Genomic DNA, 109,549 nt, shown 5'->3' with positions numbered 1-109,549 from the left:
TGCCATTCTTTGGAAGTCTTCCTTCTCTGTCAAAAGCTCATGGGAATCTTGCATTCTATTCCTTGATATATCTGGGTTAGCTTTAATATTAAATGTGGAATACTTTACAATATAAAAATAAATTTCTCCAACTTTTTTTGTAAGTAGGCTCCACACCCAGTGCGGAGCCCAACATGGGCCTTGAACTCACGACTCTGAGATCAAGATCTGAGCTGAGATGGAGAGTCAGATGCTAACTGACTGAGCCACCCAGATGTCCCTTCTCTAACATCTCTGAGTCAAATGAACTCTTTGACGTCAAGAAGCCCCCCAAGTCGCCCAGCCTGAGAAGGACGTGGATTACCGACGGGTTGGGGTAACCCAGCTGCCCTGCGGTAAATCCACAGTCCTCACTCTGACCTCTGCGCAACCGCCTCCAGCCCTCTTAATGATCATGAGATTTGCAGCACTTCACCCATTCATTCATTCATTCATTCATTCTGTATTTCTGAAAGTTGATAATGTTCAAGGCGCAGCCCTCTCTCCCGTGTCATCCACACGGAGCTGAGAGTAACAGCTCTAAATGCTTTGCACAATAATCTCAGTCAATACTCACAATGGCCTCTATGACGTAGGTACAGCCATTACGGAGGGGGAGATGAAATTCAGCAAGCATCAGCAATGGGACCAAGGCCACTCTGTAAGGGGCAGAACCAGAATTAGAACCCATGCAGTCTGACCCCAGAGCCTGCCCTCCTACTTCCTGCACCATATCTGATGTGCACTTGGGCCGTGCGCACTGGGAAGGGCAGCAAGGAACCCTGGGAATCAGAAAAACCTTGACTGGATTCCTGGCTCCCTGCAGTTGGCCCTGTGATCTTGGGTAAGTGACCCTCTTCACCTGGTACTAGATGCTCTCCCCAGGCACCCCCATCCCTGCCCCCTTCTGCTCTGCACTGGTGAAAGGCTGCTTAGAGAGTGGAGGATTAGGTGCAGCCCAAAGGGTGTACTCCGTAGCACTGGAAAGGGATGATTCTCTCAGTTCCCTTACACAGCTGGCCTTCCTTCTCCAGGTCACTTCTCACGGTGGGCTGCTGAGTCCTACTGTGTGGAAGAACTTAACTCCTCTCACTCCCACCTCGGGCAGGTAGGTACACTTTACAGATGAGTAAACTGAGTCTCCCAGAGGCTAGTTTTAATAACCCTGTTTACCCGGGCTTACCCTGGTAAAGACTGACTCCATGCTCATTTCACTAATCACAGCTACTATCATTTACTGAGCATTTATTAGGTGCCAGACACTGTGCTAAGCATTTTAATCTTTAAAACAGTCTCCCAATATTTTTACTACCATTTATGTCTCAAGCTCCCCATCTGGAATCTATCACCTGGGCATGAGCATAGCATCTGGTTGGAAGGGTTATCCTAGGAGGCGGAGGAAGTTGCCCAAGGCCACACAGCTAAGAGGTGGCTGAACAGGATTTGAACCCAGGTCTGTTGGGTTTGACAAAATAATGGTGAAGAACCACCACTCTGTACTGCCCAGGCAGAGGTTGCTTGGAGTGGCCAGAGTAAAACCAGCATTCAAAGCATAGGGGCTATGGTAATGGGTCCCTTAATTATAGACAGGACCTAATTATAGACAGGAAAAAAAATCATCCTTTCTGCGAGAAAGTAGTAAAAAAGCAAGCAAATAAACAAGCAAAAAAGCCTGAAAGTGGGTGAGATTAGCAATTGGTTAAATCGGTATCCTGAGCATTGCATGTATCCAGGTGGTCCCTGGGCTAATTTTAGTTGATGTGCAAACATATTTTATGTATTTAAAGTGATAAATATAACTAGCACATTTGCGACTCCATGGATATTACTGCTTATGACAAGGCGGAGTAAGAGTGAATTGATTTTAAAAATTAAGCAAATAAGCGTCAATAACATGTGTTCACTGTTGAGATGTTCTTTCACACTCAGATCTGTAACAGCAGATCACGCTGGTTCTATCTTCAAATATGTCCAGGATCCAACTGCCTGTCCCCAAGCCAGCGTGGTCTCTCCTGGACCACAGGGACAACCTCTCACCAGGTCCCTGCTCCCAGCTCTGTCCCCCCGCAGTCTGGTCTCCACATGGCCACTAGAGGGAGCCAGCTAAAACAAGGCAGAACATGACCCTCCCCTTCTCAGAACCTCTAGGGGTGCTCTACTTGCTCAGAGAACTAGCCAAAGACCCCCAAATGGCCTGTGGGACCCTTCAATCTGTCCCCCAGTATTTCTCACCTATTATCACCTCTCTGATGGTCCTGGAACACGCCAGGCACATTCCCACCTTCAGAACCTTGTACTTGCTGTTCTCTGTGCCTAGAACATTGTTTCGCCATAGTGGTCCCCCCCCCCCCAATCAGGACTTTGTTCAAATGTCACCTTCCCAGGGAAGCGTTTCCTGACCACTTTCTCTGAACCACACCTACCCTCTCCTGGCATTCCTCTCTCCTCTTCTTTGCCTTATTTTTAACCTTGGCACCTTTACCTTCCAAAACACCATATACCTGATTGTTTTGTTTATGGTCTGTCCTCCCACTAGACTCCTTGAGCTTAGGAATTTTGTGTTTTGTTTACTGCAGGATCCCTAGCCCTTTAAACAGTCACCCTGGAGCTCGCCTCTTCCCACCACCAAGAAGCAAGTGCTGCCTTAACATGATTTCTGCTGTTTCATGCCTTGTGTCTTCCCAGCTAACACGGAAACTTCCCAAGGGCAAAGGACCATGTTTTCTTTTCCAGGATCAGGTGTTAAGATGAACACTCACCTCAAGGAGGCTTGGGTTCAAGTCCCAACTCTGCCACCTATGGGCTGTGTAACCAGAGACAAATTACTAAAGCTCTCTGTTTCCTTCTCTACAAAACAGGTCTAGTAAGAATGATAACTTCTTCACTGTGTCGTTTTTTTGGGGGGATTTGATGAGATAGTGCATATAAATGTTTGGTACAGGATGATGATGAGCATGAAGCTTGGCAAAGTGAGAGATTTGAATTCAACCACCTCACAGATTCTTAATGAGTGCCTACTACGTGACAGGCATTGGGCTAGGGACTGGAGAGAAGGAATGGGGCAAGACGCTGTCTTGTGTGAATGACCTTCCTTGATGGCACAGGGTGGTCTCAAATGGCCTGCGTCTGACTCCACTCCACTCAGTGCTGATGCGGGTGGCTGGTGCCTCATAGCGTCACCATCTTTCCCCACGTGGGGCTTACATTCCAGAAGCAGAGGAGAATGGACATGGAATTGTGTGGTTATGAATGGTGAGAAGCATTGTAAAGAGAAAGCACAGGGTGTTTTGGGAAAATACTGGAATAACGGTGGGGGGGTCAGATTTGATGCTGAGGGGTTAGGATTCATTCTTTGTGAGTTGCTTTGTGAGAAATGTGGCTGCAGAGACCTGAGGAGCAGCAGCTGGGACCCCACTTTCCTCCTCTCCTACATCCCCAGGTAACTGGAGCTTGTTTTGCACAGGGCCATCTAGGAGGGTGCCCTTAGGCCTTAGCTCATAGGCCTTGCCCTGCCGGCCTCTCACACACCCTCTAGTGGTGGCAGTGCAGGCGGGTGCTAGGCCGGATGGGCCCTGGGAATCCAAGGACAATGGAGCTGTCACGGCCCTTCCCTTCCTGATACTATCTCCACTAAGAGGCATCTTCCTGTAATGAGGGATGACTCTGGGTCCTCATGTCGTTTAATTTTGGTAACAGCCTCAAACATGATTTCTATTCCCATTTTACAGACGAAGACCCAGAGGCTCATAAAGCCAAGGGAGGTTTAAGGAAGGTCAGTACTGAACTCAGGAACATCAGACTCTGGTTTCAGTGCTCCTCATATGGCATCCAGCAGGCACCTAATGGCACCCCACCTCTAATGTCACAGCTCTGCATGAGCAAGAGCAGAAACCAAACTTTGAGTTACTGCCCAGAGAAGAAGGTAGCCCTCCCTAGGAAGGTAACCCATTTCCAGCCTGCTGCCCCATTACCATTGCTTCCCACATACCTGCAAACCAGCCCCCCCCAGTTGGTTGGGTTCAAATCTCCCCTCTGCAACTATCTAAAAGCTTGTGCACGTTAAAGCCTCTGTGCCTCAGTGTCCTTATCTGTAAAATAGTGGTAACAACCATATCTCCCCCCAAAGTGTAAAGTGGCCTTTGGGGCCTCACCCCATCATATTTTGATTCAGCAGGTCCAATGCATCACATTTTGAAAGTCACTGCCCTGGAAGGGTGTTCTCTGGCAACACAGACCCACACACCACTCTCTAGCTGTTGAGGGTGAGCATACATACTGGTTTATGCACTCTCAACACTATCTTCATGTCAGTGGCAAATTAAATGGCAAGTTCCTGCGCCTCGGTTTCCTCAGCTGTAAAATGGAAATAGTAATAGAACCTATCAAGGTTGTTGCGGGAATTCAATGACTGAATCCTTATGATGCCTGAAACATTGTCTTGCCCGTAGTAGGAGTCCTTACTGCAATCCACAGCCAGACCAGCAACTACCCTGATAAAAGAAAATACATTGCATTGAGTTTCTCTTTGTATTCCCCCGCCCCGGGGGCGAGAAATGACTGAAAGGGACCACGAGAGGGGCTTCTGGGTGTTGGTTACACAAATGTTGTATTCACCCGCGAAAATTCATCTTGCTGTTCACTTGGATTTGTGCGCCTAAAATGCACTATCTCCTAGGATCTTCACGGTCCGGTGAAGAACGCAGGGCAGGCATCGTCATCCCCATTTTTCAAACAAGAAGGTGGCAGCTATTTTGATCTGGCCAAAGCAGCAGGGGATGGGGGTGAGGAAGCTCCTTTCGAGAGAACAACCACTTCTCCCGGAGAGCGCAGCGCGAACAGTACCTGGCTCCAGGTAAAAGCTCAGCAAATGGTTTTGAGTCCTTCCAGAATATACCGCCCTTCCCCCAGCGCTCACGCAGACTCGGGGCCCGGGGGTACTCTCAGGGCCGTACACTCAAAGGGCCAGCCCCGCACGTGGGCACCCCCGGGGGAGACCCGCGCGCCAGCGCCCCCGCGGCCCCCGCGGGGGAATGGCGCCCAGCCCCGGGCCAATGAGAGTAGCGGAATTTCTTTCATTCAGTGCGGGGCAGGGCTCCTGCCCGGAAAGGGGCGGGGCGTCGTGTCGGGGGCGGGGCCGCCGCGAGCCGGGGAGAGGGCGGTGCCCGCCCCACGGCCGGACCAATCGGCGCCGCGCCCGGGGGGGGAGGGGGGGACCAGGCCTTTTTTCCCTCCGCGCGGGACCAATCCTGACTTTACAAGCTTGAACTTTTGCCACCCTCGGACGAGCGAGCGCGCCCGAGGAGGTACCCCGCCGCGCCGGCTCCAGGGGCAGGAGCGGCCTTAACCCTTCCTGCGCCGGGCGGCCCGCTGCTGCAGCCGCGCCCCTCCAGCCAGCCCCGGGCCCGCTCGGGCGGGACCCTGCCCCCAACCCACCCCCATATCCTTGGGGAAACGTAGCGGGGGAAAGCACGACCCCTACCCACATCCCTCTCGGTGGTGCAAAGAATCAGTTGGGGGAAGGGGAGGAGGAAGCACCCGGCCTCGAGGGGGCCCGGGACGGCTGGCGGTCCGCCTAGCTCCGAGGGAGGGCCGTGGCGACCGTGAAGAGTCGGAGAGGAGACACTCCCCGCCTTTACCCCACCCCCTGCAACTCCCTACCTCCGGCAAGCCTGGAGCCCCCGTGCGCCAAGCGTCCCACGTACCCCATTTGGCCCAGCAGAGCGACCCCTGACTGCGCAGGGGGTGTGGAGGCCTGGTGCCATCACGGAAGATCCTGCTACCCCAACAAATGAGCCTCCCCCTGCTCCCAAGGGACTCAAGCCGGGAAGGCACACACGCACACCCATTTTTATGAGCCTTCCCTGGGATGGGGGTTTGGACCAACTCTAAAGTGCAATGTGTGTTTGCAAGTTTGTGCACAAGCCAGGGAGAGGCAAAGCGCCCGTTTGCATCCAAGTCTCAGTGGGTCTACCGAGCCCTCGCGCCGCTCACCCGTGGTTTGTGTAACTCGCGCGCGCGTGTGTGTGTGTGTGTGTGTGTGTGCGCGCGTGCGCGGGCGTGTGCTCGCTCGTATCTGTGCCCGCGGCGCAACGCGGGCCAGAAAGCGGGCCGTGGGCGCTGTCAGGCTCGGGGCGGGGGTGCCGGGGCGAGCGTGGGGCGGGAGCCCGGGCTCGGCCCGCCCCGGGAGCCGGCCCCTCGGAGCCTCGGGCCCTGCAATGGGACGTGTTCTCCTTTAAGAGTTAAGAAACTTGAAACCTTGTTTGCGCAACAATCAGCGCCGCGGAGCCGCCAAAGTGTCTAGACTGGCATATGATGGGAGGCAGCCAATGACTCCGCGGCGCTCCTCCGGGGGCCCTCAGTGTGCGTTTGAGGAGAACAAAAAAGAGAGAGAGCCGAGCGGGGGAGCGAGCGAGGGAGCCGAGCCGAGAGAAAGAGCCGCCGGGCGCTGCCTCGCCAGACCTCGCAGGGACCGCGGGGCCACCGGGAGGCACTTTTTGTGGAGGGGGGAGGGGGACGACCTCTGCAGCCGCGGCGCCCCGGGCGTCCGAGCGCAGCGTGGGGCGGGCAGCGACCTCTGCCTCGGTGGATTGCATTTTTAATTAAGGATTCCCAACAGCTCTTTGGGATTTTTACAGTTTCCACTCATGTGTTGACACCCGCGTTCAGGAGAAACTTGCTCCAAGTGCATCTAGCGCCTGGGACCTGAGACGGAGTTGGCTTTTCGTGCATGCAATTCCAGGATTTTGGTTTTGTTTGGGGTTTCTTTTTCTTTCTTTCCTTTTTTTTTTTTTTTTTCCCTTTTCTGTTTGCAGGGAGTAAGGAGGAAGCTGAGGGTATCAACAAGCCTGCCTTTCGGATCCTGCAGGAAAAGCCCATGTAGTTAAGCGCTTGGGTTTTAAAAAGCAGGGCTGCCCCGACACCTGGGGGGTTCGGCGCGAGCGCTTTGTGCTCATGGACCAGCCGCGCAACTTTTGAAGGCTCGCCGGCCCATGCGGGGTCTTTCTGGCGGGGCGCCGCCTGCAGTCCCCCTCCAGCGCCGGGGCTGGAGTTGCTGAGTAGCCGGGCCGCCGGGGTCCATGTAGCCGCTGGCCCCGCGCGGACTGCGGCTCGGCGCGCGCGTGTTCCCCGCCGTCCCGGCCCGGCGAGCTCCCTCATGTTGCAGCCCTGCGGCGCCCCTTCGACGACAGGCTGTGCGCGATCTGCACGGCGCCCGGCGGCGGAGCTTCATGTGGGGCTGCGGCCCGCGCAGCCGGCGCCTCGCTGAGGGAACGGACCCCCGGTAACCGGAGACCGCCTCCCTCCCACCCCCGGCGCCAAAGGATATCGTATGTTCAGGTCCAAACGCTCGGGGCTGGTGCGGCGACTTTGGCGAAGTCGTGTGGTCCCCGACCGGGAGGAAGGCGGCGGCGGCGGCGGCGTCGAGGACGAGGATGGGAGCTTGGGCAGCCGAGCTGAGCCGGCCCCGCGGGCACGAGAAGGCGGAGGCTGCGGCCGCTCCGAAGTCCGCCCGGTAGCCCCGCGGCGGCCCCGGGACGCGGTGGGACAGCGAGGCGCCCAGGGCGCGGGGAGGCGCCGGCGCGCAGGGGGCCCCCCGAGGCCCATGTCGGAGCCGGGGGCCGGCGCCGGGGGCTCCCCGCTGGACGTGGCGGGGCCGGGAGGCCCGGGCTGGCTGCCCGAAAGTGACTGCGAGACGGTGACTTGCTGTCTCTTCTCGGAGCGGGACGCCGCGGGCGCGCCGCGGGACGCCGGCGACCCCCTGGCCGGGGCGGTCCTGGAGGCGGCGGGCGGCGGGCGGAGTCGCGAAGCCCGCTCGCGGCTGCTGCTGCTCGAGCAGGAACTCAAGACGGTCACGTACTCGCTGCTGAAGCGGCTCAAGGAGCGCTCGCTGGACACGCTGCTGGAGGCGGTGGAGTCCCGCGGCGGCGTGCCGGGCGGCTGCGTGCTGGTGCCGCGCGCCGACCTCCGCCTGGGCGGCCAGCCCGCGCCGCCGCAGCTGCTGCTCGGCCGCCTCTTCCGCTGGCCCGACCTGCAGCACGCCGTGGAGCTGAAGCCCCTGTGCGGCTGCCACAGCTTCGCCGCCGCCGCCGACGGTCCCACCGTGTGCTGCAACCCCTACCACTTCAGCCGGCTCTGCGGGCCAGGTGAGCGCGCGCGCCGGCGGGGGCTGGGGCTTCCCCTCCCCGCCCCGTTCCGAGGCCTTTCGGTCCGGGACACCGCGGGCGGGCGGGCGGGCGGATCTGCGGCTGCACCCGCCGGTGCCCCTGGAGGCAGGACAGCCCGGGAAGTGGGTATCGGGGCACACGTGTCCAATGGCACCTTCTTCTTAAGACTCGGGCAAACTTGCAAGGGTATGCATTCGAGTTTTCTCTGCAGCTTCAGGGACCAATGTAGGCTGCAACTTCATAGACGGTGAAAGAGGAGGGCAGGCCTAGGAGAAGGCGAACACGAGTGTCGTCCAGCCCCCCCCTTTCCCCCCCAGTCTGTGCCCAGGCCTGTAGCATTTGTGTACATATGCTTATCCCTATGCTGTACTTTCCTATATCCAGGTAGATAGAAGTTGTGAAATTGGGCGTAGACAATTCATGTCTAGAGACAAAAGTGTTCATAAATTGTCACACTGGTTCCTTTGTATAGTTTGGAGCAAAGCTCTCTCAAAGTGGAGACCACCTTCTTGCCCTGATTGCTCCCGGCATCCCTTGGGTGTCAAATATCAGGGCCCCCGCCGTCCTCATCATTGTCAGTTCTGTGTCCAGTTTTTCTAGAGTTGAGGGTCTAGAGGTGGAGGAGGCGAGGAAGCCAGATATTAATTTTACTTACCTCTGCGAACTGCCTCCCTTCTTTGTTCTCTTCCTGGGATTTCCCGCACACACCCTACCCCCAGCCCTGCTTACCTGAGCAGGCCCTGGGTTCTGGAGCAGAGGTGAGGACAGGTGGAGGCTTCTGGCAGGCCAGAAGCTTGCAGTTCCCCTGCTCTGACCTCTGCACTGCAGGGCTCACACATTTCAGCCCATAGCATCTTAGGGGTGTATGCATCAGGTGGCATTGGGGGTCCTGTGGGGCTGGGACTGCTGGAAGATTAAAGGCTGTTGGGCCTGGGAGGGCTCTGAACTCCTCCAGTCTCTGTCCCCTCTGGAGAGTCAGCATCTAGCCTGGGAGCACATAGAGGGTCAGATCACAGATCTCTGGACTCCCAGTGTGGAAGGGGACGGTGGGCCCAGGATTTGTCCCAGATGTCTTATTCACACGTAAGGTAGTGGCTGGAGGGGAAAGGCAGGTGTCTCCACTGTTCCTGAAGAGAGAGCACTAATGGGGTGGGGGTGGGGGAGAAGCAGCATTGATCTGGCTGCCCTGGTCCCCACATGGTCACTCCAGGCATGACTCAAGGGCTTTTGGCAGTTCCGGACCTGTGGCCCATGGTACGCTTTGTGTGCCCCTTGTTCCTCTTCCAGACAGCTTCTCCTGGAAGTGGCTTCCTCCTCTCTGCCACCCTGTCTCCTCCCTAACTCTGGAGAGGGGGGCCCTGTTTGTGGTTGCCCTGTCCCCAGTCATTTTTGTTGCGTGGGAGATAATTGGTGGGGCCCGCTCTGTGCTTTTAGCAGGTCTTGGCAACTACTTTCTCTCTTACCAGGTCAGTCTGCCCACAGATATTTGTTGAGCACTTACTCTGTGCCAGGCATGGCGCTGGGTGCTATAGCAGGGAGAGTAGAAATAGGAGTAGGATCCATGCCCTTAAGAAACATAATCTTCCCCGGGGAGATGGGGCAGAGACGGGGGAAGAAGGGCCAGGTCATTGGGTCTGAACTATCAGAGCGCTATGGGATGTGTAGGTAACAGGATCCCCTCCAGGAGCTCCATAATTCTATCTGGAGATGGGTCGGGGAGGTGGGCAGAGAAGAGGAGGAGGAGAGGGCCAGCTGAGAGTCAAGGTGCCAGGCAGGCTCAGGTGTGTGAGCCAGAAGGGATGCACACCCCTCCCTCCCTGGATTAGAAGTCAACTTAGGTGGTGGTTCGAGTTTGGCCGACTTGTGGGGGTACAGCTGCAGTGGGACAGTTCATCCCAAAGCCCTGGTCCCAGGGTCTCTAGTAAGCTTGACCTTGGATGAGTAACCTCTCCTCACAGTCTCCCTACTGGGTGAGTGGGTGGCTCTAGGAATATTCTCCACATCTAATTCTAGACTGAGCATTGGTACTTGACTCCCTCCCTCATCCCAAAAGGAGGCACTGTTGCAGGGGCTGTGTCTGTTCTGTTCCTCTTTGCAAGCCCTCCCGCCTCCCACCATTCAGGCCACCCTCGGGGCAGTTGGGAGGACTGATGGTCTGGGAAGAGTTTTCAGTAGGCGCCAGGTTGACCCTCTTGCTTCATCCCCTGCCTGATGGCTTGGGCCACTGGGACTGAGAACTGGGGAGCCCTTTGCTGCCCACCCCACCCCTGCTGCCTGGCCGCCAGCCTGGCTCCTGGAGCTGGGCGGGTGCATAGCTGGAGCTCAGCCGTGCGCATCCTGATAAGGAGACTGCTCCTTCCAGGGCTCTGGGGGAAGAGGGCTGGGGCAGTGGGGCGGGCAGGCAGGCAGACAGACGGATGGACAGACACACTCAGGGAGAGCAGGCACGTAGCTGGAGAGTACACCCGAATACCCAGCAGGCCAACTGAGGGGCACCCCACCAGTCACCCCAGTGCCCACCGGACCCCCACAGGGAGCCCAGGTGGCCAGGAGGCCCCTTTCTGGGCAGTGCTGATCCCTGCTGCTCAGAGCGAACCCTGCTCCCATCCATCAGCTTGCTTTGGGACACTGGGGCCAGTTCCCCTCTTTGGGCCTCTTTTCCCACGTGTAAAGTGAGGCGATGGACAGAATCCCTGGGGTCTGATGGGCAGATTCCAGGGGACCCAGGCCTGCCTCCCCTGCCCTGCTCTCTCCCCCATGCTTGTCTCAGAGAGTGGGGGTCCTCCCTCTATGCCTGGCTCTGTCCAGCACCTCTGTCCCCGTGGGAGTCAGGCCCCGGCTCCCCTTCCCTCTTGTGTGTCTTTCTGTCCCGGGAAAAGCCAGTTCGCTGAGCTCGGTGCCTATGTGGACGGAAATGTGGAGAAATACTTTAATCACAGTTCTAACCTGTGTTTATACAGCTCCTTTCTCCTGAAAGTATCCATTAACTTTGGAATAAATCTCCTGCTCTTTGCTCCACCACTTTTTTTTTTTTCTGTAATTATATTCAGTAAATTACTATTATCCAAATTGCGCCAGGGAAAGAGACAGAGCGAGAGCGAACTTCTAAACGACTGGAGGAGGCCGCCTAGGAAAACACAGGGTTCCCAGGCCAGGACTATAGGAATTAGAATGGGCTAAAAAGTTTTCCTTTTATTTGGCCTGGCATTATCCCTTTGAAATGAGATCAATTTCAAGTTGGGCTTCCAAGCCCCTGCCCCGCCCCTCTGGCGGCCCCTCGGCCTGCCCGCCCTGCTCCTCGGAGCTCCTCCTTGGAGGTGAGGAAGGGGTGATAATGTGCAGTTTGCCTCTTGCTGGCGCCAGCCGGCTGCGCTGTTTATCTGGCTGCCGGGGGAATCTGGGCAATTAGGCTCTGCCGGCCTTAAAGCGCCAGGAGCTCCTTTTCTGAGGCTCCCAACCCGGGCTTGGGGGTTGAGCCTTCAGGTTCTGGGGGTGGAGGGGACGGTTGCTTGGGAGGCCCCCTCCCCCCCCCTCACAGCCACCCCTGGGAGGGTGGCGACTGGGAGGCCCAGGGATGCATGTGGATCCTTTCCTAAGGGAGATGCTGGGCTGCAGAGAAGGGGGTGGAAGGCATTGTCCCAAACTGAAACATTACCAGGCGCTGGGAGAGGCAGAGAACTCTCCTGGCTTTAGAATTATGGTCTAGATCCCAAAAGGCTAAGTACCCCCTGGGGGCTAACCAGAGGCACGTCTGGGCTGAGCTGAGCTGAGCACTAACCTTCTGGTACGCTCGGCCCCTGGCTGACTGCTTACTTCTGAAGGAAGTTGGAGGAGATTCCTGAAGTTGATGCCTGAGGCTGGAGTGTCTGATGTCTCTCTCTCTCTCTCTCTCATGTCCATTTCTTTTAGAGGGGCCCACAGGGTTCTAGGAGCTCTCCCCTTCAAGTTTAGAGCATCTAAGTTACTACTGAAAAATCAATACAACTTCTGTAAGTGCTGAGGTAGCTCCTAAAAGGGGACTGGATAGAGGGCCTGGAGGCAGCCCACACTTACTCTTCTGACCTTTTGTCTCCCACCTGAGTACCCGCCTTGCCCACCTGAGTTAGTGACCTGGGGCTCCCCTCACCCAGATCCATGGGGCCGGGAAGTGTTGGGAGTGAAGTGGCGGTGCCAGTTAAAGGTCACCCAGGACTGGTCATAGCAGCATTATTATTATTCCTAGTAGTCAAAAAATGGAGAAAGTCTAAATGTCCATTAGCTGAGGAATGGCTAACCAGCCATACAACAGAATATCATTCAGCCATAAAAGAGTTCGTGGATGCTGCAGCTCGGGCGAGCCTTGAAAGCATACGCCGAGGTAAAGAAGCCAGACACAAAGGGCCACATACTATGTGAACCTATTAGTGTGAAATGTCCAGAATAAGCAGATCCATAGGGACCGAAAGTAGATTTGTGGTTGTCTAGGGTTTGGGGGTTGAGGGAATAGGGACTGACTGCTAATGGGACAGGGCTTCTTTGGGGTGAGGAAAATGTCCAGTAATTACGTGGTGGTGTTGGTCTCACAACTCTCAATATACTAAAAACCACTGAATTACACACTTTAAAAGAGTGAACCTTAGGGTATGTGAATGAGAACTCAATTGTTTGAAAAAAAAGGTAACTCGGTATTGGTCCCCACCTGGCCTTCCGCTTTGTTTTGCAGAAGTAAAATAACATCTCCTGCCTTTCTGTGCGGCCTTGGACAGGTCCTTTACCTGGCTGGACCCCAGGTGCCCGAACCAGTTAAAAGGAGCAGTTGAGCTGGGTGAACATGTGACATTATAAATCCCTGTGTCTTGGGGTGGAGTCCATAAGCCTTCATACTTTTTAACTTGCCCAGGATGGAATTTAGCATTCAGCTTCCAGCCTCTAAAGTTGTTCAGCAGTTCTGTGCGAACCATTTTGCTGGAGCAAATGGGGGCCTGGTCAAGTCCCTCCTAAAAGCTTTGCAGTTCCTCACAGGCTGGTGTGAGGGACGTTTCAAATTTATAGATCTGCTTTCTGCCTCATTCACATTAGGACACACCCAGCCCAGGAGTGGCCGTGGGTGGTGGGAGTCTCGGGCGGCTCCTTTAAGAGGGGACTTCGATAGCCCTTCTTCCCCTCCACATTTTGGGTCCCAGATAAACAGCCCCTGGGAGAAATGCTGGGGTTGGTGACAGTGGCTTGACTCCAGCCACCATTGCCCATTGCTGCCAAGTTTCACTTTTGGGGGACAGATCTGGGAGGCCAGTTGTCCAGAGCGCCCCACCATGTGTGGCCTGAGCCTCAGCCAATCAGATTTTTGCAGAAGGAACCCTAACACAGGAATTACAGGCCTTCCGATAAGCAAGTGGGGGAGTGGACAGGGCATGAGGCCGGGGATCAGGAGACCTGGCTTCTGGCTGTGGCTCTGGTTCTCCCACCAGTTTACTGTGTGGCCCTGGGGGAGTCACCTCCCCCGGCCAGGCCTCCGTGCTCGCTGTACAGTGGGAGTTCTCCCTCAGTTCTCTTTCCCTGTGGAGCTGTAGCCCCACTTGCATTTTGCCTCCTGTCCTGAGAGGCCGGTCTTCACTCAGGTCTGGTCTCTCGCCCCTCCAAGACCCTGAGGACCAGTGGGCCAAGTGGCTCCTACTGAAGGCAAATAGTTCCCTTCCTGGAGTCTTGTTGGGGGGCTCCTTTGGGTCACTCCTTTCAGCCTCTAGGTCTTCGTTCTCCACACCTTTGTCTGCAGAGGCCCCCACCTCTCCATTATCCTGGTCACCATCGTCTTTGTCCGCACACGTTGACCGAGCACTTTCTGTGCACGTGATGGACTGATGACTGGGGTGAAGGGGTGTAATATGGGGTGCCTCTTGTTGCCTGTGTCCTTGGGATGTAGAGCAGAGTCAGGGCCTGGGCCCCGATTCCAGTTCCACCATGATTGGCTTGGGGGGAAACTGGGTAAGTCAGTCTTCTCATCTGTAAAATGGGAATGAGAATGGCCACCTTATTTATTTTTGAGAAAGGACGAAATAAGAAGTGCCCAGAAGCGTGATTAATCACACTGTACCTAAGATCCAAAAGAATGCAATTACTTACAATAAATGAAGTTGAAAATGCCCGGTGTGGAGAAAGACACAGGCATTCAGCAAATGTTTGCTTCTCTCCCAGTGGCTCTTCCATGATTCACTTTTCCTTCTCCCAAACGCCTGTCCACAAAAGATTCCCTGTTTCTAGACCTCAGAGCCTTGACTTTGTTGAAGTAATTTCAGGCTGGAGAAGCTGGGTGGGGAAGAAGTGAAGCTGCACTGCGTGTGCAGAAGAAAACAAACGCTCCTACAACGAATTGTGCCTTATTATAATTGCGAAAAACACTTATTACCCCTTGTGTCATTACTGATACCTGCCTAATAATAGTTATTACCGCTTTACTACCACTGAGGGTTTGTTTTCTTTTGCGATTTGATGGTGTTTAGTTTCATTTAGGGAAAATGAAGGGTCATTTCATTCATGCAAATTGTTACTTAGTTTAGCAAATTGTTACTTCCCCTAAAGCAAGAGGCTAAGGAATTCTTCTGAAGACAAAATACATGTTTTTAAGGAGGAGTATTTTAGGCAAATGAAAGGAAACCAAAAGAAAAATACCATAGACAATAAGGAATCACAGAGGGTCTGAGCCGGGAGGCCATGGAGAGCTTGGGGTGCACCCCTTCTCTTTACAAAGGGGGAGACTGAGGCTGAGAGCTAGCTGGAAGTGACTGGCTTAAGGTCTCCCATCTGGGAAGCTGGGTTGCCTTCCTGGGCTCTAGCCAGTCTTGCCCTCTCCTCCCTGCCCCCGAAGAATGTCAGTTATAATGCAGCTTATTTGGAAAGGAGCTTCTGTGTCTCTCACACTCAGTTCTGATTAGAGTTGCCAAATTTAGCCAATAAAAGGACAGAATGCCTAGCTGAATTTGAATTTCTGATAAAAACAGCACATAATCTTTTAGTATACATACGTCCCAAACAGGGCGAGGGACATACATATACTAGAAATTATGCCACATATATCCAAACTTGAAATTTAACAGAGCATCCTGTGTTTTATCAGGCAGGTGTCCTAGCTCTGACTCTCCCTGCACCCATGTTTCATTTGTTGTAACAACAGTTAGTGTTTGTACAGGTACTTTTCCAGAGTACCAAGAGCTGTTTTACATATATTATCTTCGTTTGCCCTCCTGGCAAACCTGGCAGGTCTTTATGCTTATTATCCCTATTTCAGAGCTGAGGAGACAGGCTCAGAGAAGGGAAGTAGTAACTTGCCTGAGGTCACACAGCCAAAGGGGGCAGATGAGGGCTTGAGTCTGGGTCTGTAGCCCAAGCCTGTGACCTTCCCTGTTGGGTAAAGAGAGGTGGTGGGGAAAGAGTTTTCTGGGGGCTGGGCTTATTATTTGAGGACACCAATCATCAAAAGCCAGGTCGAACCCCCAGGTGTGACCTCCCCTGCCCCAGCCGTGACGTGTTGTGTCTCCTGTCTTCCAGAATCACCACCACCCCCCTATTCTCGGCTGTCTCCTCGCGACGAGTACAAGCCACTGGGTAAGTGTGTCCTCCTTCCCACCCAGCTCCCTTTCGGTCCGGGGGCGGGGGGGGGGGGGGGGGGAGGGGGCAGCCTCAGTGCCGAAGGGCTGGAGGGAAGGAGGGGGCGAAAAGCAGGCCTGGCTGCCTTTGCGCTGGGGCGAAGTTTTACAAACACACCTACACTTGGGCCAAAGCAGACCCAGGCTCTGCAGCGGGCTATTTACATCTCGAAATTCCTCCGCTCATCATTAACCTCTCTGTGACCTTTAAACATGGGCCTGTGGGAGATGAATGGGTTTTGGCTTAAGCACCTCATTGGGGATGGGTTGGTGTTTCTCCCTTTTCCTCTCTCCCTTCCCCAGCCCTCGGTTGCTCTCCTTTTAGCTTGTAGTAATTAGCACTATGACAGATAGGTAGAGCATGAAGTCACTGTGGAGAGGAGTGGTGTGCTTCTCCCCATGTTAAGCCAAGAAGTTCACCTGGGCAGAAACAACAGTTGGACCGTGGAGACAGCTTGTGTGTCGGTGCAGGAAGTCGCTGGCATGGTCCGTCCCCTCCGTGTGCTCAGTGGAGCTGGTCATCGTTTTAGGCAGGTCCCATTTGGAGGCAGAACGGGTTTTCTGGAAGACCTTGGGGCTAGACGAGCAGCTCAGATTCTGGAGTAGAGGCATGTGGTTTTGAAAGTGGCGATGGCTTGTTCTCTGGCCCTGCTGTACCCTCCAGTGGAGGATCCCAGGGGTGGGGCCAGTTAGTTCGGCTTTACCAGTACCAGGAGAGCAAGTTTGTTCCCCAGGCAGTTCCCGTGGGATTCAGGCTCTCGAAGGCAGCTAGCATGGCAGTGATGCTAATACATTCCACCAAGTGACCACAAGAAGTGGGTTTTGTTTTGTTTTTGGTAAAGGCCTCTTCCCAGTAGCCTGTGTCAGCATCGTCTGGGAGGTCACTCCTAAGTGTCACAGACTCTCAGGCATCCAGGCCAGTTTGCTTTCCAGGCCCCCCTGTGGAGTCAGAAGCGCCCCCCAGGTCCACTCAGGAGTTTGACCTCTTCGGTCGAGGGGGACAGAGGCTGTCCCATGACGGTGTTTGAGTCAGTGGTTTAATGATGGCAACTTCCTCATTGTTTCTCCCCACGTCTGGTCATCCCGTGGATGGAGGACCTTTTTTTAGTTCTCCGGGGAACCGAAGAGGTCATCTGGTGGGACCCTGTCACTTCACAGATGAGGGATCTGGCTGAGGGACGAAGAGGGCCCCCCAGCTAATGAGCAGCAGGGCTGAGGCGGAAACCCACGAAGCAGCCCCCTATTCGACTCGGCCGTTCTCCATCCCTCCCTCATGGGCCTGTCTCAGCATTTCCCGAGTCAACATAATTGCACTATTCGCTTAGAAGATCCCTAGTTCCATTAGAGGAAGGAAAAAAAAAAAAAAAAACAAACAACCCAAATGTTCTCAGTAAATGTAGCCCCTCTGTTTGAATGTCAGGGATCATTGCCCTGAGGAATTGCGGGTCAGCCTGAGATAAAGCAGCAAAAATCAGGACAGTGCCTGGCCCTGCAGAGTGACCATTTGGAAATCAACAGGTGTCTCGGTTATTTTACAAATGGGACAACTGAGGCCTAGAAAGAGGAAGTGACACCCGCTGGTGGTCACACAGCTCAGGAGTCTGCAAACTATGGCCTACCATCTGTTTTTGTATGGCTTGTGAGCTAAGGTTGGTTTGCACTTTTTTAGATGGTTAAAAAAAAAAAATCAAAAGAGTACTATTTCCTGACACGTGAAGATGACATGAAATTCAAAGTCTAGCATCCATACAAAAAGTCCTGCTGGAACATGGCCGTGTTCCCCCACTCCCACATTGTCTCTCGCTGCTTCTATACTCTAGCGACACAGTTGAGTTGCTGTCACAGAGATCCTGTGGCTCGCAAGGCTGAAAGTTTTATTTATGATGAGGGCTCTTTGCAGAAAAAGTTGGTGAGCCCTGATTTTTATGACTGGTGGCAGAGGTGGGACTCAAACCTCGGACCCCGGCTTCCAGACAGGGTCCCTCCGTGGGGCTTGGGCAGTCATCAAGGTGGGGAGTGTTCTTTTCTCCACCAGCCACTGCCCTGCTTCCGATGTCAGGGGTCACTAGAAGCAGTAAATGGGAGGCTTTGGAAGAATGCACAATAGGGCCTCAAGAGCCTTGAAAGGTGGAAACCATTCCCACTCTGGGGACCCTCACTCACAAAGCTGTCCACGTGGGCTCTCTAGCGGCTCCCTTAGAAATAAGGTTCAGCCTGCGATGATGTTACTTCAGACAAGAAGTAGCAGCAAGACTCAGGGAGCTAAACACTTCGGGACCAATAGATATGAAAAGCAAAACTCTCTTAAGAAGTTCCCACTTGGGCATTGTGGGTCTTTTTATTTTAAAGAGATTTTCCATCTGTCCTTATTTCCCTCCTAGCACGTTTTACCAGCAGATAACTTTTTCGTGCCCCGATAAATAGTCCGAGCTATTTTTTGTATTATTTTCTTTTCCTTGCATTGTTGCTTTTTCATAAACAAAAAGTCAGTTCACTTCTAAGCCTCTGTGATCACATGAGACCAAAAAAAAAATAAAACCCAGAACACCCAGTCAGCATCTGGCAAGTGGGAAACAAACAAAACAAAACAAAACAAAAACCCCAAATTGGTTAATGTTTCATCTTCCCGTTCCCCAAACCTTGTGGTAAAAGGGGGAAAAAAAATCCTACAGATCCAATGGAATTCTAGCTAGCCAGGGCCTTGGCTAACGGTTTTAGTCCCAGGAATCCCCAGCTTGGAGTGGCTCTCCTGAGCCAGGTGGGACCAGCTGAGCCAGACCTGGGTTGAGCTGGGTAAGAAGGTGATGAGCTGTCAGCCTCACAGAACATGCCTTATGACTCCTTCACACGGACAACACCTCGTGGCTGGGAGCAGAGGAAAAATTTTGCGAGTCCGCCTGCCCAAAAAGGCATCGGCTTGTCTGGGTAGCAGCTCAGTGTTCCAGAGAAAACGTGCAAAAGATTTTCCTTTCCCCATCTCACTCACTGCACTGAAGACAGGGGAAAACAAATAATGCGCACCATATGAAGTACTTAAAATTACTTAAAAAAAAAAAAAAGCCTTAAAAAAACAAAACAAAACAAAACAAAAAAACACAGTCCAGGCATTGAAAGTTGCCCTGTGAGCAGGTTTGGATATTAAGGAATGGAGGAGGGAAGAGGGGAAAAAAAGTTAATCTGGGAGCAAATGCTTGAGCCCTTAATTAGAGGGGTGCAAGTGGGACAGAGTGAGGGTGGCTGGTAACTTGTTAAAACAGAGCTTCCCCAGCTCCAGCGGGAGGAAGGAAGGAAGGAAGGAAGGAAGCAAGAAGGAACAACTTTAAGAATTTTAATGGTGGTAATTAAGCGCAGCAACTATGAATTGTTTAGGGGCTTAATTTAACCTTACCCAGGGAGGCTCCAAGTTGCTACTTGCTCAGTCCCCTGAACTTGGGTTATTTCTGTGGTCAGAGTAGTTGAGACTTTTTCAGGTGCCAAGGCTGCAAGAGTCAGCATTTTCCAGAGGAGTTCCAGGGCTGGCTGGCTTGGTCTCGTGTGATCATGGGACGAGGTTACAGAGTGGCATCAGAAAGCTGGGAGGGACACGGTGCCCTTTGCAAGCACTTGCGTGCACACACACGTGCACACGCACACACACACACACACAGATGCGTGAGAGAGAAGAAAAGAGAGGAGCGCCCCACCGCCGACTAAGTTGTCTTTCTCTTTCCTCCGTAGATCTATCTGATTCCACATTGTCTTACACTGAAATGGAGGCCACCAACTCCCTCATCACCGCCCCGGGTGAATTCTCAGGTTGGCATTTCTGTCCTTGCACCGTGCTGTTGTGTTGAACTTCACAGAAGGGGACAGGTGGGGGTGGGGAGCTTGATGGAGGCCTTTTTGATTTCCTCTCTCCTTTTCTTTGCCCATTTCCTCCCACCTCTTGGATTGGAAGATTCACTGTCTTCGTTGCCGGCGTCCTTGGGGTTAAGAACGATCTGTACGAGTGAGATCTAAAGTTGGTCACTTGGAAAGTGCCTGCTGGGCCATGTGCTCACCAGTTGTCTCCACCTTGTCTCTCGTGGGACTGGTGAAAGCCCAGCATGACCCTCCATCCCTCTGTTTAGCAGGGGAGCCTCTTGTCCCAGCTGCTGAGAGGCCCCAAAACACATGTGTTTGTATACATTTATCTTTGTGGCTTTTTCCTCCTCTCCGCACTCTGGGGAAGGACAGACGTGGAAGGTCAGAAGAGGGGGAAATCGAGTGGGTAGAACGAGCTTGGGGGAGGGTCTGGCAAGCGAGGATTTTGCCAAAGGCTGGTGGTTTCCCTGTCTCTCCCTGAGCGGTGGATGCTGGGCTAGGAAGCAGAGAGAACCCCAGTTTGGAGTCCCCCAAGCCCCTGCAATGAAAAGTTGGCCACAGGGATCCTCCCATTCCTGAGAATAGCTAAACCTAGCTTTCCTTAAGAAACAAGAGGTTGGCCGTGACCTGGGGTCATCGGGGGCCAGGAGGGACTCTGGTGCGGAGGTCTGTGGGACCCTTTGGGAGCATGGCGGATGGGTGTGCTAGGAAGACAGCTGGGGCTTGTGGCCTGGGTCTGTGCTGCGTGGCGTGACAGCCACTCAGGCTGGTGCTGCTTCCCAAGTGGGCATGGCTGGCTCCCCGGGTGAGAGCCTCTGTGTGCATCCGAGCTGTCCTTCCCCTGCCCCACGCCTGGGGCGTAATGGCGACAGCAGTGACCATAGCTGTTTATGGAGTGTTTCCTTCTGGCCATGTCCGCTGCTCCGGCCCTGTACATGCATGGTCTCAGAACAGCAGTAAAGTACTGGCCCCGGGTCACATAGTGGCAGAGTCATTCGCCACCATGCCACTGTGCTCCTGACTGCTGTCCCGTCCCCCTTTTCTGCAAGGGCTGAATGTACCTCCAAAGCTTCCATTCCCCCGTGTGAAGTTCTGGCTGTCATTCTTGCCATCCTCTTCCCATGACTCTAAGGGGGACACGATGCTGGCTGCACGTGGCTGCCCGGCCATTTCCCAGGTCCGAGCCCTTCCCCATTCATTCCGTATTCCATCACAACCATGGGAGATCAAACGGGTACGCCTGGTTCAAAGATGGGAAAACGAGAAGCTGGAGCAGGAAGTGACTTGCCCAGGGTCCCATAGTGGGTCCCCTTGCCTTCTGGTCTCTGGTGGCCCCTCTGATTGGGGTTTTCTTCTATGCCTTTTGGCCCTACTTGGTTATAATGCCTTTCCCTGAAAGACCTTACCAAATGCGCACAAGAAGTTAATATTTTAATCCATTCTTTTTCTTCTGTGCCTATAATTTTGAAGCAGGAGGCTTAACAGTATTTCTGAATGCATGATTCTGTGCCCCTGGCAGCCCTCAGAATGTATTTAATTTAGGTGGATTGCATTGGCATGGGTCGTCTAGATGGATGGGTAATTTTTCCACATTCTCTGCTTCCACCCCCACCCGGTTCATGGTGGAAACTGCCATTTGCGGAGATGCTTTAGAGTTCCACGGTCTGGGTCTGTTTGCAGATACAGTCTCTTTGGATCTCTGTCCTCCCAGAGCTGGCTGGGTGTGTGGCTCAGTGAGAAGGGAGCAGACCCCAGAGCACCTACAAGAACCAGGAGAGAGCGCCTTCTGGAGGGGCATGTCCAGAGACCCTGGGGGCTGTTAGATTTGGCGGCCTTTGGGGCCCCACGTCTGGGATTACCACCCAGTCATTCTAGAGCACTGTGTGGTACTGGCCAGTGAGCAGATCCCTGCTGCTCTTTACTGTGGACGAGGCCCGCATGGTTTGCATGAGAAAATTTGGCGTCCAGTGGCTTGGAATTCTGAGGGGCTGAGGGAACTGGGGAGAAAGTTTGGGGTTTCAGGTGTGGGGGTGGGGGGATCAAATGGGGTCTGCTGGGCTTTGGTCGGAGTTTGAGGTTGTCTCAGGAGGTGAATGGAGCGTTCCCCGTGTGGTCACCCAGGCACCTTCCAGGAACGTCACTCGTCTCCTCCCGTTCTGGGGGCTCGCTGGTCAGCTTTTCCAGCTTACTCGTGCTGTGGGATTCAGAGGACCAGTGGGTTGGCACTGCCCTCACCTCCTGGGAGCTCCTAGGCTTGGGGCTGCGGTAGCTGTCACCCTGGAGGACAGGCTCAGGGAGGGAGGCGCTGCAGGGTGAGGGGAAGGCCCAGAGGGGTGACAGGTCTCAGTGGATGAAGGCAGGAGTCATCCGGCTAGGATGGAATGCGGGGCCTGCCCAAGGGCAGGGCGGGAGGTGAGGTCAGAAAGCTGACGGGCAGAATGTGTTGGGCCTGGCCAGGGTGTTTGATGTTCAAGGACAGATAATAACCGCTGCTACTGACAACAGTTGACCTTATTGACACTCACTACTTAGCGCTTTGCTAAGAGCTGGTCATTCTCCATCTCATTGACTCCTTATGGCAACCCAGTGAGACGGATGTGATTCGCCCTATTTTATAGGGAAACTGAGGCTCCCTGCTGGGCCAGCTGCCCAAATTCCTGAATTGTAAGTGGCAGGCTCCAGCTGGGAGCCTAAGCGGTGTGACTGCCCAGCCCTCCTGCCCTGAGGGTCCTGCCTGGCATTCCGCAGCTAGGGTTCCCATCCCCCTCCCAGAGACACACCCCGGTGGGGGATGGGGGCAAGGGAGCGTGATCAAAAGAGCCTGGGGACAGCCTGGCCCTGTTTAAGAACCAGGCATGGGGTGCATAGAGCTCAGTGCTCATCCTTGTCACCACTGGGCAGGGTGGTGCAGACCACCCCGAGCCCACACGGGCCAGCTTCCCCAGCCCCTTCTGTCTCCCTGAGTCCCGAGGGGCCCCTGTTCCTGAGAGCCTGGCCCCTCTCTTGAGCAGAGTGTCTGCAGCCCCAGGACAGAGCCCACTCGGTTGCCTTGCGCTGTCTGCCTATTTTTATCCAGCTCCAAGGTCTCTGCTTCACTTTCCTGTCCTGTTGTTGAGGCCACTTTAGGGGGATGGTGGGCATTTTGAGGCACAGTCATGGCTGGGGCAGGCAGGGACACATGGGCGGCAGGACAGAAGAGGGTCTGGTTGCAGCACTCTGCTGCATGGTTGACAGGACACTCATCTAATCTGTTGAGTAGCTCTTAGGTGCATGATCCCTGCTAAACAGAAGACTGAAGCTCAGAGGGGACAGATGACTCCAGCAGGATTGCTCAGTGAGGGGCAGAACACAGAGCTTCTACTAGATCTAAAGACTGACACCCAGAGTCTTGAAAGCCTAGAAGGCCCTTTTGGGGTGCCTTCAGAAGCTTGACACTCTGGATTCCTGGCCTAACTCAGGGCCTGGGGTGCTGCCCTTGACTATCTAAAGTCCCCTCAGGCTATCCGCCCTCCCCCCCACCCCATGGCAATACCTCTGTCTTTCTCCTGTTCCTTTGATTTCAGTCTAGTTTGGGGGAGGACAATAAGGTTAGCTAGTTAAATTCATACTAAGGTGTGAGTGGCTGGGAGACAACCCTTCTTGGCAATGTGAAGGTAGAATATGCTATAATTCAAGGAATTGAGGGACGAAGGGCCACATAGGCATGGGCATTCTGAGGAGGGTTGAGGGAGGAGGGCAGGGTTCTCTTGGCGTTCAGCTGCTCTAGGCTAGAACAGAATGAGCACCACACAAGGAGCATTAGGCCCTGGGTGAGGAGCAGCCAGATCAGGCTCCGTGCTGGGTGCTGAGTGACCGTTGGGCCATTAAATGAGAGCCTGAGGTGCTGTGTTGCTTTAGAAGCCAGGCCTGCTTCACTCCCATGCCATGGGGCTGGGGGGTGCAGCACTGGGCTGGCTCTTTCAGGAACCAGTGACTCCCCTCTGGTATCCTGTTCTAGTGCCTATTGGATAACTGAGCGCTTTATTAAGCACCCACTGTATGCAAGGTGTGGTATAAGCTGCCAGTCATAGGGACTGAGCTGTCCCTTTGGCTGACCTTGGATGTGCGTGCTGGTCTCTCAGTCGTCAGAGCATGCTGTTTCTTTAGAGCTGTGCCAGTGAGGGTGAGCCCCTCATTTTTAGAGGGAAAGGTCCAGTAAAGGCAGGGAGCTACATAGGCTCACGTAGGGGGGTTGGGAGCTCAGCTGCATGTGGGTGTCTTTCCTCGACCAGCCAGACTGTAAGCTTCTCGAGAGCACAGTCCATTCTTTAGGATTCCTGCATTCTGTGGATGGACAGAGTTTGGGAACAGAGGCTCAGAGAGGGTAGGAGAGTGGCCAAGGGCCGCACAGCGGGCATAAGCAAGTGGAGCCAGGTCACAGCCTTGGCGGGTCCACACTGCCCAGACACCAGCCTCCTTTCATCTCTGTGCTCTCTAAGCAGGTACCCTGTGGGGTTGGTGCTGTCTGGTGTTCATCGTCAGCGCCTACTGAAGCTGAGAGAGGAGCACTGGTGTACTGTTTCCTGCTGCTTCCTCCTTCTAGGGCCCAAGATGCTCTCCTCAGACACTCCCGTCTAAGAGACCCTAGCGCTCCTTGTTCTCCAAGGTGCTCAGTTCAGTTCAGTCAGCGTGTGCTGAGCCTCTTCAGCAAAATCGGCTGAAGAGCACGGGCTGTGCACCACTAGGCCCTGGGTTCAAATCCCAGCCGTGCCCTTTCCTGGCTTTGGGACTTTGGGGCAGGCCCTTAACCACTGTGAGATCAGCCACGGCTTGGCACACGGCATATGGTAGATGTGGCCATGACGGCGTGGCAGCCGCTCTGCTTACAGCTGGGAGCTCAGAAACACGAATTACATGATCTCTATCCTCGTGGTACTCACAGACAGGTGAAGACACGGTGATGATGAGAAGTAGTAGAAGAGACAGTCTAGAGGAAGAAGAGGTTAGTGATTGACTCTTGGTGTGGTAGGGAGGCAGCCCAGAAAGACTTCCTGGAAGAGGTGATATCCAAGTTGGGTTTTATGGGATAAATAGGAGCCTACAAAAGAGACAAGGTTTGGGGGTGGGTCGATGTGTTCCAGGTAGAAGAAATAGCAGGTGCCAAGGTCTGGAGGTGTGAAAACAGCCTGAGGCTGAAAAAGGAAAGGAATTTAGAAGGGTTAGGAAGCAAAGCACCAGGTGTTGGTGGGAGATGAGGCAAGGGGAGGCCAGGGCCTGGGTAATATTTTTAAAAACTTTTTATTATAATATAGAGTGTATAGGTAAGTGTCCAGCTCAGTTTTTACAAACTGATCACACCTGGGTGACAGACAGAGCCTGGGTGACAGGCAGAGCCTGGATAACATCGCTGTCACATGACAGTGCTCATGGCCTGTAGGTCTGGGGTGCTGCACGCCAAGTGGGTGGTTTAGGAGGGAGCACGGGAGGGAGGGCGGGGGGCGGGGGAGTTTTAGCTGCAAAGAGGGTTTCACTCGGTTTTAGAGAGCAGAAAGGAAGTCTTACCTGGGGTTTGAGGCAGATGGTACCCTGGCACAATTAGACCTGAACCCAGATCCGTCCCCACGGATTCAGAGCTGGCTTTTGGGTGTGGCCCACACTTGCTCTGCCTACCCCCCAGGTCAGGCTCCGGCCTGGAGGTGGTGGGCCGGGACTGACGCTGAGCTCCCGGGTCAGCAGCAGCTTGCCATGTCCAATTCAGAAATGGCCCCAGACTCCTTGCCCTCTGTCAGGGCAGGGGTGGGGGGAAAAGGACCATTCACCTCTGGTTCCAACATGGGCAGCATTTGGAACTTGCATCAAGCCTCTCCCATGTGTTTTTTTTTTTAGTTTTGACCAACCAAAGGGAGGAAAAAAAAAAAAAAAAAGGCTTCTCTCCTTAAAAACTCCAGGGCAGGTCACACAAGGACCCATTCTTCCTGGGCTGGTTGTTTGAGGCTGGAGTAGAGGTGGCAGGGGGCGAAAGGCAGCAGTGAGTGACAGGGACTGCAGCAGTTCGGGAGGACCAGGGAGTTGTGGGGGGGGTGTTTTCTGGCCAACCTGGTTTGCCAGGAAGCAGTGTAGGATGGCGAGCAGCACGCTGGAGTGGCTTCCAGGCTTGGCTTGGAGCTTTACCCTGTGGTATGACCTCGGGCAAGCACCTCACCTCCCCGGTCTCAGTTTGCTCAGCTGTATATTGGGCCACTGATCTCAGGGGCTCCTTGGTAATGCTATGTTCCGGGCAGAGGGTACCGGCTCCTGGGCCTCGGGGTTGTGCACGGAGCTGGGGCTTCTGGCCTGCAGTATCTGAGGTTCCCATCATTGTCCCAAAGCAAAACTATGCTTGGGACAAGGCCATGCAGAGGGAGGGGCTCGGTGTCCTGCACCCCCCACCTCCACCCCCGGAGCACTAAAGCTTGGGGACTGGAGTAGGGGTACACTTGACTGATGAAGAATCCAAGGCCCAGAGAGGGCAACTGATGTGCCCGAGATCACACAGCCTTATACCCTGTGGGGTCCCTGACAAAGGAACCCAGGGCTGGTGTGTTTCCTGATGGTAGGCTTTGGGATGACAAGTCAATGTATTGATCATTTATTAAGAACCTACTGCATGCCAGTGGCAGGTGATACAAAGTGAAGAAAGCCTGGACCTTCCCCTTTGGGAGCTAATGGTCTAGAAGGAAAGGTAGGTAGCAAGCAAAGCATGGGGAATGATTGCTTGCGCTCAAGTGCTGTGGAGATATGGGTGAGGCTCAGCACCAGCACAGAAACATCAAGAGCAGGGGATGCTGTTGGGGTGGGAATGGGCCGTTCAGGGAAAGCATCAAGGAGAAAGTGATTCTGGGTTGGGTTTTGTAGGATGACTAGGAGTTCACCAAGAAGACAACAGGATAGAGACAGCATCTCGGATAGAAGGAACAGCTCGTGCAGAAGCAGGGAGGTGTGCAGTAACTGTGTTCTGAACTCATTTGTGGCTAGAAGGTTAATATGTGAGAGATGGGGGAATAGGGAAATATGAATCCAGAGAGATTGTCCTGAATCCGGAAGAATGGACTGGAACAGAGGGACTGTGGTCATTGGGGCCAGAGGAACTCCGGGATATACTTGGCTCTGGACCTTGTCTGGCATCCAGCATGGGGTCTAGTCCATAGCCGTGGGTCACTGTAGAATAAATGAATGAAGGAATAAATGATTTTTTTTTTTTTGCCTGGAACAAAGGGATCCAGAGTGAGAGAGAACACATAAGATCATAACACATATTTGAGAATCACAGTTAACGCAGAGCTCTGTGTCAGGCTCTCTCTAAGTACCATGCCTGTATTCATTCATGGAATCCTCCCAACAGTGCTGTGAGGTTGCTACTTTTAGTAGCCAAATTAAAGGAGAAGTAACTGAGGCTCAGAGAGGTTGAATAATGTACCCAAGGTCATCGCGCTAGAAAACAGTAGAAGTGGGATCAGAACTCAGGCCGTCTGGCCCCTGTGGGATTTCCCGTGTCTGGCACGGTGCCCTTTCTGCCCCCTGGAAGATGCAGGACTGACATGGTTCTTGCTCCTTGTGCTGCTTCTGTGCCCCCGGGAACCCAAGATCTGGCACGAACAAAGCTCACCAGGTCCTTGGATGGCTGCTGGCTGAATACATGAATGACCGGTGGCATGGTGGGGGTCGGGGGGCAGGTTTCTGAGAGGGGCTGTTGGGCCAAGGGGGAGTCCCGTTCCTGTCCCGGGTGGTTTGGCTCGACCTGGAGACAGCCAGTGCTTACCCCTCACTACACCTCGGGCAGCCTCTATCTCCGGGAGAACCAGCAGGTTTTCTGAGGAGACCTGAAATTCCAGAAAATGCACTTGGTTGCCTCCAGCCTAATCACAACCATCTGTCTGCCGGGCTCTGTGGCTCGCCCTCCCCCTGTCCCCGGTGGCACGCTTTCCCTGGGCGTCTCTAACAATCAGGAGCCGCACTCGAAAGTTTCCTTGTCAGGGTAGAGTGGCTGTTGCCAAGAGCTCCTTCTTTGATGCAGAAAATATATCCTGAAGGTACTTTGTCAGATGTTTTTATACTAAACATTCTCCCTCCATGGCCCTTGGCTGCCAAGGGAAGCAGAGATGCATCGCTTTCCCAGTTGCCCTTTGTGGAAAGAATTCCTGGTGTTTATGGGCCCTTTCCCCCACACCACCCCTGTCAGGGCCTGGCAGCCTCAGCCGAAGAGGGGAAGGCCTTGCGGGTGGCATCCCTGCAAAGCAGGGGCTGCTCTGGCCCGAGGGAGGGACGCTGCGCTTACCCTGTGGTAGAAGCTTCTGGGTTTGGAAAAACAGAGGTCTCATGTCTGGAGCAGACCTCAAAGCCGCTGCCCCAGACTGCAAGGTGAATCATTGCCAGGACTTTAATTGACCTTTCAAAGGAGAGGTAGGAGCTCAGAGATAGGAGCCTGGAAACCATTTTAATCTCTCGGAGTCGTCCAGGGTTGTGCCAGCACAGGACAGAGCTGGGAGCCGCTGGGCTGTGGGGTCTTCTGTGCCAGGTGGGGGAGAAGGTGGGGAGGTGGGCTCCAGCACACAGCCTGGCATCGGGGGCGGGGGTGGGCAGCTGTGGGCAGCAGGAGTGTTAGGAGAGGAGTGGGGGCCGAGTACACCTGTTCTGGCTCTGGCCCTGGCTTCTTGGGCTGAACAGGCTGAAATGGGGGCACCCAGAGGCACCTCTGTAGACCGGCTGTCCGCGTCAGCCCATCAGGATGTGTGTACCCCGGGAAGTCCCAGACCGTGTCTCTCCCCACCCCTCCGCCTGTCTCTACTCATGTTCCTCGGTCCTCTCGTCCGCTGCCTTACGTCTGGCGCTGAGGAGATATGCTCCCCAGCCGCTGTGTGGGGGCCCAGCCTTACACTCAGGGGCTCTGTGGGCTTCTGCAAAGCGCACATCTGGCCTGGGCCTCAGGTTCTGCCCTACTGGGCCGAGGGATGTGGAGGGTCACTCCAGCCTACCCCCAGGCTGGCAGGAGGGGAGGGGACACTTTACAAAGCAGGGACTCCAGGCTGCTCTCGGGGGCAGAGGTTGGGAGGCCCAGAGAGCTCAGGGCCTGGGATTGTGTCTGTCATTCACAGAAGGCCCCCCCCCGCCCCGAGGGTTTAAAACAAAACAGATTTCATGGGGATATGGCTTCTTCGCACCCCTGGACTCTCTCAGCTCATGTTGTCTGTCTCAGGCTCAAGGAAACCCTGATTTGGGTTGGGGGAGCCCTGCCTCTGGGGCCCCCACTGCTGTTTGACCTGAGAGAGGAGCTGAGGATGGCAGAGAGGGCCCATCTCCTCCTACCAGGCTGCCCAGCTGTGTCTTACCTGCCTGCCCTGGTCCTCACAGGGCAGAGGCCGGAGAGAGCCCCAGGGGCTTTCTTCCGAGCATAACGGTAGCGCCATACCTGGGCCAGGGGCCAGGAGCCCCAGCTCCCACTCCTGGCTCCGTCCCACATCTCTTGGTGAAACTGCTTCTGTTCGGCTTCTCCATCTGTAAAATGGGTCAGTTGGTCTAACTCATTGGTTCTCAACCCTCTTTGCACATTAGGGTTCCCAGAAGAGTTTTTCAAAAGCTCAGACCGCATTCTGGAATGGTTGGGGAGGGACAGGCCATTAGGATTTTTAAAAAATCCCCAGGTGATTCTAATATGCCACCAGGGCTAAGAACCCAGATCTAGAGGGACCTAGAGCATCCAGGCCATCTTCCCCTCAAGGCAGGAGCCTTTTCTGTAGCTGGGCCCCCAGCCTATACTTGATCACTTCTGGGGCTGGGTGCACAAGGCATCTTAAAACAGGTGTTGTAACTTCCAGTTTTCGAGTAAGAAAACTGAGCGTGGGAGGTGGTTAAAGTGACTTGCTCGAAGTCACTCAGCTAGAGGCGAGCAGACGTCTGATCGGCTTCTCCACGAGGCGGGTGTAGCTTTCATCTTCTGTAGCAAGGCGGATTCTCGGATGGCTGGAGGCAGCCCCACCTGAGCCCTTCTGCCCTCCTTGTTGCCCTGATGCCTCCTTGGTGTGCGTGAGTAGCTTTACTAAAAAAGTAAAATGCGCCACTCAGCTCTGCCCAGGCCTGCTTCTGGACCTCGAAGTAGGGTGTGGACTCAGGTGTACCGATGACGGGCTGCTCAGGGACCAGCAGGGCAGGGGTGGAAGACCCAGGCTTTGGGGCCAGACAGACCTGCAGCGTACATCACTTTAGCCTCCCTTTTGCAGCCTTATTCCACTTGTCACAAGTGGGCCTGGCAACACTTCATGGACGCCACGGAGGTCCCATATGTGGGCTGCCTGGTGTGCATTTGTTTTTCTGTAAATGGTGATGAGGTGACTTGGTAACCAAGTATAGCATGCTGGATAGAATTGCACGAAGGACAAGGTCCCCAAGGTGGGGCCTTCTCAGGAAACTTAGAATCTAATTGGAAAGATTGGGGGAAGAAAAGCCACTTCCTAGAGAGGCAGTTACGGTAAATGCTGTTTCCTAAGGGAACAGTGTAGGCTCGGAGACCGCAGCTGCCCAGGGTGGCTGCAGGGGATGCTGGGAGTGGAGCTGGGGCGAAGGTCAGATGGAGGGTTTCACCAGGCCACAGGGGAAAGGGCACCCCAGGTTGCGGGGCCTGCTGGGCAAAGGCAAGGCCATGTGAAGATGCTTCTCTGGGAATGGGAGTGACCCTGGCAGGGCAGTAAGAAGTGAGGCCCACAGCAGGGTCTTGAATGCCACTTTGGGGACGGCCGGACTTTTCTCTGTGGTGGGCCACGGCTGGGTGCCCCAGAAATACTTTTGGTTGATGGATGCATTGACTGTATCCTTAGAGGATGGGTTTGTATGGCCCAAGAGTATAGAGTTTTGTTTGTGTAATGTGAACTTTTTATTGATGTATATAATATGTGTGCAGAAAACCACATGTATCACAAGTGAACGGTTTTTCCACCCTGAGCATATTTGTGTTACTATTGCCCAGATCAAGAAATGTAATGTGACCTCAAAAGCCCCCTTTCATGTCCCTTTCCAGTCATTTCCCACCCTACCGCCCCCTCTGCATGGGTAACCGAGCTCTGTTCTGACTTGGAATACCATAGGCTCATTTTCCTGTTTCTGAAGCTGGTACAAATGGAAACCTATACTCTGGGCTCTTCTTTTTTCCTTTGTGTAATTGAGATATAATTGACATGCCACTGTATTAGTGTGAGGTGTACAGCATGACTTGGTGTATGTATATATTACGAAATGATTACCACATAAATTTAGTTAACATTCATAACCACCTAGTGACAGTTTTTTTTCTTGTGATGAGAACTTTTAAGATCTACTCCCTTAGCGACTCTGAAATATACAATCCAGTACTGTTAACAACGCTGTACATTATATCCCCAGGAATATTTATCTCATGACTGGAATTTTGTACCCTTCAACCACCATCCTCCATCCCTTGCTTCTGGCAGTCACCAGCCCACAGAGCCTGTGGGCTCTTTGACACAGCAGAATGTTCATGAGGCTCATCCGTATTGTTGTGAATACCTGTGGTCGCTCATTCATTGCTGGATAGTATTCCATGGGCACACACCATGGTTCTCCTAGGCTGACATATCCGTCTGACTACTGATAGGCACCTGGGCAGTCCCAGTTTTGGGCTCCTACCCATGACACGACAGTAAGGATTCTTGGATGAGCTTTCCTGGGGACATAAGGACATCTAGCTGGGAGTGGGATCACTGGGCTGTGCATTACATGGGTGGTCAGCTTTATTCCAGGTGTTGCCAGGCTGTTGTACCCTTCTAGGATGAACACTCGGTTCATCCCACCCATTTTACAGATGAGACCGGAGAGGGGTGGTGCCTGACCTTGGCCCCACAGCTCCCAATGGATTCGGGTCCCATACCCTACCTCCCCGCTTCACCCCTAGGGTAGGATTTTTAGCTCTGTGCCCTTTCTGAAGGGCCTGGGTGGTGCACTCTGGGAAAAACAAAAAGGAGAAAAGAGTGAAAGGAAACCAAACATTGGAAAAGAAGTGTGTTTCCAATAAACCGGGCCTTTCACCGGTAGCCAAACTATTACATTCCTGTGCCCCGGGAGCCGCCGGGCGGGTTTGCCGCTCTGGGCTGTAAATCTTGCTGGGCGTCGGGCTGGGACTCTCGCATCGTCCCGGGGACACACAGACAGGCAGTGTCCTTCGGGGCCGGGGCTCCTCGGGCGTCGGGGTGACCTGTCGTTGTTTGGGCGGGCTGCCTCTGCCCTAGTGGGGCCTCTGACAACAGAGCAGCCGAGCCCTTCTGAGGGAGCAGTGTGTGAGTTACCGTAAGAGATTTTTCTCTGCCCGCCCACCCCCTCCCTTTCTTGGGTGCTTTGATGGGTTTGAGGTGTTTATAGGCTTGATTCATGACCGAGTTACCAGGGTTTTCCACGGAAATAACTTATTAAAGGGGCCGTGCACACAGCGACATTGAAGTCTGCAGAGGGGCGCGCATCAAAGGCGGCCCTCCCGAGCCAGGCAGTTCCACTGGCCACTGCTCAGCTCCGGCCCAGGAGGGGCAGGAGGGGGCGGGCCTCGGCTGCAGGAAAAACACTCGGGCTTACAAAAACACTCCCCAGACAAACCCAAATTCAGGTCCAGGGGGGAAAAAAAAAGAAGAGGGGAAAGTGAAAGCCCAGCATTCCGGGCCAGCCCTCCATCGGACCCTCCTGCCCAGATGGGGGACACATGTGGGTACCCGGCTGACACATGGTGCCCAGAGCTTCTGCTGTCATGCCTGCACCTCCCCTTGGCCCAAGGCTGTTGCTTGGAAGGCAGTGCCAAGGCTGTGGGCTACCTGCTGCTTTTTGCCAGGGATTGGCTGGGGGGGACGTGAGGGCTGGAGGGATCTTTTGGTTCTCCCCTTCCGGAGAGCTCCTTTCCTTTGATTTAATCACATCTCATTTGCCCTTTGAGGCTGACTGAAAGCCTTCCTTTTCCAGGAAGCCTTCAGGGATTGGGCAGCCCATAGTGGCTTCTCTTTTTTTTTCCTCAACCTTCGGTGGTTTTCACCTCCATACTGTTCCCCTTGCCGGGAGTCGACTTGGCTTTGAGTTTATCCCCTGTCCCCGACCAGACTGTGTGAATGCCTTCTGGACAGGACCTGGGTCTGCCTCTGTCCCTCAGGGGTGTGACCAGGAAACTGTAGCTCTGGTCCCTGGCATAGCCCATCTCGTGCAGGAAGACATGGTTTGGAGCCATTCCCTGAAACTCAGTCCTGGCTCTTTCACAGAAATAACAATTGTCGTAGAAATAGTAATAATAATGGCCAAAATTTGAGGGTGAGACATGTGGCAGACATGGTACATGTTTCTTGTTCCTTATGCCCTTTCAGTAAGGTAGGTTGTGTTACTATGTATCCCATTTTATAGATGAGCAAACTGAGGCTCACAGGGGAGAAGTCATTTGCCCGGGGGGCAACAAGCTAATTAGTGGCAGAAGTGGGGTTTGAACCCAGATCTGGCTGACTCCAGAGCTTGTGTCCTTGGACAAGCAGTTACCCTTCTCCGGGTGGAACCACCCCCTCGTTCTGTCCCTGAGTTCACCGACTTGTTGGAGAAACAAGACAAGCCCTCATGGGGCTGCATAGGGTTTAGTGTTTGTTTTGGTTTATGAAGATGTAATCTGTATACAGTAAAACTTTTTGAAAGTGTACTGTTCTGGGAATTTTGACAGTTAATGTAACTGCTGTCACACAGTTAAAAGATATAGAACATTTCCATCACCCCGAAAAGTTCCTTGGTGTCCCTTTGTGGTCAGCCCTTATCCCTACCCCCAGCTGCTGGAAACCCCTGATCTGATTTCTGTCTCTATAGTTTTGCCTTTTCCAGAATGTCCTACGAATTTAATCATACAGCAAGTAGCCTTTTGTACTTTTTTTCTTTAACTCAGAAAAATGCTTTGAGATTCAGCCATGTTGTTTCATGGATGGACATTTGGGTTATTTCCAGTATTTCTCTCTATAAACATGTGTGTTAGGGTTTCTGTGTGAATGTAAGTTTTCATTTCACTTGGATAAATACCTAGGAATGGGATTGCTGGGTGTATGGTTAAAGGAATATTTAACTTTATAAAAAACTGCTCCACTGTTTTCCCAAGTGGTTGTACCATTTTGCAATCTTACTAGCAGCGTAGGAGAGTTCCAGTTACTCTGTCCTCACCAGTGCTTGGTGGGGTCAGTCGATTTTTACTTGAGTTATTCTGATAGATGTGTAGTGGTATCTCATTGCGGTATTAATTCACATCCTTCTATGAAGTTAAACATCTTTTCATATACTTATCTGCTATCTATATATCTTTGGTGAAGTGTCAGTTCAGATCTTTGCACATTTTTTTCTATTTGGTTGATGGCTTTCTTATCGAATTTTGAGAGTTCTTTATATATTACAGTTCTCTGTCCTTTAAAAGATATGTGTTTTGTAAATACTTTCTCCTAGTCTGTGGCTTGTCTTTTCATTTTCATAATGGAATCTTTTGAAGAACAGAAGTTTTTCATTGTGCTGAAGTCCAATTTATTAATTGTTTCTTTTCATGCTTTTTGTGCTGTATAAAGAACTCTGCCACACCCATGGTCATAAAGATTTTCTCCTATGTTTTCTTCCAAAAGTTTTGTAGTTTTAGGTTTTATATTTAGGTTTATAATCCATGATAAATTAATTTTTGTATAAGGTGTGAGATAAGGGCCTAGGTTCTGTGTACATGTGAGTGTATATGTGTGTGTGCGTGCGTGCGCGTGTGTGTGTGTATGTATGTGTATGGAAGTCCAATTATTCTAGTACCATTTGTTGAAAAGACTGCCCTTCCTCTTTTGACTCATGTTGGCCCCTTTGTTAAAGATCAGGTGATCTTACATGTGTTCTCTTTCTGGACTCTGTTGTGTTTCATTTTCTACCCGTCTTTCCTTTTTCCAGTACCACGCTATCTTGATTACTGTGGCTTCATAGTAAGTTTTGAAAGCGGTTAGCATGAATCCTCTGGCTTCGTTCTTTTTCAGAGTTTTGGCTATTCTAAGCATTTGCATTTTTCTATTAATTGTACCATCAGTTGTTGATTTCTACAAAAAGGGATTTTGATTGGGATTGTATTGAATCTATACATCAGTTTGGGCAGTATTGACATCTTGACGAAATTGAGTCTTTCATCCATGAGTATGGTATATCTCTACATATATTTAGGTCTTTGATTTCTCTCACCAGAGAATACAGATCTTGCACATCATTGTTAAATTTTTACCAGTGTAGTTCACGTTTCTTGGTACTTTTATAAATTGTAAATCATTTTCCAATTATTACTAATATATAGAAACACAGTTTTTAAATATTGACTTTATAAGCACAGGATTTTAATGGCTTCGGTGCTTAGTATTGGGTGCCATGTTTCCGAGGAAGAGCTGCAAAATGGAGATTTTTTTTTTCCCCCTGGACTCTCAGGATTATCACTTCTGCCCCATGACATTCCCTAAGATGGTCAAGTGTGAGTTTATCCTACTAGGACATGTGGCGTCTTGGGTGAGTTGCCACAGCCTCAGTCTGTGAAATGGAAAGCAGTGGAGAGAACCGGATCAGATGACCTGGTGAGATCCCTTCCAGCTCTGAGCTTGACGTTCACACAAACTACAGGGTGGGAGCTTTGGAAGGGAGCTGAGTCCTGAGCCGAGGGAACCCTGTCCTTATTGCACAGAACTGAGAGGGGAGGGTTCTTTGCCTGGGGTCGCACAGGGGCTGACCCTGACCAGAGGATGGGTCTCTTATTCCCAAATCCAGTCCCTCGCCCCTGATTCGGATGGGGAAAGGCAGCCCAGCAAGACAGCCCAGCGGGAGGTGACTCCACAGCTGGGAGGGAGGGAGAGGCTGGGGCAGCGGCCATCAGTGATGGCAGCCATGAGGCTGCCAGGCGCTGTGACCCTCAGAAGTGGCCAGTTCACGTTTGGCTGTTTTCAAAGTATCAAAGCACCGTGCTTGGAAATGCGGGTTTTGGCTGACCTCACCCCAAGTGTGGAGTTTAAAGGCCTTTGTAACTCTTTGGTTTGGAACCGGGTCTGGGCATGGCTGAGGAAAACACTGGAACCCATTAGTGCTCGTTCCAGTTGCTCTGCCTTGAGGAGAGGGAAGCAGCCTCCTTTCCCCCTTAGCACTGCGGACAGCCCAGAAACCTGAAGGGTACAAGCAGGGGTCAGAGGGGAAGGGAGAGGAGGCGAGTCCTCCGCCATCGAGGACCCAGCCTGGCCTTGGTTGGATAGTGCCAGGAGCAGCTCGGCATTTAATGCCTATTTGCTTGGCTTTTCCTGGCACCTCTCTGAGTCATCCCATTTTACAGATGAAGAAACTGAGGCTCAGAGAGGTTTCACTTCTCTCCCAGAGTCACACGTGGAGCAAGTGAAGGAGCTGGGACTCGGACCCAAGTTTTCTCTGAACTCAAAAGCTGGTGGGACGGGGAGGAGCTGCTGATGGGCACAGGCTTTCTGTTGGGGTGAGAAAAATGGCCTGAGTGTACTCAGTGCCACCGAACTGTACATTTAAAAATGGTTAAATGGTGGTTAATTTCATATTATGTATTTTACTACCATTAAAAAAGAAAAAAAGCTGGTGTGCCCTTTTACCCATCCATGCTGCCTCCCTCCAAGCAGGCTCCTTGGCCTGGGCGAGTGTGGGCCATCGCACCTGGGCCTCCTGGTCGGTGGGCCTGCCCAGGCTCCAGGCAGAAGGGCAGGCAGGGGCTTTGGCCAGTGGGGAGCACAGCTGGGTTGGCTGTTGCATGCCATCCTCCCCTTTAAGGATAGAGAGAAACTTAGACCCTGGCAGCATCCCCAAGAGGATGCTGGGACACTGTCCCAGAGCTCTCGATCTGCACAAAAGAGGTGGGACCTGGGGTGACCATGGCTTGCTGGCCACCAAAGCCATGCCGTAGTCCAGGACTGGGCTGGAGCCAGAGCGGCTGCCCTGGTGCCCGCCCGGTTGGCCTCTGGTCTCTGTCCCTTGGCACTGCTGACAGTTAAGGCTCTTTCCCCCACAAGAGCCTTCTCCCTTCGGGAGGGAAGTCAGGGAAGGAAGTCAAAACCTAACTGCCCCTATTTTTTAGAGGTGCATAATGAAGGACGTAGGGGAAATAATATGAGGTACTTCAGCCAAAACAAACAAGCAAATAACTAAATAAAAGGAGCTGAATGAAGCCATCTCAATCATTGTTGAATCTGAGTGAGAGCTAGCGTAGGTCCGGCTCTGAGAAGCAGAACCTGCGAGGGGGATGTGGACAGACGTGGCTTATGGGGGGGCATGTTTTCAGGAGAAGGGGGTGAGGGAGGCAGGATGGGGCAGCAAGGATGTGGCCTCAGCTGGAGGCCAGCCTCAGACCTCGCCCGTCGGGAGCTCTGGAGCCGGAACTGCGCCGTGAGCCAAGGGGTTAGCCTTCTGTTCCCGGGTCTGTCATTGGCCGTCAGCATGCGCACGTGTGTAAACACACGCACCGCCCCCATGTTGGGGGGCTATAAACGCCTGACCAGGACGATCCTACCCATAAGGGGCATCTGGGAGCCATTAGCAGCCCCGACCTCCCAGTAGCCGGGGATAAAGGAGAACCGGGGTAAGACAAGCAGTGGCACCCACTACATGGATATAGATGGGAGTCTCTTGTTACTAGTCTTTCTACTTTGGGTGTATGGTTGAAAACTTTCATAATGGAAAACTTTCATAATGGAAAAAAAAAAACAAAAAACGGGAACTCCCACCTGCTGCATGCTGGCTTTATGCCAAGCACCTCACTGCCTTCCTTCACCTGGGTGACTTCCCTGATCTGAACGGGGCAGTCGAGACTCAGAGACATTGAGTAGCCCTAGGTCTAGGGGTTGCCAGAGTGAGCAAATAAAAATACAGGATTTCCAGGGCGCCTGGGTGACTCAGTCGTTAAGTGTCTGCCTTCGGCTCAGGTCATGGTCCCAGGGTCCTGGGATCGAGCCCCGCATCGGGCTCCCTGCTCCATGGGAAGCCTGCTTCTCCCTCTCCCACTCCCCCTGCTTGTGTTCCCTCTCTCGCTGTCTCTCTCTGTCAAATAAATAAATAAATCTTTAAAAAAAAATACAGGATTTCCAGTGAGAGTTGAATTTCAGATCAACAGCAGCAACAAGTTTTAGTGGAAGCATGTCCCACGTTGTATTTGGGGGAAAAGTTATTTGTTGTGTACCTGAAATTCAAATTCTAATGGGCATCTTGCATTCTACCTGATGGCGCTGTCTAGGTCATGCATCCCATAAGGTGGGGAGCTAAGATTTACACTCCAAGTGGGGCTGACACAAAACGCTTACATTTTTCAACCCCGATGGGTACAGCACTCACAGAAGGTGTTTGGAGGCAGCATCTTTCCAGGGCCTCATAAGGGTGCCACCGATAGCAGGGCCTGTTAGAATCATGGGGTCGGCTCTGGAAAATTCTGATGCCTGGGCCCCGCTCCAGAACAATGCAGTCCGAGTCTCTTTTGGACCCCTCCACCTCTGGTACTTTTTTAAAGCACCCTAGGTGAATGGAAGAGGCAACCAGGGCCAAGGCTCATTGGCCTGGACCCCCAGCTCTCCACGTGCATGGACGTGGAAAGGAATACACCAGAGGCCAAGAGGGGGCCCTCTGGTGACCTGGAACATACCCCGGAGCCCCTGCCCTGTGTTGGGCCCAGGAATGTGTTTGGGAGAGGCAGGGAGCCCGGCCCTGTTCATCACCTTCCCCAATTCAGCATCCTCCCATGGCTCCCTGCCACCCGCTGGCCGAAGTTCGGCCCCAGACTGCCTGCACGCCGGGCTCTTTCATGGCCCCCTCGCCTTGCCGTTCCCTCTGCTTGGAACGCCCTGCCGGTCTGTTTTTGTCCACCTGGCCAACTCCTGCTATTCCTTCCCAAGGTCCAGCTCACATGCCACCTCCTCTCTGGAGCCTGCCCTGGCCCCCACAGCAGAACCGGTCATCACCCCATCCTCCATCACCTCATGGCAAAGACTCAGGGATAGCAGTTCACTTCTGTGCAAAAACGAGCGAGGGGTCTGCTTGCCCCTCTCACCGCTAGCTTGGTACTTGTCCATTTCCGATGGTGGTGCTTGGCACGGCGAGGCCCTTGGTAAATGGGTATTGAATTGGAGGGAGAAGGAAGGATTTTGTTGACGGAGTGGGGTCCCATCTTTCCTCTTGACTCCATTGCCCCCAGGAGGGTCCCCTCTTTCCTGCTGCTTGTCTCCTTGGCTGACACTTAAGGTCATTTGCCTGGAGCCTAGGCCCTGTGCAGCCCAAAGGTAAACAGGTTTATAATGACTTGAGGGGAAAAAAAGCAAGTGAGACAGGAAGTTGGGCAGTGCCGGCTGGGGGCCTGGGGAGGTGGAAAGAGGCCCCTGTGGCAGGCGCTGGGCCTTGGAGCTGGGCCCCAGCGGCCTGGGCTGAGCCTCGGCTTCCCAGAACTCCTCTGGATAAACACGGAAGGAAGTGAGGGGGGCAGCCTCCCCCTTTCTGAAACAGGCCATGGCCCAGGAGGAGGCTGAGTGGCTGGGGAGGCGGGAGGGGGCCAGGACCCCACTTAGGAGAGGCCTAGGGCTCTTGCTCTTTTGGTATTAAAAGAATGGCTTTTAAAAAAATTGTGATAAAATACACATAGCATAAAACTTATCATTTTAACCGTTTTTAAGTGTCCAGTTCAGTGGCTTCAAGTACATTCACGTTGTCGTATAACCACCAGCACCATCCATCCATGCACAGAGCTCTCTTCGTCTTGCAAAAGGAGGATGGGTCTTTAAGGCCTCCTCTTCAATTCTGTTGAAAATGTAACCGAGGGATGATTTTTTACATCACCAGCTAGGGGCACGGATAAATAAAACAGCCCCCCTGCCCCCTGGGAGCTCTTATTCTTGGGGGGCAGAGAGAACCATGGAGCCGGGGGAGGCCAGGCAGGAGAGGTTGGCGAGGACACAGCTGAATGTGTGTGGCGGGGGGACGTGGCCGGGCTCGGGCTCCGAGCGCGACACCAGGTGATGGCCCATGGGCCACTCTTACCAATCTGTCGGTTCATGTGAACATTGGGGGTGTGGTGCATGAAGCGGGCATCCCAGCCATCCAGGAAGTTCGGAAGGAGAACAACACAGCCACCTTGCGGAGCTCCCTCTCTGTGCTCGGGCTCCTGCCTCGTGTGTGTATGTCCGTGCTGTGGGGACACCGTGCCATAGAGGGTGACGTTTCCTCTGCCGCCTTCCTTGGGGACCATCAGATTAGAATAGCTATTCCGCGTTGCACCCCCACGCTTCCAAACGTTTTCTGGCAGCCCTGCCTTGCCCGGGGAGCAGTTCTGTGTGGGGCTTTGGCTGCCTGTGGGTGCAGAGGACAGGCTCTGAGGATGGACTGAAGAGCGGAGGGAGCAGGCCCCTTCTTTTTGAGCAAGGTGGCGGACGGTGGCCACCGGGCGTACTTAGGTGGTGTCTTGGAGGCCACGTGGGTGCTCCTCCGGGGACCGCAGGCCCTCACTTGGCTACAGACAGAACCCAGGTGTGGATCACTCGACCTGGCAGCCTTGAGGACACTAGAGGTGGCCAGTGGACGTCTGGCATCATGTGTCCATCTTCCCGGGGTCTCAGGTGGCCACTCACAGGGCCTCCTGCAGAGAGAGCCCTTACCCCAGCCGTCTGTGTCCCAGTGTGGCTCCCTGGTCCTTCGCCTGGAGGCAGGTGGTGCTGCTCAGGGACGCGGGCGCACTGCGCGGAGGGCCCTTGGTGAGGGAGGGGGCCGGGGAAGGCTGCCAGCGACATCATTTTGGTTAGCTTAAAACTCGTGGCTTTTGTTTTCCCGAGAAACATATGGCTCATTATGGAAACTTTGGAAAGCACAGAAAAGTACAAAGAGATGCAGGGAAGCAGACCATGATCCTACCCTCCAGAGATAATCACTGTTAATATTTGGCTTATTCTGTTTAAATTTTTTTTTCTGTTAAAAAAAACACAATTTTGTGTCCTGCCTTTCCCCCATAGCATTATATAAATATTTTCCCGTGTCATTAACACTCTTCATAAACGTTCTTTTTCATGGCTGCGTTCTATTCCAGCCTAGGCTTCTATCCGCACTGACTTAGCAGCTGGTAAGTCGGACACCTGGCCCCCCCAGGTGAGAAGATGAACCCCAGCTGTGAGGAGGGCCCTGCCCACGGGGTGGGCTGGGGCTCTGGCTCCTTGGGTTCTCTCTTGGGTTCTTGCCACTCCTCTGGGCTGCATTGCTCCCTGCCTGGGCCCGGCCCCAGGGAGGTGGACATCCAGCCTGGGGAGCATGAGTCACTGCCTCCTTTGAGCTTCCAAAGCCCTGGGCATGAATGGTGGGGCTCTTCCAGGAAGCCTTCCCTGGTCACCCCAGCGTGGGGTGATAAGTGAGTGTTTGCCCTCCTCTTTGAACTCCCCGTAGGGAGGAGCCTTCACACACCCTGCCCAGATTGTGTGTTTGCGGGGTGAGCGTCCTCCCTGCCATGCTTGGCCTCTTCTTGCTTCACAGAGTATTGGCTTTAGAGGAAGGCCTGGCCATTCTCTAGCTGTATGACTTTGGGCACGTTCCATAACCTTTCTGAGTCTTGGTTTCTTCATCTGTAAAATGAGAATGATAATGCCCTGTTTGCTTGGTTGTTGAGTAAATGAAAAGAGAATATATCCCAGGTGCCCAGTACTGTCCTAGGGAACACAGTGGGTACTTGGTAAGTGGTGAGGGTTATTCTGAGTGTCAGCAGTAAGATTGTACTGACCTCGCATCTTCCCTTTCACCTGCAGGAATGAGCCGCCCTGGGGCGGGGGGGGGAGGGGGGGGAGGGGGCGGAATGGTTGACCCGAACTGCAGTTGACCTAGCTACAGTTGAATGAACTATCTTTGCTCCCTTTTCTTCTGCCCACACTTTGGTTGGGGAAACTGAGGCCACCCTGAAGTTCTGCCTACGCTCCATGACTCTTAGCAGATCCCTTGAGGGTGGCTTAGGAAACGTCTTTAGGGATTCAGGAACACACTGGATACATCAGTTGGTGAGCCAGGGAAATTAGCAGTAACGAGCTCATTTCGATAGCAATGAGCTGAGTCTCCCTCCAGCTGCCAGACATTTATGAGGCTGGCTGGGTGCCGGCGGCCTGAGGCCTCTAACGGCCCTCATCCCTCTGCCTTCCGGCTGGAAAGAATTCGTATTTAAAAAATAACAATAATAAAAAAAAAAATCTCCATCTCCTCTGGCTTTCTGATTCCTTCAGGGCCAGGTGGGGAGATGGTGGACGTCTTTGCTCTGTGAACTCTGTGCGGGGCAGCAGACAGGAAAGGTCCCCCAGCTTCCCCTCCCTTATCTGCCAAACGGTAGGGTCACTCCACCCATCTGAGCAGAACTGCCAAGGGACTTTGCCTCGCAGTGACCCTCACTGTAGTGGACCCTGCTCTTAGTGAGGGAAGGATTGTTAGAATTCCAGTAGGATCCTGCAAGGGCTTTGGCTCTTTTTCCTGCTCCGGGCCTCAGTTTGCCCATCTGTAAAATGAAGAAGAGATCGACAGGAGGATGTGTAACTTTCAGGCCCAGCATTATGGAAACCAGGGTCCCGGGGTTGAGAGTTTCCAGTCCTTTCCGGGAACCGTAATTACCTGGGGCATGTGTTAAATGCAGATTGCCAGGCCTACTGAGTCAGAATCTCCAGGGTAGGGCCCAGCGGTGAACATTTCTGGGGTAATTTTAAAAACTGATATTAAATTAACCTAACATACAACTCACCATGGTAAAGCGTGCAGTTCATTGGTTCTTGGTATATTTTCAGTGTTATGCAACATCACCCCTATGGAATTCCAGAAGGAATGTCCATTTTGAATAAGGGCCCCCAAGACATTCTGTTGCCACCCATCCGTCTGGGGACCTCTGCAAGCCAGTGTCCCTGAGGGGTTGAGTTGGACCCTTGGGTGCCAGGCAGTGAGGCCACTCCCTGCTGAGGGAAGCAGGTGTTCAGGACCTCCATTAGCTAAGGGGAGGGGTCTCTGAGAGGAGGGGGCCAGGTTGGGGGAGAGGGGGTTCCTGTTTCCCCCCCAACCTCTGAGGGGAGCAGAGGCTCTTCCCCCATCTCTGTCTAGTGCACGTCATACCTTGCAAGCCAGTGAGCCCTCCCTTACTCAGATCTGGTGACCCTTTAACTCCAAGCTTGGGATTCTGAGGGTGGCTGGGGCGGCTTTTTGGGCTCACAGCCAGGACCTTTGCGCAGTGATGGCCCACGGGGCTCCTCCCACCCCAGGGACACCCTTCTCCTCTTTCTCAGCCCACCTCTGTGGGTGTCAGCATCCTCTCACTGCCCTGATCACACACCCCTGCTCCAGACACTGTGACCCACCCACACCACGCCCACCCTCTGTGAATTCCCCTCCAAGCAACTTGGGGCCCCTGGGAACTTCACCCCCTAGCAGACAGGACTTTGTCACGGGGGTCAAGGGCCAAGCTCTTTCCCTGGGTGCCCTCAGCTTCCTGTAGAGGGCACAGGGGGCTCCGCCCTGGCTGAGGATGTATCTGGTGGTCTCGGGCGGGCCACTCCCCCTCAGGCAGCAAGATCCTGCACAAGCTTCTCTGCAGCCCTGATGTTTGTGGCCTCGAGGCTCCATGGGGTGTCCAGCTAGCCCCTCGGACAGAATGGGACTCAGCCCTTAGCACTCTTGCTGGGTGACCCTTCCCCTGGGGCAGGGGTGGCCAGATGGCTCTGTGCCCCTTGCCCGAGGTACCTCATGGCTCTCAGGGTCATCGTGGGTGTTTCTCACCCTGTCCACAGTCAGCGTCTCTTCCTGAGCCCCCAGCCTGACTTAAGGAAGCCCCGTGGATCAGTAGACATGGCCTTTGCCTCTGCAAAGACATGGCTGTGCCTCTGGGCTTGGGTGCTTTTACTGAGTTCTTGCCTGAATCGTCTGCTCCAAAATTCTTTTCCTCGGAGCTCTGGTGGGTCTGGCAGTCCCTAGCAGCCACCCCTCCATCATTTGCATGTGGTGGGCCACACTCCTGCTTGACCTTTATCTCCGTGGGCCTCAGTTTCTGCATAGGACATCACTATTACTTTCTAGCCCTGCCCTTCCATGAGTCACCCCTGCCCTGGATATGGCAGCTCCCCAGGGAAGGCTGAGCAGATGGATGGACCCACCTGCAGGGCCTTATTCCTGTGGGATTCCCAGGGTCCCCTGCAGTTTGCAGTGAGAATGGAGCAGCTGAGGGTTCACTTTCTTAGAAGGGTTGGGGGCTCTGTGGTGGGGCAGTTTTCTCCCAGGGTCCCACCCAAACCCCCACTCCCAGCCAATCCCACAAGGTTGACTTGGGTGGCATTCTCTTGGGGTGGCTGGCGGTAGGGCTTGGAGGGTGCGCAGAGGCCTCTGGGCTGGCATGGAGTCAGTTTCTGCATCTGTAAAATGGGTCTCTACCTGAAAGGGGTTTTGTGAGTGTGAAATGAGATGATGCATGCGAAGACCTGAGCAGATACTGTCTTCCTGGCGGTCAACAGCCTTGTTATACAGATGAGTGAAGGAGGCTCCCAAAGACATCCCGTGGCTTGTTCATACAGCCCGTTAGTGAAGGAGCCAGGCCCAAGTTCTGCCCATTGCAATAGCACGTCCTCTTTCTTGCCCCCCCCTTTTTTTTAAAGTAACACATGATCAATGCAGAACATTTAGAAAAGAAGCATGAAGGAAACACAAGTTATCCTTAACTCTGCCACCCTGAAAGGAAATCATTATTATTTTTTAATTAGCTTGGAATATTATTTTTCTTGTTCTCTTTCTTAGCAAAGACAGGCAGCAGAAATCTGCTCTATACAATGTGTTGCCAAATGAAAAGAAGGAAGCCACACAGAGTGCATATAGCTGGACGCCTGGCAACATCGAGAACATTTCCTTAATTCGGCAAATATTCTGTGTGACTTTTAATGGGTGCTTAGTATTCCATCTCACGGCTGTGCAGTATTTACTCACCAATCCCCTGGGCCTGGACATGGAGGTTGTCACAGCGATTTTTTTTTTTTTTTACGATCATAAATACGGTGGCTTGGCGAGCATCCTTATGCATATGTCTGTGTGCATCGCTGGTTACTTCCTTAGGATAAGTTCCTAGAAGTGGGACTGCTAGGTCAAAGGCCATGCACATTTAAGGTCAGAGTGCCCTCCGGAAAGGCCGTATCCGTTTTCTCCCCCAGCAGCCGTGGAAGAGAGAGGGCCCGGATCTTGTAACTCACAACCCTTTGCTATTTCCAAACCATGAGCCCAGAAAGAGTTGGAAAAAAAAAAAAAAAACCCCACTGCGCTGGGAGCGACTTCCTGCCAGAGGAAGGGAGGCATTTGGTAAATAGTCCACTCCCAGTTTTTGAGTGGATGCTCTGAGGCCTGCCTTTGGGCCAGGCCACTCGGGAACATGCAGAAAAGCCGAGAGCTGGTCCATGGTCCCATCCACCGGGACAGGGAAGGCGGTGAACACCTGAAAGGCCACCAGAGCATGAGCCCCGGGCAGAGGACAAGTTCAGGCTGAGGGCAGGGCCACGGCTGCCCGGGCCACCTCCATCCCTAGCATCTGGTTCAGTGCTTGGAAGGACGAGACGTGCGGTGAATATTTGTCGAATAACAAAAAGCAGCTTGTTACCAACGGAAGCCGACGTGAGCTCTTTGAAGTAGGGTTTGAGTCTTGTTCACAGCTGGCTCTACCCCGAGCCTAGAACAGTGTCCGTTCTCCATAAATACTGGCCGGGCGAACCAAGGCTCCGCGGGACAGACAAGTCCAAGAAGGTGGTGAAGGGGCGGTCCAGATCTCTGCAAGGAAGTGGGATGAGCCATCATTGGGGTGCTGATTTTGTGCCCCCACTTCTGTGTAAGCGGGATAGTTGCCCCCCTGTCTGAGCCTCGATTTTCTTAAGGGCCTGGACTTTGTTCTCAGGGCCCCTCTGGCTCTCTGACCGAGAATCTGGGTGTCTGTGGACAGGACGGAGGCAGGGAAGGGTGTCATGTGGCAAGACATTTGCCCCATACGTCCAGTAAGATGGGGGCCTCGAGGGTGACCTCTGTCCAGCCCTGGTCCTGCCCCAGCCCTCAGCAGGGCTCTCTCAGGTCAGGGTGGCTCTCCTCTAAGGAGGGGATCTGGAAATAAGGTGATCCAGCACTCTCCATCGGTGGACACCGATGTTTTGAATAAGGTGGTGGATTGTTTGTTTGAGAGAGGAGAGGCCCCAGCTATACATCCTGCTTTTCAAGTCCTGAGCACCAGCCCCTCCACTCCCCACCCCTGCCCCCCTGAGCACCAGCCCCTCCACTCCCCACCCCTGCCCCCCATGTCCCCCCAACCCTGGAGGCTCCTCTGGCAGTCCCAGGCGGGCATACCTCTGCCCCTCAGCTTGACTCCCCCACTGCCACCCTACCCCACTCCCCTCCAGGGCCCCACAGTTAAACTGCTCTTGGTGGCTCCCTTCTCCCTCCTGGCCTGTTCCCCTCCACTTGATTCCCCACACTTCCCCTCTGCTTAAGCTAAGAGAAGCTCTTCCTCCTGGAGTAAGGCACTTTTACTTTGGCAAAACACTTTGCCATCTTGGACTTGTAGCCTCAAGATCTGAGCGCCAAGCCCATTTCGTTGGTGAGGGCACTAAGGGCCAGAAAAACAAAGCTTCTTGCTCGGAGCCCCGGGGTGGCGGCTTAGCACAGGACAGAGAATTAGCCTGGGGCCGCTGGGGCTCAGGCCCAGCCTCTGCCTCCCACTTGCCGTGGGACCTTGGACAAGTCCCCTTTCCTCTCTGCGGTCTCAGCTGGCTCATCCACAGAGTGAGTGGGTGCGTGGGAGACGATCTCTTGAGCTCCTTTGCACCCTCTGCTTCTCTGTCTCCAGGTGAGGATCACATGGCATCTGGTGGGGAGGCCCCTTGCGGGGCCTCCGGGGCCTCGTGGCACCCCCACCCCTCCCTTGCGCCCCACTTCCTGCAGCCAGTTTGGAGCCAGAGACAAAGGCCTGCTCCGGGTGGAAGGTGCGGCCAGTGGGGATGTGTGCTGGTGCCTGGCTGGCGGGTCCTGATAAGAGGCCAAGGCTCCCTGTGAAGCAGCAGGAGGTGCTGGGAGCCAGGGGAAGATACAGTCACCGGCCTCTGCTCTCCCCCACCGGGACCTCCCCAAGCACCCTCATACAGTGAGAGGTTTCGTGGCAAACGCTGGACCTGCAGAGAGAAAGGGACACAGCAGCCGTGTAACTTTGGTGACTCCTGTCCTATTACGTGTCTGCAAGGCTGGGGGTTCTCTGGCCCCAGCAAACCTGGGATTCAGGAGGCCCTGTGACCCTGGGGTTCTCTCCTGGCATGTGGGACAATGTATAGGATGGGACGTGTGTGGTTTCTGGAAGTTAAAGGTCTCCCTTCCCGGTGAGCTGTTTCTTCCACATCCTCAAGGACCCTGACTTCACCCTATTGTTCATGCCGCTGACACAGAAGCTCCGAGCTCCTCTCTGGGTTTGCGCTGGCATGGAGTGTTCCTGGGGTTGGCAGTGGGGGGCCGGGGGTTAGGATTGGTGTGTACCTGCTGGTGAAGAGGCATCTGCTCGTTTGCTCATTCAGGGACGATGTCGTTTTGGGGACACCCTCTTGCTACGTGGGAGGCTGAGATGGTGACTGCCCGTGCTTTGGTATCTTGAGTTTTGTCAAACCGAGGCTTGGCCATTTCTGGCTGCGGCCAACTTCATGCCCTTGGTGGGCATGGTGATTAAACTGTCCCGTCAGCGATGGGCTTCAATCTGACAGTAGCGGAGGGAGGAAGCGCAGAGGGGCCTGGCCTCCAGACATGAACCATGAAGGTGACCCTCTAGTGAATCCAGTGTCTCCCCACTGGGGATTCATGGGACAGTTGAGTCAGAGTTAAGTGTGAAGAATTGAATTCCCCAGAGTTGGGTTGGGGGGGTGACCCCAGAATTCGAAGGCACTGGCTCTGAAGGGTTAATCTTGTTTTAAAGCATAAATAAGGGAAGGTTATATTCAGGCTACTTTCTGGGAGATGCAAATGCATTTGGATGTTTTGTGTGTCAGTTATTGGTATGACAATAATAATAATGCGAAATTCCTTTGGCCTGGTTTTCAGTTTACAAAGAACAATTCAAGGATCCAATTGATCTTCTATGAGAGGCTCCGGCCAGGAAGACAAAATTCTTAGCTCCACTTGGCAAGTGGGGAGACTGAGGCTTGGCAGAGGGTGCATGGTTTGCTGAGGTCATGCAGCCAGCCAGTGGCGTGTACATGGGCCTTGGGCCTCTGGCTTTCAAGGCCTGGCCCCTTGCTGTCACACCCACCGCCCCCCTGCCCTGGGGTCTCATCTGCCCCTGCTAACGAGCCCATCCTTATTTTCGGCCCCCTTGGTGAGCAAGAAGCTCTGACCAGACTCCTCAGCAACCGTATGGAGGGCCCAGCCTGCCCATCCCAGCAGCGGGGCTTTGAGGGTCCCTGGCCCTGTCCTCTGGGGCGTTCCCCAGTGCTTGAGGGACTTCATGGCTAGGGGGCTGGAGATGCTGTTTACACAGCCCACTGGGCCACTGGCACCCTCCCGTCCCATCTGCTAGCTTTGCTTTGTCACCTGAAGATTATTCACAGCAGGTTCTTCATTCCGGTTTTGTTTTTTTCCTGACACCTGGTTTTCCCCCTTAGTCACGTATACTTATTAAAAAGTTGAAAAGTGAGTGGCGTGCATTTGATAGAGGTTGAACAGAACACCCCACCTTGGAATGCAGGGCAAACGCAGGTTACTCGGGGGTCATCAGGCAGCGGAGGTTATCCTCATGGTCACTTCTGCTCCAGCCACCATTTCCTCAGAAGCTTGACTGTAGCCATCTGTCCTGTGTGGGAGCCACTCACCCACCCTTCTCACCCCTGCAGACATGGCCGAAAGTCCTCCCCCCCGAGCCTTTTGGGTCCCCCCTCTCCTCTGCCCCAGCACTAAGCCATGTTTGGAGGGCACACACAGCCACCCCCAGACCCTAACTTGCCCCCCTGCATCCAGACCTCCCCCCACATCATGAATCCCGCCCGGGTTCCATAAATCACCCTAAGAGCACATTCCTTGGGGGATTTGTAAAATAATCAAAATATTTGGGGAAAAGACCTTAAGATTACTTATGGCTATTAGTGGGATCCATATATTTTGGCACCAAGCATGGCTTAATTGAAAAAATATGTGCGCTTGGTGATTTCTTTCTTTCCTTTTTTTTTCCTTCCTTTTTTTTTTATAAGGAGTAAGCCCAGAGAGAAGGGTGGTTAGGGAAAAAACCAGGGAGGAATTGAATATCAAAAGGGTTTGTGTGGAGGAGCTGTTTACAGAATTGTGGAAAATATAATGCTAAATGGAAAGTAAGCCCTGCCTATATAGTCCGGGATTATTAATAGAACTGAATTACCACGCACATAATGAACCTTTTAAGAGACCTGGGACAGCTTTCCCCGTTGCAAAACTAGTTTCCTTCGAATAGCACCATTCACACTGCTAAGGGCATTGGGTTACAACAATAAATAAAAATGAACAGTGCCCTGAGAAATTCAAGGAATGCACAAACGTTTCAGTGATTTAGTATGAGAAAACACTACTTAAACATTTAATTGAATCGCGCACTTTCATCTTTAAAATGTGAGCGTTTGAACTGCCACCTGAATCTTTCTCTTCACTTCATTAGATTGCCAGACTCCTGGGGGGAGGGGTCGCGCTCCCGCCCCTCCCCCGGCTTTTCCCCTTCCCTGCTGCATCCCAACTCACTTTTGCCCGAGATCATCAGGAAAAGGAGACTGGCCTGGGAGTTTCCTTGCAAAGCTGTAGAGAGAGCTGTAGAGATGAGGTGGGCTTTTCCAAATACCCTGACTTGGTGTTTGCTTCGGAGGCCGGGGTCAGTCACCGCCCCTCCCTGAGACTCAGTTTCTCCTCTAGTTTCTCCTCTGTTAAAAGAGAGGCTTGGATTAGATAGAGCCTCTGGATCTTTGTCCCAGGACACATGCCTGGTGCCCAGGTTCCCCAGGTGCTAACGTGATGCCTTCCTGGTTAAAAATGATCGGAGTAGGAGCTCCTGAAGGCCCTCCCGGGTCGAGGCAACCAGAGGTCACCAACACAGTGAGTGGCCACGGAGCCCCTCCCGGGGCTGGGCCATGTGCTTAGTGCTTTGCTACAAGTTGTCTCATTGAATCCCCTTGGATTAGGGACTTTCTGACTCTAATCCCGGGAGGTGGCCTGGGCTGATACCTGCCGAAGGAGGCCTGGCCCCACGCCGTGTGCTGGGGTTGAGTCTGTGTGTGTGCACAGGGGTTCCAAGTTGCCTGGACAGCAGAGCCGGCGAGGGCCTGCTGACACATTGGGCTCGGCGTCTGAGAGAGACGGGGAGGATCATGGGTCTGCAGCCCACGTGCCACACTTGGCCAGGGGCTGTGCTTCGAGGTTAATGTGTATAAATGAGAAGCACACATAGGCACTCCCTTGAATGTTCGCTCCTCAAAGATTAACCAGGGGCCCTTCCCAGGTGCCTGGCCCGTCCGGGGCATGCTCTGAGCTGCTGTGGGGGACACACAGAGGCTCTGCTCAACCCTGCCCTTGAGGGGCTCCTCGTAGTCGGTTTTGACAATAAGACAGGAGCCGTGTGACCTTGGCCAGGTCATCTGTCGGTGACTCATAACCTTTCCCTAGATGCCTAGGAACACCCCTGGTACCAAATACCTCTTTTTTGGTATCTTCACGAACTGTTTCATGTCTCACCTCCCAGCTAGAGTGGGGGCTCCTCAGGACAAGGGCGAGTGTTCAATGTGGCCGGTGACTACTCAGCGAATGGGCACTTACGGGCACCTCTCAGGAGCTTGGCCTGTGCCTGGCACGGGAGTGCGAAGCAGAGAAGACCCAGCCCCTGATCCTGTGGCACTTCCTGTCTCTCCAGGAGCCTGGGCTTGGAAACGGCTCCTGCAAGCTACGATATGTGTGGTGCCCAGGCAGGGTTTTCTTAGCTTGGCTGTTCCCAGAAGCAGACCCTGAGACAAAAATTCGAGTGCACAGTTCGTGGGGGTGCGGGCTGGACTCAGGAAGCGGCAGCAGGAGAGTGGGGAGGGGCAGTGCGGGCAGCACGAGGAAGCCAGGTACCTCTGTGAGCACTTGGAGCTGAATCCTGCTGCGAACTTGGGAGACGGTATCCAGCTCCCCCTCAGAGTTATCCCACCCAAGGGGCGAGGGAGCTGCGGCATTCATCCTCCAGGCCTGGAGTGCTCCTTCCTCCCACTTCGCAGTCGTCAGGCAAAGCAAGCCCCCGGTGGCCAGGACGTGGCTTTGGGGAGAAGCAGGTGTCGGCATTAGGAAGTTAGGCCGTGCCCTGGCTGCGTGGGGGCTGAGGGGATGTGGGCAGAGCGCCAAAGAAGCTCAGCTTGTTCAACCAGTGTTTCTTGAGCACAGGCTAATGCGACGGCAGGTGGGATGGGGTCTGTCGCTGCCTGTTTCGCAAGAGGACACCGAGGTTCATAGAAACTAAGCCTGAAACCCAGGTCTCCCGAGTGCCTGGACCACACTGCCTTCCTGACATGACAGGCGTGTGTCAAGGTCAGAGCAGATTGCAAAGCCAGCCTGGGGGCAGGGAGGAGGGGAAGCCCTACAGGGCGGAGGTGGACCAGCATGTTCTCTGGCTGTGGCACTCACCTGTCTCGGGCAGGTTGTTGCATCAAGATGTGTAGCTCACTCAGGGCCTTATGCACTCAGCTTGAGCTCCTGGTTTGTGCAGTCTGTATCCTCAGTGCCTGAACCATGCTGGCCATGGAGCGGGATAGCCGTGCTGGAGGGGCTTTGGCCGTCAGCCAGCTCAAACCTTTGTTTTGTTGAGAAGAGGAAACGGTCCCAGAGACACCAGTGACTTCCCCGAGTCACACAGTGACTTATTGACAATTAGAAGTTCAGCCAGGCCCTGGATGGCCAGCTTGCTTTTCTTCCTACTCCTTCCGTAGGAAGCTGCTATGTAAAGTATGTTTTATTGTAGTTGATTATAAACAATAAAAATCCCTTGCATTTAATGGTGCCTTTTTTTCTTTTCCTTTTTCTTCTTTTTTTTTTTTGGATGGTGCCTTTTTAAAAAAGCAGTTTACAACCCAGCTTTTCATTTGCTCCTTAAGAAAACCTGAGGTGCAAAGCGGCATCGCCCATTTTCAAGCTGGGGTAATTGAGGCCCAGGAAGCTCACCTGGGTCGTGGGACACCTAGGGCAGTGATCTCTCGGCCATACACGAGACTCAAGTGGGTCAGGTTGGCCGGGGCTGGTGCCGGAAGCTTTTCCTGTGAGGTTCCGTCCCTGCTTTCTGACAGAGACAGACGTTGTGGGGAGGGTTCTGGAGAGAAAGCCGTGGGCCGGTGCTCAGAAGACTGGGGTTCAAAGCTCCTGCTGGCCCTGGCTTGCTGTGTCACTGTTGGGCGTCCCATCACCTCCGTGCTCTTGAGTTCTTTGCCTAGGCTAGATGGTCTCACATCACTCCCCGCTCCCCGCTGCACCTCTAGCCTCTTCTCTCAAAAAGCTCACAGTTAATGGAGGCGGGTACATGACTAAAGATTACGTCCAGCAATGTGTAATAAAGGTTTGAACGGATTGCTGTGGGATCCCAGCAGGGATTGCCTAGGAGAGCGTGGGAAGGCTTCGTGGAGGAGGTGACGTTTCACTCTGGGCAGGAGGCAAGCGAGGGATACTCCAGGGAGAAGGTGTCGGGGGATGACAGTAGCATTTGCCAGACATGTAGCACATGCGCCATACTTTATGCATGTTGTCTTAGAGCATTCTTATAACAGACAACCCCGGAAAGGTTGTTTAATTACTACCATTTTGCAGATGAGGTCATTGGGCCCCAGAGAGGGGAGATAGCTTGTTCAGGATCTCAGGATCGGGGTTTAAAGCCCCTTGGCTCCCTCCCACCTCTTCCCAGCCTCCCGTGTCACTGCCACAAAGACCCCAAGGCCTGATCAGACCTTCCTGGCACTTTTAGGGTCTGAGATCTGCAAGAGGTGGTGAGGCTGTGAGCAGTCCTATAATAAGGCATGCCCAGGCTGGAAGGGGACGGTCCCAGTGCCCGTCTCGGTACCAGCCACCTCATCCCCCAGCCTGTCCTGGTGTCATCCTAGCTGTGGGATCTGGACAGAGTTGGGCCTTCTGTGAGTTGGGCATCTCCAAGGAGCCCCAGAACCCTCAGCAGCACCCCTTGGGCACCATCTCTCCACCTCCCTACTCCTCCTGCCTTGGCTCCCTTGGGAGCCTCTGACATACGCCAGGGGCAAGCAGGTGTGGGCCTCGCATGCCTGCTCCTCTCCCCAACCCCTGGGCAGCCTTTTCTAAGGGTCCTGCTTCATGGGCCTGAGATGGCAGGCGTCATTCAGATGTCATCCCACAGACAGGGTACCTGAGGCTCTAAGAAGGGAAGTAAATGACTTGCTCAAAGTCCCACTGTACTGGGGACTGGGCCGAAACTGCCGATGATCCCTGGCCAGGAGCGACCGGGTGGACCTCTAGCCTGTCACCATGGTAGGATGGTTAATGGGATCCGGTACTTGCCCCCACCTTGCACAGCTCAGGCACCCGCGTTCCAAAGGTCCTCACAGACTCGAGGAGGAAACTTCCAAAATGTTTCTCTCCTCTTCTTGCAAGGGCTTCATCCCTCTTTTGGAGATTTGTGGGGACAAGGTTTTGCTGAGGGAAAGTGCTCCAGCTGGGTGACGCTAGACTCCCATTTCCTCACCCCGCTTCCTGGCCCTGCCCACCTTCATCATCAGGGGTCCTAAAAGGCAGCATGGGGGGTGCTTGGGAGCTCGTGCTCCGGGGTCATGTGCCAGTCTTGCCACTCCCCATGGCTGGTCACAGGCTCATCTGTCCTATAAAAGGCGGGATAATGGTAGTCTGACCTCAGGGGAATGAGTTAATAACACTTGAATATAGTAAATGCTCCATAAACGGATGATATTGTTATCTGGTCCTCTGAGACCCCCCTTGTCTCTCTCCATCTGGCTCTGTTGTGTTCTGAGGACTCCCTCAGCCACCGCCACTCTCACCGAGAGGGCTGGCCTCTTGCTTGTGCTCTCCTGAAATCAAAGGCAGGGGTTGAGCTCAAACTCCTACTTGCCAAAAGGTCAAAGTTTGCCAGGCTGCAGGTGACACTACCTGGGGAGTGGGCGGGCCCTCGCCCCCCTGCAGGAGGACTCGGCTACCGGTTGCGGTAGATGGGGGTTCACACTTAGTTCTTCCCTGACCACCTTCGGCTTGCCCCCACACACACGCAGCGCACCCCGAATCCTCACGGGAAGTACAATGGGCGGGACTTGGCAGGAGCTCTATAAATGCATGTGCCTGCTTTATTTTCTGTCCCTCGGCCGTGATGTTATCGGTGGGTGCCTTCTGCCAGGCATTGTAGCGTGGTGCGGGCTAAGTGCCTACTGGCTGTTGAGCACGGAGTTGGGTATTTTATACAGAGTGTCTCCCTTAATCCTTACCACCGTGGGTTGGGGGGAGGAGTGTAGTAATTATAATCCCCATTTTACAGGTGAGTTCACTGAGGTTCAGAGAAAAGACCCATGTCATTGCACATTCACCGAGGTAACAGCACCAGGGTTAAAGGTCTATTTGAGACAACAGTGCAGAGGACGAGATGAGCCTGTAGGCTCCCTGCAGGAGGATTTGGGGGGCAGGGGAGCTTCTTTGGTTTGGGGCTGCAGTGTGTCTCATCTTACCAAGGAGGTAAGACTTGGGGCTAGGGAAGGGCTGCTTTGTTCTTATCCCTAATCCCCCCTCTGCCACTCCCGTGCTGTGTGACTTTAGGCAAGCCCCTTTCCCTGTCTGGGCCTCTAAGGATTACATACTCATTCAGTCCATCTTTGGATTTTCTGGAAGCTCCAGCAGCAGATCAGTGGTGTGCAGAAAGGAACTGTCTCTTTATTGGTTCCAGTACTGTCCTTACTCTTCAAAAGCTCCTTAAGGGTTTGGGGGTCATGGCCCAGCCCTGAGGGTCACTTTTCCTGTCGAGGAGTCGCCACCAGGCCAGGGGTCCGACAGAAATTCCTGTTTGCTCACAGGAAGGTGCCCGGCAGGCCCTCATGGATTCACGGACTCAGCATGAGTGCAGGGCCACGCCCGCCCTGAAGCCCACAGACCACGGTCACTCTTTGTTGCGAGGCCTCAGTTTCCTCTTTTGTCCTGGGAGAGGTGACACCTTGGATCTGTGGCTTTTCAAACTTTTGGGATGCTGCCTCAAAGCATGAGGCATGGAAAAGCTGTACTTTTAAAAGCACCTTAGATCCTGGGCTTCACCGTGAGATTCTGTGTGGGAGAGCGGGGACGGGCAGAATTGCACACCGCTAAGTAAGAAAACACATTTGAGGAACCAAGTAGATGATCCCTTCCCGATCCAGTCTCTTTTGATGATGAGCATATTATTCTGCTAAGCTCATCCTTGGACGACCCCCCAGGGAGCCCCAGAGCAGGAGGCTGGGGTGCTGGGTGGAGGATATAGGGCAGGTCCGGGATTGCTTTCCAGTCTGTGAAATGGCCACGGTCTGCGTCCCTGAAGAAAGGCTCTCTGGGCTCTAGGTGGGAGAGCCCACAGCCCATCGCTGGGCTTCGCGGGTGCTCACCACTCATCTCCCCGCACTGACCTGGGCGAGCAGCCACACCCCCCTCCCCATTTTAGGGACCAGGGGCTGAGGCCCAGGGAAGGAGGAGCCCCGGCCCAGGTGAGGGGCTGGGTGAATGGCAGCACAGGGTGGGTAATCCCTCCTCCCTGGTGCACGAGCCTTGGCCCCCACCTCCCTATGGGGCTTCAAGCCAGGGGAACCCACAGTGGGGTTAAACAGAAAGGCCTCCTGGAGGAAGAAAAAGATTCCCAGAGTTCTGTGCTTCAAGCCATTTTGGTAAAAAAAAAACTAATTAGAGGTGACAATGGTGACTTTGTCTGTGTGCTCACTTTTTCCTCCCTCTTCCCCACACCTCCCCCTTCTCTCTGTCCCTCATTTGTTACATCCATGGGAAAACTAGGTAACGTTATAATTACTGAAAATATTGTGGGTCCGTGGAAGCTAGGGGGAGGGGCGTGCCTGGGAGTGCAGGAGGCCCTTTAAAAAAAAAAAAAAATTTTTTTTTTTTTTTAGGTTTTATTTTATTTTTTTCCTTTTGTTTGGAAACGGAGCCCTTTGCAGTCATGCTGTCACAGTTAAAATAAGGTTTAAATTACAGGCCAGCCCGTGGCTTTTCCCCTTTCTTTCAGAATTTTTGCCAACTTGCAATTTACTTAATGAAATCCTGCTATTCCGTTTAACGGGGATATTTTTTGCAGATGTTGATTTAACTTAGCTTTGCAAAATATGTGAACTGTACCGTTTCTTTTCCTATTTTTAACGGTTTCAGGATTCTAGTTCAGCAACTCCACAGGCTCTGCCATGCCAACAGCGGTGTTTACTCCCATCCCTTGAAAATATTTGTTTTCCATTGCTCTGTCCGCCCTCCCCTCCATCCCACATACCCACAAAGGGGAGGGGTCCCCTACCACAGCAGAATCTTCCAGTGGAGACTCAATCAGGTTTAGGAATGGGTGGAATTGGGCTGATGGAGCTGGAAGGAACATCAGAGTTTCTTGTAGTCCGAACCCCTTGTTTTCCAGAAATGGACGCTCAGACTGGGGAAGCGACTTGCCTCAAGTCACACAGCAAATTAGGAGCAGAGTGGCTTGAGGCATAAGCTGGCTCCTCTGGACAGAGGTGAGAGTGAGGGACTGGGGGTTCTTGTCTTATGGCTATTTTGGCTGTTTCTTCTCCCTAGGAAGAAACTTTTCTCCTTCTCCCGGGAAGCTCTGGGCTTGACCCTCCCGAGTTGGGAGGGAAATTCTGCTTCATGTCTATCTTGAGGCAGCTGTGCATAGTGGAAAAATCCCCCACTAAGAGTCCTGAGGCTCTTGGGGTTTGGGGCAGGGCTTCTGCTGCCAACTAGCTTCTGTGACCTGGGAACATTGCTTCGTCTCTCTGAGCCTCAGTTTCCCCATCTGTACTGTGCGGGCGGTAGTCCTTGTCTCCCAGACTGTTGTGATGATCTCACGGAGGAGGAGGAGGACTTGAGATGGTCTAGCATATAGCACAGCAGGTGTCCAGGGAATGCTTTTATAAAATCCTCAGCCCCTTCCAACTTTGATACCCAGAGTAGGACATGGGAGGAGAGGTGTCTCTGGGTGTCCAGCAGCTGTGTCAGAGACAGCAGGAAATGCCCCTTCCCTTTCCACTGGGACCTCCTCCAGCCACCCTTTCCTTGAGGAGGAGTCACCCAGAATGACAGGGACTCACGTGGAGTCAGGAGACAGTGGACAAATGATTTAGCACCGTGGGGCAGAGGCCCACAGCCTGAAGCCAGGGCATCATCCCTGCTGGCTCCTGGGGGGGGGGGGCATCCCTGGGTCTGTCCCTGACTCCCCAGGCGGGGCGGGGTGGGTTGGGGGGCTGGTCCATCTGGACTCTGACCCCTCTCAGGGCCTGGCGCACAGTCTCTTGGAGGTCTCCTGCTTCTGGAGGGAGCCGAAGGCCGGTCTGGGGGTGGGGCTGGCAGGACATCAGGGCTAGCAGTTCCGTGCTGGGGGCGCCCCAAGCACGCATTCCGCACACACGCCCTGGATGCCGGAATGTTCGCCGAGCTGAAGGAAATGCTGGCAAGACAGCGGAGCCGCGGGGAGTGCAGTGGGCCGGGCACTGGGGCCGGAGCCCTCTGGAAACGTGGAGATGGCCTGGCTGGGGCCAGGGTGGGAGGGACGGCCGCCGGGGCCGCTAGTGACCTTAGGGAGCCGTTGCCCAGTTTCTGGTCAGTCAGAGAGGGCCGGGACCCTCCCTGAAGCAAACTGCGCATCAGATCAACTCCATTTATATAAAAGTTGTTGTCTTTGTGTCTGCGGGGGGAGGTGGTGGGAAGGAAAGTGTGACTGGAACTTTTGTTGACCGAATTCATCATACGGATCCTTGTATGTTCATGGCTCTTGGTTCTTTCAAACTCCTTTTTGTTGGTAAATATAAAATCATGTGTCATTGCACAAGTCCTAGAGTTATATTCTCGTTATATAAAATTCAGAATATACTGATAGAGCAGAAGTCTTCCTCCCCCCCTCACTTTCCTCCTGGGAGTTAACTACTCTAAACAACAAAACATGGTAGATTTAAACAAACAAACAAAAATGGGTAACCATATGGCAAGTCCAGACGCTAGTGACAATAAATGTGACAAATGCTCTCAACCATATGCTGGATTTCCAGAAGAGACACACCTAAACAAAATTATGTAAGCAGGTCAAAACTACAGAAAGTGGAAAAGAAAAGATAAACACCAAAAGAAAGCAGGTACAACAGTATTAATAGGAGAAGATAGAATTCCAGGTGAAGAGCATTAAAAGGAACCAAGAGGCAAAATTTTACACACTGATCAAGGGTTGGCAGACTTTTCTGCGAAGGGCCAGATAATAAACATTTTCAGCTTTGCAGGCTCTGCCGTCTCTGTCCCACTCTCCACGCCGCTGTTGTGGCATCCACAGACAATGCATGAAACAGTGAGCATATCTGTGTTCCAGTAAAACTTTATTTATAAGAACAAGTGGTGGGCCAAATTTGGCTTTTGCTGATTCCTGACTTAGATCAAGGCTAAGACGGTCAGTAAGATACAATAACCGAGAACCTTTATACACCAACAGCGTAGCTTTGAAATCTCTAAATCAATGATAGACAGAAATAAAAAAAGAATTTGACAAGCCCTCAGAAGATTAGGGCTTGATGACACAGTGCTTTCAGAAGTTGACAGATCCAGTAGACAGAGACACAGAATCGTGAACAACATTATAAACTTGTTGATAAATATGTATTTACAGATGCTTGTCTCACTGTACTGTACCAGGTCTTTGCTCACGCCTTGGATTTTTTAAACTAGAGTAGTCTGTCTTATCCTCTAAATGGGCTTGACAAATAAAGATCAGGAGAAAAAGCTCCCTATCTTCAGCGCTGAGTGCTTTGTACGGTCCTAGAGTTCCCACTTATAAAATCCACCTACCTGTCTTCTCGTATTAATCACACCCAGTTGTAGCCAGCGTTCCTGCCCATAATGAGTAAATGGTCTTTTGGGGTGTGGGGTGTACACCCATGAAACAGTGGGGAACCGTCAGGGCCCTGACCCTCCTTGCCCACCACCTTTCCATGGCTCACTGTGCCCACACCACAACCCAAGCGCTCAACCCCAGTCGTATATTCAAGGTCTTGCATGGTCTGGCCCTAGCCAACCTCTTACGCTCTTTTTTTCCTCCACGAACCTTTCCGTGTTGTGTAATCCGGCCACGGGAGGCTGTTTGTGCCTTGTCATCCCCTGTCCGAGTGCCTTGGCCCAGGCCAGTCCTCACCCCCAGAGCAATGCTTTCTTTCCCCTCCCTTCCACCCCCTTCTGCTCAGCTGTCCTCCCCTAGATGGATTTGGGGGTCGGGCCTCCTTGGCCTCATGCCCTCATTTATAAATGAGCATTATGGTGCTCTTTTGTAGCTGCATCCTCTCTTCCCTGGACTTGGAGCTCTAAAGGCAGAGGTGCGACTGGTCTCCTGACACCCCAGGAGAACAGTATTGTGCACAGCGTAGGTTCTAGAAGGTGCCCGTGGGAGGAAGTCAGCGTCTGTGGAGAGCCTCACTGCCTGCTGCACACCCACTGGAAACGGGGAGGTCAGACTGAATGTTTATGCATCTTGGCACCTCCTTGGATTGGCCAAGAGGCCTCAGTTCTCTCCTTGTCTGTTAAATGGGGCACTAACAACATTACCTCGTAGGGTTGTGGTGGGAACTAGGTGTGCCCGGCACATGGTCGGCTTGCAGGACACGGAGGCTATTAGTACGGAAGTCTCCATCCAATGATTCTTTGTTGTGGGTGCTCTTGATCCCATTTCGCAGATGGGGAACCTGAGGCCCAGAGAGGCTAAGGCCATTTGTCCCAGACCCACATCTAGGAAGCTGCAGAGGTGGGATTTGAACCGAGGTCCTGGATTCCAAGTCTCACGAGGAGGTGCGCCCTGCCCCAAGGCTCTGTCCTCGCACACACCCAGACACACTGAGTCAGGGCCATCCGCGGTGGCTCCAGAGTGTCGCCTTCCCTGCCGGTCTCCTGGCCTGGCGCTGGGACCGCCACGTCCGTCTGATGCTAGGAAGTCCCTTTGGTTTGGTCTCCTTCCTGCCCCTGTCATTCCTCCCTTGAGGAACCCAGCTCTCTCACTACCATGCCAGGCTGTTGAACCCTCTACTCTTGGGATCATGATATATCAGCCAGAAAAGGGGCCTCTTAAATCTTGTTAAAAAGCATAGGTTCCTGGGCTCCACCCAAGACCCATGAATCAGAAACTCCAGGGGCGGGGCCTGGGAATCTGGACACAAGGGCCCAAAGCAGGAGGAACACGGGCTCTTTTAACCCTTTTAGTTTTCAGGGTGGGAAGCTGGGCCTCGGGATGGGGTCCGTGTTGTGGGGAGGCCCAGTGAGCCTGGGGAACAAGAAAGCCCTTTCTGGACCCTTAACATGGGCAGTAGCTGCTGTCCCTTCCCAGTCCTGTCCCCACGCCTCCTTCCCCATCCCCCAGCCTCGAATCTCTAGAAGCCCTGTACAATGGAAGTGGTTGCGAACGGGTGTGCAGAGACCTTTCTGGAAACGCAGGCTCTGCTCGCAGACTTCCTGTGTCTTACAATGTTATCTTCAGAATAGGAAACTTTGCCCCATTTTTGCAACGCACATCCTTTGCCTGAGAGTCTGTGGTGGTGCCGGCCAGCCGGGGCGGGTCACTCCTCAGGCAGAGGTGGGGGTTGCTCTGACAGCAGCGTGAGGAAGGACTCTCTCCCTGTTACCCACAAGAACAAACAAACAGACCCTTTTGCAAAAATAATTCGTGTTGGCTGGCCTCATCAGGATTATTTGTTCCTTGAGCCCCGTGGTACCGAGGACCGAGTCTTTCCTCAGAGACAGGGAGCCCTAGCTGTGAGGCCTTGCCCCGCTGCCTGACCTCTGGCAAGTGATTTCTGCTCTCTGAGCCTCAGTTTCCTCTTCTGTAAGGGGAGGGCGTTGGGCCGAATGGTCTGTAGCCCTGACGTTTAGCAATTCCCCAAGAATCCTTTGATTGCCCCTCACTTCCTCCAAGTTTCTCTTTGAAATAAGCATGAGGTTGCTCTTAGAAAGTATGTTCCCTGGCACTCTCTAATTTTCAGAATTTCCACCAGTCCAAGAGTGGCGTGCCCACCTCACCCTCAACTCCCAGACCTTCACAGGACCCATTGGGCTGGTGGGTGGCTTCCCCAGGTGACAGAGTCCATCCTGAGTTGGGAGCAGGGACGCGACCCTCCAAACTCAAGGGGGGTGGGGCCTTGCACGGGCTTGCAGTTAGCTACAGGCCCAGGCCGGTGCTCACCTCCTATAGGCCCGCTGCAAAGAATGTTCATGCTGTTTCTTTTACTCCTCTCAGACTGGAAGTCTTAGGGAGGGCTATTTTGGTTTGAGGGAAGAACTATGTGTGTAGAGCCCACTAAATAACTTGGAACTGACCAGAAGGAATGATGTTTACAAAAACAAGAGTCTCTCTGATTTCCTTTGACATCTCTGTCATCTTGTCCTCGCTTCAGCCTCCAGTACTTCCTTCGCCACGGAAGGACCTGTCCCTCCAGGGACCCTGTGTTGTTGCACCCTTGCACACAGTAGGCGCTTAGTGAGCATGAGGGAGGAGCCCGCCTCCTCAGCAAGGGCTCTTCTCACATCTCCGTGGTACTTCTGTTGGCTGGACCCCAAACCCACAATGAGTGGTTCCTGAAAACATCCGACCCACTCTTTCCCCTCAGGGAATTTGCTTTCAGGGTTTTGGGCTGGAGCTCCACATGTTCGGTACCCCCCCCCCCCCGCCCCCGGCCAGGGCTGCTCTCGTGGCTGGGTGGGAGCGGTCGGGAGGGGGCGCTTTGAGAAGGTAGAGAGGCTCAGACTGGCGGGAATGACCTGCTAGGATGTGGTTCTTGGTGGGTTTCTGTAAGTAGGTGGGTCCATCTGCTGGTTTTACGGTAAAGGCCAAGAGGAGGGCAAGGGTTGAACCAAGTCCTGCTCAGATTCCAAACGTCTGGACGAAGATCTTTCGTCTGTGGGTCAATGACAGAGCCCGTGGTGTCGGCGGCAGAATGTCTCTCTGGTTTCAGGATGCACGCACGTGCAAGCCCCTGCCTCAGTGTTTTTGTTGGTCTTAACTGATAGCAACTTTTGAAGCCCGAGAGGGAGGTGCAGAGGAGTTGGGGCAGCAGAGAAAAAGGGCCCACCAGTATGCCTGGCTTCCCTGCCCCACAAGCTGAGTCCCCCCCCAAGGGACTCAGTAGAGAGAAGCCCCTGCTAGCCTCGGGAGCCCCTCCTCGGCTGCTTCCATCACCCGGCGGATGCTATCAGGGTCTTGGTGATCCAGAAGACGTCTGAAACACTCACAAGGCCAGTAGCTGTAGTTCCCCTGTGGGGGGTGGTCTCGGGGCGGGGGGTGGGGGGCTCTGTGGAACCCCTCCAGAACTTGGAGGCAGAAGGTAGAGGGAGAAGAAAACTCTTCTGGCCTGGAGGCCGGGCCTGACTCCCCGCCCAAGGTCAGCGCCACTCGCAGGGGCTCTGCATTCCCCAGGGGTCCTTAGGCTGGCAGGCTGCGGGGTAGCGCCAGGACAGAGGCACCCCAGGGAGACTGGCGGCTCTGGGTCTCCCTGGCACGGCTCGAGCCCCCACGTGCCCGGTGACACAGGCGGTTGCTCCTGCCTCGGTGGCCTTGGGGACCCGCCCGGCCGGAACCTGCCATCCCCCGTCAGTGCCGCCTCCCCGACTTGGCGGGGCCGACTGCTGGAGCTGGAGCGGCCCTCGGTATTTCCAGCTTGGCCCCCTGCCCGCCTCTCCGGGGCCTTGCAGTCTGTCCCTCGCGGGCGAGGACCAACACACCCTCTCAGCTTGATGGCTTCCCAGCCTCACCCGGGGCCTCTTCCTGCCACCCCACACTCCTGGGCCTCTCACCTTGCCTGCTCCCCAGAAGACAGTATCGATGCCCCAGAGTGGAAAATGCAGCTGCCTCCCAGGGAGGAAGCATGGAGCCTGGCTTGTGTGTAAATCACCAAGGAGGCCACGACCGACCTTGGTTCACCTACTGCTGTGGGCACCTGAGGGGCTTGGACACGGGGTGCCCCCCCCTCCCCGCTCTCACGTGCACTTGCCCCAGTTGGCTGGGTCCCCGGGCCCAACGCCTTAGGAAATGCTGCTGCTTTAAGATGGGCACGGAGATAACCGGGTGGCCAGTTGGCCGGCTGGAGCCAAGGGCCACCACTCCTTCCTGGGTGGCCACTCGCTGAAGGGCCCTGGGGGTGCCGGGGGCTCGGCCGTCCAGGTGGCTTCCCAGATACCTAGAAAGGGAACAGTGACAACTCGGGCACGCCTCACCAGTGCAGGCAGATTGGATGGTGGGCGAATGGAAAGGCTGTCTACGAAACCAAGTTTTGTGATTTTCAAATACCACGGACTGTGATGCTAACCGGATAATGTTTCCTGTTGGAGGTCATTTGGAGATGTGCTTGAGTGAACAGATAAGCGTGATTTGTAATTGGTATGCCAGTTGTTTATACAGTCCTCAGAGGATAAACAGTTCTCCTGAACCTTATTTATATTTTGCATTTGTTTATCAAAACTTTTTTTTTTTTTTAACTTCAACCCAGCTGCTTTTGGAATTATTACAAACTCTGGATTTATGAGTCCTAATTAATGGTACTTTATTATATGTGCACAATAATTTATCTTGGCAGCATGCGTGCTTTATCCAAAAGCCTCAGCGCTTAGGGTAAGGGAAGCCCAAAGTGTCCCTTCCTCCTCAGAGTGTCAATGTTATGTGAAGACTCCGGGGACAAATCATGTGTCTTTATCAGATCAAAAGCAGACATGTTATGGAGTAGATGAAGCGTGAGATTTCCAAGGTCTTTCCTAGACCATACCCTCCGGTGTTGTCCCCGGAGCTTGACTGGCCTGTGGACACTCCGGGTGAAGTTGGCATATGGTGGGGTGTGTATGGGGCCAGTGGAGGAAGGAGAAAGGGAGGAAGATGACCAGGATCGGATACTCGATGGCACTTTCCAGCAACAACGGATGTTCATCCTTTTTTTATGATCTGATGTGTTCCCTCTACCATTTTTGTCCTTCACTAGTGCCATGGCTCACCATCAGCGTTCTGGCAGCCAGCCCTGGCCTGAGCCTTTCCGCGTTACTTCCAGTCGGGAATGAAAGATGCTACTTGGTCCAAGGATGTGGCACTGGTTTTAGGAGACCCGTGCTCTGATTTCACAGCCAGATCTCACTATCACGGAGGGCTACAAGTTCACACCAAGGGTGGTCACCTTGTTCTGTGGGTGCCCAGATTTCTTGGGGCGTTTACCCATGCAAAGGCCTCCCAATGACTTGACCCAGACAAAGACGGCCCCACACGTCCATCCTCTTCCTCACCGTCTCTGCAGACGTCTGGATGACTTGAATAAACCTGAGCTCAAGTGTAGCGTCCCCTGCCTTCTGTCACCCAGCTGCCTGTCATTCTTCCTCCAGTGAGGGTAGAGCAAGAGAGCAGAGGGAATTAGAGGCAACACCTTCCCCAGCCCAGCCTCTGCTGGCCTCTCAGCTTCAAGTCTTGGGGTCCCCCTTTCTGGCTAGTGAGTATTATCAGGGGAGGGCTCACCGTTATCCCCTTCCTGCCCACATGCCCACACAGACAGCAGCCTTGCATCTTCTCCCCATGGCACAGACGAGAAACTGAGGCATGCCATGGTTTTAGGGTAATGGTGGCACCCAGCTTGGGATGGAGCCGGAAAAGGAGACTTCTGGGGGTTTGGGTTTGGTGCTGTTATTTTTAACTCTGGTTTTCAGCGTCCTTTCTTGCAGCTCTGGCCACAAGATAGGGCTGGGATGTTGTGTGAGGCTTGATACCACTCAGTGGGCCTGGCCTGTGAGCTCCAACTGACCGAGGAGGAAGCGGTTAGGTGGCCAGGAATGCAACCTGCGCCTCCCAGATTAATTAATAATTGAGAGCTGGCCCCCAGCCAGGCGGAGCTGCGAGAGATAGAGTGAACAAAGAGTGGTTAACTACAGTGGGGGGAGGAAAAGTTTGACTTTGCCTGTGGCTAAAAGGGAAATTCACAATGGCCATGATTTATGGGCTGAATTACTTCGGCTCCTCCTTAGTGGGCCCCGTGTGGGCATGCACTCCAGGAATGCAGACGCTGGCGGCCTGCAGGACCATTCGTGCCCACTGGAAGGGACGAGGAAAGGGTGGGGGGCCGTGTGGCCCGTGCCAGCCTCGGTGCGGGAGGCGCGAGGCACACCCGTGGGAGACAGCAGGGAGGGGGACTGCCCTGGCCGCCTGGCCGAGCTGGGTCTAGGCTAGAAGCTGAGTGCCCGCTGGGACACACTCTTTGAGGAGGAATGGAGGGAGCAGTGGGTGTGGATTCTGGCTGCCTGGAGTTCAAATCCCACTAATCGGCCGTGTGACCTTGGGCAGGGGGCTTAACCTCCCTGAGCCTCCGTTTCCTCGTCTGTAAGATTATACCCGGGATCGTTGTCCGGGTTACATGAGATGCGGCTTGTAGACGGTAGATGCTCACTAGCAGCTGGATTCCCAGGGAGGGACCAGAGATGAGGCCTCAGCGACAACCCAGTAATGGCAGGGGATGCCTACGGCAGCTGTAAGCAGGGTGGTCCCTCAGCAGAGCTGTGCTGGGCCCACGCGGCAGGGCCAGGTGTGTTGCTTGCTGGGGTACAGACACGATTATTCACCCTCCTTCCCCAAGAGTCCCTTCGTGCCTGCCCATGACTCAGGAAAGACACTCCTTTCTCCCACTAGCACTCGGGTCCCTATGGCTGCCAGCAGCCCTCCACAGGGGGAGGCAGTTCTAGAAGGCACTGGGCATTGCCCTCAGTTGGGTTCAGCCCAGATGTCTCCCTGGGCTTCTTGTCTTTTCTAGAAGAAATCAAGGATTATGAACTGGATCATGGCAAACAAGCCCTATGCCCCTCTGCGCGGAAAGGTTAGCCGTGGGAGGCCAGATAGAAGCACAGTTGACAGGACCATCGCTCTAGTGACTTGAGTCCTGCCGTGTGAGCCCGTGTGTGTTCAGACACAGGCTGAAGGATTAGTTTGAGAAATACACAACTGTTCCTGAGCTGATGGCTAGAAGGAGCGCATCGGCCTCAGAAAATGCGGACAAGCCCTGATCCTGCTTCCTTGTTAACCCTTGAGGACCAGGGGGCAGTCACCCCACCCCTCTGAGCTTTAGATTTCATAACCTAAAACGGGGTCACTTATGAATGGGCTCGGAGAATTGGAAAACCCTCCACATTTCAAAATAGCATCCCACTGTCACCGTCACCACGGATGGGGGGATAGAGCCACCTTTCTTGGCTTGGGCTGTCGGGGCCGCGGGAGCCAAGCTTGCCCTCCTGCTGCTGTGGAAACCAGTATTGGACTGGGGGTTGAAGCGTGGGGCCGGGGCTGTGGGACTGTGTCCACCTGCTAGCCTGACGGGATGGACAGACTGACTGGCTCCTTCCCTCCCCTGCACCTCCTGCCCCGGATCCCACAAGCCGGCCCTTGACGGGCAGCTAGGAGCCTGGGCCGAGGCTGCTTCAAGCACACACAGTAACACGGCCACAGACGGGAGACCTGGTCGCAGGGGTGAGCTGCTGCCAAGCCCTTTTGCAACATTTCTGCAGGGAACATTTTAAATCTCAGGTTACTGCGTTCTTTACGGCAAATATTAGTATTAATTGTGGCTTAATGATCTGTCCGGTCAATATTAGTTTTTTGCTTATTACAAAGCCCTCCTGTTTGTTCTAGAAATACACAAGAGTGATCCAGGCAACCCTCACTTTAAGAAAACCCAGCAGGCCGGACTCTGCATTCACTGAAGAGGTGTGGTTTATGTACCGTTGTGTTGCAAAAGGATATTTTAAAGAAAAGGATTTAATGCGGGGATTATTTTTGGACTTGAACACCCCTGCCTTTGGTACTTTAATTTGGGGGTGCTTATCCTAACCTGCATCTTTAGTGTAAAATCAAGGCAGGTGTGTTTGACTTGCAGAGGTCACATGACACTGTCTTGTTGGTAAATAACAACAGGCTGATGTTAGATGAGGCTTATTTTTGAGAGCTATGCAAACAAGAAAACCAGCCTCCCGCCCTGTTCTTCGGCTCTTCCATTCAGAGCCATGCCCTCTGTTCCCTTCACCCTCATTGACTTAGCAAGCCGCGGAAGTGAAATCCACCCCCATTGCCAACACAGATGACTGTAGACTGTAGGCGATTTTGCGCACAGTGAGCTCATCCGGGATTCCATCAGCCAGGCTGCTTCTTGAGGATCAGCAAGTAGGAGCGATGGCTCGCCCCCCCTGCCTCAGTGTCCTGGCCTCTGAGCATCAGTCTTGTCACCTGTCAACTGGGAACAGGTGTGGCTGCTCACCTTTTTCAAACCCAGGGGAGACCCATGGATTTGCCTTCCCAGTTCGGCTGTAAAATCCATTTGGCACCCTACTGTCGGGAGCTGGGCGCCAGGGCCCAGGGGAGGAGAGGCAGAGCCGAGGGCAGCCTCATCCCAGGCGTGGAGACACGTGCCCTCCTGATGGCAGCATCACTCGGGTCCCTGTGGCTGCCAGCAGCCCTCCACGGGGGGAGGCAGTTCTAGAAGGCACTGGGCATTGCCCTCAGTTGGGTTCAGCCCAGATGTCTCCCCGGGCTTCTGACGGCAGCATCCAACAGGATGTGGTCACACCCAGGGACTGAGGAAGGCTTTTCAAAGGAGGTGACGTCGGGGTCTTGATGTTTGAGCAGGAGTCTGACAAATGTTGGGGCTTAGGGGAGGAAACTGTCGTGAGGGCCTTCACGAACTCCCTTTGAGTGAGGCACTCTGCGAGGGAAACCAGCACTCCTCAGGGCCACCTTCTTGGTGTGCACCACGGGCCTCACTCAAGGACGGGTGCTCAGGCAGGGCCTCCGCTCAGCTCAGTGCACTGCCTTCACCCCTGAAATTCTGAATCATTTTTTTACGTAGGCTCCACCCCCAGCGCGGAGCCCAAAGAGGGGCTTGAACTCCTGGACCTTAGCTGAGATCAAGACCTGAGCTGAGATCAAGAGTCGGACGCTTAAGCGACTGAGCCACCCAGGAGCCCCCTGAATAATTTTTGAACAAGGAACCCTGCGTTTTCGTTTTCATATTGATCCCCAAAAGTGTGTCGCTGGTCCTGGCTCTCAGAGATGTCGGCATCTGCCCACAGTAACAGAGCTGTTTGGATTTGTGCCAGTTTTGCAAGTTTGCAGACTTGTAGTCTCAGGAGGCTGCCAGATCAAGGGAGAGTAGGTGGGACAGAGTACACGCAGAGTAGGGTGTCCACTGCACAGGGAGCTAAGGGATCCCAATGGCAGGAGGTGGTGGGGCCAGGGATTTGAGGGGTCCAGGCTGTGGGGGGCCTCACCTGCTTATCCCTCAGGCTGTTTCTGTACCAGCACTGGGTTCCTGCCCCTGAGAGCTGAGACAGGCTGATGGAGGGTGATTTGGGGGTACTTTGCTTTTATGGCTTTGTATTGGGTCCAAGCAGAAGTCTGGGGCAGGAGGTTTTCCAGTAAAACTCCAACTGTATTTGGGAGAGAAAGGAAAAGCAGAGGTGCCCCAAATTCTCCCGGCTCCGGGAGCCTGCAGGGCAGGAACGTGCCCGGAGACGGGCTTCCCTGGAGCACCCCACCATCTGCCACAGACCGCATCCTGCACCTCTGCCGCATGCCTAGGCTGTCCCCATCTGAACCCCCAAAGGGCCGATTTTGTTCTCTGGGGTCTCGGATTCAACAGGGAAGTCAAGTTTGGGTTGAATCAGCGAATGTTGGCAACTAAAGCTTGAAGATGAAAACCCGGCTTATGGGGCGCCTGGGTGGCTCAGTCCATGAAGCATCTGCCTTCGGCTCAGGTCATGGTCCTGGGGTTCTGGGATCGAGTCCCGCATCTTGTGCATGCTCTTTCTCTCTCTCTCTCACAGATAAATAAATAAAATCTAAAAAAAAAAAGAAGAAGAAGAAAAAAGAAAACCCGTCTCAGCTGACTGAGAACCCTGAAGGCCGGGGAGGGGCCCAGTTTGTGTGTGAATTTGGGAATTGGGCCATCAACAGGGCCCACCTGCAGTCAGGGAGGATTGGGGGGGCCCTTTCCCTTCTCATAACTTCCACCTCTTTCCTGGGGACCCAGGAGGTGCCCAGCTTCATGATCTTGCACAAAGAGTGTTATTTTAGAATCTTTCCAGGGGCAATATGAAAAGCAAGGCTTTCCCACCCCAGTAGGTCTCTGGGTAAGAAAACAAACAAACAGATTCAGAGTCTGACTTGGTGATAAGACAAAAGAGGACTTGGAATGGGAGCAAAGTTCAGAGGCTTTTGTTGCAGAAACTGGTTCCTTCTTGAAAATGTGGGCTGATTTTATAAGCTGCTTATCGCTGTCTCTCCCCTCATAGACACTTCTCCGTCCTTCCCTCGCAGGGCCCAGGGAACCAGAATTCTCTCCCCCACCCTGACTCGGTCCCAGCCCTGCTTCCTTGGGGTCTTCTGTCTCTGGCTTAGGTGACTGGGTTTCCTTTAGGAGGGCCAGGCTGGTCCAGGCAGGTGCACGGTGTTTCTGGTGTCGTCTGGTCCCCCAGGCTGATGGCAGCCCCGGGGTGGCTCTCAGAGGCTGAAGCTGCCCACAGAGTGTTGTAAGAAGGGAGCTGGGACTGGGCACAGAGACCCCGGGAGAAACCACTCCTCCCTCGGTGCAGGGAGCCTGGAACATCTCACCGGGGTGGCAGAGCGAGACGGATGCTGATGGCAGCAGGGCCCCCAGCTTTGTCCCCCTTGAAGCAGTAGGTCCCAGGGAAAGTGGGGTGGGGGTGGGAGGAAGGCTGAGCAGGCCTGTGTGTTAGGGCCCGGGTGGGAACTTGTTTTCTGTCAGGGGTGCACAAGGAGTTCACTTTTCAGGACTTGTTTGAATACCGCACAGGATAAAGGAGTGGAAACCTTACCCACCTCAGCCCAGGCTGCTACTTTGTTCCACCAGCGATGTGGGGCCGAGCAGGCCAGGGTCAGGCCGCCAAGGCTGGAAGAAAGGCCTTCCTGCAGTGCCCCACAGGTCTTTCCCTAGAGAAGGCTGGTTATGGCCTGTGGCCACCGACTATCCTTGCACACCCTCCCTCCTAAGCCCATCCAGGGCGGAGGCCCTGGGGACCACCCCAAAGAGCAGAAAGGGCAGATGAGGCAGCATGGAGGGCCCAACAGAGAGTGTGAGGCCAGCCAGTCAGGATTCCCACCCTGCATCGCCTTGTGGCCTCTCCAACCTGGGGTCCGTCCTCTGAGAAGGGGGATGATTCCATCTCTTGGACTTGGGAGTTTCTAAAGAGAATGGATAGAGAGCCCGAGTGCCCGGCCCCTCCCCTCCACCCTCAGGGACTCACCTGGGGTTAGTAGCCCTTTCCCAAGATCACCATTCTGCACTGTAACACCTAGAAAACGCTCATTGGGTTTTGGAGGGGTGGTGGGAGTGTGTGGGAGAAACTATACTAAAAAACTAAAGAAGTATGTATGTTTGCAGGACTGTGTAGGGGGCCGTTGGTAGCTGTTCTAAGGCATGCTTTTTGAAAACCCCACTGCCCTCCTGGTAATGGTAAGGTGGGTGGCATGTGGTGGGGTGGTGGCCTCCCGCATTGCCACATCCAAGGACTCCCCCTTTTTTTTATTTTATTTTATTTTATTTTATTTTTTTTCCCCCCCTTTTTTTTAAAGATTTTATTTATTAGAGAGGGAAAGCGCGCGTGCACATGATGAGCGGGGGAGGGACAGAGGGAGAGGGACAAGCAGACTCCCCACTGAGCAGGGATCCCAGCACCCTGAGGTCATGACCTGAGTCGAAGTCAGGCCCTTAACCGACTGAACCACCCAGGCGCCCCCAAGGACCCCTTTTAATGTCCAGTCTTTATAGAGCCTTCCCATGCCAGCTCAGAGTGGACCTGGCTGGGTGGTCACTGTGCAGTCCCTGTGGCATTACTCCTCCAGGTGGCAACCACGAGAGTAACACAGAGTCCCCAGTCGAGCTCAAATCCCAGCTTCGCAACTTCCTAGCTGAGGGCTATGGACACATTGCCTGACATTTGGGCCTCGGTTCCTTCATCTTGAAATGGGAATGACTGAAAGGGGTGGTGGGAGTGTAAAGTGACTTGCCAGTATGTCGAAATAGTGCATTTAAAGTGCTTCATATTCTGCCTGGCATTTGGTAAAGGTTCATTAAATGGTGGCTGGTTTATTAGTATTATTGGCTGGTTTATTTTATTATTGTTATTACTACTACTACTACTATTTCCCCTTGACTCAACTCCATTGGCATGTCTTATCTTTGTAAATATCATTACCTAATGTGAATACCTTTATGAACCAACGAGCTGACTCAGTCTATTAAATAATGTATACAAATAATATATAGAGATAAGATTTACGGTGGTTAATAATATCAGGAAAAATAAGAACAGCTGTTATTTCTGGAGTGCCTATTTCGAACCAGGCATTATTTGATGCCCTTGAAATGAATGCCAGCTGCCCAATGAAATAAGCAATGGTTGCATCCCCATTTCACAGATCAGGAAACTGAGGTCTGGGGAGGTAAACTCGTGTGCCCAAGATGTCACAGCTGGTGAGTGGCAGAGCTGAGATTCACATGCAGGAAGCTGTGCTCCTGAGCCCACGCTCTTAAATCCAGCCCTGTGCAGGAGACACCCGATGGGTCCCGGCCGTGTGGCGAATTTCCACCGTGCCTTGACAAGTCACTTGACCTCTTCCGAGCCTCAGTTTTTGCCTCTGCAAAGTTGTCAGTTTGGGCCCCATAGTCTGTCTGTTTCCTGGCCTCCCTCCTCCCCTGCTGTCATTCCCCCTTGGCACTTCCATCTCATCCCTGCCTTGGGGGGTGGGGGGAGGCCATCCCCGAGCAGAGCAGCCGCCGACTGTCTGCAGGGGGGTGGCCAGCTCAGCCCTCGGCCCCGGAGACCAGCAGCCGAGAGAGCCCCTGAGGTGGACCCTGGGCAGGCGGCAGCGGTGGCCAGACCGCCCGTGATGTAATGACCGATTAGGAACTTCCTCTTGGAAGCCTGGCTTCCTCTAAGAGCCAAAGGTGCTGGAGCTGAGGTGGGGGGTGGGGAGGGGCGAGTGGGAGCGAATAAGAGGAAACTCCTGTCAGCTGGGCCCTGCTTTTGGAAAGAGTTCAGCAGAGAGGCTCGTTCTAAGCTGTTGACCATTAACATGACATGGCCCCGTGCGCATTCCTTCTCTGCTTTTACTGCCAGAGCCCAGCGGATAAAGGACTGGTCTCCCCCTCCCTTAACAAAAGAAAAAAAAAAAAAAAAAGAGCCTCTAATTAATGCTGCATCTCTGGACTTGCTGCAAAACCCAAAGCCATTTCTGCAGCTTAAAATGACAAAGGAAGGTTAAGTGGAAACTCCTTTTCCCCCCTTAAGTTTGATTACAAAAACTACTTATCTAATGGGCAAACAGGGCTTTTAAAGGGGTGTTAGGTTAACCAGATGCAGGGCCACATAATTACTCCCAGGCCTGGGAGCCGCAGATGAAAAAGCTGCCGGTTGGGCGGGAACTTGAAGCCACAGGCATGACATGGGACAGAAGAAAGGAGCTTTCCAGGAGGGCAGGAGGCCCCAGTGCGACCCGCGAAAAGGGGACTGGAAAAGCCAGCAGTACCCCCCCCACACTGGGGCTCCTCTCTGGCTCTGTCCCCAATTTACTGGGTGACCCTGGGCAAGTCACTTCACCTCTCTGGGCCTCTGAGTCTCGCTTCCCAGCCCTCAGTGGGGTCTGGGTCTGTCTGCCCCGGCTCTGTGCTCATGTGAGGTGTGGCCGGGTCAGCCCTTTCCATCCAGCCCTAGGGGAGGCAGGGAGGCTGTTGTGGCCCCAAGTGGGGGGGAAGCAGCAACAAAGGCTTTGAACACGGAGGCGTATGGGCCGCCTGGCCAAGACCCTGGAGACCAGGAGGACGCAGGGCCCAGCCTGCCAATGCTCCGAGCCTTCCTGTCTCTCTCTCAGAGCCTGAGGGCCCAGAGACTTGAATCTGGGCACATCTCTGGTTCCCTTCACAGGATGGCCCAGTCCGAGGCAGTTTGGCCAAATGGAAAGGGGGGGATCACGAGGAAAACAAGCTGCATTGCGTATGCTCAGGCTTTTGGAGAGTGCAGCCCACGGGGGAGCACATAGGAACGTTCCTGCCCTTTGTTTTGACAGAAAACTGCTGATTCGAAGAAGCTAAAGGCTTTTCTTGGGATTTCAGCTCTTCCCGCCACCCCCCAGGCTGCAGTCGGCCCCTTGGTGCCCCAGCACCCCCCGCCTCCCCAAATTACACGTTGGGCTCACAGCACCCTCACTGGGCAGAGAGGCCGAGAGGAAGGAATGCCAACCATTGGAGGGGCTGGCTCCGGTGTAGGGGAGAGCGCCTATTGTGGGCCAGTCTCCTCCTGCCCACCGCAGGCGTCCACCACCCTCTGGTGGCAGGAATGTGGGCACCACCGGGAGGCTGGGCCACCCCTGCCTAGTCTGGAAACACAGGGGCTGTCCCCTGGGCCACCGCAGAGCCCTGCTGAGGCCACTCCAAGACAGCCACAGGGGGCTGGCCTAGCAGCACATTTTCATTCTTTCAAGGAATGCACCTTGGAAATGCACCTACCTGGAAATGCACCACTCCTCCGAGTATAGGTGGTGCGTTCGGACAGTGTGTACACCCCAGTTCCTACGGTACCGAGCCAGATATCAAACATGTCCATCATTCCAGAATGTTCCCTCACGCCCCCTCCCAGTCATTCCCGCTCCCCAGAGGTAAACCCTGTTCTGATTTCTATCACTGTAGGTTAGTTTTGTCTACTCGAGGATGTTCTATAAATAGAAACAAACAGCCTATCTTCTGTGTCTGGCTTCTTTCACTTAGCACAATACATTTGAGATTCACCCACGGTGTTGTGTGTTTCACCAGGTCGTTCCTTTTTATCCGTGAGTCGCGTTCCATCGTACGGATGTCCCTTATTTCTGTGTTTCCATGATCTTAGTCTGTTTGGGCTGCTATAACAAAAAAGCCATAGCCTGGGGGGCTTCAACAACACGTATTTATTTCTTACCATTCCTGGGGCTGGGGAGCCCAAGATCAAGGTGCTGGCAGTGTTGGTGTCTAGTGAGGGCCCAGCTCCTGGTTCTTAGATGGCTGTGTTCTTGCTGTGTCCCCAGGAGGGCAGAAGGTGAGGGAGCTCTCCTGGGCCTCTCTTCTAAGGCCACTAATCCCATTAATGAGGGTTCTACCTTCATGACCGAATCACCTCCCAAAGGCCCCACCTTCAAAGGCTATCGCACTGGGGGGTTAGGATTTCAGTATCTGAATTTCAGGGGTTCACAAATATTCACGCCCTAATACCCATCCTCCCGTTGATGGACACCTGAGCTATCTGCCCGGTTTGGTGACTGCAGGGGGAGCTGTTGTGAACATTCACTAAATCACAGAAATCTCGAGCTCATGATTCACATGGGAAGCCTGAGGCCCGGAGAAGGAAGACGAACTGCCCGGTGCAGGCCCAGAGGCAGGACCCCTGACTGCAGGACTCCTGACCCCCCGCCCCCCCCAGCCTGGGGCCACTCTGCCCCAGACACAGCGCCAGACCGCACCTCTCCTCTCCTACTCTCCCCCACCCCAGAGCCCTCCGAGCCAGGACCCAGAGTCTGGCTGGGAACTAGGCCAGGCCCCGAGCAGGGGGTAGTGAGCAAGAGTTTCGGTCAGAGCACGGTCATCTTTGATGTTGTGCACTCGGGTCTGACTCCCTGGTATTTATTTGCAATTAAGGAGCTGGTTCCTAATTAGGTTGATGGCGGGACCACAGCCTTGGAGCCACGAGGAGAAAAAGATCTTCTGCAAAAGACTGTCCCCTCGCACCCTGAGCGGCAGCCAGGCTGAGGACGAGGAGCACAGTGGTGGAGTGGGGCTCTGCCACCATGGGGAGGGCAGAGGTTTGGGGGGCCGGCCTTCTCACTTGCAGGGAGCAAGCAGGTCAGCTTGTATCGGCCACACTGCCTGAGACCCGAATCCACACGGGTGTGTGTGTGTGTGTGTGTGTGTGTGTGTGTGTGTAAACCGAGCCACAGTGGCCCTTGACTTTGTTCTAGACATTCAGCTATTCTTGCTCCATTCCTCATTCCTATGCTGGTGAGCACCTCTCTTTAACCTTGGGTTCCAGGCTAGAAGCTAAACCTTCCCATCAGTACAGTGAGGAACGCTGCCATCCACTATCCTGTTGTACCCTCCCATGGTGGTGACTCTGGGTCATGACCCCCGACACCCCTAAGGAGCCCTGCCTGGCCTTTGAAGGGTTAGGGCCAGCCCTGGGGCCGGTAAACAGACAGCTACTTCTTTCTGCACCCAACTGATCTGCTGCTGGAGTTTCCAGAAAATCCAAAGATGGACTATATAAATGAGGCACTGGATTATGAATAAGTCCATTTTACAAGTGGGGAGACTGAGACTTAGGGACACTCAGGGGCTGGTCCATGGCCACACATCCAGTCAGTGGTGAGAGCCTTAGGTCCGTCTTACTCTGAAACCCTTTGGCTCATGTGACAAGCACTGGATTAGAGTTCTAGGGTCCCAAGTTCTGGTCCCAGTTCTGCTATCTGTTGCTGTGTGTGCTTCGGTGAGTCCCCCTGGACCCCTGGGGTGCCGTCCTTGGGGCACAAGGACATTGGATTCAATTAGGGGTTCTCACAGGCCAGTCTCTGTTCTACGTTTTCACTGGTCCACAATGAAAGAGATAAGAAAATTTCTTATAATCTCATTGTGTTAACTTTTACATTTCTGATTTAGGTCCTAACTATTTCATTAGTATCAAATTATACTTTCTTTTGTGCTAGTGGTAGTCGATGGTCTTGGGGTTTTTAATAAGTCTGTACATGACAAAAGAAAACAGTAGTAACCCTGTATCACGGTCCCTCTGTTAAACAATGTATTGGTTTGTGAAAACCCAAAGTGTTGGGGCTCCCTGGACAAGATGATGTCAGTGGGTCCCTCAAGCTCTGGAGCCCTAAGAACCCAAGAGCTGGGTGGGGACAGGGAGCCCCGAGCATGGTGATGTGCTCACTTGCTGGCTTGCTCTCGGGAGACCTCAGACCTCAGTCCTTGCCCACCATCCCTTGGGGCCTGAGACCACCGGCCCCACCTGTTGGGCAGGATCCAATGGGAGCTGGGGGTCAGGGCAGTGGGCTGACCCTTAGGATGAATTTTAGTTCCTTCCTCCTTCCCTTTTAGCATGTTCTTCGAGCACCCTAGGGATACATGCAGTCTTGGGACAGAGGTAGAGAGGATGGAGGCCCACCCCTTCCTACTGGAAAGTTTAGACCGGCCAGGGGCACTGACCAACAGCACAGACACCTGCTCAGACCTAGGGAGTGACTGCATTGAAGGCCGCAGGTGTGTGGGAGGGAGAGACCAGAGAGGGCTTCTCAGAGGCAGCGTCCATCTTCTGGAATTTGAAAGACTTGGCCAGGAGCCCAGGTGTGATGAAGTGTTACCCAGTTTGCTTAACCAGAGAGGGCGCAGGAGGTGAGGCCGGGCCCAGGCAGCTCTGTGGGGTTCATTTCCCAAGCACAGGAGCCGATCCCCATGAGGAATGCTAGAGCAAGGCTGGAACATGGGTATTGATGAGGTGGGGGTAGATGATGAGGGGCATTTGGCTTGGCCAGGGTGGAAGGAGCTAAGAGGAGGGGGACAGGAAGTATCCCCCCCCACCCGCCCTCAGTTCCATTACTCTCAACCTCCCTCCTCCCCCTCCTACCCACCCCCCCTTTCTGACTGCCAAAGTGTTTCTTCACCTTTTATGATGGAGTGGCTCCACCCTGGGGCAGAGCTGCCACTTTATGGCTGGGTGGCCCTCTGAGCCTTATCTGTAGAGGGGGGATAGCAGTAAGCCTCACTCAGTGAAGCTGCGGTGCGCCCTCGGGGAGCGAAGGCCTTTCACGGGGTGGGGGGGGGGGCCCAGAGTGACTCACCGGCTTGTGGGTGAGCACCTCTAGGATTCAGACCGTGAGAGCAGTCTGGTCACACACAGGAACCCTGAGGCTTAGAGAAGGGAGGGGACTTGTTCAGTGCAGGGGCTTCAGCAGGGAGTCTACCCGGAGTGTGGAGACGGCCCCCCCCCCCCCCCCGGAGTGTGGCCTGGCACTGAGGCTGGCCCTGGCAATCTCTCATGTGTACCCTCGACCAGCTCATGGCACCTCCCTGGGCCTCAGTTTCCTCACCTGTGAAATGGGCTGGTAATAGAAGTGAACCAAGGCTGTTGGGAAGAAGGTGCCTGGCTGATGCAAGGCTCTCAGTGACGCATGTCCTCTCCTGTCACCCAGCATTCTGCAGGCACAGGTGTTTGCTTCCCTCCCTCTCTGTTTCTGGTACACTAAAGGGACTCTCACTGCTCGTGAGAAGACCGGCGCTGGAGTTTCACGGCCGGGCCGGGATCGTGCTGCTTTCCTACCTCTTGGAAACTCCCAGACCTGTACCGGATGGGTGGATGGATGGATGGATGGATGGAGAGAGGGGCCATAGCTTGCAGTGTTCTTGGCTGCCCACCTGCTGGGACCCGCCTAGTTGCCTGCAGCTTGGTCGCCCACCCAAGCTAGAGCTGTTTCTCTACCTGCTGGCCAAGGGGCGAGTCAGCTGAGGGCAAGGACCAGAGTCTTTTCTCCCTGCCCACCCCCCCCACACTGGCCAGAACCAGGAGGGGCCTGGAGGGGACTCGGAGGCAAATTAATACATTATCAGGAGTGACCTGGGGACCTGTGTCTGGGACCTCAACACCAGGCAGAGGGTGAGGGGCACGCCCTTTGGGGCTCTGCCCAGTCCAAGGCCTCAGCGGAGTTGGCAGCATACAGGACGCCCTTCGGGAATACACTTTGCTGCTAGGTGGCTGGGTGGGCCTGCCAGCGCATGGGAGGATCAGAGGGGCCCTGTCACCCTGCCGCTCTGGGGCTTCTAGGTGGGGCTGGGCTGAAGGCAGACAGCTGACCTCACCCAGGCTCCTGAATGAAGTTGTTAGCAGTGTTTTCTTTCTCGGGTTTGGTTGGACTTTGATCAGTTTCCCTAGGAGAAGCCACACCGTGAAGTGCCTCACTGTGCTCCCATCCCATTCTCGGGAGAACCGCTCCCTCTGTGCATGAGCCCCATCCAAGGGCTGTGTGGGAACATGTCCCCCCACGGGGCAGTCACGGATGCCCACCTGCTTCCCAGAACTCTGAGCTCAAAGGAAAGACCAGATGTCAAAAGGTTTCAGAATCTGAGAAGCTGGCCACACACGGGAGCGGCAAAGATGGGGCTGCCCAGGCCTCTGTGTGGCCTTCGGTCTGGTGTCAGAAAATTGTTCATCCAGACCTGTGGACATGCAGACATGCCTCAAGCTAGAGGGGAAGGGAATTCCAGTCATCCAGGCCACCCCTTTGCTGTCCATGGGGAAACTGAGGCTCAGAGAGGAGCAGCACACACCTTTGAGAGCTGGCGATCCCTGGAGCCCTTGCGGGGCAATTTGCTTTAACATTCGGAGACCCTCAGCTTCCCTGTCTCACGGAAGGGGCTGCAGTTCGGGTGAAAATCTGCACTTAATGCCAAGAGAGCCACCTTGAGGGGTGGAGGGTGGGGGTTACTGGGAAACTAGACATCATGCTCAAGGCCAAGGCTGGGAACATTCTGGGCTGCAAGGGATTCTGGGGGCCAACTCCCCCACCCCACCGTGTCTTCCTGTGCCCGGGTCCCCTTCGAGTGGTGATTTACGCCCCCTAATAGCTTAACCCCACTCTGTTCAGGTGGAGGCTTGGACTGTCGCGCTCAGACCCAGGCCGGGCCACGCACTAGCTGTGTGGCCTTTGGCAGGCTGCTGGTGTCTGCCAAGTCTTGGATCCTCAGCTGTAAAATGAGGAGAAGGTGGCCTCGTCATGGAGTGAGGGGAGGACCCAGTGAGTCAGAAGGGCAGTGTGCAGCACCTGGAACATTGTAGGTGCTCGGTGTTCAGCCCCTCCTTTGGGTGTGTGTGTGTGTTGGGGGGGGGAGTGTTGTCCCTCTCTCCTGCTAGCTTGAGCTTGGAAAATTCTACGGGCAGGAGCCGGGTGCGGTTCATGTCTGTGTACCCAGAGCCCGGAGCACACAGTGGGCGACTTGCCTTCTCTGTGGGCTCCTGACCTCGGGGCTCCCCTTTGCGTGTGCGTCGGGGGCTGTTCTCCTGCGAGCTCCAGTTCTTGAGGACAACCCGGCAGGCGTCGGTGCCCGCAGGTCTGCTGAACGCCGGAAACCCCACCGACCCGCCCCCTCCAGGAAGCGGCGCCACCTCTGCTCCCCTCTGCCCCCCACCTGCCCCCCCATTAACCGCCCCCCGTGCCCTGTGCTTGCCCCGCAGACGCCAGCATGTCTCCGGATGCCACCAAGCCGAGCCACTGGTGTAGCGTGGCCTACTGGGAGCACCGGACCCGTGTGGGCCGCCTCTACGCGGTGTACGACCAGGCCGTGAGCATCTTCTACGACCTACCTCAGGGCAGCGGCTTCTGCCTGGGCCAGCTCAACCTGGAGCAGCGCAGCGAGTCGGTGCGGCGCACGCGCAGCAAGATCGGCTTCGGCATCGTGCTCAGCAAGGAGCCTGACGGCGTGTGGGCCTACAACCGCGGCGAGCACCCCATCTTCGTCAACTCGCCCACGCTGGACGCGCCCGGCGGCCGCGCCCTCGTCGTGCGCAAGGTGCCGCCCGGCTACTCCATCAAGGTGTTCGACTTCGAGCGCTCGGGCCTGCTCCAGCACGGGCCCGAGCCCGACGCCGCCGACGGCCCCTACGACCCCAACAGCGTCCGCATCAGCTTCGCCAAGGGCTGGGGGCCCTGCTACTCGCGGCAGTTCATCACCTCCTGCCCCTGCTGGCTCGAGGTCCTCCTCAACACCCACAGATAGCCGCCCGCCGCGACCTGCCCCACCGCCCAGAGACACAGCCCCCCACGGACGACACCCCCCCAAATATCATCTACCTAGATTTAATATAAAGTTTTATATATTATATGGAAATATATATTATACTTGTAATTATGGAGTCATTTTTACAATGTAATTATTTATGTATGGTGCAATGTGTGTATATGGACAAAACAAGAAAGACGCACTTTGGCTTATAATTCTTTCAATACAAATATATTTTCTTTCTTTTCCTCCTTCCTCCTCTTCTTTATTATTATTATTTGTTTTTGTTTTGTTTTGTTTTTTTGTTTTTAAAGAAAATGATACAGCAGAGCTAGGTGGAAAAGCCTGGGTTTGGTGTATGGTTTTTGAAATATTAATGCCCAGACAAAAAGCTAATACCAGTCACTCATTGATAATAAAGTATTCGCATTATGGTTTTTTTTTTTTTTAATGTCTTCTTTTTAACAAAGAGGGACATGCAGGGCTTCCGTGGGTCTCTGACCCAGCCAGCATCCTGAAACTTGATTTCAGTCTTTTACCAGGGAAAGAGTAGAGGGGATAAATTGAGAACGGAGGAAGGGCATATGTTTACTGTTGAGGCCAGAGAAGGTTCTCATGTTCCCTCCTGCCCATGGCTGCCCTGTGTCCACAGGATGGGGGTGTGTGTCGGGGTGGGGGCAGGGAGCTTTCCAGGTCTGATGGGGGAGGCTCAGGTCCATGCCTCCCATCTCTGAACTGTGCACAAGCTGCGAGAAGACACTAATTCTCATCACTCTGGGGAAATGGCCTGAGGAAGAAAGATACATTGGGCCTCGGGCCCACCTGCCACCTTCGAAAACCCACCTAAGCCCCAGGGTGAAGCTCCTTTTAAGACCTACTCAACCCACTCTCGCACCCCTCACCAAAGAGCTCAGAGCTAGGCCATCTGGGGTTGTATTTATGATTTATGCAAAGGCAGGTCGTTTCTTTCTACTCTATAAAAGGGAAAAGTTGAGATTCTGGAAGAGCAAATGACTAGCTCATAACAGATCAGGGTTAGAAGTCACATTTAATTGTAGGACCAGAGCCATATTAAATCAGTTTTCTCTCTTGAGAAAACTCAAAAAAAAAAGAAGGCTTCCTTGGCCAGATAACTAAGGGGAATGTTACATTGTATATCTTCTTTCTTGGAGATTTACATTAGCATATTAAGTGCTCGGGGAAGTCATGTGTATTATCTATCGCTGCGTAATAAATTATCCTAAAACGTAGCAGCTTGAAACTAACATTTCTTATCTCTCCCAGTTTCTTGTGTTCAAGAATGCAGGAGCAGCTCAGCTGGGTGGTTCTGGTTCAGGGTCTCGTGAGGTTGTAGTCAAGCTGTCGGCCAGGGCTGCAGTCATCTGAGGCTTGTCTGGAGCCGGACGACCCGCATCCAAGCTCACTCACGTGGCTGTTGGCTGGAGGCCTCAGTCCCTCACCACACAGGCCTCTCCACCGGGCTTCTCATGACATCGCTTCCCCCAGAGCAAAGGATCCGAATGAGACAGACCAGGAGTGAAGCTGCCATCCTTTATCACCTTAGCTCGAAAGTGACATGCATCTCTTTGCCATATTCTATTGATCGCTGAACGGTTCTTGCTGATGATGAGGGAGGGGCTACAGGAGACTGTGAATGACAGGGGGCGGGGATCGTGGCCACCACATCCTCTGAGAAGTGCACCGTTTTACCTTGCTTCCCAAAGTTATTTACCGATGGACTCTTTTCCCCACCCCTGCTAATCCTGTCCCCTTACCGAGGCACACCGGTGCTTCTGACAGTGCCAACCCCCGGACACAGCAGGGCACCCCACACTGAGGCCCTGTCCTGAAGATGCCCATCGGGGATGCCTGCCTTACTGGGGTATTCTTGGTGTGGGGTCAGTGTGGGGGGCACTTCGGGCTCAGGCAGTTAGCGGAGTGCAAGACGGAACAAGGAGCCAGTTCTGTGGGGGTGTTACGGCTCTGGTCCTCACGGGCAAGTGACAGGCTAAGGGTGGTGGAGGGGACAGGAGCAAAGGGGTGACGCCGTGGGCCTGGAAGAGACCAGGAGGCATCCGTTGCATGCAACACCTAGGAGGCAGGAGAAGGTAGTCTTCAGACACTCATGCTCTGGAGCCAGGTTGTCTGAGTTCAAATCTGGTGTCTGCCCCTAGAGTGACTCTGGAGCCTTCTCATCGGACCTCGGTATTACCATAAGGTGGGTAAGATGGGGCTAACACTGCTCCTGCCTGAGAAGTGGGTTCGAATTGGGAGAAATAAGGACATCACACAATTCCTGGTCCATCATCAGTGTATATCAGCTGTTGGGAATACAGGGCTGGGACTGGAAAGGGAGGCGGGCCCTCAGATATTAGGACTCGGAGCTGGGGTGACAGGTGGCGGGGGGTGGGACGCTGGTTTCTGAGTGGGCCAGGGAGGTGATCTGTGTGGGCCTTGTTTTTGTTTTTTTTTTTTTTTAAGATTTGATTTATTTGTCAGAGAAAGAGAGAGAGCACAAGCGGGGAGAATGGCAGGCAGAGGGAGAAGCATGTTCCCTGCTGAGCAGGGAGCCTGACGCGGGACTCGATTCCAGGACCCCGGGATCATGACCTGAGCGGAAGGCAGACGCTTAACCGACTGAGCCACCCAGGTGTCCCTGTGCAGGCCTTTAGAAAGCACTTTGTAGGGGCTTCCCAGCAGGAGGGCTAGGCTGCAGGCAGGAATGAGTGAGCTGAGACCTACCTGCACGCACCGGGGCCCCCCAGCGCATAGGGCTCACCAACACCAGTCTCTAGAGAGGGACTCTTTGCTCTCCGAGGAAGCAGCTGGTCACCCCATGATGCCTAGATGTGGAAGTAATGATCACAATCCCCCTTTATCAGGGAGCAAGAGGGACAGGGATTGACACTCCCACCCATTTCATAGATGAGGAAACTGAGGCCCAGAGCAGGGAAGTGCTTACCTCAATCCCATAATCGTGGATGTTTGGATATGACCCGGATTGCCTACTTCCCACCACAGGGTCTACTCTGTGCAGACCAGATAGTGACATCCTTTTGCCCTATTCCAGATTCTCAGGGTGCCCACTCAGCCAGATGACAATGATTCTAGAATGAAGCCTCACGGGCCATGCTGTCCTTCAAGGAAAACTTTCTCCTGGTTCCCCTGCCAGGCCCTTTCACTCCCCACCGCCACCCTCAGGCCTGAGCCTCTGGGGGCCCAACCCCTGCCCTGCTGTCCCGTAGGTCCAGGCCTTGGTCCTCCTCTTGAGCCCTGAGCCAAGCTGAGCTGTTCCACGTGAGGGTGGGCGAGGAGTCACTGGGTTTCTCGTCAAGGCAGTGACTGGTAACAGGCCCTGCTGGTGAGCCCTTTCCACACGCTAAGAACTGTTCGTGCCCCTGGTCTCCAGCGGCGCCTTGGCGAGTGTGGTCTCCATCATGTCCCCACACAGACGGAGAAACTGACGCTCACACGAACGCTGTCATTCGCCCGCGCTCCCTGGGAAGGAATAAGCCCTCTGTGTCAGAGGCCAGCTCGGGCTCCTCCTGGGTGCTGCTTGTCACGGGCTGTGCGGGAGCAGGCCTGTCCCTCAGGCAGAGTGGCCAGCATGGAGCGCTGGGTTCCGGGGCCCCGGGCCGTCGACCTCACAGCTCTTTTGCTCCCAGGCCTGCCCCGTCCCGCAGCCTCTTCCCTGGGCCTGCTGCCCCTCTCCTGCCTCTTCCAACCTACTCTCCACCCCGAGTGATGCTGTGCACCCAAATCTGGTGGTGCCCCTCCTCCGCAGGTCGGTGACCTCCCTGATGACTCCCTGTACCCTCGGGCTGGAGAATGCCCTCTTAGAGTGGCCTGGGTGGCCTTGCCCCGCCTCTACCTGGCCAACCCCCTTCAGTCCTTGGGTGGCCACGAGTGTCATGGAAAGGTGGTGGGTCTGAGACTCCCAGCCCCTCAGTTTACGGGTGGGGAAACCGAGTCCCAGACACAAGAGGCTGAGGGGCCGAGGTCACAGAGGGGCAGGCCCCCCTCCCCCCCGCTCCCAGTCATGGTAAGGTACTCGCAGTAACTCTGCGGTTTCCCCCAGACCACCCAGGGATCCGGTGACTCAGGCTCCAAAGGAGACACTTTCTAAACAAGGCCCGGTCTCCGGAGAGTGTGGTGGGAGCCTGGTCCCTGCAGGCCCTGGGAAGCGGGGTGGGTGCGGCTCACTGCCTCCAAACCCGAGCTCAGGCCTGGAAGGGGGACGGTGGGATTTCCTGCTCCCGCTAGGCTTTTAGAGAAGGGAGTCCCTCCACTGCCCCCTCTCTCCGTTCCACAGCCCACGCCCATCTCCAGTCCCTCCCTTGCTTTAGTGCCTGGGGGGGTGGGTGTGGGGGTAGAGGGGTTGATCTAGGAGTGAGAGAAACAGAGGGGTGAGCCTGGAGATCTTGATCCATGCTTCAGGTGACAAAACCCAAGACCCAGAGAAGGGTGTGAGTAGCCTGAGGTCACACAGCAAGGGTAGAGCTGAGCCTAAACCTCAGGTCTCAGGACTCCTGGTCAGGCGGCTCCCTGTGTCCGGCAGATTGCATCCGTGCCCTGGAGGGCCGGCACACTCCTCTGTTCCCCTCCCAGAACTCCCCTCATGCCCTCCTACCCCTGTCCTGGAAGCTCCCATCCCCCACCCCCCACTCACAGGGTTCAGGGGGCTTAGTGGCGGAAGCTGCCTTGTCCCAGTCCTGATTCTGCTGCTTACCAGTTATGCGATCTGAGGTAAGTTACTTAATCTTTCTGTGCCTCAGTTTCCCCATATGAATATTAATAAGAGTACTCACCCCCCAGGATTGTTGGGAGGACAAATGAATGAACGCACGTTAGGCACTCAGAACTGGCTTGTATTAAGCTCTCAGCAAGTACACTTACAAATTAAACTCACTAGTATCATCTGGGGCCTGGAAGGTAGCTCGGGCTGGTAAGGAAAGCTCTGGCTGGGGACTGAGCAAGTATTAAGAACCCAAATCCAGATCCCTTAACTTGCTGTTGGCATCGGGCAATCACTTGACCTGCGCGAACCTCTGCTTCCTCCGTGAGAAAGGACGTACATAATCCACTGGGACATCTGTCGTCGGGGACGCCAGGGGTTCCCCCAGACAGCTGCTGCGGCCTCTTCCCTGGGCCTCCTGCCCCTCTCCTGCCTCTTCCAACCTACTCTCCACCCCGAGTGATGCTGTGCACCCAAATCTGGTGGTGCCTCTCCTCCGCAGGTCGGTGACCTCCCTGATGACTCCGTGTACCCTCGGGATGGAGAATGCCCTCTTAGAGTGGCCTGGGAGGCCCCGCCCCATCTCTACCTTGCCAACCCCCTTTAGACAGCACATTTCAGATCTCTCTCTCTCCGGCGCCTTTGGCCAAGCCGTCCCTCCTCCTGACCTGACCCCACCTGCCCAATCCAAGCTCTGGTCACATTGCTGCCCCTTTCCTCTCTCCTGGAAGCCAGAGAGCTCATGTCCCATTTGCCGCCACAGCCCTGGGTCAGCCCCATGCTGGGCACAGAGGATGGACTCCCTGGATGTTTGTGGAATAAAAGGGTCACAGAGGTAATGGATGTGGGCATGTTTGATAAACTCTCAGGGACCCAGTGGGCATCCAGAGGGGTGTGTCTATTATTTTCCTATGTCTCTATGACAACTCCAGCTGGCTTCTCCTTCTAGACCCTTGAGAACCCTCACTTATCCTCAGGCTCCAGGTTCTGGGGGCTCGCGTCCTGCAGCCTTATTCTACCCTCTCAGGGGTGTGGTAGTAAGAATTCCTGGTTTGGGGGTGGGTATTCCTTTGATGGCTTAGAATATAGACTCAACAAACTGGAAAGGTCCTCGGAGTGCCTCTAGTCCCATCACTATCACAGAACTGAGGTCCAGCGAGGGACAGCATGCCAACCGGGGTCACACAGCGAGACAGTGGCCAATGGGGGCCAAGCTCATGATTTGGAGCTCCTTCCAGAGCTGGCCTCTTAGCGATGCTGCAAATGTTTCGGTGAAGCCAACACTGGCCTGAGCAAAGCAGTTGAGAGGCAAGAAGGGTAGAGGTGCCGATCAGTTTTGGTTTTGTCTGTTTGTATTTGTGGTACAATAGATAAAGCATAAAATTGGCTAGTTAAACCATTTTTAAGTATACAGTTCAGTGGCATTAAGTACATTTGCATTGTCATACAGTTATCACCACCATCCACTTCTAGAATGTTTCCATCTTCCACATGCTCTTTTTTTATGTTATTGTGGCAAAGTGAGCAGAACATAAAATTCGCCGTTTTAATCATTTGCAGAGAAGCTCATGGTGAAGCTGGTGGAGTGTAGATAAAATGCCTCCAATTTCCGACTGTGCCACCGGGAGCCTATGGGCCAAGCAGAGGAGGTAGATGGCTTTTAATGTGACCGCCCTGGACTGGAGGAGACCTGGCTGAGTGATGCTATGAGGGGGCCCTCATTCTGTTTGGGCCTCAGTTTCCCCTCGAAAACAAAAGGTCTAAACTAGATGGCTCTCTGGTGCCTCTAGAGAGTCCCTGCTGGGCACCACAAAATCTTACGACCCAAGAGGGGCGGCTGGGGCCGACTCTCAGTCGCTGGTAGCAGAATACTTACTTTGTTTGGCAATAGTAATAATAATGTTATCATTTCCTGAGGGATGTGCTATATACTACACACTTTGTATCATCTCATCTGATCCTTATCCCTATTTTATAGATGAGGCTCAGAGAAGTTAAGTAAGTTGCCCAAGGTCACACAGCTAGTAAGTATCAGAGCTAGGATTCCTACCTCGATGACTGAGCCACCCAGGCGCCCCTTAGGATTCCTACCTTGATCTCTCTGGTCCCGGAGCTGGTGTTCCTACCCTCTGCCCTGCGAGTGGCAGAACTCAACTTAACTTTGCTCAGCTGCTGAGCATGCAGGCTTTGAAGGCAACTCCCCGGACTTCAGGCCCAGCTGTGCCTCCAGCTTAGTGACCTTGGGCAAGTCACTTAAAGTCTCTGAGCCTCAGTTTCGTCATTTGTTAGAATGGATGTAAAAATAGTACCCACCTCACAGCATGGTTAGGAAGATTAAATTAAATGAGTTTATATGTGTGAAGCAATTAGAATAGGGCCTGCTTGTAGTGAGTAACATCTAGCATTTGTTGAATTTTTTAAATATTATATTTGTCGCCAGCTTTTTTTTTTTTTTTTTTGGTCAGTTTTGTTTGAACCGGCAAATTGGAAATGTTTATTTTTAATAGTTTCGCTTTCTATTCCTCATCATCGAGCAATGAACGAAATGTAGCTTTAGGAATGCTGGAAAACACACACACACAAACAACACTGCATGCGTGCACACAGCCCTAAATGCGCTTTCCTTATTGTTTTAACAAGAACATATCCATGCATGATCTTTTGTAGAGGAGAGAAAAAGTCTCTTCCATAGGTCATTCAGTGTTGGCCAAGTTCCTTAAATTGTCTAAGATGAGGGGCACCTGGGTGGCTCAGTTGGTTAAGCATCTGACTCTTGGCTTTGGCTTAGGTCATGATCTCGGGGTTGTGGGATCAAGCCCCACGACCAGCTCTGCACTCAGTGTGGAGTCGGCTTGAGATTCTCTCTCTCCCTCTCCCTCTGCCCGTCCCTGCGTGTCCTCCCACTTTCTCTCTCTCAAATAAATAAATAAAATCTTTAAAAAAAAATTGTCTAAGATGGGCAGCATTTTGGTGTTTTTTTTTAGGATTTTATTTATTTATTTTTATTTATTTGAGAGAGAGAGAGAGCGCGCGAGCGAGCATGCAGGAATGAGGGGAGGGGCAGAGGGGGCAGGAGGGATAAGCAGACTCCCCGCTGAGTGCAGAGCCTGAAGCAGGGCTCAATCTCATGACCCTGAGATCATGACCCTAAGATCAGGACCTGACCCGAAACCAAGAGTCAGATGCCTAACTGACTGAGCCACCCAGGTGCCCCATTCTGGTGTTTTCTAAGTATGTGTATAGGAAGTAGACCCTTTAGAAATGGACTCCCCCCATGCCTTGTTTCCTATCCTCCTGTACCCATGGAGTGAGGATGGTTCCATTCCTGGCCCTGGCAGCAGCTATATTGACTCTTTAAGAATCCTCTGCTTTGTGCTGCCCCAAATATAATGTCAATGAACATCAAAAACCACATCAGATCCCCAGAAAGCCGAGTGGCGCCGGGTCTGCCTTGGTGACAGGCCTTGGCTGGCTCCTGGGCTCTCCTCGCTCTGGGGCTCCAGGGGACTGAGGTCTGATCCCTGGGGCCACTTGGCCTCATCTGGGACCACAGTCAGGATCTCTGCCAAGCTCTAGCCATGCTAAAGGGTGTCCCCGCCATGGTTTGCAGGGAAGGAGACGCAGCTTGAGGGTTTTAAGTTGAGGAATTGTCAGTTCACACATTTGGGATCCCATTGTGTCTGAGTCCAAACCTGGACAGTCCCAGGGGTGCTCCGCGAGGGGAGGACTCTGGCTGGCCTGGCTCCAGCCCAAGCAGGCAGTGTCATCGGACATCTTCTGTGACTGTTTCTAGGCCGTGGATGTGGGCTCCCAAGGGACCAGAAGAAGACACAGGCCTTTGAAGTAAGTCTGATCTTGAATTTGCCAGGGTTGGGGAGGGAGGAGATACTTGGGATCCGACATCCACAGAGCCGCCGAAGACCATCTTTTAACACAGAGATTTTGCCGCTTTCACAGTCAAGCCTTATGCCCCGGAGCTGCCGCTGCTGAGGATGGAGGGCCAGCTCTGGAGAGAAGTGAAAGCCTGCAGATGAAGGTTTGAATCCTGCCTCCACCATTTCCCAGTCTCCATGACCTCGGGCATTTCATGTGCTTCTTCTGGGCTTTGGCCTTCTCATACATGAAATGGCGAGGATACCCTCTCCCACGTAGGGACCAAATGATAAAGCATGGAGCGTTGGGAAACAATTCTCCATGGGTCTCTCTGGAAATCCTGCAAGCAAAGGCCTTTGTTCTAGATTATCTCTTCAAGGATACATGAGAGCCAACAGCCTTAGAAGGTGCCCCTTTGTGCAAAGGGCAGGCGTGTTGACTGCCCAGCTGTCCTAAAAGTTTTGGGTTCCTGAAGCTCAGGGTTCCTCCCCTAGAAAGCCTCCCACTGAGGGTGCAGAAATTCCTTCTCTCTTTGCACAGGGAAACCAAGGCAAGCGCGGCGCTCATGCTATTAGCTGTGCTATGAGTAATAGAGACCTGTTGTCTCTGACTCAGGAATCTGGGGTCCTCTGCCAGCATCCAGGAAAGGGGGCAAGCAAACTTGTTATGTTGCAAATAGGGTAAAATCTCAGATCCTCACAGTTCTTGACAGTGATGAGGATGGGGTGCTGGAAGAGGAAAGATGAGGGCGTCACAAGACAATGAAGGGGATTTTGGGGGAAGTCCATGAAAATCAGTAGCAAACATGTTGACCAAATTGTATGGCCAAGTGGGCAATCAATGACCCTCTGTTTTACTGCCTTTTGATGAGCAGAAACTGGGGAGGCGGTTGCAGGCTAAGCACCGGGAAGAGGCGCAGAGAGTGGCCCAAACCGTGCCCTGGTTGCAGCTGACTCTCCTCCGGGGGTGGGACCTCCTCACCAGCCTACGGCCGGTCTCACCTCCTCCCCGTGCCAACAGCTACGACTAGGACCGCCCCGGGGGGCAGAGGAGCTGCTCCTTTCAGGCAGCAGTTTCAGATGGGCACTCACACCAGGGGACAGGAGGGGAATTCACAACTGCTGTGGGCAGAAACCAAAGGGGTTCTTAGAACTCTGGCTGCTTCACTTGGAGACAAGAGGGTGGGTGCATCACACCGGCTAAGGAAGAGGGATGACCTGGCCCCTCTTGCAGTCCACGGTGCCAACTTCAGATCCATTCAGAGACAACAAGAAAAGGTCTCTCGGCGGGTTCTGCTGCCATAAGGGAAAGTTGACCTTCTTGGGGAAACTAGCCCAAGACAGACAAACTCTCAGAGGAAACCCAAGGCTCTGGGGTTGGGTTTGTCCCGATGGTGGCCACTGACTGCCGTGGCCATTCCGCCTTGGTGACAGCTCTGCAGAACCGAAAATGGGCACTGCCACTCTGCTCGGTGGGCAGAAGTCAACGTCCTCACCGCTCCAGCCAACACTCCAATCCATGAAGCTCTGTGTCTTTTTCCTGTCCTCTGGGTAGAGCCCATGACCGGGTTGGTTCATCTACCGCTTGGAAAACCAGAGGCTGGTAGATGGAAGCCCCCCCTCCACGGGATCACAAACTGTGGGAAGAGGTTGGAGCTGCTGATTGAACTGGGTGCGTCATTCCTGCAGATGCCCCTGCTGAGAGCGTGTGGTCTGATGAGACTGACCACGTGACTGGCCTTCCCAGACCACCCCCGGTCGCTGCCTGGACCGATCACCCTGCCAAACTCGGCCAGACCCCTCCCCTCAGAGACCCATACAAGTAAGGGACTCCTTGCTTCTACGCTGCACGCCACGCTTGGAACTCTCGCCAAAAGCTGACCTGGCTGCCTCGCGGTGGGTGTGTCCCCGAAACTTTGACCCTGTCTTGTGACTACGGGCGGGTGCCTCCTTGCTGTTGACACTTTTCCAGGTTATGGTGTGGCGTTCCAGTCTGATCAGCCCGCCGATTCCAGCTACAACATTGTGGCCCTTGAAACGAATCGTGTCATGCTTTCAGCTCTCGGGGCCATTTACAGGGTGACTACGGTGTGCCTTTTACCCCAGAAGGCACTCCACAAGGGGCTGACAGGCAAGGGGCTTGGTGACCTTTCCCGCTCGCTCCCGTTCGCAGGGATGGTCTTGGTGAGTCAAAGTTCCCCACTCAATTTCCCTCACCTCCTCTTGGTCCAAACTCCTAAGGCAGGTTGGTCATCGATTGTGGCTGTCCCCAGAAAGGGCTCATCTGCGGCGCCACCTCCTGGGGAATGACCAGGATGAGAAGGGTGATGGGTTATGGAAACCTGGTCTGAGAAAGTTGCCATTCCGCCCTAACCTTTCCCGGACATGCTACTTCTTAACATTCCCCGAATAGCCAGCCTCATTAACGCAACCTTATGCTTGGTAGTGTGGCCAAAGGAGGACTCAAACTGAATTCTGGTTAAATTTTATAAAAAATTTTATAAAAAATACCCTGTCACTCTTGCACCTGGTCCTTCTGAGAGAAAGGTCTGGGTACAAATACGTGTGACTGGAGAAAAGGTGACTCAGGTCCTGATGTCAGGGTCGTGGGATTGGGCCCCACGTTGGGCTCCAGGCTCAGCGAGGAGTCCGCTAAAGTTTCTCTCTTTCCCTCTGCCCCTCCTCGTACTCGCTCGAAATCTCTCTCTCTCTCAAATAAGTAAATAAATCTTAAAAAAAACCCAAACCAACGGAGCGGTATCGGCCCTAGACTAGAACTCGCTGGCCATGGGGGAAGAGCAGAAGTCCCAGCACCTGGGAAGGGAGCACCTTAGACGTCAGAGCCTCCCCCCTCCCCCCGCCACGGGCCGGGCCCTGTGCAGCCCCCCACACTCGTGTGAGTGCCTTCCGTCTCCCCACTGCTGGGTTAGCCATCCCCCGCCAGGCAGCTCCAACTCTGATTCGTTAGCCGATTTTCTGAACCTTCCTCCCCAACCACGATGTAGGAGAAACAGCGTAAGGTAGCCCCAACCCCAGCACGTCCGGACGTCTGCCCTGGCCCACCCCCACTGCACCAGCATCCGCTGGGGCTGACGGATGCCACCTGGCACCTGGTGTTGACAGACAGGACACACTGGGCTGGCTAGTCCTGGGGGGTAGTCTCTCTAAAATCAAGGTAATTTGTTACACAGCAATAAATAACGAATACACCGTCTGTGCTCCTGTTCCACGCTCACCGTGATGCCTCGGCGTCTGTGGGATGATGTCTGCCCTACCGATGAGGAGCAAAAGCTCAGAGAAGTCAAGCCGTTGCCTAAGGTCCCACAGCCAAGGGGTGGTGCAGGTTGTAACCAGGTCTACCTGCCTCTTTTTTCTGTGCTTTTCAGGTTGTACCTCGCTAGTTTTCCCTCCTCCGAGGTGCTGGGATTCTTCCTGTGACTCATGGACACTGGTCCATAGAATTTCATGCCTCTCAGCCGGGGCCCTGGCTCTGGTTGGGAGGTTTAGCAAGCTGGGGGAGCTTGGAGTAACCAGTGGGCTCCCTAATACCGCCTCCCCATATGGGGAGGCTGGCCTCAGTTTCTTCATCTGTGAAATGGGTCTAAGACCCCAGCCAGGTTGCAAAGAACAAATGAACTCAGGAGCAGAAAGTGCTTTGGAAAACTAGAGGTATGGATGTACACACTGATGTGGTCTGAGGCATGGACCAATAGAAGAGAATGAAGGGCTCGGTGGAGGGCCTGGGATGGAAAGAAAGCAGAAAGGGCCAATCAGACACAGGGCCTGGGCCGGGATTCCCTTATGAGCTGTTGTCAGCTGTGATGGAAGCTGCCTTTCTGTGCCTGAAATTCTGGACAGTCCTCTGGGGTAAGCGGTGCCTTTTCTAGACTCTCCCTTTAAAACACTCATCCCCTTTAGGGCAGTGGGACTGTACCTACATGGCCTGAGCCCCTCCCACGTGTGGGAAACATACATACATTATCTAACGGAATACTTGCACTGGACACTCACTAACCCTCTTTATATATCTGTCTCTCCCATTTTATAGGTATGGACAAATGAGGCTCAGAGGAGCGCAGTCATTTGCCCAAGGTCTCATGGGAGGTAAGGGACTGAGGCAGGGTTTGGATTGAGATTGTGCTTGATTCAAAGTCTGGTTGCCTTTGGGCTCCTTGGTTTTTTATACACTTGGCTTTCACCCTCAGAGAAGCCAAGCACTCTGAGACTGGGGCCTGGGCGCAGGGGGCCCAGAATCCTCCCCTGTGGGTGGGATTCCAAAGTGACTGGCGGCCAGGTGCCCACAGGCTGGACTTCTCTCCAAGGAGGGACTGAGAGGGGCAGCCCCAGACCACCATGGCTCTTCGTACATCATAACCTTTCTTTGACGTCGCTACAACTGTCTCATGATGGGTCCCTCCACAGGCCTCCAGGAGCTCCTTTTCTTCCCCTCTACGCCTCAGCCAGAGGGATCTTCTTAGAACGCAGCCCTGGCCAAGTCCTTCCCCTGCATAAAGCTACCTGTTGGCTGCCCACCGAAGTCCAGCTCCTTATGGACGTACAAGGCCCTCCTTGGTCTGCAGCCCCCCACCCCCTCTCGGTGGAACCTGTTCCCTAAATAAGAATGTTCCCTAAATGGGCCAGGCTGATTTGTGACTCCAAGCCTCTGCGTATGCTGTTCCCTCTTTCTAGATGCCCCTCACCTGCTCCATTGCCTTGATTGTCAAACTCCTTTCTATTCATTAAAAGTAGTAATCCTTAGGCAGATTTCATGTATTTATTAGGAGGCGCATGCACGTGGTACAAGATGGCATATAGTGAGGATTGTCTCCTCCCCGCCCCCCAGCCCCAGACAGCCAGACCCCTTTGTGTTACCTGTTTGTTGGCTGCCTTTGTGTCCTTTAATATCTTCATTCCTCGGTGCTTTGGCTGACCTGTCCTTTCCTCTGGGACCCTACTCCTGACGGCTACCCCCTCACCTGGCCCAGGTCAAACCTGACAGCTGAGTCTCACACAGCACCCAGACTTCCCTCCCATTCAAGCTGTTTGTGGCGATTGTCTGTGGCTGCCTTGGGAGCTGCTTGAGGGTGGTAACTGTGTCCTGTTGGTTTCTGGGCACAGTGAGTGTAAGTTGAGGGTATGGGGCAAGCGTGTGTCTTCGGTGGTGACAGCGGAATGCCTGGGGCCGTGCACTTCCCCAGGTCCCCTTGTGCTAGGGAAGGGTGAGCCGTGCTGGGAACATGCACGGGATGGTCGGGGGCGGGGACACAAGAGAAAGCTACATCTTCACCTCGCGCTAGAGAGCAGAACAAATTCCAGATGGATGAGACTGCAAAATGTGAAAACAATGAAACCATGAAATAACTAGAATAAAATGTTGATGATTTTGATCTCTGGCTGGGAAGGGCCTCTCTAAGCACGGCGGTAATGGAAGAAATTATCACGGAAAAGATGTATATATCTGCTTGCTTAAAATTGGGAACTTCTGTACATCCAAACATACCATAGATGGAATTAAAATAAAAACAAATATGTAAAGAGTGCTTGCAAATCAAAAAGAAAGAAAATCTAAAAACCTCAATAGAAAAAACATAGGCAGTGGACCTGAAAAGAAAATTAACAAAAGGAAAAACGTAAGTGACTAAGTTTATGTTTATGTTTCAAAGTAAGTAACCTCGTTAGAAAACAAACGATTCGTTTGAAATAGCAAGATGGTATTTTTCACTTATTGCTTTACCCAAACTATATATACGTCAAAAAATAGTGCTCGATGGGGCTAAGATAAAGTGAGATGAGCAAGATGAATGCTCTTCTCTGCTGATGGCACTCTAAACGGGGCGGCGTTCAAGAAATCAGTTTCTCAATACAGCTCAAAAGCCTTAAAGATGTTTATGCCCTTTGTTCCAGCAATTCTGTCTCTGGGGATCTTTCCTGAGAAATATTCTTTTTTTTTTTTTTTTTAATATAACAGCAAAAACTCTAAAATATCCAATAACAGGGAACTACGGAAATGATGGCACATCTATGGGACAAAATATTACACAGCCTTTAAAACTCATGCTTAACCGGGGCACCTGGATGGCTCAGTCAGTTGAGCGTCCGACTCTTGGTTTCAGCTCAGGTCACGATCTTCAGGGTCCTGGGATCAAGCCCCGAAGCATGGGGCTCCGTGCTCCTCGGGGAGTCTTGCGGATTCTTTCTCTCCCTCCCCCAGCTCTCTCTCTCTCTCTCACATAAATAAATAAATAAATCTTAAAAAACAAACAAACAAACTCATGCTTAACTGTTAAGGCAATTGCACCTGGGAGGATGGGAGGGGAGACCAAGGTGCAAGTGGGTTTGTTTTCCTTGCACTTTGTATTTTTCTGGACTATTTGCCATAAGTGTGCGTGTGTGCTTTTTTTTGGTTAACATATAATGTATTTGTTTCAGGGGTACAGGTCTATGATTCATCAGTCTTAAGTGTGTGTTTTTTTAATGAAGAAAAATATCATGTTTTAGAATTATTTTTAATTATTTGGAAAAGTTATCATGTTATAAGGCAGAATGGAAAAAAAAAACAGGTGATAAACCTAGATATAGATAATATGATACTTCATTTACTTATATACATAGATGATGCAGCAAGCACTGAATTCAGCCCCTGGCTCATACAAAGCACCGGATGTATGCATACACATTGTTATTATTGTATTGATGCATATATATATATATATATATATATATATGTATATGTATATGTACATATATAAAATATAACTATGAATATTTCTGGGTTTTTTAATATATATATATATATAATATAACTGGATATTTCTGGGTTGTGGAGTTAGGGATGATTTGCACATTTTTCTCTTTTAAAATTTCCCACATTTTTCAAATCTTCTGTCGTGAGCATGTATGAGCTTCATTATATCATGTTAAACTTTAATCTAAACTATATAATTATAAAAACAGATTCTCCAGAATAAATGTGGCACCAAAAGGGATTTGGCATTAAATCTAAATTAAACATTTATAATTGCCAGGGTTCTGCTTAATTGAAATCTGACTGTATGAAAGGATAATGAGCGAATCGTCACATTTCTATCATCCAATAGTGCATTTCCACACTCGACTCCCTCCCTTGACCCTGTGGCCCACCCTGCAAGGTACTGAGATTAAGGGAACTCCACAAAACACAATGGAAAAAATGGACACCCCCCCCCCCACACACACACACGTCTGCTGGGCCTTGAGGAAGCCACAGTGATGGAGGGCTTCCATCTTGTGTAAGCCCCACGTCGTGGCTTTAGAAGACCGGGCCACAGCATGACTTTCTAACTGCCCTCCCCATGGCCCAGTAGGCAGTGGTGGGAGTTGGCAGGGCAGGGGGGAGGAGAGGAGGATGCCCCCAGTGCTCAGGAGGTGATGGGGTACATCTCCGCCTCATTTGGCTCTCAGATAAGACCCCACCCTGACTAATGAGGCTCCTACCCTTCCAGATGCCCCGCAGACCCACCCGTGTCAGCCCAACAGCGGGTTTGGCAAACAGGTGACATGTTCTTGAAAGAACAGAAGGCCATGTCCTGCAGGTGGCTCCAGGTAACTGCTTTCCACTCGTTCAGTCATCGGATTCATGTGCGATTTGTTTCGGGGGTTCTTGGGATGCAGAGGGTTTTCTGAGCCTCAGTTTGCAGACAGACTAAGCCCTCCATGGGGGGCAGGGAGAGCACAGGCAAGCTCATGGGGCAGCGCTGCGCTAGGCATATGGGTCGTACACACTGGAGGTCAGGCCACGGAAGAGAGTTTAGAAGAGGAATAATGATGGTAAGAAATAATAAAGCGTCTGTCATTTACTGAGTACCTATTATATGCCACGTATTATCTCATTAAATTATTCCACCGTCCTTGTGAAGTAGGTAGTGTTCTGCCCACTTTATAGGTGGTGAAACTGAGACTCAGTTGAAATGACCTATCTGGATACCCGGCAAGCAAACGGCAGAGTTAGAATTCAAATCCAGACGGTTCCCTCTCCCAAACCGATGTCCAGAACATACCGGGCATATGGTGTTGTCAGGGTGAGTTGTGTGAAACGGATGGACTTAAGAGTATCTGCTGAATGCCAAGCTGCAGCTTAGATGCTTTTATATGGTACCTCATTTAATCCCCAGAACAGCCTCTGTGGGGGACGTGCAACTATTGTCATTTTACAAATGAGAAAACTGGGGCTCAGAGGTGTGTCCAAGATCACATGGAGCCAAATAAAGGCCTTTTTACAGAAGCTTTATGGGGAGAATGAGTCAGGAGCAACCTGGACCCAGGATCAGAGCCCCCAGAGCCGGAAAAGACTGGGGAATGGGCCCAGCTGCTCGTGGGACACTGTCTCCACCCACAGGAGGCCTCAGAAGGTCCAGGGGTAACTATGATTTTGGACAAGCCCCACCCCAGCCACTAATACCTCCCATATCGTGTCAGGAGGGTTAAATGAGATCATGCACGTGACATGCGTGGAGCGACCCCGGGCTCACGGGAGACACTGAAAGGTGAGCTCCCGCTTCTCCTGCCCCCTTTCCCTTCCCTACTGGGCTCCATCAGCGGGGCAATGGCCCTGGGGGGCTGGAAGACCAGCCCGGCAGCCCACCCTACCTGTCCCTGTCCCTGACCCACACCAGTAGGTCGTAAGGATTCATGGAATGAGAGCCAGCTGAGCTGTTTCCTGGCTCTTCGACCTTGCGCAGCTCACGTACCCTCTCTGGGCCTCCGTCTGGACTACCAGGGCGGGCTGGGGTCGGGGTGCTGGCTGGACGCTCTCTGGGAGCCTCCCGAGACCTGAGCGGGCCCCCCACCCCTGGCTCTCTCCCCAGCCTGTGCTGCCATCTGCTGAGCCTGGGGACAGGCAGCTGCGTGCAAAGGCTCAGGGGGCCAAGGCAGTCCCTGGGCCATGGCCCCCCGGGACTATCCCTGAAGGCTTTCTCAGAGGGACAGCCCCCAAGCACATTCCAGGTGACATACCATTTTCCTTTCTCCCACAGCCCCTGGCGGGGCCCCTCCCACTCCAGCAGGGGACAGGAAAGTGACTCAGCTCCCCAGCCCCCTCCTCAGACTCACACACTTGCAGCCTTGCTTTGGAAAAAGGGTGGTTTTCATTTCTTTCTTTTTTTTTTTTTTTTTTCGCCCTTCAAACACTCTTACTTGTCTGTCCCTGGGCTCTTTCTCCCACGGGCCTCCCTGGTCTGGGCCAGGAGTCTGTGGGCAGCCCTTCTCCATCCTCATCTGGTGGAGGGTCCCGCCGTCAGGGCGGGCTGTGTGGCCCTACTGTGCGTGGTGGGAAAGAGGCTGGACTCTGGAGGCCCCAGCTGGCCCCCTATTATATTGGCTTCTATTAAATTGAAACACATAGCACATCTATTACACAATAAACCACAGCTATTTCATGGATCAAATTAAGTTTTATTTGGGCAAATTACAACCTCTCCTACAGTCATGCCTTTGTGAGGCCATTCCTTTTTAATAAAAGCAAGCATTTCTGGGGCTGGCCCGGCTGGACCAAAGCTCCGTGGTGGGCTGGGGGCTCAGGCCAGGGCTGGCAAGAGGGTGGGAGTGTGTGTGTGTGTGTGTGTGTGTGTGTGTGAGAGAGAGAGAGAGAGAGAGAGAGAGAGAGATGGGATGGGAATTCCTGGGGCCCCTCTGGGGAATGGGTTTGTCCATCTTTTCCCACTGCCTCCCCATCCTGAGGTTACCATGGAAGTCTGCAGAGAAGTTCTCATTTAACAAGAGAAAGGAGGCGGCGGCAGCAGCGGGAAAGCATTTCCCGGAATCCAGGAGGAAGCGTGAGTCACCGGGCCTGCTAAGTGAGCCCTGCGTGGCCACCGCGGGCCCGGGCCCAGGAGGCCTGGAGCTCGGGGCCAGCCACCAGGACTGCAGCAGGCTGCCCGCATAGACATGCCCACTGCCCAGGCTGACGCAGGCTCTAGGAATGCAAACAAAGGCGGGCGGAGGGGCCTTCTGAGGGCCGGGGCGCTGGGCCAGGGACAAGAGGGGGCAGGCTTGGAGGAGAGGCCTGTAGAGGGGCCTCGGGCCTCACAAGAGCCCCTCGCTGACATCCCTGGAGCCCAGGCTGGTGGGAAGGCTCCTGCCTCCCGGGGTGACCCGGCCTAGCGCCCCCCAACCCCCTTTGGCTTCTAGGCTCCTCCTCATCGGGCAGGGGCAGGAGTTGTCCCAGATCGGACACAATCTCAACATGGCCTCCTGGACCAGCAGCATCCGCACCACCGGGGAACTGGTCAGAAATGCAGATTCTCAGGCCCTACCCCAGATCTCCTAAGTCAGAAACTCTGGGGGTGGAGTTTTACCAAACTCTGCAGGCCATTCTGATGCACGGGCAGGTTTGCAGCCACTGCGCTTCATGATCTCTAAGTCACCTTCGAATCCACATCTGCTGGTTATTCATTCAAAAAATTAAGAGGTAATGCTTAGTGGGAGCCAGGTCCCCGGCTAATAGCTTTACACGTGCGAACTCATTTCATTCCCACATCTGCCCTGTGAGGGCAGGTTCTGTGATCATTTCTCCAGTTTACAGGTGATCCAAGTGCTGCTTTGGAGTCAGAAGCCAGTGTTCTGGGATCTGGGGGTGATGGAAGGCGCTGGGCCAGACGCACAGACTTGGCCCACACTGGGTAACTGCTTTATGAGGCTGACCTTTCCCTACGTAGCTGGGAAGCTTTTCCTAAGGGCCCTTCAGAGGCTGCCGGGCCATCTCAGAGGTGGCAGTGGGGAGAACTCTTACTCCAGAACTGGGGAACACAGAGGGAACCAGGCAGGTAGAGTGAGAGAAACAAGAAGGGACAGGAGGAAGCTGGGCTGGAGAGACGTGGGGCCTCGCAAATTCTTTTTCTCCAAGCGTGGTCCCTCGACCAGCAGTAACAACATCCCCCAGGAGCCGTTAGACAGTCAGAGTCTTGAGCCCCGACCCAAACTTACTAAATCCAAATCTGCATTTTAACAAGATCCCTGGGGGTTCCTGCGCATCTTCAAGCTTGAGAAGCAGCAGACACACAGGAGAAGCACTGGGTAGGGCACCGAGGCATGTCCCCAAGCCCCTAACTGCCACAGAGGGGGACAGGAGGACAGGATCTGGCATTCATACCAGCCTGAGCCCAGCTCCCTTGGGGCTCCAGCTCCCCATTTAGCACCAACATCCGCTCAGTAAACCCTGGAGCCCGAGTCCTTAAAACCCACAGCCGAACCAGGGTAGTGGGAGGGACTCTGCCTCTGCCGAGTGTCCTCCTCCCAAGGTCAGGGATCTTCACTTCCTCTACCCTCTCTTCCTGGGTTCTGCCATTTACTGATGGTGAGTCTTGCTGTAGACTTCTTGGTGCCTCAACTTTCCTTTTCTGTGAAATAAGAGTGACACTATTTCCTAGATGATGCACTTTGTGTTGTGTAGATTAAATCAGCGGATACACATAAAGGACTTACAGCAGTACTTGGCACATAACTCCATTAACACAAGCTCTTTGCTTTCAGCCTTCCTTTGTTCCCTCGTCTGTGTGGCCCTGGGGCTGGGGGGGCGGGGCTGGAAGAAAGGGGTTGCTGACGGAGGAACACTCGGCGCCAACGCAGGGTGACTGGCTTGGATTCTGGAGGTGACAGGGGGTCCTGCGGGGACAGAAGGAAATGTGTTTGTAGGATACCTGTGATGTGCCAGGCATTTCCCTCCTCTCCACAGTGGAAAGTACTGTTCCCTTCCCAGCGGACAAAGTCTTGAGGCCCCAGAAGTGCAGTGAGCAGCCCAAGGTCAGTCAGTGAAGGGTGGAGCTAGCACTTGGCGGATCTGCCCAGCCAGCCTGACCTCAGCCTCACACCCACTTCCCATAGCCCCATGCTTCTACCTTCCCTACCTTCTGGTCCCTCAAGGAGCTAAGGGGATCCAGGAGACTAGAACTGGCAGAGGAGTGGGAAAGCTGAGGGGGCCTGGGGACATGGCTCGTGGCTCTTTCCCTAGGGCCTCAGTTTCCCCAGGGTGGTGCCTCCTTCTTGCAGGAGCAGGGCAAGTGTGCTGAATGGACCTGTAGTGGGTTGAGCTGCTCCTGGATTTACTCTGCCAGCACAGTTTGCCTGTCCCTCTGTCCCATGATTGGATGGCAGGCATTTGGTGGATGTGTTAAAATGCCAGCAAGGGGTGGGGGAGGGTACCTCTGGTTTCAGCTCTGATGCATGAAGAGCTTGGAAATTGTCACTCTCATCCTCACAACAAGAGAAAGCTGAATAAGCTAAAAGTCAACAGCTTTTAGATGCATCAGAGAATGAGGGTCAATGGGCAAACTGGCCCTCGGAAACCTGGCGAGAGGGGTGAATACGGAGAATCAACCACGATCAGCTTATCTGAAGCAGAAGGCCACCAGAGCCAGTAACTCTTAGGAACACTTAAGTGGTCATTTTTTATCCTCCCTCCCCCCCAGTGATAATTTTAAAAACACATTTTTGAGGTATGATTGACATGCAGGAAGCTGTACATATTTAGCATATACAACTCAATGAGTTTGCACATAAGTATGCATCCACGAACCCATCAACACCATCTATGCCATATACATCCCCATCGTCTCCAAAATTTCCTCCCATTCTCTTTATTAATGTGTTATTATTATTGCGTTGTTGCTATTAAATGGTAATTTTGATAACCTGCTGGAAGCTGAGTATGGACTGGGTTGAAAGTTACAAACTTGGCCCACTCCTAGGCACGCCCATACTTTCATGGGCTTTACCCCCAGGAGCCCTACCCAGTTCACATGGTGAAGATCAGAGAAAAACCCCTTCTGTTTTGGGCAGAAGAAATAAACACTTTGAAATATGCCCAGAGCTTTTTCCATAACAAAGACCTACCCTTCAGAAGAAACTGCTTTCCCAGAGCTTTGTCTGATCGGGGGCAGGACAATTAGACAATCCCAGCCCTTTCTAGCCTTCCCGTGTCATTTAAGGGGAACAAAAAAGGGCTAAGATATGCTTCTGAAGGTCACAGCCCAGGGACTCAGGCCAACAAAAAAGTCCGAGATTTAATGATAAAAGAGTACAGAACACTTCCCCTCCCACATTTACCACCAATGCAGCAGGTCTTCAGTGTACTAATAGTGGATTACAACAGAAAGAGCTGCAAGACACAGATTCTCTTTCAGAAGAAGTTCTTAGGGAAACCCAAAGACAACAGGGCAGGAAGCAAACAAGCAAGTAAATTCTAGGACGCCGAAGCCCCTGGCATGTACGGCTACCGCAAACCTTAAACCTAGTCCAGCTCTTAGCCAAATTAACATAAAGACTCGTACTAAAAGCCTAATTGCCTTAGTTCCTATAACCCGATATATCACGTCTAGCTTTCCACAAAAAATTCTAAGGCGTGCTAAAAGGCAAGGAAAAACACTCTGGAGAGACAAAGGAAATAATGGAATCAGACTCAGCCATCACAAAGACTTTTGGAATTAAACAGATAGGAGGTTTAAAATAACTATGATTAATATCCCAGTGGAAAAAGGAAATAACATGCAAGAACACATGGGTAATGTAAGCAGAGAGATGGAAACTTTAAGAAAGAATCAAAAGGGAATGTGAAAATCAAAAACACTAACAAAAATGAAGAATGTCTTTGATGGGCCCGTGAGCAGAGTGGGTTGGCCAAGGAAAGAATCAGTGAGCATGAAGATATGTCAGTAGAAACTTCCCAAACTGAAATGCAAAGAGAAAAAAGAATGGGGGAAAAAAAAGAAAAGAAACAGAATATCCGAGAACCGTGGAACAATTATAATAGGTGTAACCTGTGCATGATGGGAACACCCTGTCACCAAAACTAAGGGAATCTGTCACCAGTAGGCCTGCCTTCCAAGCAATGTTAAAAGAAGTTCTTTGGAGAGAAGGAAAATATGTAGGTCAGAAACTTGGATCTATATGGAGAAAGGAGAGTATCAGAGAAGGGATAATGAAGATCAAATAAAATCTTTTATTTTTCTTATTCTTTTTTTAAAAGATTTTACTTATTTATTTATTTTAGAGAGAGAAAGAGAGAGAGGGGGAGTGGAGGGAGGGGCAGAGCAGGAGGCAGAGAGAGGAGAAGAGAGTCTTAAGCAGATTCCCCGATGAGCGCGGAGCCTGACACAGGGCTCTATCTCATGACCCCGAGACCATGACCTGAGCCAAAAACCAAGAGTCAGACGCTTAATCTACTGAGCCACCCAGGTGCCCCTTATTTTTCTTATTCTTAATTGATCTAATGGATAACTGTTCGAAGAAAAAATGGCAGAAATAGTAGCCAAAAAAAAAAAAAAGTATTGGGTGATTATAGCCTTTGGATAAGTGAAATGAATACCAGCAATATTACGAGGGATGGGAGGGAGGGACTGGGAGCATATTGCTATTAGATACCATGAAGCAGTACTGTGCTATTGAAAGTAAACTTAGATTTGTTGTAAAGGTATGTTGCAAACACTAGGGCAACAACTAAAAAATTTTTTAAAGAAATTTAATTGATATACTAAGAAGGGGGAGAAAATGAAATCACATAAAACCAGATAAGGCAGAAATAGAGGGGAAGATTAAGAAAAGAACAAGTGCATCAAACAGAAAACAGTTACAAATGTGGTCGATACTAATCCAACTATATTAGTATCACCTTAAATATGAATGGTGTAAATATACCAATTAAAAAACAGAGACTATCAGAGGGATTAAAAAAAAAAACAGGACTCGACTATCTGTTGTTTACAGGAAGCCTGCTTTATTATTTATTTATTGACTTATTTATTTTTTAAAGATTTATTTATTTGAGAGCGAGAGAGCAAGTGAGCATGGGGGAGGGGTGGAGGGAGAGGGAGAGAAAGTCTCAAGCAGACTCCCCACTGAGTGCGGATCCCAATGCGGGTTTTGGTCTCATGACCCTGAGATCACGATCTGAGCTGAAACCAAGAGTTGGACGAAGCCCACTTTAAAAATAGAGGCACATACACGAAAAGAAAAGGAGTGGAGAAAGATATACCATGCTAACACTAATCAGAGGAAGCTGGAGCAGCTACGGTCATTTCAGAGTAAGCAGACTTCAAAACAAGGAAATCGATCAGGGATAAAATGGGCATTGCATCATGACAAAGGGATAAATTCTTCAAGGAGATAAAATAATCCTTAATGTGCATGCACCTAATAAGAGAATATCAAAGCACATGAGGCCAAACACTGGAAGAACTGCAAGGAGAAATAGACAAATCACCATTATTTTGGGGTACTTCACACCCCTCTCTCAGTAATGGACAGATCCAGTGGGAAGAACATCAGTAAGGACATAGTTGAACTAAACAGCACCATTAATCAACTGGATTCAATTTATAGAAAACATCATCCAACAATGGCAGAATGCATATTCTTCTCAAGTTCACATGGAACGTTCACCAAGATAGACCACATACAGGACCATTGAACCCACCTTAAGAAATTGAAAAGAACATCATCTGGGTAACATCTGGGGGATGGGCATTTGGTTCCATTTCCTAAGACACCAAGTTCTTGTTTAGGGAACAGGGCCTCTGGAGCCCGATAGGCATGGGGTGCAATTCTGGCTCCATCACTCACCTGCTGTGTGACCTTGGGCCAGTCACTTAATCTCTCTGAGCCCCAGGTCCTTCATCTATAGAGTGGGGATGATAATATTAACTACCTCATGGATAAGATGTTGTAAGGATGAAATAAGACATTCCACGGGAGGTGACTGAAGTCTTCCTCAACTCAAGGTTAGGCCTCAAAAAATATTCCCTGCTCACTCATGGTGTTAGTAAGAAGGAAGGAACACAGTACAGAGCTCTTGGTGGTACCACCCCCTTGCTGGTCACTGGGAGACTCAGACCTCAAACACAGGCTCCCCTCCAGGGCTCCCACCAGGAGATGCATCACACTTCCAACCTTGGGGAGCGGGTGCCCCCGGCTCCCGGCAGGTGGGAGTGCAGTGTGAGGCAGGCTCAGCTGAGTTCAGGGGTGCAGGGTGGGAAGGGTTTCCAACACGGGGCATTTGAGGTAGCCTCCAAAAGACTGGTGTCCTTTCTAAACTGAGAACACAGGCTGAGCAAGCGGAAGCATGGTGGGTTCCAGAACGAGTGAGCAGTCTGGTGTGGCTCGTGGACTGCACAAAGGGTCATGGCTGAAAAGGTCAGGGTGCAGAGGTTACTTGGCCCAATCATCTCATTGAGGAGATGAGCAACCTGAGGCCCAAAGAGGGAAGAAGGGACCCCCCCCACCCCAGTTGTCATACTACACATGTTTCTATCTGGGACCTAGCTGAACTTAGAGAATGAGAGTCTGGATTAGGGAGAAGGATAATTTAGTGATGACTGAGATTGATGACGGATTAATATGTTGAGGCACTCGAGCACGGGCTTTCCAGGAGATACACGATTTTATTCTTAAAAGTAACCCTGCGGGGCAGAAACCGTTATTCCCATTTTATCGTTGAGGAAACTGAGGCACCAGGGCTTTCAGGATTTTACCAGACGCTGTGGATGCCCCCTCTGCACCCACTCCTGAATGTCTGTCTTCTTTGCTGGCAGAGCAGCAAGCTGTTCCTCTGTCTTCCTTATCCCACAACTGGAGGTTCCCAGGGGAGGCTCTGGTCTCAGCTCATCGTGGAGATTGGTTCAGGGACAGGACGGATGCTTCCTGGCCCTCCTGTAAGTGGAGGGAAGCTAAGGGAATTCTGGAAGGAGTTCCTTGATTGATTGAGAGAGATGGGGTTTGGCGGGCGAGCTCCATGGAGCACCTCTGGACACTGTGGTGTCTGCATGTGATGTTGGAACAAAGGCAGCCACCTTAGGTCCATGAGGGGACACGTCTCAGAACAGTGTGACACATGCAAGATGGCAGAGCAGAGGCAGGAACTAATGGGGTCCTGGAAGATGTGGTTGAGCTGCTTGAATTAACTAAACCCAGATGCCATTCCTCTCATCTCCTTGACATATGAGTTCTTATATCTCCTGTTTGCTAAGCTGGTTGCGTCAGGGTTTTCTGCTCCTGGCCACTAAAAGCCTTCTTGTTGGTCTAAGGATGAACCCCAAACCTCTCCCCATGTCATGCAAGGCTCAGACCCCTGAACCGTGTTTCTCATCAACATCTGCTGTCTAGCCAGAGTCGGGGATTTGCTAACCCCAGGCTGGGCCGTGTTCTCTGGGGCCTCTGGGCCTTTGCACATGCTGTTTTCTCTGCCTGAAGTGCCCTCCCAGGTGTTGGTTCTATACACCGCCTCTTCTCTCATGAGCCGGCTGCTCCATCACCTTCTGTGCAGAGTCCCATAGCACCTGTCATCACCCATGTTCTCACCTGCCGGTGTGTATATCTGGCCCCCTCTCCTGGACTGAGCTCTGGACTGAGGACAAGACCTGTCACATTCATTTGTGTGCCCTTCTCATCCAGTGCAGGGCCTGGCCTATAGCACATACCCTCTACGTGGCTGTGGAATGAATACGGTGTGGGGGCCCTCAGGGGTGCCCCCGTGCTCACAGGGGGCCTGGGGGGCGGCAGCGCCCAGCTCAGCAGCCGTCCTAACAGCAACCATCGCGGAGCCGCTCACTCACTGGGGCCAGACGCTCCGCACACCTCCTCTCTGTGCTCTCCGGGGTAGCGCTCATCGCCTGCTTTTACGGATGAGAAAACCGGGCTGCAGAGGGCTGAAGTGACTTGCCCAGAGCTGGGCTTTCAATGCAGGGCTGATGGTCTTTCATAAAGTTAAAAAAGTAATGTACCGAATTGTGTGTATATGTTACGATTGCGCGTGTGTGCAGGTGCTTGCAATATGATGGTAGGAATACTGGCACTTTACTTCTCCAACTTTCTTGATATTTCTAATTTTGTTTCAGAAGCATAATGGGGAAAAATAAAAAATATATAGCCCAAGGTTTAGAGAATTAACGTTAGACTGGGCTGTGTGCCCTGAGGACGTCACTTTCTTAAAGATCCTTCGGTGCAGCCGGGAGCCCACATGACTCTCTACTCCCAGACGCAGTCTGCACCGTGCAGTGTCGAGGTTTCCTGATGCCCTTACTTCTAATCTGTGCTTTCCTGAGTTTGGAGACGTTTTCATTTTTATTCGCCTCCCTCCCTCCCTTCCTCCCCTCCCTTCCTCCTTTTCTTCCTTTCTCTCTTTCTTTTTTTAAGATGTTTTTTCAATCTTTAAGTAATCGCTACACCTGATGTGGGGCTCGAACTTACAACCCCGAGATCCAGAGTCTCACGCTCCTCCGACTGAGCCAGCCAGGCGCCCGTCTCTCGTTTTCTTTCTTTCTTCCTTCCTCTCACTTTCTTTCTTTCTTTCTTTTTTGCCAGGCAGTGCAGATAAAGAGTGAGCATTGTTTACATTTCTTCCGGCACTATTTAAGCTCATTGTACTTAAAAAAGGTCAGATCATTAGGGTGGCGGGGTGTGGATGGGGAGGTGGGAGAAAACTCAGCTCCAAAAACACACCCCTTCTCTTTCTTATTTATATAAAACTTTGTTCTGAAGACTTGTTCGGGGCTAAAGAACAAGCACACAAACAAAATCAGGTCATGACCATTATGCTCTCTGCCCCTTGCCCAGCTGGACCCCGGGTGGAGCCCCAAGACGAAGGTCTGGAAGCACCAGGAAACAGAGCCAGCACATCCCAGGAGGGGGACCTCATGTGCCCTGGCTCAGGCTCAGAAGTAGAGAGAAGTAATCGGAGGGAGTACCAGACTCCCCCCAACCCAGCATCCCCATGCTCAGAGAGGGGAGCCCCCGGTTCCCTCCTCTGTGAAATGAGGCCATTGTGAGAACCGGCCAGGGCACACATGGGCCTGGTGGGAGGGAGGGAGCACCAGGTCGGGCCAGGAGCTCAGGCAGTGTGGGCCCAACTGGTCTGTGAAGATGGGCCTGGGGTGGGCAGGTCAAAAAGCGTGTGTTCGGAGAGATCCTTGTTCTGTTGGTGGCTTGGGAGCCTCGTGTCTTCTGTGAATCACTTCTTCTTACGGGTTGGGTGTTTCTCCCACCTCGTGTTGAAGTCCTGGGAGCCCCTGATGCCAGTTTCTGCTTCCTCCCCGGGGGGCGGCCAGCAGCCACCGGCCTGTCTGTGCCGTGTCGAGGCGGTGGGAGGGACAGACAAGGAAGCACAGGGTCCCCCTCCTGGAGAAGGCCCTGCCCTGGACCCACCGGGTGTTGAGCATCTGGCACGAGGCAGTGGAAAGAAGTCTTCACTGGTATCAGAAGCCCCGCGTGCCTCTCGGACCTGCCACGAGACTGCCTGAGCTCCTCAGCCTTCAGCTTCCACCCTAAGAAGTGGGACATCTGGCTTGAGCGTCACGAAGGGCCTTCGGAGCTTCGCGGCCCTCAGGGGAGGGCCGAGACGGCCAGGGGGAGGCGGGGAGCTGCGCTCTGTCCCGCCAGGTCCTCCCGCGAGGTCCCCCCACATCCGGCCCCGCTCCTCGACAGGGTTCGAGGCAGTGGAAGCTACTGCTTAAGGCAGACCAGATGCAGCCCTTTCCCCGGACACGCTCAGCGGCCTTCCTCCTCGCAGGCCTGGCGGATGTGGGAGACTCCACGGAGTTTGGCTTTGGAGCCCAGAGGGGAAACCACAGCCCCATTAGGCGAGCACATCTGATCTCCCTGGGAGGAGAGAGGCGACTGGCCTCAGAAACGGGAGAGACAAGTTGGAGGCCGCTGGCTCTGTGGGGAACAGTTTTGCCTCCCCGCTGAGGACAGCGTCTGGGAGCTCCAGGGAGGCCGAAGCCAGCATGCTTAGCCAGAAGGGAGGCCTGACCTCGGAGGTGCTGGGCTCCCGGATCCCCGGGGATGGTGGCAGAGGCCAGGGGCCTCCAGAGAGGAACTCGAGTCCCCTGCGAGAGCTGGACATCCACCGAGGAGGATTCTACATCTCGACACCCCTGCCATGAGAGCGCATATATCGAAAGATTTTATGTTGGCCAGACTCATCGCGAAAGAAGAAAAATGCCATCGGAGGGGAATGACGGCCTCTCCCTCTTCCTCCCCGGGGGCAGACCGGGCAACTGAGTTTGCACCAATGAGTGGGAAAGGGTTCCAAGGTCACTGCCTATTAAGATACCCCAGCTTCTATTGCTTGCCCCGTTGGGTAACTTTGGGCCAATATCTCCAGCCTCAGATTCCCACTTGGCCAATGGAAATAATGAGCCTTAGGGATGCCTGGGTGGTGCAGTCAGTTGATCGACTGACTCTTTGGTTTCGGCTCAGGTCAGGATCTCAGGGTTGTGAGATCGAGCCCCGCGTTGGGCTCTGCGCTCAGCACAGGGTCTGCTCCGGACTCTCTCTCCCTCTTCTTCTGCCCCTCCCCCCGGCTCATGCTCTCTCCCTCTTTCTCAAATAAATAAATAAATCTAAAAAAAAAGAAAAGAAATAACGAGCCTCACCTCGGGGGTGGGGGCTATTCCATGTGCATAGAAGAGACTTGCAGGGCTCAGTGGAGGCAAGTCAGTGTTACTCCCAAATGACATGGATTAAATCCTCCTTTCCTTTTTCTAAATAATCCAAGGCCATCATAACTGCCCATCAGCACTGTGGTCGGCAGAAGTAAGCAAGACACCCCCGGGGGCGGCTGTGGTCCCCGCTGAGGGGGCCAGTCGGCTGGCTTCGTGAGTGTAGCATCTCCGGGTTTGAGTGATGGCTGGGGCAGGCACTTTGAAACTGCCTACACTCAGCCCCCTCATGACCATCTCTATCAGCCCTTCCAGCCTGAGGTTCTTTCTCTCCAGGGGTGAAGGCTCAGGCAGGGCAGTGGACCCCTAAGCTTCTGCTCAGCGCCCACTCACCTGCGTGCTCTGGGAGGGTTACTTGGCTATTTCTGTGGGGTGTAGAACTGACTTGCTTGGTCACTTAGCAACCTCAGTTTCCTCCTCTGTGAAATGGGGACAGTAGCCACGTTAGCTCCCTGGGTAGGGGCGTGTTATGAGGGGTAGGGAGAGTGATCAGTGGTTTGCTCATGTGATCCTTCCCACTGTTGTGGGGAGAGATCTCAGGCTCAGGGCATCAAAGGATGGGAATGCAGAGTGGGCTGTTACCCCCAAAGATCAACTCGTAGGAGAAGGGTATATCCCCACACGTGGGGTCTAGGAGTGGGTGGAGCAGGTTCCCTATGAATTTAGGATTTGTGGAAGGAAAGAGATTGGGCTTGGTAGTAGACCTTGAAATAGACATAATGAAGCCTTTTCCAGTCTCACCAAACCTTCCAGTGGGTCTCCATCCATGGCCCCCCCTTCATTCTCCC

General features: G+C 53.3%; 1 protein-coding gene across 1 annotated transcript; it reads left to right on the top strand.

The window, feature by feature from the left end:
* Nucleotides 1–6,249: 6,249 nt before the first annotated feature.
* On the top strand, nt 6,250–80,130 carry SMAD6 (SMAD family member 6). The gene is made up of 4 exons (XM_036087081.2): nt 6,250–8,159; nt 15,702–15,758; nt 19,517–19,594; nt 79,148–80,130. The coding sequence occupies exons 1-4, from the start codon at nt 7,346–7,348 to the stop codon at nt 79,687–79,689; spliced, it is 1,491 nt and encodes a 496-aa protein (XP_035942974.2). The 5' UTR covers nt 6,250–7,345; the 3' UTR covers nt 79,690–80,130.
* Nucleotides 80,131–109,549: the final 29,419 nt, after the last annotated feature.

Source organism: Halichoerus grypus, chromosome 8 (assembly GCF_964656455.1).
Source record: "Halichoerus grypus chromosome 8, mHalGry1.hap1.1, whole genome shotgun sequence".
NCBI classification, from domain to species: domain Eukaryota; kingdom Metazoa; phylum Chordata; class Mammalia; order Carnivora; family Phocidae; genus Halichoerus; species Halichoerus grypus.
Note: the sequence above shows the minus strand (reverse complement) of the source record. Positions and strands in the feature narration are given on the sequence as shown.

Coding starts and splice junctions, on each gene's coding strand:
- SMAD6 (XM_036087081.2), top strand. CDS start 7,346: ATGTTCAGGTCCAAACGCTCGGGGCTGGTGCGGCGACTTTGGCGAAGT. Junction 15,759..19,516: donor CGACGAGTACAAGCCACTGG/GTAAGTGTGTCC, acceptor TTTCCTCCGTAG/ATCTATCTGATTCCACATTG. Junction 19,595..79,147: donor CGCCCCGGGTGAATTCTCAG/GTTGGCATTTCT, acceptor CTTGCCCCGCAG/ACGCCAGCATGTCTCCGGAT.